The sequence below is a fragment of the Dendropsophus ebraccatus genome, chromosome 1 (assembly GCF_027789765.1).
Source record: "Dendropsophus ebraccatus isolate aDenEbr1 chromosome 1, aDenEbr1.pat, whole genome shotgun sequence".
Classification (NCBI taxonomy): Eukaryota; Metazoa; Chordata; class Amphibia; order Anura; family Hylidae; genus Dendropsophus; species Dendropsophus ebraccatus.
This window is the reverse complement of record NC_091454.1, coordinates 141,444,996-141,589,174: the sequence shown is the minus strand read 5'-3', so window position 1 is coordinate 141,589,174 and position 144,179 is coordinate 141,444,996. Positions and strand designations below refer to the sequence as shown.

The following is a 144,179-nucleotide window of genomic DNA, read 5'->3' as shown; positions in this document are numbered from 1 at the left end:
AAAAAAAAGCCCCACTCACTCTTCCCGTCGGTTGTATGGGGTGCTTCTAGGTCCAAACTTAGGGGCCTATTCCACAAGAGCGATAATCGGCTGAATCGGACCGATTATCGCTTGGTGGAATAGAGAAAATAATCAGCCGATGATCGTGTCATCGGCTGATCGTTTATTTAGGGCCAGACCTAAAATCATTGGTCCCCCACTGCACATCGCTACGGTGGAATAGTGTTGAGTGGCGGGCGACCGACGATTTGAGAAGCACCATACATTACCTGGCAGGGCTTCTCCTCGGCTCCGTCTTCCTCCCCGGGCCCCGCAGCACAGCATCAGCAGCTCCGGAGCAGCCTGACTGAGCTGTCAGACTGCTCAGCTAATCACAGATCAGGACCGCCGCGGCCAGTGATTGGCTGAGCAGTCTGACAGCTCAGTCAGGCAACACCGTAGTTGATGCTGCGCCGCGGGACCCGGGGAGGATGACGGAGCCGAGGAGAAGCCCTGCCAGGTAATGTATGGTGCAAGGGCTGCAAGGACATCAGTAACAATGTCCCTGCAGCCCTCACTCAACAATCATCGGGCCGTGGAATAGGCCCAGTAAACGAGCACGATCTAGCAGATCGGCGCTCGTTTACATCGTTGATCGGGCCCTGCTCGGCCCGTGGAATAGGACCCCAAGTCTACAGACATTATAGAGGCCTAAGAGCTATAGGGAAATGTGTTTACCTGATATGTATCTATACTATCTGTCTGTCTATCTTTCTAGGACTATAACACTAAAGGGAGGGTTTTTTCCAGTTTTAACTGCTGCCCCTGCACAAACTATCTTATTAAGTGTGGGAGGATGTTAGGAAGTTTCTAAACTACAATGACACAATGCTCGATACTCCTCTTTAGTATCACCCACACATTTTTCAGACCAACTGGATCCTCAGTTTTTTTTTTCAACACGGAGTCAGTAGGTTAGGGGGTGTATGTTGTGATCAGGCCTTTTATTGCTTCCAACAAATTCAGGAAAAATTTGCTATGCCTAGGGGATTCCTTTATAAATACTTACAATTGCAGCATGCTTTAAAAGCGCAGTTTCCAGGTCCCAACTTGCCCTTTTCCCATTATCTTTTTATTGGGGTGTTTAAGTTGGGGGGCCCAAGAGGGTTGATCTCAGCACTTTATTCCTTCCTCATTCAGGCTAAGCTAAAAGCTAATCCTTTACCAGTAGAGGGGAAATGGCGATAGTCTTTAGGAAGTTTGGAGGAGCAGGAGTGGTCTGACTTCCTATCATCTCATCTCTATGTCTCACCCGTTGTTCATAATAGGTTGACTGAACTGTTAGGCCCCGTTCCCACTGAGCAAAGGTAGCGGAATTCCGCGACGGAATTGTCCACCGCGGAATGCCGTTAGCTTCCCGCTCATAATGGGAGTCTATGGGAGGCGTGCGCTCCTTCCCTGTCCGCGCTGAAGAACATGTTCATTCTTCAGCGCGTACAGAGCAGGAGCGCGCGCCTCCCATAGACTCCCATTATGAGCGGGAGGCTAACGGCATTCCGTGGCGGACAATTCCGTCGTGGAATTCCGCTACCTTTGCTCAGTGGGAACGGGGCCTTATGCCTCATTGGCTTACTAGATGAAGAAGTAGGCCTGAGGGAGCCGGGAGCCTAAGAAGCAAGTGGGAATGCGGGCAGGTAATGTATTAGCCCAGCAGCGGTGGGTTAAGTGGGATTGGGCTTTATATACTCGCAGCAGCTTGAAAAATCTGCTGGGAGTATGTAAACCCATGGAAAATGAGAAGACACAGGATCGCAGTGGATTTCGCTATAGAACTCGCAGCATGAAATCCGCTGCGGATGTTAAAGAAGCGTTGATAAGAGCTTGTTTGAGGAGCCCTTACACAGCTCAACTACAGTTTAGACAAGGATAAATCATTTGTGCAGTACTTAACCTCTATTAAAAACTTGCTAAAAAGATGTGGTCAGCCAACATTTGTTCTTCAGCTAATTGCCAGGCTTAATACACAGGTCAGTATTGGCTGAATCACCCCATGTAATAGGGCCCTAGAATTAAAACTTTTAGACATCCTGTGGGAAATGTATTATTTCCTGCAACAGCGCAGAGTGCCAAAAATTACACAAAATGTGTGCGCAAAATGTGGGCTTGCACAAAGGAAACGCACAGTTCCGCTGTGCTTTACAATTGCTAAAATCCTATTCCAGCACCACTCGGATATAACTGAAAACTGAACAAACATCTATGACCTAGTTTTTATATTTCATGATGGAAATGCAAGTAGGTCAAAAATTAGGGTGGGCTCAGCTGCTCTGTCTGGATACATTTTAATAGCGTCCGGCAGACATGACAGCAAGAGAGTGGCCGCAGGGCATGCCCCTCCCAACTCAAAAGACTAACTGAGGTCATGTTGGACATCTGATAAGAGAGACAGAAAGAGATAGACAATTTGCAATTAACACATGTCACAGAAAGTTATAGTTTTTATCACACTGATGTAAAAGGTATAATAAACAAGAGGTGAACCAGACAGCATTATCTGCAATGGGTAACAAGTTACAAAGTTATACTACTAGACCTTCTTCAAAGAAATACACACTATTTTATTTTATTTTTTCCTTGTTAAAAAAACAGTGGATTTTTTAAATGTATTTCTGCATTACCGGGTAGGACTGCAACTTTTATATCCCTTATAGAGATGAGCGAACCGGGTTCGGGTTTGAGTCCATCCGAACCCGAACTTTCAGCATTTGATTAGCAGTGGCTGCTGAACTTGGATAAAGCTCTAAGGTTGTCTGGAAAACATGGATACAGCCAATGACTATATCCATGTTTTCCACATAGCCTAAGGGCTTTATCCAACTTCAGCAGCCACCGCTAATCAAATGCCGAAAGTTCGGGTTCGGATGGACTCGAGCATGCTCGAGGTTCGCTCATCTCTAATCCCTAAGTATTGTTTGCAGAGCCAGGTCAGTAATTAGCAAGAAATGCAAAAGTGCCAACCTGCATTAGAGTATGTTCACACTGCGTTAAGTGCCTTTGTCACAGGTATCTTTCTACATCCAGAAAGAAATGCTGAACAAAACAATATGTTACTTACATTATGTTGAGAAGTTCTCCTGATATGCAGGAGAATGGGCTTTGAGCTGCAGGACTCCCTCCTCTCTCCAACTGCTGATTGCACACTGTCTGCCTACAAATGGTTTAGATAAACAACTGCTGATCAGTGATTGGTGTGCAGAGGGAGCTGGTGCTCAGGAATATTGAGGACTACTGAGCAGGGGCACATATTGTAGAGGACTAATATGTGGTGCTCAGAGGATATCTCCAAATCAGCTGCATGAAATGATGTAGGTGATAGAGCTTTATTTTCAGCTTTCTGACATTACTTTATGGTACCCTTAGATGGGGCAGTATAATTAGATAAGGCAGTTAATTCCATCAAACAGAGACCCAGTTAATAAACTCTCCAAGTGTCCAAATGGTTCTTCAAGTGTTATACAGCGAAAATCTTTTTCTTTCAAATCAACTGGTGTCAGAAAGTTATATAGATTTGTAACTTACTTCCATTAAAAAAATCTCAAGTCTTCCCATACTTATTAGCTGCTATATGTCCTGCAGGAAATGTTGTTTTATTTTCAGTCTGACACAGCGCTCTCTGCTGACATCTTTGGCCGAGACAGGAACTGCCCAGAGCAGGAGAGGTTTTCTATGGGGATTCATAGAAAACCTAGACAGAGTTCCTGTCTCGGCCAGAGATGTTAGCAGAGAGCAGTGTCAGACAGAAAATAAAACAACATTTCCTATATGACATACAGCAGCTGATAAGTATGGGAAAACTTGAGATTTTTTTAATAGAAGTAAATTACAAATCTATATTACTTTCTGATGTCAGTTGATTTGAAAGAAAAAGATTTTCGCTGGACAACCCCTTTAAGTGACAAGAGGGGCCCAATGATTTCTGTAATTGGATTATTTTTAGAGTACCATAGTTTTATAAAAAATATTTAATGTGTTATTGCATCACTTATCCAATTAAAAAGAAACAGCTTTTGTTTGGTTTCCTCATGCACAGAACATTGTCTCCTGTCTGAAAACAAGATTAATGACCACCTCTGTACAAGTTTATCATAAACCTAAACTAGTACAAGAAAGAAAGATTTGCTACACCCTTGTCTTTATCCCTCTTAAAGTTTAACCTCTTGGAGAAGAATTATTATGTTGGAAACATTGCTGCTTTCAAGAAACTGAGACACCATTCCAGCAACTAGTGGTTCTAAATTCTCACTATAATCTACAATTGGTCAGGTAAACATTTGTCTTGTCACCTAAAACAATTCAACTTATAGGTAGAAAACCTATATAGCGTATTAACCTGATTTGTCAATGGATAGATTTAAGGCGAATTAACCCCTTAAAGGGGTAGTGCGGCGCTAAAAAATTATTCACAGAATAACACACATTACAAAGTTATACAACTTTGTAATGTATGTTATGTCTGTGAATAGCCCCCTTCCCCGTGTCCCACCACCCCGACCCGTGTACCCGGAAGTGTGGTGCATTATACATTACCTGATCCGTGTCGAGGGCCGCCATTTTGTGCCAAACGTCATCTTCGGACGGACGGCCGAATCCCTGCCGCCCGTCCCCCCTCCGCCACATCACAACTGTGCTCAGCCGCGATTGGCTGAGCACAGTTATGCTCAGCCAATCGTGGCTGAGCGGCTGATGACGCGGCGCGGTGAGTATATCGCACCACACTTCCGGGTACACGGGAGGGGGTGGTGGGACATGGGGAAGGGGGCCATTCACAGACATAACATACATTACAAAGTTGTATAACTTTGTAATGTGTGTTATTCTGGGAATAATTCTTTACCGCCGCACTACCCCTTTAACGACCAATGACGTATCTCGTATGTCAAGGTGCCGTTAGGGGAGTTCTGATCCGCCACGATCCCGGCTGCTTTCTGCAGCTCAGGACCACGGCTATTAGCTAATCAGACAAGACAGCTGCATTTAAATGCCTTGCGGTGCCCTTCCGTGGTGGTCTAGTAGGGGGATTCAACCCCCGCACACAATGCGATTGCGGAGGGGGGATCCCTTCGACTACCCAGCCGGACCTCAGCGTTGGAATGATGGTTTTCTAAAGCTGGTTAAACCATTTAATGCCCTGTAAGCTGAGCCTCTATTCCTTTACCCCAGCCTTTGCACGTGGGCCACATGATCTTAGTTAGCTATGTGTAATTTTATATAAGTTACATGTGTAATAAAAAGCCCCAAATTGTTTTATTTCGCCACGTGACCACAGTAGAGGGAGGCAACTAGTTATCTGGGTGGGGAGCTGCCTGTGACTAGTCACAGCTCTCTGCCTGTCAGCGTGCTTTGCGGGGATGATTGACCGGCAGAGAGACCTGTTATTGGTCTCTCTGCCTGTCAATCATCCCTGCAGAGCCCGCTGACAGGCAGAGAGCTATGACTAGTCATGACTTGTTGCAGCCCCCTCCTGTCCTTGTGCAGCAGAATAACACTACTTTTTCCCCGTTGTAAAGCTACCGCTTCAGATGCAGCTGGTAGATTAGCGGATCTGCACAGCAAAGCTATACTGTGCAGCAGGGACCCTTATCAGCACAATCGTGCTAATTGGTTTCTTTTAAGGGGGTACAGTGGCACATGGAAGTGATGTGAGGGGGCACAGTTTTTTTCAGTAAGCCATTTTATTTCCTATATGTCTAGTGCTTCAGCCCTGGTCCTCCATGCCACCTTAGTTTACTTTCCTGCAGATATTACCTGCCCAGTTACTGGCTTCATGGGTCTTGTGCCATATACTGCTCAGGCCAGCGATTAACTATAGGGTATACAGGCACATCATCTCTGCTGGGAGCAGAACAAAGGTGACAAGGAGAAGCAGACCAACAGCACTGGATACAGCGGAGATAAAACAGGTGAGTATAGCTTATTTTTATTTATTTTTGGACAATAACAGACTGTTTGGATCTTTTTTTAGATAATTCAGACAACTCGTTTAAGGGGTCATGGTGGCATAATGATTTACATCAGGGATCACACATGCGGCATTGTGTGACAATAGTAGCAGATAGTATAAAAAGTAAAGATTCAAAGACATCTAGGCAGAAAACCCTGCAAAGATAAGCTGTGACCGACGGAAATCTTCATGGCAGTAAGAGTCGGATGGAGAAAAAAGCGAAAATTAATGACTCTGATCAGAGAAGATGTCACCTGTAAGTCAAAGGATATAACTATTTATTCTGACTCTGACTCTGTCTAATGGAAAGGGGGGGTGTTCGCGAAGCTGAAATTTTGCCCCTGAGCCCACAAGCCTTTATCTTTGACTCTGGCTGTAAAACTTGGCATGCAGTCATATCTCTGGTAGATAAAGGCCACGTTTACACAACGTATGACACCGGCCGTTCTGTGACCCGGCTGTGTCCCAAAATGGCTTGTGTCAGCGAACCCTATCGCGGCCGGTACTGCAGTACCGGCCAGATAAACTTCATTTATATTGAATTGGGATGCGGGCACATCTATGTGCGCCTGCATCCCAATTCACCATTGCACACAATGGAAAGTGCGGCTGGCTCCATTGTGTGCACTGTCAGGGTTGTGCGGCCGCTATTCAATAAATAGCAACCGCACAAAACTGACATGTCAGTTTTCGTTGCGGCCGCTAGCAATCCCGGCCAGAGCGAATACTATACTCCAGCCCGGATTCCATTAATTGTCAATGCAAAGTATCTTTTGAATTAATCACTGCTGTTTTTGCAAATTGCAACAACGACCATGATTAATTTAAAATAAAAACACATTGTGTGAACATGGCCAAAAGCTGTAGGACGCTGCATAAACCAGCTTTTAAAATAGCAACATTGCTGCTATGTTGGCTGAGTCAGCCCCTCTCCCCTCTTCGGGCCACATGTTCCCCTAGGTACGCCTCTGCCTTCATAACATCTGGTATTATTAGGTGGCTATACACAGCAGAATTTGTAAACTGGTACAAAATTAACACTCTAAATGATTGTTTCCATAACAAATACGGCATGTAAAACTTTTCTGAATCAGAATACTGACATCCGATGAAAAATAGGACTACACTGACTGGAAAGACGCCAAGAGCCAAGCTCTGCAAATTACATGTTTGTTTCATAAAATGAGCTTCCTGGAGGCAAATGAATGCTGGTAGACAGTTCTGGAGGAAAACAAATATAGCTTTCTGAATCTTATCTCACACACTTCTAATATTCCTCAGGACTACCTGCATATCAACCTATGAAACAGGGAAAGAAAAAGTATAAAACACAACCCCTCCCTTTCTACTTTGTGCTACCCACCTTCATTCACCTCTCTTCGTTTTAAATAGCTCCCAGGGATTACTTCTTTGACTTCTTTATAAGGCACCCTAAAGTATCCTGAACCCATAAGTAAAACTTAAAGGTCACCATACACTTTAGACTATTATTGGCTTATGGGGGATTTGGACGTAAGTGTAGCATATATTGAGCCAGCCTGAAACACCAGGACAGATGAAGTTGGTGGCGATAGGGGTGGGCCGTGGAAAATCAGCAAAAGCGCTCTTGCTGTGGCTTACTCGGGGCCACAGAACACAGGAACACAGGAATGCTCGGCCATGCTGACCGTTCCAGTGTATGGGGTGGATGGGTGGCGGGTGGAAGATGTAACTGATGGCTGTCAGAAGGTGTATGAGGACCTTAAGAAGAAAAAATTGCAAAAGGGCTATTAGATGGACCAATAATTGCTGTAATTGAATGCCCTTCTTGTAGATTTCAAAGTTTGTGCAACAGATGGGAAGGGCCACACAAACAATCATTAGATCGTTCATCGGGCCCTTTGCTGCCATCACTTGTCAGATTCACATCCTTCATTACATTGACAAATGTGTGGCTGAATAGTGTTGATTTTTTTTTTAAAGGTCAAAACAGCCAGATCAGTTGACAAATAAGTGTTTGCTTATTTGTCAGCTGACCCAGTTACACAGAGTGATATCAAACTGTTTGGTCAATGAAAAAGGGCCCTAACATCATGTACTGTCCCAGCACAGGGTGCTGGTCTATTGCAGTAACTCCCTCAGGTTCACACAAGTGGGAGATGGTGTAAGTGTACTATGGTGTTTTTCCCACTAGGTGTCACTACTTGTATTTTCTATGCATATTGTGTATGTGGAGAGCCAGCTGAAGGTACAAAAGGTTACATTCACAGGTGCAGGTTCTTTTCCCTCTGATTCTATCCTATCCTCTCTTTCTCCACACACACAGCCCCACCACTCACAGGAGAGTTCAGTTAGCTCCCGCAGGAGGAGTTAGTTCTTGGTGGGAAGAAGTAGTCAGTTTCCAGATAGTTCTCAGAGTGAGAGGAAGCAAACAGAAAAGTGTCTGCTGAAGTTAAGCCAGGGTCTACGTATCCCACTGCACAGCATAGGACAATTGGGAAGTCTCGAGAGTCTGCTTCGCCCAGATAACAAATACGTGGGGCTTGTACTACCCACCTAAGACAGGTAGCTCGCAACTAGGGGGCATAAGGAGGTTATGTCAAGTCATCCGTGAGTATGAGTATTCTCCTTCACTTCTTCTTTTCACCTTTACTGTTCTGGCAGAGCACAATACTACCTTGGGCAGGGCCCCTCTGACAACTCCTCTCCTCTCTCTCTCTATTGCAAAGCACCTTTCTATTAAAAGCACTGGTATTCTACCTCAACTTCACGCACCTATGTATTCTGCAAGATTGTAACCGGTATACTGGACTGGACTGCACTGTTACTACGTGTACTGTTCTTGGTTTGCACTACTTTGGTCCAAAGTAAAAGTATTTTATTTCTGCTATTGCACTGGACTCTGGCGTACCTGTACACTTGGGTTAATTTCTTTGGTGTTGGTGAGGCGACAATTGTCCGGTGTGGGTCCAACACCACTCCAGGCTACCGTGACAAGTGCCCAAGTGACCCTAGCCTCCCTTCAGAGCACCATTTTGCCATTTTAGTAATAGCTGTGTCCTGTGCCGAAAACATATTTATCATAAGGCATACTAAGTTGGCATCTTGGGCACAACAAAATCATATATCCTCTCTCTCTCTCAAGATAGGGGGGGAAAAAACTGTCAAGAACAATTTTTTTCTGTATTTTCTTGAAAACAACTTTGACAAGGTTCTGACCCTCTGGAAAACCAGTGGCATTTCATGTGTGTTTATATGTGGGAGGGGGTGCACTCAATATTGTAAAGAAGAGAATCCAGTGGTAAACTAAAAACAATGCTCCAGATAATCTACCTACAGGGAGCTTCTCCCTAATGGAGGATTATCTATCTACTGGGGACTTTACCTAATGGGGGGATTATCTACCTCCAGGGGCATCCATCAAATAGGGATATCAACTATTTTCGCTGCAGAGCGTAAGATAGGCTCAGAGCCTAACGCAGTTACCTGTTAGAACTAAATTACAGTTAACATGAATTAACCTTTGGTGGTGGGAAGAGAGAAACACAGACACACAGATTGGTGTATTATTGAGTCTTTCTTTGAGTAGTTCCGAAAAAGCTTAGTTTAATTATAAGAAAATTTGCCCAGGGCAAGATGGCCAACCCAGGGGCCTGCCCATGGACCACCCCTAAAGACTAGTGTCCAATCACATTTCATTATTAAAATTGACTTATTTTAGGAAAAGCATAACATATTGCTAATTATTTCATACATCACATGGTTGGATGTCTAGACAGATGAAACAACTAAATGACACATGGTAATTACTTCACTAAGTTCCTGGAATATGTTTGTTTTGTTTGCATTTTGTACTGTTGTCCTAAAACCACATGATTTAACACTAAAAAGTGTCACTGTCATAATAATTTTTTAAATCTAAATAAACAGTAGATGTGATTTAAAGCAATTTACATCCACTACCTTTTTTTAGTTATCATTGAAAACATGTTGTTTTTTTTTTTGTAAAAACACGGGGGGGGGATTTATGAAAGGGAGTAAATATACACTTGGTGTAAACTGCCCACAGCAACCAATCACAGCTCCTCTTATTTTTTACCAGAGCTAAAAGCTGAGCTGTGATTGGTTGCTCTGGGCAGTTTACACAAGTTTACACCCTTTCATAAATCTCCCCCAGAAACTTCAGTATATCCCAGGCCATCTGAGAGCCGACAGAAAAGACAGTCTTGTGATTGGTGGACACATTGAGCCGTGACACTCAGTACTTTATTTGTTTAGTCTCTTCTTTTAAACCAGTACAAGTCTAAAAATATGCCTTCAGGAGACTGGACCTGGAAGTATGGTAAGTATAGCTTTATTTTAAAATATAACGAAAAAAATAATGAATGTAAGATGCAAACTTGCTTTATATCACACCTACTCTTGATTTAGATTTTAAAGTTATAACGACAGTGACACTTTAATGTAAATCTATTACAGTGACATGGTGCATATCTTAACAAAACCTATGTGACTTATCACCTGTGCACCCTAAAGTACTTACAGAAATATCCAATTCACCTTGACATAGGTAACAGACTTAGAGTGAACACCCTTACTGCTCTGTAGCTTATTATTTCACCTAAAACTAATTGAACAAATACAGTTTTCATGGGATGTCAATGCACAGACCTAATACAGCAAGGATCCTTCACCCAGTACAGCAGCTAGTAGACAGTTATTTCTAACTTGTACCTGTATACAATCAGTTTACATGACCAGTTGTAGTTATAACCATATCTCTATCTATCTATATATAGTTACTTGTTTAAATTGTATAGTTCCTTATTCTATACTCTAGGCACTTCGTCATTAAACTTAATTCCTCTTAAGACCATCTGTCTAATGTCTCCTTTCTTAAGGCTTAAAGATTATCACTCAGGAGTTAATGTTCCAGTGGAAAATCAGACATCGACTAGTGTAGGTAATCCACTGAGTTTCAATATTGAATAACAAGACACTTTTAGTATTCAATGCAAGTGCTTTTGTTGATGGTTTATTAGAAACAGATGAAATCACAGAGTATCCAATGCTTCGGTGGTGACACCTTTATCTAGGAGTCTGTGAATTGGTAGCAGATGTAGAATACCCAGAATACCCCTTTAATTTCTGCCTCTCTCTAACACACGCACACAGCCTGCTGCAGCCATAAGATACACACACAGCCTGCTTTAGCAATAGGTAACACACTCACCCACACACCCAGTCTGATGCAGCCACAGCACACACACAGCTTGCTTCAGCATAATACAAACACACAGCCTGCTGCATCCATAGCACACACACTCTTACAGCCTGCGGCAGCCATAACACGGACACACACACACACACAGCCTGCTGCAGCCATAGCACACACACAGCCTGCTGCAGCCATAGCAAACGCGCGCGCGCGCACACACACACACACACAGCCTGCTGCAGCCATAGCACACACACAGCCTGCTGCAGCCATAGCACACACACAGCCTGCTGAAGCCATAGCACACACACACACAGCCTGCAAGAGCCATAGCATACACACACAGCCTGCTGCAGCCATAGCACACACACACAGCCTGCTGAAGCCATAGCACACACACACACACACAGCCTGCAAGAGCCATAGCATACACACACACACAGTCTGCTGCAGCCATAACACACACACACCCAGCCTGCAAGAGCCATAACACACACACACAGCCTGCTGCAGCCATAGCACACACACTAACACAGCCTGCTGCAGCCATAGCACACACACAGCCTGCTGCAGCCATAACACACACACAGCCTGCTACAGACATAGCACACTCACACACAGCCTGCAAGAGCTATAGCATGCACACATACACAAAGCCTGCTACAGCCATAGCACGAACAGCCTGCAACAGCCATAGCATGCACACAGCCTGCTGCAGCCATAGCACACCCACAAACACACAGTCTGCTGCAGCCATAGCGCACACAGTCTGTTGCAGCCATAGCAGGCACAGCCTGCTGCAGCCATAGCACACACACAACCTGCTGCAGCCATAGCACACCCACAAACACACAGCCTGCTGCAGCCATAGATCACATACACATACAGCCTGCTGTAGCCATAGTGCACACACACACACACACAGTCTGCTGCAGCCATAGCACACACACACAGCCTGCTGCAGCCACAGCAAACACACACAAGCAAGCACACACACACTCTGCTGCAGCCATAGCACACACACACACACAGCCTGCTGCAGCCATAGCACACACACACACACACACAGCCTGCTGTAGCCACAGCGCACGCACACACACACACACACACAGCCTGCTGCAGCCATAACACAGTGAAGGAAAACACACAATCTTCACTCAGAGAGAAAAAAAACACATTGATGACAAAGATCACTACTACACTACTTATGGCTTCTCCTTCTTTATATTACCCAGGATATCTTCATATTACACTGCCCCTCATATTCAATTATCCAACATCCAGGAAGAGCACAGCACAGATCTCCCCCCACACAATGGACTCTTCCAGCTCAGAAACAAGCTGTCAAAAAGTGACCAACTTTTCCCCGACCACCCTTATCTAATAGGGCCAGTACTTTTTTACTGATGTATTACCCTGACCACCTTATCTAATAGGGCCAGTAGTTTATTACTGATGTATGGAGAAAACTAAATGCATGTGAGAAAGTGTTTTTCTGTTTTTAGTTTTATAAATAAGGGCTCAGATTGATAGAACATAAACTATATTGATGAGGAACATTTATAAGATGTTCATATAAAAACTTTTTTAAAGCTGGAGTCAGAGTTGGTACACTTTTTCCGACTCCAACTCCGACTTCAGCCAAAACTAGTTCCGACTCCATGACTTTGACTCCACAGCCCAGGTAGACCGCCAGCTCCTACTTAATATGCTCTTATCAGCCTTTGAGTATCCTGCGTTTTCCTGGTTTTCCTCCTAACTCTCTGAACCCTTCTTTAGCATATCATTTGTCGGCTCTACATCATCTTTTCCTTCCCTTACTGTTGGAGTTCCTCAGGGATCAGGGGTCCTCTCCTGTTCTCACTAAACTATCAGTAAGTTTGGTTTTCAGTGCCATCTCTATACTGATGATACTCAGTTCTATACCTCCTCCAGTGATATCATCCATGCACTCCTACAAAACTCCAGTGACTGCCATTTCTAACATTATGCCCTCGGTAATCTAAATGCAGTAAGGCCATGTAAGTAAGGGGCAGCACCGATACAGACAGTATAATGATGGGCGCAAAGCTAGAAAGTTTGAACCACTTCATAATGTATAATCCAGAAAGAGAAGGGCCAGCAGTGCTCCAAAAATGAAAAAGACTCAACTGATGGGTTGAAATTAATATTGCAATAAATATCGACATATTTTATTTTTGCTGCTGGACCATCTTTTTCTAAATGCAGTAAGAACCACAAGTAACATAACAGCGCAGTTATGTTGTACCACCTTTTATTGTGAATAGCTATAATAAACTCCATTAATGCACCCTTTTCACTTTACAAATAAGTAATTTATTATATACCAGCTTGTAAATGTGGCTCACTCACCATAAGTTAAATGTACAAAGAGTTAATAAGGTCACAATAGACAGGCTCCCTTTAAGCACATTTTTGTCTTACAGGAAAATGACCCCTTAACCCCTTGTTGATGTCCCTCTCAGCAGGCAACTCTTAATCTGGTGAAAAAGTCACATAGATATAATAATGGGAGTGTCATAATATGCAGATTTATAGGAGTGTATGTCATTATAGCCAGACGGGACTTGGATTTATGATACCTTAATGTCTACATCTAAGTCCCAAATGCCTCACACCCATATACCAGCTGGGACAGTCTATCAAACCCAATCTGCAGCTGTGACATACATTAACTGTTCCACTGCCTGAGGCAGGATGCTCAAACCAATGATTTGTAGTGTGATAATTAAAAGACTTTACCATTGTGTTTGTACACCTGACAACACTACCATTGCCAACTTAGAAAAGTTAGAAGAGCATCTTATGTAATTCCAGACTTCCTTCTATGAATGGTAGGATACTTGAAAAAAAATCTTTTTTTGACTGTGAATAAGAAAAGCACTCTAGCTGTGTTCATCCATTAAACCATAGCACAGAGGCAGCAGCACGGGGAGAATCCTATACGTTATTAGTATAGGGGAGAAATGTTCTTGTGAGGTGCTTATATTCCTAATGAAAAGCTGACATTTCAGAAAGGGGGGCAGTGGAGAGGGCAGAAGGAGGGGCACCCACTCTCTCCTCCATCACGATGACACACATGAGAGAATAAGACAGGACTCATTTAGACGTCTGGCTGGAATCAGAACGTCCGCTTAGAGTGAACCTGCCTGAGTTCCTTCATTTCTACCCTGCTCGTTGCCAATACCTGCAAGGAACTAGCACATACATCATGCCAAATTTTGCAGGAATTTGGAAAATGAAAAGCAGTGAGAATTTTGATGAACTTCTGAAAGCTCTTGGTAAGATTGTAAAAATGATTATATAGTTTATCAGCATTCATGCCAGTATATGACATTCTATAGGATTTTAAATATTTATATGGGGGGTCATTCCCCATTTCCTATATAAATCTTGGTTTGGCATATTGAATACAGAAAAAGTATTATACAAACCATATCATGAAGACATTTTTTCAATCCTTCTTTATAGAGGTTTATGGCAATTTTACATGATATACAACCATTTTAATACGATTTTCAATCAATACTGAAGTGGTTGCACTAATGTTTAATTATGTTTTATATCCTGTTTATGCTCTTTTTTAAATATTATTTTTAATTATTTAATTATATGAACATATATTGTATACACAGATGAAGCTTATCACAATATTGGTATCACAATATTTTGTATGCTTTTTATAAGACTGCAGACAAAGCTATTGATATATAACATTGTTACTTTGCAGAAGAAAGTCAACATACTGTATTTAGTTCTGCCACATTTTTATATGTAACATACCCCATCTAATATTTCACAAGTGCATTTGTGAAATGAGGAAACTTAATTATAAACCATTTGGTAATAAGGGAACATTCACATTGTAGAGTGCAAACTCAAAACACAAAACCAAGAAAAAGTGATTACAGAAAAAGGACAAGGACACTAGGATTGGATGGTACACTTGTCATAGGAGAACTATACTAAAAATGTAAAGATTAAATTCTACATTAACCATCTGATGTATACGGGTCAATTCATCAAATAATGAAAGTATTGGATCTACCAAAAAATAGTTTTTCCTACATATATATTATGGACAGAACTGATTATTAAAAGTAAATCCATACAGAATAAAACATACAACAATGGCAAGAAATGCAGCACAACTGATAATACAAATACATACACACAACATTATATCACTAACAACTAAATGACTAAATAAAGTATAATATTTGTATATTTAACATAGTGGATCTTTTTCCACTGTATATTTTTAAACAGTATATTCTATGTTCTCCCATAGGAGAGCACAATTCTGGTGACAGACTGAATCTTGTAAGACCTACTTAGGCTGATGTAGGTATTGCCCAAGAGAATCAAGAAGCCTGTGCCTATGACTAAGCTCTTGTCAGACTGAGTGTATTTCATGCCCTGTCAGTCTGACAATACATTCAGCTGATGATTTGCACGATTTCAAAGATTTTCAACAAAAAAGAGCCTTTTAAAGTTTTTAGCCTAATAGTGTATTCACAGCTCTTCTCTTTTGGGAGACAGTCACTATTTTAGACCCAAATATCCCTGATTTTTAGCAAATTTTTTGGAAATGTTCAATAGATCCACACTGATAACTGATGGCAGTGTGTAAATAAAAAAATATATAAATGAAAAATCAATGAAAATCTTTATTGACAAGGTAATAGAGTACTAACGTTTACCATAGCCCTGTAAATTGGCCACTCATCCATATGTTTCACCATGGTTGGGGCATAGATCATGACAGCATTATCACAGCATTTAATCAGTAAAGACTAGGAAAAACGTAAAGTACAACATTCTTAATCTGTTTTGACCAGGGACATGGTTTTTTTCTGAATCAATCACATTGGCAGCATATACATTATGATAATATTTACTAATAGTTTTTGGTGGTTGCATAATTAACAAACATTATTATGCATATGAGAGAAATAAAGATGTTTTCACCATGTCCAGGGGCCACTCCGAGGTTCAGAAATCCTGTATTATTAGTATATTAAGTAGGTTTGTCAAAGAACTTCATACCACATCAGAATACTATTGTGCTTTAAAGCTTCTATTACTGAGCAATGAGTGGGAAACTTTTATATAATGGATGGCAGTGGCACCCACCAAACCCACTAGTTTAGGAAAATACTGAATATGTCCTTGCAGGTTACAAAAAGGCATCGGCCTACGAGAACATATTTGGGGGTTCATATAGAAAAAGTTTATGTTTTTATATAATGTATAAATATAAGAGGTGCAAGTATACCCTAACCACTTACACAAGAAACAAGAAACATAGTATTAAATGGTATTATAATTTTTCTACACATGATTGCACCATTTTGACGCCTGCACTTACTAAAGGGACTAATTCCTAGTCATTAAAGAAATCAATGAGGTGGATTCAGCTATAATAAATGCTGTACAATATAATCCCTTACAGTCGGAGACCTATTAGTGCTGATCAATATTACTGCACTATAAGCTTTCTTAATATTGTTATGTTGCACCAAACATATATTAGACTTACGAATGGAAGACTTTCACTTTCGACAGTTAACACATTATTGAATAAATTATATGAAAAGGTCATGTTTAATACTAATATTACATGTGTAATTGTTGTTTGATAATACAGGTGTGAACGCAATGCTCAGGAAGGTAGCAGTGGCTGCAGCTTCAAAGCCTCATGTAGAGATCCGTCAGAATGGAGACCAGTTTTATATTAAGACCTCTACCACAGTCAGAACCACAGAGATCCAATTCACAGTTGGAGAGGAATTTGACGAGGAGACTGTGGATGGTAGAAAATGCAAGGTAGATTTTTCTTGGTTTAAATAGTTAATAAATATTGCAACAACTACAAATACAGTAGAGGCTATTGAGGGGCAAAAAACCTATATAAAATACATCAGGGGAAAAAATGTTGCATAAAAGGAAAACACAGTGGTGATCTCCATGCATGAAGGGACTTGAATAATAATATAATAGAAAATGGCAGAAAAATGTATTCTAAGTATTTTATCTACTAGGTATTTACATTGATGACAACATTCATTGAGTACTTCACAACTTTCCTCTATACGGAAAATTGGAAGAATCATGTTCATCCATATTTCCCAACCTCCTTATCTTTGCTATAAATGCTACTGCTATTGGGAATGTAGCTGTAGATGTGAATGGACTACAAGGCCTAGTCTCTAAGGGGATAGTCCAAGACTCAGGGCATAAGGCTGCTCACAGCCAAAGTTCACCATAATGATTAAATATTTAATCTATTGATGAAAAAGATTTGCAACTCAGCATTTTCAGACTGTCTCTACTACACTATACTGCATTTATTAGCCACACAAACTAAATGAACGACACTAAATATAACATTCAGTGGCAATGCTTACTATGCATATTCGCTTCTACCTTGTTGCACACAGCTCCTTAATAATTTACCTCTCTTACATTAAGACTTATTTTAATTATCCAGATAGGTCCTATAAAAATAATAAAATAATGTATTACCCACTTAACGTGAGACAGTAAAAGGTAGAAACGTTAGTGCATTAAATATAACACACAAAGAGTGGTAGAGTGTGAGTGAATTAGCTAGACACGGTGCAGCTGTCAATGGAAGTACATTAGTATAACAGATGACACACATAATGGGCTACCATGAGGTGTATATATCTTTGGCTGTCACATTGAACGTGAATTGGCTACATGATTACATCCCAGACATTACACAGCCCACACAGTGTATATTAAACCTGACACAGCAAGGCATGACTCCATGATTTATCCAGCTGCCTCCCATCTGCCTCTATGTGCCATCCAGGCAAGAAGATGGTCTGGATTTATTGGATCCTCAAGCCTGCAAAAAAGGGCTTGGCACTAATTATGCAATAGAGGAAGGTATTGATCGAGGCTCTTTGGTAATGAAATACTATGGGCTAAACTTTAGCTTACATTATAGTTAATGCATATAATTATTTGTTACAATTTGGCTGCACTGTACTAAACACAATGTGATTTTATATACTACAGTATTGGAAGTAGAAATACAAAGAAAACCCACCTAGAACGTCAGATAAACCTGTTAAACAAAATATTTAATTAAATAAGCTAATATAAACCACCAAGGTAGGCAAGAAGGATTTGACAAGTCATAGACTTGTGGAATAAGACCAGATAAATGGAATATGCAACTAGAATTTCAGGTCTACAATGGGCTGTTAGGAAACTTGCACGTGTAATAGACTTACTAGGCTACTCCAACCTTGATGATCTGTTTTTCCATCCACCGTTATTTACAAAGAAATCCCAGCACACAAAGCAAGTTATAAACTCCTATTAGTCTGCATATGTTTTAGACCCTATGCACACCAATATTATGATGGTTCCCAAATACCATCCCCATAACCTGCTATGGGACCATACTATGCACCCTCTGTGCCCAACTTTATGTCATTTTTGAGAAAAAGAAATAATACTGGCATCTCAAGCTTTATTATGAAGCCATGCAGAGAATTTGAATACTGGTTCTGTCTGTGACCACTTACTGCTAAAGTTGTCTAGAAGCAATAAGGCCACCACTACAAACCTTGTATTTAGTGCCACCCAGCATTGTAAACCTACTTTGGATGTTGGACACGCTGGTTGTATGATGAGAAATCCTAGTTTTAATGCCCCTTTACTCCTAACTCAAGTGCCCATGATACATCTTGTTCATACCCAGTACCCAGAGCTCCCTTCACTGAATGCTTCCCAGACCCTTCTCTTAGCTTCAAGTGACAGCTCTTAAAGGGGAACTCCGGATAAGAAAAACTTGTTTTCTATTAAAAGTACATTAAAAGTTATATAGATGTGTCTCTGTACGGTTCTGCCACACTGGTAGCTGATAGAAATCCAGGAAGTGAAAAAATATGGCCTCTGTGTGGATCCACATTGTCTCCTGCTCCTTCTGCTCTCCCACCTTAGGAGACAAATCTTCCATGCCTCTGTCTCACATTGTGTGTGTTTGCTAGGCACAGGCTGATGATGCAGAGAGGGGGGAGGGCGTGATTCACCATCTCTGACCGGCCAGAAGCAGGTGTTTCAGCTTCGCTGATTATGCGAAAGTCTACAGAGAAATTAGGGCTGTGTTCACACATGTTGGAGTGTCATTGCAGTACTGCAGCATCTGCACACAAATGATGCAGTAACACAAAGAGATAATGCTAAACAGCAGAGAGGATATGAGCCGGCACTGCCAATCCCACCTGCACAAAAAACAAGGCATAAACAGTATATCCCATGTAAGATAATAACGGATAAAGTCCTTTTTGTGGGAATCAACTTCAAAGATAAAAGATGCTTGATCATAATATGTGCGTTGAGATGAAAAGAAAAAAAAAATTATTTAAAAAGTTCTTTGCTTTATTCCAATATCAGCATTACAGGTAGAGAATACAGCGTGCTGTGCAGGTGGGACCACAATGAAATGCTAAAAAACTGCAAATAATTCAGTAACATAATGAAACTGCAATGTGTGAACACAGCCTAAATGTTCTGCAACAGCTTTGGGCGGGGAATAGGCAGGCTGGGGGACTGTGATGGAACAGCTGAGGGAAAGCATTGCATTCTGGAACCTGTAGTACTGAGTACATCTGCTCAACCAGGAAATACAGAAACACAAAACAGAACAAACCCCCCAAAACAAATGGATTTTTGGTAGTTTCAAAACTGGGATAGATAGGCAAGTATTGTTATATGCTTCTGCAGAAGTTTCATTTTTTTTTTACCTTTACCCGGAGTTCCCCTTTAAGCCTCCAATTGGTACACCACTAGAATAGAGGGGTGAAGGGGGAAACATTCTGTGCATACAGGCCAGCTCTGGGTACTGCACTGCTAGGAAACATCTCTTGATACACAATATGAAAAGGGCTAACTTACATTTATATTAAAGGAGAACTCTGGCCAAGTGTAAAAATCCAGGGAGGGCAGGGGGTGGTGCATACTAGGGATGGTCCGAACCTGCTTCGGTTCGGGTTCGTACGAACCCGAACTCTCTGCAATGATTCCCGCTGTATGCCCGCTCCGTGGAGAGGGTGGATACAGCGGGAGGACCGTCTTGAAAACTGGGATACAGCCATAACCATAGGCTGTATCCCAGTTTTCCAGGCGGTCCTCCCGCTGTATCCACCCGCTGCACGGGGCGGGCAGACAGCGGGAATCTGATGCAGAGCGTTCGGGTTCATACAAACCTGAACCTCGGCAGGTTTAGACCATCCCTAGTGAAAACATAATATTCAACTGAGAAGCCCGGGGGGAATTTAAACTTTTCCAGGAGACAGGGAGGAACATAATAAACAAGCGCTACTTACCCGCCCCAGTTACTGTGCAGCTATGTCACCACCTGGCTGATGAACTGCCTGCTCAGCCAGTCAGTGACTGGGGCGGAACACCACTGCAGTTACTGATTGGCTGAGCGGGCAACCCATCAGCTGGACAGGTATTTTCCCCTGACCCGTGATGACATCAGAACTTGGGGGAAAAGGAGTTCCGTGGTTGGCCTGTGACACACCACTTCTGAGGCACGGCCAGAGGCACGTAGAGCTGGTTTATTATGTCTCCCTGGCCTGCTCAAAATGTTTTATTTTCCCTGGATTTCTCCTTTAAGTTGTACTGACCTTTCTCCGTGCTTTCGCAGTTGCAGCGCCAACAACTCACTGTCAGTCTCTGTGTCATCACAGCCTGGCAGGAACTACCATCCCAGTCAGTCAGTGACTGCATAGGTGTCCTGCCTCATTTACTGATTGGCGAGGTCACAGGAGACTGGCAGGTGATCTTGAAAGCTGGCACTGTGCTGAGGGACTATGGGGATGGGTAAGTATCACTTCTTTATTATGTTCCCACCTGCCCTTACCTTACCTTACTGTTTTTTTTTTTGTTTTTTTTTTACATAGGGTCATAGTTTTCTTTTAACCATGTTGCTAATTATCTTGTTATTCCTTCCTTTTTGTAACATATGCTGATTTTTCTTTCCTCATTTTCCAGAGTTTTCCTGTTTGGGAAAAAGAAAATAAAATTTACTGTAAGCAGACTCTGGTAGATGGGTCAGGGCCCAAGACATACTGGACCCGAGAGCTTGTAGGAGATGAACTAATACTGGTGAGGCAATATAACAATTTATATTTCTTTATATTCTGAGTTAATAGGACATCAATTTCAAGACCAGTTAGGACCTAATATCATTTTTTTATTACCCACTGCCTACATTTACAGTGCCACTACATCTTTCAGAGACTGGCCTGCATTATTACATGACAGCAAACCCTTAGCTGGGTGTCAGTTCTATGAGTTCAAGATGCAGCTGTCTTCTCTAGCTCTCATATAAAAGCACTTTATTTTTTCTAAATATGCAAATGAGGCCAACATACCCACATGGGATTTCCCATCACCCCAATTGCCAAACAAACAGGAAAATGAAAGATTGTTGGCTGATTGGATCTTTTGTGTGAGCATGAAAATATTTACAATGAATCAATAATGAAACTTAAGGGCTGCACAAATGATCCAGCGATTGTTCGTGTGGTCCTACCTGTATGATCACCTAGCCATGTAAAGGCTCTTTCCAAGAGCCCCAATCAACAACAATAGCACCCATTCTCATACATTTGCTCATTAGCATACATACACGCAGTGTCGTAGCTACCATGGAGGCAGTCCATACAGCTGCTATAGGGCCTGGGCGGCACGGGGCCCAGACCTGCACACACATGCCCCCCCGGCAAAGTTATTGAGAGCCGCTCACAGGGGGAAGTAGAGCTGCCTCTTACAGTCAGAGCATACGGCCTGTGCCCCTCCTTGCATTGGCCACCTGCACCTACCGCCCGCAAAACCCTAACCCCCTTAAGTCAGTGACGGGTACACTGGCAGCATTGGCCACTTGCAGCTATCGCCCACAACTGTAACCCCGTCCCATTTAGTAACAGGGCACCATGGAATGCCTGCACCTGCATGTGAGTATAGGGGTGGGGGTGGGCCCGTTCAAGCTATGCCCCTGCGTACATTGGCCCATTTAGGTTTTTGTTGACAGGTTATAAAAAGAAAAGGGAATTGTTTTTGAATAACCACTTTAAGAGTTTTAATGTTTGACACCAAGCTCACAGTGTACTCAGAAATACTATGCATGCTGCAACTAGTTACTTGTAAGTAGGGGTCAGGAGGAGGATTCATAGTCTAACATACAGCTTTCTACCAAAATGGGATCAATCAGAACAGATGTACAGGGGTAAATACACCATGCATAGATGTACCAAAGTTACAACCTTTTTACACAAAATCATTTTATAATTAAGTTTAGCAGGTTTGTCAAATGCACATCATTAGCCAGACATTAAGGTCAGTAAGGGTCCATTTACACAGAAAGATTATCTGACAGATTATCTGCCAAACATTTGAAGCCAAAGCCAGGAACAGACCATGAACAGAGATCAGGTCATAAAGGAAAGCCTGAGATTTCTCCTCTTTTCACATCCATTCCTGGCTTTGGCTTCAAATCTTTGGTAGATAATCTGTCAGATAATCTTTCCGTGTAAATGGACCCTTAGAATATCATATCAACACCAGAAGGACTTTGTTTCCTGACTAATCTCTCATTAATACTATCCGTATACAAAGATGTGCTTTTGCTCATTAAAGCTTGGTCATAAATATTGGTTCCCTTGTCTGCTGTTTGTGGTTTCTGATGCCTGTGGTTCCAGCCCCTAACTGCTGTCCTGGTTCCAGCCGTTGGTCCTGTTGTGTTCCTGCCTACGTGTCTCCAGCTGCACGTGTCTCTCACACCTAGGTCGGGTAGAAGAGGCCTTCCTAGGTGTGTATGCAACCTCTCCACGCTTGTACTTGCTGGACGCAGTCTCAGCTCCATCTTGACAGTGTTCCTAGTTTGCTGCCTTCCTGGACTCTGGTTCTGCAGGCAGTTTCATTGTGGCATCCCTGGTGCAAAAGTGACAGATCCCAGTGGTCCGGCTTGCCAAACCACTGACCACTGATTGCATTACCTCCTGATTCCTCCAACCCTTTGCCTGGCCTTTCTACTTAATACCAAGATTTGGCGGATGTCTTTTCTGAAAAGGAGTCTGACACACTACCACCTCATCGGCCCTATGACTGCCCAATAGATCTTCTTCCAGGCGCTACTCCTGTATAGGCTGTACCTCCTTTCAGTGCCGGAAACTGAAGCCATGTCTGCCTACATTAGGGAAAACCTGCAGAAAGGCTTTATCTGCAAGTCCACCTCACCAGCAAGGGCCGGTTTCTTCTTTGTCTTGAAGAAGGAAGGGTCCCTTTGGCCTTGCATCGACTACGAAGGCCTCAAGAAAATAATGGTGAAGAGCCTAGCTCCTGCTACTGATCTCGCATCTCAGGGGCGCGTATAATTTAATCCGAATTTGTGAGGGTGACGAATGGAGGACCGCCTTCAACACCAGGGATGGGCACTTGGAATATCTGGTCATGCCCTTCTGCTTGTACAATGCCCCAACGGTCTTCCAGGAGCTTGACAATGACATCTTTCAGGATCTCCTCTACACATGTGTCATTGTGTACCTGAATGACATTCTGGTCTACTCCCCTGCAAACTCACTTGGGGCATGTACATCAGGTACTGTGACAATTAAGAGCCAATCGCCTATACGCCAAGTTGGAGAAGTGTGTCTTCCATCTGTCTACCCTTCTCTTCCTTGGTTACAGATCATGTTCTTGTGTATGGGGAGGACAGGCAGCGGAGAGGTGCCATAATTGATGTCCGAAAGGTGTACGGGGGACTTTACAATCCTTCTCTATGCATCTGCGTAGTCTAAGATTTTCAGCAGTTGAGCAGCAAAACCGACACCACGCCTTACTTCTTCGCAAGGTGGACAAATGTGAGTGGAATGTAATCCCTCTGACATGATTTAGCTAGGAGATGCAATACCAGCAAGAAAGTACAGTCCTTCAAATCTTCACAAGTAGAGAAACAGTAGCGGCACTAAGTGGATTGCTATATAGAGCCATTATTTGTTACAATGTGTCAGTGCACTGAGGCAGGATACATGGCAGAAGTGCTACTGGCAACAGGCGTTTCATGTGAATGAGCACTTCACAATGATGAATAAAGGTTTGATACAGCAAATTGGTGAGTGGCGCTACTGTTTTTCTACTTGTTAAGACTCTTTTAGAGTTTACCATAGAGCTACGCAGGGGAACAATAGTCTAAAGTATTATGTAAATCTTTAACCTTAACACCTACAAAGGGAAGTCTTCATTTCTAACAGGCTATAGGTCAGGACAGGCAGTTTTTGATTGTAATGGGTAAAAAGAAAAAGATCAGGACAGCCAAGCATAGGGAAACAAATTTAGGAAAAGCCTGGTCAGAATCTTACAGAAGATTATATGCTTTTGTTATTGTAAAAAAGATTAACCTTGACCTGGTCTAATGTTTTAGTTACTGCCTTCTTAGGTACAATCTTGAAGGGATCCCATATATGATAAGTATGCAATAGGCCCTTTTCTTTAAGATACTTCTGAATAGCTGATGTGTAATAAATCAGTCAAATTAATTGCATGGAGGTATGTCGCTTCCGGACATTTACCTGTACTATCTCGCTGGACAGCTCAGATACTTGATGAAATGGGTGGAGGCTGGGATACATCCAAACAGGGAGCACCATTTAGCTCACTTTTTGGAACTAAAACACCTATGGCCGATTCTGGAAGGGGGATATGTTTCTAATTCTAAACTACTACCGCTTCATAAACTGGCCCATCAGGTGTGGGCAGCTGTGAAAAAACTAACAAAATACACAGATGTTATGTTGAAAACACCTTTATGGCACATCCACACCTACCACACTTTTCCTACCAATTAGAACCACAATTTTGGACACAACATGGTGTATGTACGATAGGGGATGTATGTAAAGACCAGGTGTTCTGTACATCTCAACATATGCAAGATACATTTAAACTACCCAGATGTTCCATGTATAGGTATCTTCAACTCTGTCATGCATTCCAGGCATAATTTCCAGGACCGAACCTACCATTTTCTAACTACCCCCTTATAGGGCTATTTAAGTCTCAGGGCCCCAGGGGGCTTAGATCCACTTTGTATGCATTTTTAATCCAAAATAAAATCACTACCACCCCACTCAGGGTGGAGGATAGATGGAGACAAGATTTGGGAGATTTGGAGAAAAAACAGTGGTCTGACGCCCTTTCATCCCACCTATATGTGTCACCTGCTGCAAATAAACGGATGACTCAATTATTCATTACACACCAAAGCTATCTCCCACCGGTGCGTATGCACAGAATGGGTCAGTTTCAATTGGAGGAGTGCCCTTAGATGTAGACACCCCAGATCTCTTTGGCACATGATATGGGCTTGTCCGGTGATTGTGAATTATTGGTCCGAGGTTACCAGCCAATTATCCCAGATGATAGGAATCACAGTCCTCTGTACTCCTAAAATATGTTTGTTAAATCTTCTTGATGAAGAAAGCTGGCTCCATTACCATAGGATTTTGCTGAAGGAATCTTTATTCATGGCACGTAAGGCGGTGGCGATGCGGTGGATGGGCGTCAGACCCCCCCACTCTGGGCACATGGAAAAAAATTGATCAACTCCCTACTACCCTTTTAATACATTGAGGCTGCCCTGGAAAATTTAATAAGTGGTGGGACTGGTAGTGTAATTCTCCCTTGACCAACTACCAACCCAAAAGATATGCCAGAATGAAGTTAGGATGGAAGTGTAAGAACAGCCAATCTTTGTGTAATGAGAGTTACGACGCACAATTGAGACATCACTCTTTACACCTGTATGTTGCAAAATTGTCTTTATTTTTTATTGTATTTGAATGATTTATATTACACCCTCATGGTGTGTACTATGTTGAAAGGCAGACAATGTTAGATAAATATATTCTGTTATTTATGAACATGTTATACAATGGCAATGTTTATTCACATGTACTTTTTATATGTATCCTACCCATTGTCTGGTTTAATGCATATCCTTAAATAAAATGAATTTAAAAATTTCAAAGTCATATATGTTTCTTTATGTTTATTGGTATTGCTTTAACCAAGACTTGTGTTGTACAAATTCTGATCTAATTTTATATAATCTACAATACTTTTCCCTTGTTATTCTTTTTGAATCCCCCCCCTTCCTTTTTCATTTCTGATTTCTATACCTTAATTTCTATTAATAAAAGTTTCAAGATAGATAGAAACATGAACCATATTGCCCAGACAACAGACCTAGGCTTTAGTCCAGATCTATAGTAATAAGCTTGTTCCTCAAGGTGTATAGGTACAGATGTACAACATATACAACCAACTTGCGATACTATTTAATAGCATTTTTCAGGGCACTTCTTAACTGAAACTAACTAAAATGTTTATTGTTACAGGTCTTCGGAGCTGATGAAGTAGTCTGCACAAGGATATATGTGAGAGCATAAGAAACACATTTGTCTGGGCTTATAGAATCCTCCTGTGTCCTTCAGTAATATAGGGATCATCTTCTTGTCACACATAACCAGTTGTATATTTTAAGGTTTGAAATAGTGTTATCATCCACTAGTAAAATCAGACTGCGTTCTTACAAAATGCAGTTGTCAATAGAAAGTGTAAATCTACTAGAATGTTAAGGTTATCATAGCATTCTGGACAGGTGCTCTCTAATTCTATAGACCCTGCCAAGCACTTCTGCTTTTACATGTTCTACTAGGAGTCATGATGTAATAGTGATTCCGATTTTACGCATTTCTAGCTTTAGACAGAACCGACCCTTATGGAGAGCCTAACTGTTTGATATATTTCAGTTTTACACACTATATTTTATACCCAGTAGGCACTTGAATTTCTATAGCTAAAAAATGTAATTATACATTCCAAGTGCACAAGGCAAATTTACTATGTATACCATTAACAGTATAAAGCACCTTTAAGACATAAAACCAGAATAAAATGACAGTGCCAATTATAAAATGCAACCATTTAAAATGGTAAGTAATGCCTTAATGACACATCTGTGTGACCAAACCTAAAGTTGTTAGACAGCATTCAGGAAATGTGGCCAAGCCGCTCAAACTGTTGTCTTTAGGGATACCCTGTGTGAAGCCACAGCATTGCCTCTGACCTTGTGCAGTTATGGGATTAGAGGTTCATTCATTATTATATTATGTTTACAAGTTGTTTTTTTTAAATGTCTCTGTACCTGTATCCAAAAGTTAGGAACAAATTTAATGATCATTTTTATTAGAAACACATATTTTTATATGATTAGACACATTTTATACCTATTAGTTAATATTGATACTGCAGTGTTTTAGGTTATCTTTGTTGTATAAAATACTTGCCTTTGTTCACAAGAAGTAATTCTGAGCCACAAAGTAGGCAGCAGAATGAAGATACAGGAATCGCATATACCACTTACTTTACATTTAGGACCTGCTATGTGTATTTGGCTTTAGCTTTTAATGCTGAATTATAGATGTTCACCCTTTTCAAATGTTTAAAATGGTCTATAAAGCTTTCAACTAATGTAAAATCACCAAAAGTGTTTTATAACAGTTCTTGTTTATCCTTATCTGTGTTTTTGTCCCAGTAAGCAAAGTTGGAAAAATCAGATGTGTACCATACACATATATGTAAAAGGGAAGAAATGTGCAAGTTAAATGGCCTACATTCCTGTATAGTTCTTCTTTCCCATGGATCTTATAACTTCCTGTTTTTCTCTCTGAACTGTGACCCTGCTATGCAAAAGTGCACATACTTTCCTACAACCCCCTTTATTTGCATACACAGGGGAGACCAACTGCCAGTATCTCCTGGAGATTGCAGTAGAACTCAATCTCAACCAGTACATTTTAAGAAATGCTTGTACATTGACAACCTTTGCTCAATTTTGTAATGGCGTAGTTTAGTCTTGTCTCAGGGACAAAGTGTGAATGTAATGGCCATTTTACACGGCTCAATGTGAGGCAGGAAACAAGTGCCGATCAGTGAGATCGGAACTCATTTGCGGAGCCTGCAGAAGGTGCAATCGATTGATAGCTGAATCGTTCCTGCAGCCATTTAAATGCATTGTATTAATAACAATAATATATATGACCACGCAAAAGATTCAATAATAATAAGTGATAAACCTGATTGATGTCTCTTTTGCATGGACCGATAATCGCGTAAACAAGAGTTCCTAGGAATGCATATTACCGATAATCGGCCTGTGTGAAAAGACCCTAAGTTACTGTCCACACCAATATGCACATCTCATCTTATTTGAATAGGCTTGTTTTATGCATATACTGCTAACAATTGATGAGGATGGTGATTTAGATTCAGGCAATGTCTGTATGATAATACTGAACTTGCCAAAACAGAGCCAGGGAGTGCTGTCATAGGGACACAAAGCAGAGATAATGCAGGTGTCAAGTCAATAACTTCATGCACTTCTTATTTTTACTCAAGACTAAATAGCTTTGACTAATCTGTTTTGAAATATACGAAACTGAATCTTGACAGATCCCACTGACTTTACACTTTGGATGACATTACTTTTTATGGAAAGAATAGCATGCTGACATAAGGAGACTTTTTAATATTTTCATTGGGCACTGAAGGGCCTTTATATAACATTTTGGTAATATAATTAAAACAATTAGTGATGAGTGAATTTACAGAAGGAACGGCAGCTTGTCAGGCTGCTGGCTTTGAAGTCTGTGCCACTCTGGGTGCTGGGAAAAGCTGGATCCAGTCCTGGGAAGCTGGTTTCCCAGGACTGGATACAGCTTTTCCCAGCATCCGGGGAGGAGTGTCATGGACTTCAAAGCCAGCAGCCTCACAAGCTGCCGGCCAATCCTAACAAAGTGCTTCACTTTGTTCCTTCTGTAAATTCGCTCATCCCAAATAAAAATACATAAACGCATACATTTCAAGTGGCAAACACTCAGGTATGTTACTCTACCAGTAACAATATTAACCTCCTGATGATTCTTTAAATCAAAGCCTTTCTCCTCTGGCTGTATGAAAGTTAACAAATGTATTTTAGGTGGAACTTCTTATACTTAAATTGTGGGATAAATTGATTTTTACATTGCCCTAAATGAAATTAAATACGGTATACAGATTTTGAAAATTCTTAGAAATTTGTGGAAGATGCCATTTTAAACTTTGGATGTGGTAGTAAATAGGAACAAAGCATTAGTTTCTGTACAGATTATTAACAATACGTTATGCATGTTTTTTAGCTACTGTCAAAAAGCTGAGAACAGCTACTATAAAGGATGCTTCTTCAGATATGAGGCTTAAAATGGTCTGAACATGTGAACCAAGGCTGCATTTCATAAGGACACAGTCTGTATTTAATAATGTACTGCTGAAGGGGGCTGCAAAGCCATAGCACTACTCCTTCAATGCCATTACTTTCTGCAATGTTTTTGTATTGTGTACTGTGCCTTTGATTGGTGTCTCATTCTATGTCATTTCTTGTTACTTTGTGATTTAATAAAGTTATTTCAATACAAAAAAACTTTTGTGTTCAATGATATCTGTCAGATCAAAGGAAGTTGTCTCATAATTTTCCATCTACAGGGCTAAATAAGGGCATGGTAAAATTGATATGTTATCTTCATTCTTTAGGTCAGTCCGAATAGAATGATAATCAAGTTTACACAGATTTTTTTTTTTTAACTATTATTAAACAGTAAATTTTTTTTATATAAATACATATATGCTTAAAGGGGTTATCCAGTTAGGTAAAATACTGTATATGCTGAATCATCCCACACATGTCATTACCTTATTTTTCTCCTTCTTTCACTCTGGAGTTGCTATTTACTAAAAAAGACAGAAATAACTATGTGAGGGTATGTGCACACTACGGAATCCCTACAGAACACCCACTGTGAATCCCGCAGCTTGCACCTGCTCGCATCTCCGCTGGTCCCATAGGCTTCATTCTATGGTTTGCCATAGAATCTGGCAAACCATAGAATAAAGCCTATGGCACCAGCGGAGATGCGCACGTCCGCGAGCGGGTGCAAGCTGCGGAATCCGCGGCGGGTGTTCTGTAGGGATTCCGTAGTGTGCACATACCCTCAGAGCTGTTCAGTCTGACTCTGCTCTCAACCTCCTCCCCCCTCTACCATCCAGACAGCTGATACAAACAACTCCTTATTTACAACTTTGTAGCAACTTCATAATGCCGGGAGGATTAAGACCCTTACACAAAGCAATTATCGGCCATATTTGGCCGATTATCAGCAAATATAGCTATTAAAAGATCAGCTGACATGCACAATGTCGGCAGATTGGCAAACTAGGATAGCAAAGTCCTGCTGCTGTCGCTCTCTGTGACAGAAGTGGCGGCATTAGACCTCTGCTATCTTCTATGGGCTCCCCGGATGATCTAAAGATCATCTTGGGAGCCCATAGGAGAGATCAGTGGTCTGCTGCATCTGCTCTTATTGTGCAGAGCGACGGCCAGCAGACCGTCGTTATCATTTACAATTTTTTCAACATGTTGAAAGACAAGGATCAGCTGATCCTACTGCCCATAACTGCTTGGTGTAATAGGGTCTTCACTTTTGTCTTTAGCAGTAAATAGCAGCTCCAAAGTGAGAGAAGGAAAAAGATAAGGTATGGAATGGAATTCCATGTATGGAATCAATTGTTAGTCTCCAGCGGGGTGGGGGTGGGGGTGGGAGATGATTCAGCATATATTTTACCTAGCCCAATATTTTTTTGTCACTAAGGGTTTAAAGGACAAGTGCCATGAAAAACTTTTTCCCAGTAATTGAAGCACATTACAAAGTTATATAACTGTGTAATATGCTTCAATCACCTATCTGCCTCCCTTCCTTGTCTTTTCCCCCCTCCACCCCCCACCAGGAAGTGTCCTAACTCACACAGACCTGATTACTGTCGTCACCAGGCTCTTCTCTCAGCTCCTTCTTGTGAGGATGAGTCATCAGCAGAAGGGCTGCTCTAGGTCCTGTTACACCAGCCTTCCTCTCCTTGTCAGGTGACTCAGCTCCGATTGTCACTGACTCATTCAATCACTGAGTCCACGGCAGCAGGAGAGAGGGTATGAGGTTGGGGGCGGGGGCTGCCTATGTGCCGGAGTCAGTAGGAGGGAAGATAAGCAAGTGACATGTGACAAGTGATGGTTTGCAGTTGTTCGGCCAATGGGAGCTGAGCAAGCTGAGTCAACTGACAAGGCAGGGGAGGGGGGAGGCTAGTGTAACAGGAGAAGGAGCTAAGAGAAGAGCTTGGTGACGGTGACGACAGTAATCAGGTCTGTGTGAGTCAGGACACTTCCTGGTGAGGGGTGGAGGGGGGGAAAGACAGGGAAGGGAGGCAAAAAGGTGGTTGAAGCACATTACAGAGTTATATAACTTTGCAATGTGCTTCAATTACTGGGAACAAGTTTTTCACGGCACTTGTCCTTTAAGGACCCTGGAATTTTTTTGTATTTCATTTTATCTACTCTTCTTCTAAGAGCAATAACTATTACATTTTTTTTATCTACACAGCAATATAAGGGCTTGTTTTTTGTAGAATCAACTGTAGATCCTATTGCTCTCACATGAGATGTGAAATCAACTGTATTCACCTAAGCAATAAGACATTTTCTTCTCTATAGAAGAAGTAAAAAAGGAAAAGGTTATAGAGATCAGAATATGGAGATTTAAAACCTTCTAAGGATCTGTTCTCCTTGCTGCATCTAACTATACCTTATGAGACTGCATCTTCATAACCCCTGTCTCCAGCATAAGCGTACGTGCACACTACGAAATTGCGACAGAAAACCCATTGCGGATTCTGCAGCTTGACCCCGCTCGCGGACTCTGACGGCCGCGCGCATTTCCACCCGTGCCACATAGACTCCATTCTATGCACGGGCAGATTTCGTCGTCCGTACAAAGAATAAACAGGTTCATTCTTTAGACGGACAGCAGAATCCGCCCATGCATAGAATAAAGCTTTTGGCATGGGCGGAGACGCACACGGCCGCCAGAGTCCGCAAGCGGGTGCGAATCTGAGCCTCGGGAGTCTATGCCTGCTCTGAGCTAGCATAGATATTCAGTCATAAGTCGTGGTAAATTGCGTACATAAGGCAACGCACTCCTTTGCACCTTGTCCGGTTGCGACTTTTTGCTAACTATGATGGGCACAGGGTTGATAAGTCACCCTCATTAGAAAGTTTTAATGATTTTCATCTCACTCGCTTACACTCCATTTTAGCCACAACTTCCTTTTCTTTTTGCAATTAATGTGGTTCAATATTATTGAACTCTATAGATTTCAGCAAGTGAGAGAAAGCTTCTAGAGAACCACCTTCTAATGCTGATTATAATTATAATTCAACTACATACAATAGAGGTTATTGTTAAAAAAATATAATTAAAAAAGCAACGCTGCAACACCAGGGGCAGTATTAAATGGACCACGAGTATATGAAATATCAAAGGTACATTACTGCACTACCATTTAGATGAGTAGAATCAAGCCTTTAACCCTATCCAATCTCAGTAATCTATGGCATCTCCAATACATCTCTTCCTATTTGGTAAGTGTCCTCTGCATGAATAGGGTCCAGGATAGGACAAAAAAGAAACCTTCTGGTTGCTCAACTCCACCTGGTGGTGACTTTTCATACTCCCCATGTATTCAATGCATGCTTACACATTCTTATTGCAGGCTTTCTTTTTCTTACCTAAACCCAATGGCAAACATATTGCATATGTCAAATCTCTGTGTTCTGCTTGCTCTTCTACTATGCCTCCCTGCAGGAAAAATAACAATAATCATAATACTACAATAATATCAGCAAATCTTTATCAAAGTTTTTCATTCCTGATGGACACAATAAGGGAAATGTATCATACCCTGTATCAGTGGCTAAATATATATATGTCAGCAAGCCTCAAAAAATAAAGTATGGTTGACCATGCTATTCCACGGGGAGAGTGGGGAAGCTTTGAATCGGTCTCCAGTGCTCAAATGGACCTCATTAGCATATCGGACTAGGACAAAAATAATGGCAACCGTGAGGCTGATCAAAAACACCTCCACACCAGCTGATTCTCCACAGCGGCACTGATGTATGTAAATCTCAGCGCTGGCCGTTAGATGGTACATTCACTTTAACCTGTCTAGTATATGGCTATGTTCACACAAAGTATATGTTTGTAAAAAACCACGGCCGTTGTACAACGGCCATGATTATTACCAAAATGTACGTTACATAGCTGTCTATAGGATCCAAGCCGGAGAGTATACACATAGTATACGCTCCGGCCGGGATTCCTTGCGGCTCCGGCAAAGAACTGACAGGTCAGTTTTCTGTGGACGCTATTCAGTGAATAGCGGCTGTAGAAAACCATGTCAGTGCACCCTATTGAGCGAGCGGCTGCAGTCGCACACTCAATGGTGTGCAGTGAAAAGTTCTGATGCGGGCGCGCATGGAAAGATCATCTGGCTGGTACTGCAGTCTCTTATTACATGTGAACATGGCCCATATATTAGTGTCACTTTTCATTATAATCTTCTCTGCAATAATAAGGAGGAGCCTGCTATAAGTGATCTCTTATTATCTAAATGTAATTACAAAAAAATTAAGTACACCTGTCATTAAAAAGGTTTTGGGGGCATGGTCTGCAGTGCATGGAGGCAGATGGTTGCTAGCTTAGCTTCAGACAAAGATCTTGAGTCTCTCAGTACTTTTCAGCTGCTGTATGTCCTGCATCAAGCGGTGTATTCTTTAAAATCTGACACAGTGCTCTCTGCTGCCACCTCTGTCCATGTCAGGAACTGTTCAGAGCAGTAGCAAATCCCCATTTAAAAAAACTCTCCTGCTTCCAAACAGTCAAGAATACGCCACTTCGTTCAGGACATACAGCAGCTAATAAGTACTGGAAGACTCAAGATTTTTTTAAGAGAAGTAAATTACAAATCTCTGGCACTTTTTGTCAACAGTTAATTTTTTTTTGCAAACTACCCCTTTAAAGTCTCCATTTAAAGGGTCCCAGTTCTGGACAGACAAAGTAAGATCTAAGTCAGATACCATATTTGCACAGGAAAAGCACTTGAATGATGTTGACTGACCATAGTTTAAAATATAAATGATTTCCTAATGTATTTGTGGCCCTGACGATCTCCATGAGAAAAGGAGTGGCTATAATTATTAAGGACCCAGTAGCCTTCGCATTGGTGTCATCCCACATTGGGGTCAATGGTAGATACATAATACTTTGTCTTCTCAACAATGTGCCATATACTCTGGTTACGGTATATGCTCCTAACTCACAGCAAACCAAATTTACATGCCCTGTGATGGCAGAAAGTTCTAAAGTTACAAAAGGATCTCGTATAATAGGAAGGGATTTTAATAAAACAATTGGCCTTTTGCAGATTCCTCCTCTCTTTTTGGTCTGCCGGGTCCATCTGACCTATATCAACTGACCTACAAGAAGACCTACTAGACACCTGTTGTCTTCTTCATCCCTCAGATAGGGACTTTTCTTTTTATTTATGCCCAAATGCTACATATTCCCAGATTGACTTCTTTCTAATTGACAGGGTCCTGTTTGGCAGACTTCTGTCCTCAACAATTGGGGTCCCTACTTGGTCAGGCTATGCCCCTATAGACTTGACGCCGTCTGAATCATTTAATAACCTGCCCTCCTCTCCCTGGAGACTAAACAACTATTATATTCTATGAAATACTCCACAAATATAAGGTACAGAATCCCAGCACTGTATGTTGTGTCCATAAAGGGGTTATAAGAGGTCATTTTCTGAGTATCGCAGCTAAAGACAAAACGGAACAAGATGAAACTAGACTGCATTTGCTATCCGCTATTGCTCTATTGAATAGTCAGAACAAAATATCTCATTGGCCCCATAGGGAAGCGTTTATTAGGGAATTGCAGACTAAGCTTCATAATATGGATACTTACAAATATGAATGTTTGCCTTGCGTACACTTAAAATAAAGCACTATTCTCAGAGCAACAGGGCAGGGGCTCTACTAGCCTCTCAACTCAAAAAAACACACTAGTAAAATGAGAGTCCACTTTCTGGCTACTGTTTAACCCACAACATATTGCCAATGAGATAGCCCAATTTTGTAATAAACTTTATAATATTAAGGATGGTACACCTACCACTCAGTCTACCTTAAAGGGAACCTGTCACCCCCCGTGCCCGTTCTCAGTCCCTGTTCACTATGAAAAATGTAGTAGAAAATACCCTTCATTATTCGGAAAGCATTGTCGCCTACTGAGGTTCCCCATGGGTAACATAATCGGTTGGGGGCCCACTGAGACTCACTCGCCCCCCCACCCCTAGGCTGAACCTCTAGCTACACCCCTGATATAGGGGGGTGGGGAGTGGCTACATCCATTGCTTCTATAAGCCAGTTTTGTATACAGCTTTAGGTTACACTACTGTTCAAAAGTTTGAGGTCACCCAAACAATTTTTTGTTTTCCATGAAAAGTCACACTTCTTCACCACCATACGTTGTGAAATGAATAGAAAATAGAGTCAAGACATTGACAAGGTTAGAAATAATGATTTGTATTTGAAATAACATCGTTTTTACATCAAACTTTGCTTTCGTCAAAGAATCCTCCTTTTGCAGCAATTACAGCATTGCACACCTTCGGCATTCTAGCTATTAATCTGCTGAGGTAAGCTGGAGAAATTGCACCCCACGCTTCTAGAAGCAGCTCCCACAAGTTGGATTGGTTGGATGGGCACTTCTGGCGTACCATACGGTCAAGCTGCTCCCACAACAGCTCAATGGGGTTCAGATCTGGTGACTGCGCTGGCCACTCCATTACCGATAGAATACCAGCTGCCTGCTTCTGCTGTAAATAGTTCTTGCACAATTTGGAGGTGTGTTTAGGGTCATTGTCCTGTTGTAGGACAATCGGCTCCAATCAAGCACTGTCCACTGGGTATGGCATGGCGTTGCAAAATTGAGTGATAGCCTTCCTTATTCAGAATCCCTTTTACCCTGTACAAATCTCCCACCTTACCAGCACCAAAACAACCCCAGACCATCACATTACCTCTACCATGCTTAACAGATGGCGTCAGGCATTCTTCCAGCATTTTTTCATTTGTTCTGCGTCTCACAAACGTTCTTCTTTGTGATCCAAACACCTCAAACTTGGATTCATCCGTCCACAACACTTTTTTCCAGTCTTCCTCTGTCCCATCTTAATCTTTTATTGGCCAGTCTCAGATATGCCTTTTTCTTTGCCAAAATCCCGCAGCCGCCTCTTCACTGTAGATGTTGACACTGGTGTTTTGCGGGTACTATTTAATGAAGATGCCAGTTGGGGACCTGTATAGGCGTCTGTTTCTCAAACTAGAGACTCTAATGTGCTTATCTTCTTGCTTAGTTGTGCCACACAGCCTCCTACTTCTTTTTCTACTCTGGTTAGAGCCTGTTTGTGCTGTCCTCTGAAGGGAGTAGTACACACCGTTGTAGGAAATCTTCAATTTCTTAGCAATTTCTCGCTTGGAATAGCCTTCATTTCTAAGAACAAGAATAGACTGTCGAGTTTCAGATGAAAGTTCTCTTTTTCTGGCCATTTTGAGCGTTTCATTGACCCCACAAATGTGATGCTCCAGAAACACAATCTGCTCAAAGTAAGGTCAGTTTTGTAGCTTCTGTAACAAGCTAGACTGTTTTCAGATGTGTGAACATGATTGCACAAGGGTTTTCTAATCATCAATTAGCCTTCTGAGGAAACACATTGTACCATTAGAACACTGGAGTGATAGTTGCTGGAAATGGGCCTCTATACACCTATGTAGATATTGCACCAAAAACCAGACATTTGCAGCTAGAATAGTCATTTACCACATTAGCAATGTAGAGAGTGTATTTCGTTAAAGTTAGGACTAGTTTAAAGTTATCTTCATTGAAAAGTCAAAATTATCGCTGTTTTAATTGGACAAATGTCATTTAATGGCAAATAGCATCCATTATTTGACGGCTGTTGTTTGCGTAATGACGTTATAATCGTTATTATAAAATGCTGTTTTTTAAATGATGGCCATCCAATAAAACCGGACATTATTTTGACCGTGTGTGGATATAGCCTCCTGGAGATTAAATAAAAGGCAAGTCAACTGTAATCTGGTGCCTTGGACTTTGATTTATTGGAAGTATGAAGCATCCCATACAAAGATGTGCTGGCTGTGAACTAGGCCATCAATAGAAAAATCCCCAGAAAACCCCTTTAACCCTTTCTTGCTTTAGGATGTTCTATTATATCCTGACAGCAACTTGCGTGGGAACCAACTGTCAAAGACAGACTGGCCATGCCATGTACAGAAGCCTGTGAGGCCCAGCTACAGGCAGGGTCTCACAAGCTATAACTCAGTATTAAACTGACAGTTATACTATACTGCAGTACATAATTACCTAGGTTACACTGTTAACATATACTTTTTTCTTTGTATACCAACTTCCCTTGAGTGGCAGCAGTTATGGGCGGCACGGGCCCCCACGCTGCCCCCAACATCTGTGTCAGAAACTGCAAAGCTGTCTAAGCCCTGCAGTTTGTGGATTACTGCTCTGATTCAGTTGTCAGGTAGAGGTCTGGGAAGACAACAAATGAGTGCAGCCCTGTAACTGGCAGCCACCCCAGCTGGCCCTACCTACTTGCCACAACAGAACTAATGCTACTGCGGACAACTGGGCGACATTCCCTATACTGTAACAAGTGTAACACAAAACAAGGACAAGACAGACTCACACAATAAGAGAATGGTCAGAAGTCTGGGTTGGCAACAATCGGGCAGAGAAGGTACAGAATCGAAATCCAAGAAGGTCGGGGTCAAAAAATCCAAAGTTCAGAATAACTATAACACACGGTCAGGGAAATTCTAGGTCAAGGCACAAGGCGCTATCACAGGCAGAGAGCTAAAGAGAGAGTAAAAGACCTATAGGACTAGAAGTCCCAGCCCAGCCCAGCTACTGACAGCTAACTGGGAAAGTCAGTTGTCAGTCAAATCACTGTGATCCCAAACACCTAATGCTGATCAGCAGGTGGAGTGCAACACTGGACACTGCTACAACCAGGAGCAGCAGAGCCGAGTATAGCAAAAAACAGAAGCTTTCAGGTTGCTATTGACCCTGAGCCGAACACACAGCCTGAGTCCCAACATTAGTGCTTCCCCCTTGTGTACTGTAAATGCATATATTACACTACAGCCACTAACTCAAGCAAGTTCTTGATTACTTTAGCGGGTGAGCAGGGGGGCCGCACAGTGCTGGGGGGGGGGCACAGGTGAGTGCCGGGGTCCGGGGGTGAGCATGGGGGATGGGGGGGGGCGCACAATGTGCGGGGGGGAGTCGGTGAGCACGGGGGGCCATAGTGAGTGCTGGGGGTACTGTGTGGGGGGCAGCAGGTGAGCTCAGGGGCGAGCCCACAGTGTTGGAGTGTCCTCCCTCACTTCAGTGGGCTGGGTTAGAAGCGTTAACCCAGCCCATTGAAGAAACAGAGGACACTTGATCCCAACACGGAGGGTGAGGGCCAGGAGCAGGGAGCAGGGAGCGGTGTCTGGTTGGACTGAGTTTTGATGATTCTTTGCCGAATCCATAATAAGATGGAAAGCTATGGGTGGGCAACGTATTAATGCAAAAATAAATTTGGGGGGAATACCCCTTTAAATTCCTCAAAGTGTGTAGATTACAAAATGGGGTCACTTCTGGGGGTGTCCACTGTACTGGTACAGCAAGAAATCTACAAATATGACATGAAACACTGGAAAATCATTCCAGCAAAATCTGAACTTATGGGCTGTTGGTGTACTCAGGGGAAAAAAATGCCTCTTAATTTTTGGGAAAATTAAAATTTTGGAGCTAAAACTACATATTACTGGAAAAAAATAAATAAAGATATGAGACAACAAACTGATCACTGGATGTGTGACTGCTGCGACCAAGAAGGGAGATGTCCCGACAATGGATGAATCGCTAACCGCACCTGCATTGCTACTGTGACCTGTACCAATCGCCAAAACTAGTGACCCAACTCATCACGTGACAGAGACGGGGGAGGACAGCGATTAGCGTGGTCTTCTACCCATCAATTGGTAGGGGTCTGAACACTCAGGCCCAGACCGATGAAAACATCTGACATGTATCTACAATAGTTTTCTATGATGAAAGTGACACTTTAAGAAATAAGGCATCACTATAGACCTAGTTTTCTTCCTGAAACAACAATGGCTGAGTTGGTGACACTGTCCCCCCCACTGTTGTGCTTCAGTGGATAAGCAGAAACACGGAAACCACAAGTCACATGTGTGCCCAGTCTTAGCAGTACTATGAACCATGGTCTGTAAAGTGAAGCCACAGACTGCACCAGCACATGGCGCGTACAATCTTGGCCCCTCTCCATCCCGGAGGTATTCTGCTTCTCTGTTGTTCACGTCTAGTCTAGATGTCCCAACAGCATAGCTCAGCTCGTATTGTTTGTCCACATCGCTTTTAAATAAAGTTGATTGTGTTGAAGACGACCAAACAACCTTTATTTATACTATGTGTGTCTCTTTCAAATAAAGTTGCTTGAAAGAAAAAAAAAAAAACCCTGCACAGCCGACGTCATCGGGCAGCTGGCTCCGGTGGAGTCAACATGGCGACTGCAGGTTCCGGAGGTGACGGGGAGGCAGAGACATCCTCGTTTCTCTCGTCCAGACGTGACCCTGTGAGCTTCTATTTGTCTTGTTGCTTGTAGTCGCCCGCTCTGTCCGCTGGTCGCCACGTCTCTCCCCTCCTGTTATCGGCTGTCTTATCGCGATGGCTTGTGCATTCTTTGCTGTTGTTTTGCTCTTGTACCTCTGCCCCTATGCATATCGTTAGTGGGCCTCCCCCGGCTGTTCTGCCACAGCCCGGGCCCCTTCTCTAGTGTATTATGATAGGTATATGCAGTGTATTATTAGGGAGTAGTGTATTATGATAGGTATATGCAGTGTATTATTAGGGAGTAGTGTATTATGATATAATAGGTATATGCAGTGTATTATTAGGAAGTAGTGTATTATGATAGGTATATGCAGTGTATTATTAGGGAGTAGTGTATTATGATAGGTATATGCAGTGTATTATTAGGGAGTAGTGTATTATGATAGGTATATGCAGTGTATTATTAGGCAGTAGTGTATTATGATAGGTATATGCTGTGTATTATTAGGGAGTAGTGTATTATAATAGGTATATGCAGTGTATTATTAGGAAGTAGTGTATTATGATATAATAGGTATATGCAGTGTATTATTAGGGAGTAGTGTATTATGATAGGTATATGCAGTGTATTATTAGGGAGTAGTGTATTATGATATAATAGGTATATGCAGTGTATTATTAGGCAGTAGTGTATTATGATATAATAGGTATATACAGTGTATTATTAGGAAGTAGTGTATTATGATAGGTATATGCTGTGTATTATTAGGGAGTAGTGTATTATGATATAATAGGTATATGCAGTGTATTATTAGGGAGTAGTGTATTATGATATAATAGGTATATGCAGTGTATTATTAGGAAGTAGTGTATTATGATATAATAGGTATATGCAGTGTATTATTAGGGAGTAGTGTATTATGATAGGTATATGCAGTGTATTATTAGGGAGTAGTGTATTATGATATAATAGGTATATGCAGTGTATTATTAGGCAGTAGTGTATTATGATATAATAGGTATATACAGTGTATTATTAGGAAGTAGTGTATTATGATAGGTATATGCTGTGTATTATTAGGGAGTAGTGTATTATGATAGGTATATGCAGTGTATTATTAGGGAGTAGTGTATTATGATAGGTATATGCAGTGTATTATTAGGGAGTAGTGTATTATGATATAATAGGTATATGCAGTGTATTATTAGGAAGTAGTGTATTATGATATAATAGGTATATGCAGTGTATTATTAGGGAGTAGTGTATTATGATAGGTATATGCAGTGTATTATTAGGCAGTAGTGTATTATGATATAATAGGTATATGCAGTGTATTATTAGGGAGTAGTGTATTATGATAGGTATATGCAGTGTATTATTAGGAAGTAGTGTATTATGATATAATAGGTATATGCAGTGTATTATTAGGGAGTAGTGTATTATGATAGGTATATGCAGTGTATTATTAGGGAGTAGTGTATTATGATAGGTATATGCAGTGTATTATGATAGGTATATGCAGTGTATTATTAGGCAGTAGTGTATTATGATATAATAGGTATATGCAGTGTATTATTAGGCAGTAGTGTATTATGATAGGTATATGCTGTGTATTATGATAGGTATATGCAGTGTATTATTAGGCAGTAGTGTATTATGATAGGTATATGCAGTGTATTATTAGGGAGTAGTGTATTATGATAGGTATATGCAGTGTATTATTAGGGAGTAGTGTATTATGATAGGTATATGCAGTGTATTATTAGGGAGTAGTGTATTATGATAGGTATATGCAGTGTATTATTAGGGAGTAGTGTATTATGATAGGTATATGCAGTGTATTATTAGGGAGTAGTGTATTATGATAGGTATATGCAGTGTATTATTAGGAAGTAGTGTATTATGATAGGTATATGCTGTGTATTATTAGGGAGTAGTGTATTATGATAGGTATATGCAGTGTATTATGATAGGTATATGCAGTGTATTATTAGGAAGTAGTGTATTATGATATAATAGGTATATGCAGTGTATTATTAGGGAGTAGTGTATTATGATAGGTATATGCAGTGTATTATCATAGGTATATGCAGTGTATTATTAGGGAGTAGTGTATTATGATAGGTATATGCAGTGTATTATTAGGAAGTAGTGTATTATGATAGGTATATGCTGTGTATTATTAGGAAGTAGTGTATTATGATAGGTATATGCTGTGTATTATTAGGGAGTAGTGTATTATGATAGGTATATGCTGTGTATTATTAGGAAGTAGTGTATTATGATATAATAGGTATATACAGTGTATTATTAGGAAGTAGTGTATTATGATAGGTATATGCTGTGTATTATGAGGGAGTAGTGTATTATGATAGGTATATGCAGTGTATTATTAGGGAGTAGTGTATTATGATAGGTATATGCTGTGTATTATTAGGCAGTAGTGTATTATGATAGGTATATGCAGTGTATTATTAGGGAGTAGTGTATTATGATAGGTATATGCAGTGTATTATTAGGGAGTAGTGTATTATGATAGGTATATGCTGTGTATTATTAGGCAGTAGTGTATTATGATATAATAGGTATATGCAGTGTATTATTAGGCAGTAGTGTATTATGATAGGTATATGCTGTGTATTATGATAGGTATATGCAGTGTATTATTAGGGAGTAGTGTATTATGATAGGTATATGCAGTGTATTATTAGGGAGTAGTGTATTATGATAGGTATATGCAGTGTATTATTAGGGAGTAGTGTATTATGATAGGTATATGCAGTGTATTATTAGGGAGTAGTGTATTATGATAGGTAAATGCAGTGTATTATTAGGGAGTAGTGTATTATGATAGGTATATGCAGTGTATTATGATAGGTATATGCAGTGTATTATTAGGGAGTAGTGTATTATGATAGGTATATGCAGTGTGTTATGATAGGTATATGCAGTGTATTATTAGGGAGTAGTGTATTATGATATAATAGGTATATACAGTGTATTATTAGGAAGTAGTGTATTATGATATAATAGGTATATGCAGTGTATTATTAGGAAGTAGTGTATTATGATATAATAGGTATATGCAGTGTATTATTAGGGAGTAGTGTATTATGATATAATAGGTATATGCAGTGTATTATTAGGGAGTAGTGTATTATGATAGGTATATGCAGTGTATTATTAGGGAGTAGTGTATTATGATATAATAGGTATATGCAGTGTATTATTAGGGAGTAGTGTATTATGATATGATAGGTATATGCAGTGTATTATTAGGGAGTAGTGTATTATGATATAATAGGTATATGCAGTGTATTATTAGGGAGTAGTGTATTATGATATGATAGGTATATGCAGTGTATTATTAGGGAGTAGTGTATTATGATATAATAGGTATATGCAGTGTATTATTAGGGAGTAGTGTATTATGATAGGTATATGCAGTGTATTATTAGGGAGTAGTGTATTATGATAGGTATATGCAGTGTATTATTAGGGAGTAGTGTATTATGATAGGTATATGCAGTGTATTATTAGGCAGTAGTGTATTATGATAGGTATATGCAGTGTATTATTAGGGAGTAGTGTATTATGATAGGTATATGCAGTGTATTATTAGGGAGTAGTGTATTATGATATAATAGGTATATGCAGTGTATTATTAGGGAGTAGTGTATTATGATATAATAGGTATATGCTGTGTATTATTTCGGTTATTATTAGGGATTAGTGTACTATAATATAATAGGTATATGCTGTGTATTATTACGGTTATTATTAGGGATTAGTGTACTATAATATATTAGGTATATGCTATGTATTATCAGGGTGTATTACCAGGGCACAGTGGGTGACATATATCATCTGTGCTGTGCTGTTGGTGAATCCTGTGCTTCTCTTCATACTGACCTAGTCTGTGAATTTATATGCTATGCTGTCCCAGTTATGCTTATGCAGTGTCAAGGGGAGTATATAGCGCTGTATACACCAATTTTAAATTTGTGAAATTTTTCAATAATGTGCAGGCGTCCAGCTAGCCCCTTGTTAAAACACAAATCCAAAATTGCACTTTTTCGGGTAGTTCTGCATTCACAGAGCCCATATACTAGACATCACAGCGCATAGGATTAACTCCTGCATACACTTTCTTTATGGGTTTACAGCTGTCATTTCCAACCATAGCAGGTCTGCCCTGTGATGTGTTTACCCTGCTTCATTGCAGAAACTCTCAGAATGTTGGGGTGGGGGTATCACTGTCAGTGCCAGCTTCATCCATTGTTGCCTGTTGCCCAGTCTGAGATGTTAGATGCTATGTCACCAAGGCTGTAACATGACAGCCTCCAGGGCAGACATAATAGTTATAGAAAAGAAGCCAACCTGCACTCTACAGTGTAATCATAGAGGACAGGACCCCGGCCTCTACCATATTCACTACTTGGTGATGTCTTTCAGCCAACTGTGTCCTTGTTGCAAAATGATTGCACCAGCCTGGGTGCTTTATAAGGGGTTTTTGATTCCCAATGGCTGCCAGGAAGACATGGATACAGCCTGTGGTTTTGCTCATGTTTTCCAGGACTCCCTAGGGCGGCATCCAACATCCAGCCACAGGGAATGAAATGCTGATCATTCTGGTTCGGATAACATTGCCAAACCTGAACATTTTGACAGGTTCTCTCAATACTACTCCTCTATCTTAGGGTCCATTTACACAGAAAGATTATCTGACAGATTATCTGCCAAAGATTTGAAGCCAAAGCCAGAAACAGACTATAAACAGGGAAAAGGTCATAAAGGAAAGCCTGAGAGTTCTCCTCTTTTCAAATCTATTCCTGGCTTTGGCTTCAAATCTTTGGCAGAGAACCTGTCAGATAAACTTTCTGTGTAAACGCACCCTTAGGGCCCTATTCCACCGGACGATTATCGTTCGCATAATCGTTAACGATTAACAATCTCAAACGACCGCTATTGCGAAAGACCTGAAAACGTTCACTCGTTTCCATGGAACGATAATCGTTACTTATGATCGTATTTACGATCGTTTTTTCTTCGCTATTTCTTCGCTGTTGCGTTCGTATCTACTGCAAACGATGGAACAACGTCTTATTCAATGCAAACGTTTTGCAAACGAGCAACGATAAAAATAGGTCCAGGTCTTAAAAAGCGATCAACGATTTCTCGTTCGGTCGTTAATCGTTAACTGCTATTCAAACGAACGATTACTGTTTAGATTCAAACGATTTAACGATAATCTGAACGATAATCGTCCGGTGGAATAGGGCCCTTGGTCATGTCCAGGAATTTTAATGAAATGGCAGTGGGGGATTGCTTAGAGTCTCAGTAGTTGAAACCCACTGATCAGACAAGGTTGAACGGTAGCCAAAAATGACTATATAACTATATTTTAATGACTATATAACATTATTATTAAAGCAATGTAATAGCAAAAAAAAGAATTATTTTGCCAATATATCCTTTATATTTTTAATTGTGCTCAGGGTGGGACAAAAAAAAAAGAGAATTAAAATGTGCACCCCCCCACTTTGTGCCAGTCCTTGCTACTCGGTACTTCCTGCTCTCTTGACACACAGGAAATGCCTTCTCAGCTGTGGTGATTTCTGGCCTCAGTCAGTCATGGGAAAAGCCTGTTCAACCAGGCATTGCCATGCAATCATAGGTGTGATTGTTAATTTTATTCTTTTCTTCCAAAAACCACTTTAACATCCTATAGTACTTTCATTTTAAAATCAACCGCTAATATGTACCTAAGAAACAAAAATATGAAATTTAGAGTTTTTTTCCCCCCCTCCTTGATAAAGAATCTAAGAATTATAGATAAAGCGTTTGTAATAAAAATAAATTTCATGTTTCTTTTGTTTTCTCAGGGTGGTGACCACCACGATCAGGGAGATAAGAAGGGGATGATGCATTCAGTTAATGTTAAAGGTAGATTATTCAAGACTTCACCAGCATGAGAAATGTCATGTATGTGTGTTCAGTATATAAACTGAACTAGTTTTTTCTTTCATGTCGTTTTACAGAGAACCCCTTCAGATACTTGATAGAACCTCTTGAGTGCAGTCCAGATAAGACTTTTTTCAATATTTCCAAACTGCAGGGCTCAGAGTATGGTGAGTAGTTTACTGCCAGAATAATATGCAGACTTTAGTGTGCTTCAAGATTCCGTGGTGACATGTTGTTGTCTGTAAGTTCACATAAGTTACACCATAAGGGGTTTCGCACACAGTTTTTTGTGACAGTTTTTTATCCAGTCTTTTGAAACAGTCAGAAGTTTTAAAAAGGAATAGGAAATATACAGGAGAGACTTATATTTCTTCACTTCTGACTGTGTGTGAATTCTTCCTAGCTACAGCTTAGGTGCTAATATCAGTGTTTCATTATGGGCAGGGGGTGGGGGGGTCTAGCTTCAGTGCTAAATTTAATCCTAGTCACAACGGTGGACAATTGTCCACAATATATGCTCTGTGCACAGACAGTATACTGTTTATTAAAGAAGTCCGGTGAAATTTTTTATTAAAGTATTGTATTGCCCCCCCAAAAGTTATACAAATCACCAATATACACGTATTACGGGAAATGCTTATAAAGTGCTTTTTTCCCTGCACTTACTACTGCATCAAGGCTTCACTTCCTGGATAAAATGGTGATGTCACGACCCGACTCCCAGAGCTGTGCGGGCTGTTGATGCTGGAGAGGATGATGGCAAATGGATGCTCAGTGTCCCTCCAGTGCCCTGTGTCCCTCAGTGTCCCCTTGCCATCATCCTCTCCAGCAGCCACAGCCCGCACAGCTATGGGAGTCTGGTCGTGACATCACCATTTTATCCAGGAAGTGAAGCCTTGATGCAGTAGTAAGTGCAGGGAAAAGAGCACTTTATAAGCATTCCCCGTAATAAGTGTATACTTATGATTTGTATAACAGACCGTATTTTGCAAACGTTTGTCTAAGCCCTTAGTTTACATCACTGAAGCAGGGGAAGGTTCTAAGCTCTCCATTGTCACGCTTGAAGAATGGTCCAAAACAGGGATCCCTTAAATCTCCATGATGTGCCTTATGGACAGGGGTTGACATTCCCCTTTTATTGTTTACTAGATTATATTTTAACATGATCTATTCTATTTCAGATGCCTTGCCTTTTTGCATCCGAGTGGTGCTGGAAGCTGTGGTGCGTAATTGTGATGGCGTGTTGGTAAAAGAGGGTGATGCTTTGAATGTTTTGAAGTGGAACGCTAACTGTGAATGCCAAGAAATTCCCTTTCTTCCAGCCCGTGTTGTCTTGCAGGATTTTACGTACGTATTGTATGGTGAACACTTGCAGCTGAAAAGTTTAGAGCAGTGCTTCTCAATTCCAGTCCTCATGGCCCACCAACTGGTCATGTTTTTAGGAACTCCTTAGTATTTCATGGGTGACATTATATTCATTGCATCAGGTATTATCACAGGTGTTCTTTGTATGGGATACTCTCAAAACATGACCCGTTGGTGGGCCATTAAGACTGGAATTGAGAAGCACTGGTATAAAGGACCTGTCACTGTGAAGGGCAGGTGCCAGCCAGCCGATCGGTGGGGTTGTCGACACCCTACCAAACATTGATTGACTGCCCATCCTAAAGATAGGATAGGCTAGGCTAAAGATCTAACCAGGTCAGATCTGACATTTACATTCTCAAATTATTATTCCCGTCAACATGAGTTATATATAATACAAAAATTCGTACCAGTGATGTTGATCTACTGCCCGCGGTGCATCGGTCCGTCCCTCTTGAATATTGGTGTGGCATTCTGCACCATTTTGCTAATATTAGTAAAGAGGGGTGAACAGATGCATTGAGGGCCATAGCCCCTCCCCCTGTGTGCCGAAACACGTATTTAATATATTAAATAAACTTGCTAATAACCCTGTGCCCTATAGGGCCATTTCAGCAGGTTAAAAAAGCAAAGGGAGAGAGTTAGCTCACCTCATCCCAAAAGCAGAGTCACAGTTCATCAGAGGAGGGTGCACGGATCCAACGGCGGCCACCCGCAATCCGAAAGGTAAGAAAAATATACAGAAGGGCTTCCACTCAACGGACAAATATTTAAAATTCAAATTCTTTATTGCATATCCAGGTTACATGCACGCAAAACGCATTGGTTGTGTTAAGCAGCGGATTTTTACCTTGATATGCAATAAAGAATTTGAATTTTAAATATTTTTCCCTGAAGTGCTGGAACCCTTTCGGTATATTTTTCTTAGATTTCAGCAAGTTAGGTGCTTCTAACCTGCTGATTCTTTCTCTTTTAAGTGACCCTGTCCTTTAACAAATCAGCGAGCTTTTATTCCTCTTTGGCACAATGCAACCTCTTAACTTTTGCCAATCTTTGACATAATTGACAAAGGTCTACATTAGGGTTGCCAAGTTGCATTGTGCCATGGAGGGAAGAGAGCTTACTGATTCAGGAATACCGCCTGATGGAGGATGATATATACATTGTTATGTCACAGAAGTTACCTAAAAAGTTTTGATGGATTGAGGTCTGAGTGTTCAGACCTCCACTGGTTTTTAGAATGGGCAGGGAGAAGTGCACGGCTGTTTGGTTTCCTCCTCACCTTTTTGTGGGTTGCAGTAGACGGGCTCCATTACAAATGGGTACCTGTAATTATAACTTTAAAAATTTAAATCAACAGGGGATGTGAAATAAAGCTTGTTTGCAATTTAAAATAATTGCAAAAAGAGACCTAACACAGGAAATCCCAGTGCCCTCTCAGAGAAGGCAGTCATTTCATTGACAGACTCATTCAGCCATGACACTCTGTATTGGCCGGGACTTCCTGCGTTTGAACCTTTGGCCTTCCAGCTGTTGCAAAACTACAATTCCCATCATGCTTGGACAGCTAAAGCTTTGTTTTAAAGTATGATAGCTAAAAACAAACAAAAAATAATGCAACTTAAAAACATGCTTTATATCACCTCCCCTGTTCTTTTAGATTTCAAAATTAAGACTGACAGGTAACCTTTAAGTCTATGTAGTTTTGTTAAAACAGCTATTTGTATATGTATTTTTTATTTTATTATAGTGGCATTCCTGCGATGGTTGACTTTGCTGCAATGAGAGATGCTGTGAAGAAACTTGACCGAGATCCAAAACTAGTGAATCCAGTCTGTCCAACAGACCTCATTGCTGATCATTCTTTGCAACTGGATTTTACTAAATGGTATTTCATTTTTAATATCAATAAATCAATACACTCTATGAAGGCCAAAACCTTGCTCTCTAGCTTTCAGAAATTTGAAGTGCAATGTTATGAATACATTGGACTGTTTATTTTACATTTCACTGTTACAATCTGAAACTGGTCATCAATTTCCTGCTGCCCAAGAATGTTCCAGATTTATAACAGACATGTCAGAAGAGGTCACCGGTCCTCTTTGAGACAATGTCCTGTATGTATTATAGAATTTTGGGTCTCTGTAAACCAAAGTAGCAGCCACTTTTTAGAGAGGGCAGATCCATCTCCATAAATTACAGTGTAATAATCCTATTGTTACTATGATAACTTGCCCTAATAGTTGCAACATTTTATTAGTTTGTGACATTTTTGGTTTCAGTTTGCAGGCTTCCACATTTAAAGCCAGATTGTCATACATATCTGCAGTGATTTGGTGAAGCTGCATGTATTTTGTTAAATTATTGAAATAAAATATTGTTTCTCATAGCAGTGCAGCACAGACAATTTCTACCGCAACCTCAATTGATTCACACAGACCAGCTTCCAAGTTCTCACAAGCTAAATCTGCAGGCACAAAGTCCCACTGTGGAGGGCAGAGTAGCTGCAGGGGAGCCTGTGATTCAGGATCATCAAGCAGGATCTCTCGTGAACAGATTGAGAACACCCCAATGTTATGTCCTTTCCATTTGCAGCCTATTCCAGAGTAAGATGTATTGTTATACTAAATAGTAGTTTTCTTTTGTATGCATATTTATCATAATAAATATGCACATTTAAAATTATTATTTACATATAAAATTATTTGTGCTGCCTCTTCTTATAGACCAGAGGCTGCACTGAAAAGTCTTGAGATTGAATTTAACCGGAATAAGGAAAGACTTCAATTTTTTAAGGTAAGAATTTTTTAAAGGCTTATGTTTTTTCCATTTTATAATATATTTTTTCCCTTTTTTGTTTTATCAACCACCACATGTCAAAAGTTTTTTCCAAGTGACAATGATGCTTTGAAAAAGAAAAATCCCAACGGTAGAATCACATCCCACAAAAATAAAATAATAATACCAAGATCAGAAGTGGACCTTACAGACAAAAACCTATTGAAAAATGTTGTGCCTTTTCTGTGTTTTGAACCCACTCCTGGCTTTGGCATAGAAATACTGATTCAAAATATTGGGCCATATAATGCCATGTTAAACCACCTTACCTATCTGCAATGAAATGGCACGTCAGTCACCTTGAGTGCTACAATTTTTTTTATATTTTACAGAGGATTCTGTTTGCTAAATTAAGTGATATATTTTTGTTGAATGTTGAAAATATATAGACCATTTAGCTAACACTGCTGTTGTTCACTGTGTTTTTATTAGTGGTGTTCAAAGGCTTTCAAGAATGTCACAGTGATACCTCCGGAGACTGGCACTGTGCATCAAGTGAATTTGGAGTACTTGTCCAGATTAGTTATGGAGGAAAAAGGCTTCTTATATCCAGACAGTGTTCTTGGTACTGATTCTCACACTACTATGGTGAATGGCCTTGGAATCTTGGGTTTAGGTAAGTACGTTTGATATCCACTATGCCAAATAAGTTTTTGGCCCTTTAAACCATGTTAATTACAAATCTGACTTTCACTGCACCCTATTTCTGTGTACTTGTAGATCAGGGGAAATAACTTTGTAAGTTTATTTTTCTTGAGAAATAAATTGTGGAATATGTGGCCATTTATATAGGACTGCGACAAGCTTTCTTTTAACTGCCTGTATAACCAGTGTTTACTTTTGAAGGTGTTGGAGGAATAGAATCAGAAGCAGCAATGCTCGGCATACCCACCACGTTATCGCTACCAGAAGTTATTGGTTGTGAGGTGACTGGCTCTGTGTCTCAACTTTCCACTTCCATAGATGTCGTTTTAAGCATCACTAAGGTGAGAATTCAAATAGGTTAGGGCTTTTAATCCTGAAATACATACATGCCTCTTCCCCTCCACATCCTCCCTGTCTCGACTGATTGTACAGGGCTGAACCTACAGCTCAATTTCAATTTGTCAAGCCAGAGAGGTGAACGAGGGGGGGGCATGCATGCTGTAGCTTAGCATCACTTCTGTGGCACTTCAGCTTCCAAGGAAAAAACTTAAATTACTTACGGTAATTGTTTTTCTTTGAGCCCATGACAGCACCCCTGGAGAGCGTCCATCCCCCTTCTCATCAGACAGGAAACAGCCGCCAGGCAATCAATTAATCAATCAAGCTTTAAAAGGAGCCATCTCAACCCCTTACACCAGTTCGTTCCACAAGTATCCTGGATTCTAGAAGAGATAAACACAACTCTGCTCTCCAGCAGAGAAAAATAGCTCCCCTCAACGGAGAGTTCACCTTCCGCCTAAGGAGGCAGAAGCAACTAGAATTTTTTTTTATTTTTTATTTTTTTTCATAGAGAACTAAATAATCTTATCTCGTATGTTTAATAATATCAAAAATCCCACTTTAAACACCCGGTGAAGAATAATATATATACATATATATATACACTTTTAACTATATATAGGGTGGGTATTTAGAGGGGTGATGTCATGGGCTCAAAGAAAAACAATTACCGTAAGTAATTTAAGTTTTCCCTTCTCGCCCTATGACAGCACCCCTGGAGACTAGACTAGGCTAAATTAGGGGGGGACTACTGCCTGCAGGACTTTTCTCCCGAAGGAGAGATCTGCGGTACCTGGCAACTGCAACCTATAATGCCTGAAAAATGTGTGAGGTGAGCTCCAAGTAGCTGCTCTGCAGATCTGAGGGATAGATGCTGCAGCCCTTTCGGCCCAGAAAGTAGAGACTGCTCTAGTTGTATGGGCACCAAAACCTGTAGGAGGAACTAAATTAGAAGATGAATAGGCTAGGGAAATAGCATCCTTAATCCATCTAGCTACCGTCTTTGCGGAAGCTGACTGGCCCCTATTTTTGCCGAAAAAAAGGACTAGCAACTGTTGAGATTTCCTCTATTCCCTTGTTTTTTCTAAATACATGATAAGGCACCTTCTAACATCCAATGCATGGAATCTTTTTTCCCCCTCGTTCTTAGGCTCGGGACAAAAAGATGGTAAAATTACTTCCTGAGAGCGATGAAAATCAGTTACCACCTTAGGTAAAAAAGCTGGGTCTGGTGACAGGATAACTCTATCTGAAAGAATGTTCATATAGGGTTTATTAATGGATAAGGCCGATATTTCCCCTACTCGTCTAGCCGTTCTAATTGCCAAAAAAAAGGCCAATTTTAAGGTTAAGATCTTATCTGAGAGTTCTTCTAACGGCTCAAAAGGTGATACTGACAAGGCTGTCAAAACGATGTTTAAGTCCCACGGAGGAATTCTAGGTGTAATAGTGGGTCTAAGTCTGCCTGCGGCCTTAATAAACCGCCTAATCCAGGGGTGGTCTGCAATTTTATAATCAAATAAGGCGCTGAGGGCAGAGATCTGTACTTTTAATGTACTAGGTTTTAACCCTAGCTCGAGACCTTTCTGCAAAAATTCCAAGACTTTAGGAATGTTTGGGGGTATTATCACGTTTACCGGGACTGACATGAATCTACAAAACGCCTTCCAAGTCCTCAGATATATCTGGGAAGTAACTTTCTTCCTGCTAGCTAGCAAGGTATCAATGACTGAATTTGATAGGCCTCTGTCTAGCATCAGTCGCCTCTCAACAGCCAGGCCGTCAGATGAAGATTTAGCGATGAAGGATGAAGAACCGGTCCCTGAGATAGAAGATCCGGAACCTCCGGAAGGACCCACGGCCTGGCTACTGAGAGTTTCCTGAGCCAAGAAAACCATACCCTCCTTGGCCAGAAGGGTGCAACTACTATGACTAGAGCTTTGTCCTGACGGATCTTTCTCAGCATCCTCTGAATCATCCGAATGGGAGGAAAAGCATAGAGTAGGCCCTTGCTCCAATCCTGAACAAAGGCATCCACTCCCGATGGAAGATCACTGGGATTGAGGGAAGAAAATCTCTCCACTCTCCTGTTGTCCCTGGTAGCAAAAAGATCTATTAGAGGGACCCCCCACATGGTTATGATCTGCTGAAAAACTGCTGGACTGAGAACCCATTCCCCCTGATTCAGAGATACTCTGCTCAAGAAGTCGGCCCTGATGTTGTCCGTCCCTTTGAGATGGAGGGCTGAGATGGAGGCTACCTGCTTCTCTATTAACCGAAAGATGAAATGGGATACTCTCATTAACTGAGCTGACCTAGTTCCCCCTTGATGGTTCAGGTATGCCACAACTGTAGAATTGTCTGTTAGAATCCGGACATGTCTGTTTCTGATAATGTGTAGGCATCGAGATAGGAGTGTAAAGGACTGCTCTTAATTCCCTGAGATTCTGAGGGTCCTGACACTCCGAGCTGTTCCATTTCCCCTGTAGTAATAAGGATTCTGCATGACGGGCTGGCGTCCGTCGTGATCTGAAATATATCCCTTTTTTCCCAAGGAATGCCTTCTGTCAGGTTTTTTCGTGTCACCCACCATTGTAGGGATCTCAGGACTGGGGGAGATAGTGTAAAAGTCTTGTCTAGTGACTCTCTCTGTCTGTCCCAGGTGTCTAGAATCTGTGCCTGTAGGGTCCTGGAATGATAGTGTGCCCATGCTACTGCTGGAATGGCAGACGTCATAAGTCCCAGGACTGACATGGCTTGTCTTAGGGAACAGAAACCCCGGCTTAAAAGATCCTTTACCCTTGTAATGATCAGATCCACTTTTTGGGGAGGAAGAAAAGAACGTTGAACCAAAGAATCTAGTCTTATCCCCAAAAAGGAGTTTGGGCATAGGCTGGACTTTTCTAGATTTACTTCCAGACCTAGTTTCGAGAAGATGTTCTGGACTGACAGGCAATGCTGGGAGACTATCCTTTCTGACGGACCTACTATCAGAAAATCGTCTAAGTATGGAATTATGACAATGTTCTGCTCCCTGACATGAGCCATCACCTCCGAAATCAGCTTTGTGAATACTGTGGGTGCCTGGCACAACCCGAAGGGGAGAGCCGTGTACTGATAATGATGGTTTCCCCCCCCCCCCATACGAATTGCCACTCTCAGCAGATTCTGGTGGTCTGGGAAAATGGGGAGATGGTAGTATGCATCTCGAAGATCCAGAGTGCACATGTAGCAATCTTTTGACAGGTTTAGGATGGCCGATTGAATGGTCTCCATCCTGCATTTCTCGTAGCAGAGGTGTCGATTCAAGTCCTTTAGATTTATAATTGTGCGAAACGTACCGTTGGGCTTCCTCACTAGGAACAGGGTCGAGTAAAACCCCAACCCCTGCTCCGCACTGGGGACCTGAACCAACACCTCCTCCTGGAGAAGAGACAGGACTTCGGCCTCCAAAGTTGCCTGTTTCTCTGGATATCGGCTCAAATCTGTTATGACAAATCGATGACCTGGGGGAGACAGAATTTTTAATTTTAATCCATACTTTATTGAATCCTTCACCCAACTGCTTGAGGTTATCATCTCCCATTCCTGAGAGAATCGCATCAGGCGTCCCCCCACAGGCCCCCTGGCGTCATTTTTTATCATCTTTTTTGGAGGCATTAATTTTGGAGAACAAATAACCCCTCCCTTTACCAGGGGTTTTCCAATTTCTTTGTTTTGAATAAGAAGTTTGAGCCCCCCCACCCCTTCCCTTGCTATGAAAGGGCCTCTTGGGAGGAGGAGGAATGGAGGGGAACTTCCTCTTACGGTCCGATGCTTTTTCTAATATCGTATCTAACGCGGGACCGAATAATAATTCTCCCTGACATGGAAGGGCACATAATTTAGACTTAGATGTAGCTTCCCCCTTCCAATCTTTTACCCAGATAGCTCTACGGGCTCTACGGAGTTAGAGACTGCTGTAGCTCTAGCGGCTAACCTAAGGGAGTCTGCTGAGGCATCAGTCATAAAATCCACCGCCCCAAAAATAGTCGGGAAGGCTTTTAGAAGATCTTCCCTGGGTGTACCATCCCTGATATTGGATTCCAATTCTTCTAGCCAGAGTTTTAGTGATCTAGCTACGGAAGTGTTAGCTATCATGGGTTTAAAGATAGCTGCAGTAGCCTCCCAGTCTTTCCTAAGAAAGCTATCTGCTCTTCTATCCATGGGATCCTTCAATGTCCCTGTATCCTCAAAGGGCAAAGCCCCTTGATTTCTTGTTATTTTAGACACTGGAGGATCAATCATAGGGGCTCTATCCCATCTTTCAGTCTCTGTTTCATCAAAGGGATATTTGCGTTTCATAGCCCTAGGTACAAAAAACTTTTTATCCGGTTTTTTCCACTCTCTATCAATTAGATCCTTCATCGTATGATGGATTGGAAACACTTTCCTTTTCCTAGGGGCCAGACTTTCAAACATCTTGTCTTGAATAGATAAAGTCTCTTTAGTGTCCTCCATATTCATTGTGGCTCTAACTGCCTTAACTAGGGACTCTACTTTGTCCACCGAAAATAATGGCCTGCCTGATAATTCATCTGATGAATTGTCAGAAGATGCTTGACATTCCCCCTCTTCCTCTGGATCAGACTCCAGTGTGATAACAGGACTGGAAGAGCAGGATATTGCCACCTCGGTTCTAGATGTAGAGGCTGAAGAAGCCGAGGTAGAGGCTGGGGTAGAAGTGGCTGAACCAGACCTCTCCTTAGGCATAGCCTTCGTGACTTCTTCTCTAATTAAACCCTTAATGCTCTTCATGAAGGAAGGAGATTCTTCTTCCATAACTCTACTAAGGCATATATTGCACAGGGATTTGGAATAGGAGGAATGTAGTTTCTTATGACACATCAAACACTCCTTTCTACTCTTTCCTTTTTTAGAAGAATCCTACAATAGTAGAAAAAAAACATCAGGAAAGTGACCACAGGAAAAAATATCTGGGTTACAACACCTCTCACCACCATGCGAACCTCTGCCTGGGATTCCTGTGTCTCAGTGTGTTCAGCTTCTTCCTCCATGACTGAAGTTGAAGAAGTTGTAGTAGCAGTAGTGGGAAGCTCCTCCACCTGCTGTAGTATGCTGGTTCAGAAGCTGGCTGGGTTCCTGTTCCGTTGGCACACACATCAAAACCTCCCGCTTAAATTCATAGAGAGGGACCGCCCCCCTCTCCCTCTCACCAATAGGTGGCGAGCTGCCGAACACCGCCGACCGCCCCTCTCAGCCCCTGATAGCTGCTTAATGCCATCAGGTGGGAAGCGTTTCCCCGTAGCCCCGTAGCCCCCATGCCCGTACGTCATCCGTCCCCGCCGCGCTCACACATGCGCAGCGCAGACCGGAAGCCGCACGTCACCAAGGGCGCCCCGCCGGAAGTAGGCCGCAGCGTCCCGCCGCACAGTGACGTCACCATGCAGACATCGGCGCGCACGCCAGCGTCTGCAGGAACAGCCACCATGCCGCACGAGCGACCCGGCCCCCTCCCCGCAGGACCGGAGCCCAGTAGAACACTCACCCTGGCCCGGAGGTAGAGGGGAATTCAGCTAAGGAAGGGGAACCAGGAGGACCTCAGACTGCCATGGCGGCTCTTCTCCGGTAAGAGACTTACGCCGGCTGGGTGACCCGGGTTGGTAAATATAAAAGTACCGGGCGCCCACAGCTTCATATCGATCCTGGCGACTTCCGGGAAGGTGCATCCTCCCTCTATCCTTCTTCTCAGAAGACAGGAAACAGAACTGGTGTAAGGGGTTGAGATGGATCCTTTTAAAACTTGATTGATTGATTAATTGATTGCCTGGCGGCTGTTTCCTGTCTCATGAGAAGGGGGATGGACGCTCTCCAGGGGTGCTGTCATAGGGCGAGAAGGGAAATACAGTTTTATAACTCTGCAAATGACCATCAGCAAAGACAAATGCATGTGCTAGTTGGGTTAACATGGCAGCTGGAAGAATCGAATGATTAATTATACAAATCTCCTAGGAGAACCTAAAAAGTGTATTAAAAAGAAAAGTTAAAAATCCCCCTTCTTAATTTAGCAAAAAAAGTCTAAAACAAACCCCCGTCCCCCCCCCCCCCCAAAAAAAAGTAACTTTTTTTTTTTTATTGCCATCTGCGGAAGTGTCCAAACTTTAAAAAAAAAAAAGCTGTTGATCCTGTATAATGAACCATGAAAAAAAAACAAGCCTCCAAACTGCTGATATTTGGTTGCATCAAATCCCTGAAGAAAATTTTATAAAAAGCAAGCAAAATTGGCACTGATTAAAAATAAAATCTCTTGTATATTAATTGGGTATTGGCAGTTTTACTGTGCACTGGATGAAAAAAAGTTTCAAAACCATACTTAATTTTTTTTTTGTGTGTTTGCTGTACATTTTATTGTAAAATAAAAGAATTTAACTGCAAAGTACAATTGCTCTGGCAAAAAAAAAAAAACAAGTCCTGTAATAGCCCTGATTATGGAAAAATAGTAGTATGTTGGGATTTTAGAATTTTACTTACCTTGGTCAGGGATGAGCACTACTTTATTAACTTTTTCCTAGCTCTTACCATTGCATCTTTGCCACAAAACTGCACTGGGGTCTCTATTCTTCTACTACAAAGAGGTTAAATCTTAAGGAAAAAGTCTGATTTGATTAAGCTAAGTAAGAGGTAGTGGGCACTAGTGAGTGTAGTGTATGCCCTTATTCGAAGTTGGTGTCTTGCCTAGTTTTAGAAAGTTGCTTTAGAATTTTGAAGGTAAAGCCTTTAATGAATGCAAATCTTAACTTTATCAAATATTTCCTTTGAAGTCCTTCAGAGCAAACACTTTTCCTTTTTTTCCTACAGCATCTAAGACAAGCTGACTTGTCTGGAAGATTTGTGGAATTCTTCGGAGAAGGGGTATCCCAGCTGTCAGTCGCAGACCGTACCACAATAGCCAACATGTGTCCAGAGTATGGAGCTACAGTTGCCTTTTTTCCAGTGGACCAAATAACCCTTAGCCACCTAAAACAAACTGGTAAGTCATATTTACATTGACTAGATCTGGGTGGTACAACTTCAGGTACCATTTAAAAAAACAGGAAATGTCTTACCATTTTTTTTTTTTACTAATTAAAACAAAATACTGATATACTGTTTTTAATCTTTTCTATTCGGTGATTTTTAGTGTTGTGTGTGTGTGTGTTTTTTTTCACTTTCTGACTTGATTATAGAGGCAGCCATCTTGCCTGAGCTGCTACTGAAGTCAATGGAGCATAATTGCAAACTGCACCTGACCTGGAGACAAGAGTGGTGTTGTGTCAGGAAGAAATTGGCCATGTTTTTGTAGAGCTGGATAACCCCTTTAACAACTGAGATATGCTTTATATCACATGGGCCATAGGAACCTTTACTGTAGACTTGCTTCCAGCTTTACAGTTTTTTAACTTTTATTGTACCGTATTTTCTGGTATATAAGACTACTTTTTAACCCCGAAAAATCTTGGTTAAAGTCAGGGGTTGTCTTATACGCCGGGCATGGCCGCCCCATACGGTTGGGGGGGCTCAAAAATAGCCCCATCCCCACCATATGGGGCGACCACTATAAAAAAAACTAAACCTTTAACTCACCTAGGGCCCATTCCCGGCCTCCCGTACCGTTCCCGGCGCAGACCGTGTGATGTACACTACCTGCGCCAGAGATCGCCGAACCTCCCCCTGGCCGCCGAGAGGCTCGGAGATGCTCAGCTGCCCGGAGAGGTTCGCGAGAATGAGAGAGGGGCCGGAAGTTCCCGAAGCCTCTCTTTCTCCCAAAGCTCTCCCGGCAGCCAAGCGTCTCATAGTCTCTCCGATGAGACTCTCGGCTGCCCGGGAGAGGTTCAGCAATCTCCGTCCCCGGTGCCAGGCCGGAAACTGGCCCTGGGTTAGTTAAAGGTTTGTTTTTGTTTTGTTTTTTTAATTTAGCTGCAGTGAATTCCTGCCTGACCGCAGCAGGGCTGCAGTCAGGCAGGGGTTAACATTTTCTGGCGTATAAGGCTAACCCCTGACAATCTGTTTAAAAGTCAGGGGTCATCTTATACGCACAGTCACCTTATACGCCGGAAAATGTGGTAATTTTGTTTGTGAAGATGGTTTGACACCTGCTGAGAAGTGATCTGTACAGAATGGAAATTTTCAGTGGTAATGGGTGTTGTGGTCAGTGGTAAAATATAGATAATACCATAAAAAATGATAAGAGGAAAGACTATATAACCCACACGGTGATTGACATATAAAAAACTTCCTCCTAGCTTATAAAGCTGGAGAAAGATTTGGTTAAGGCAAAAAAAATGCATGTGGTCTACTTTCTTTCTCTCTTTCACAATGCAAAAACATGAGCAGGCATTTAGATAACCTAATAGTGACCTGCAAAATGAGGAACCATTATTTTCTGTGCCTACATCTCTGTTGACTGGAGACCAGATTATTCAAATTATTCGGATGTCTTTTCCTTCTTTTGTATGCTAGGTGTTGATCCACACAGGCTAAGGATATTTGAAGCCTATTTGAAAGCTGTAAAGCTGCTTAGAGAAGAAAATAGTCCAAAAATCCCAAAGTATTCCAAGGTAATAAAACACACAGGATACAATTGCTAATGTGACTTAAGATTACATTGCTTTAGAATACATCTTTCAGGGCAGTATACTTCAGGTCTAGGAATGCGATAAAAGCAATAAAAATGTTTACAAACATTCTGCATTAGGGTGCGTTCACACCTACAGGATCTGCAGCTGATTTTCTGCAGCAGATTTCAGTTAAATAACTGAACACAGCATCAAATCTGATGCTGTGTTCAGTTATTTAACTGAAATCTGCTGCAGAAAATCAGCTGCAGATCCTGTAGGTGTGAACGCACCATTAAAGTAATATTGTCACCTCCTTTACTCTGTGGTGTTCTTCACCATCCACTAGCTTAGATGTTGCACATTCATGACACTGTTTACTGAATAACGCAATTTTAAAGCAGAAAGGGTGACATTATCACTTTAAAGCTATGCTCCCACTACAGGATCATTGTGGAGGAAGGTGTCCATCTTATAACATTTCATGGTCACCGCAAATATTGATCATGATTGTTATTTGTGGCTGTCAGTATTACAAGACTGCTGCCTCTGATTGTCCGCTCTGATCACGTAGTGGGAACATAGCCTAAAACACTCTAAAAAAAAAATCTGTACAGAGGAACGTTCTCCACTCGACCATATGGGCAAAGGGATCATTCTTTTCCTGAAATTCTACCAGACTTCTAGGCATGAATAGGGCGTACTATTCTAAAAGAATATTAGACAAACTGCACAGCATTTTGACCACTGTTGCTTCATATTGTGCGTCTAAAGATTTGTGGACAAAATAATTTAGTAGTTTTAATGAAGTAAAAATAAATAATGGCTAGGGATGAGCGAATTTTCAGTACTAGCCAATGCGATCTTTTGCATGCTTCAGGAAAGCTGCATCCAGTTCTGGGAAACCTGGGAGAGGAGCGGCACAGTTTAAATTTAGCCAGCTGACAAGCTAAAGGCCAAGCCTAGAGAAGTGCTTCACTAGTACTGTAAATTTGCTTATCCCTACTAATGGCATCTAAAGTCAAATAAGGAAACATTGTGGCAATCACATTGCTGTTCTTCTACTCATGTTAACTTCTTTCTTTTAAGGTTTTGGAAATCAATTTAAACACCATTGTCCCCTATGTAAGTGGCCCTAAGAGGCCCCAGGACCGAGTATCTGTAATTGATATGAAGAAGGACTTTGAAGCATGTTTAAATGAGAAGGTGGGTTTTAAAAGCCAAGGCTGAAACTTTATGATGTAGGTTAATAAAGAAGAATGCTTCTTTCCTTTATCAGACTCCTTTTTTCCCTATCCTTTCATCCTCAGCTCATCATAAACAGAAAATGCTGAGAAAGAAATAGAAGTTAAAAATTTTTTTAAACTAGTATACATATTTTTTGGGGAAGTGAAAATTAATCTTTTTTTTTTTTTTGTATCTTTGATACAATATCTTACCCCTCTCCTGAATTTATATAAAAAAGATCTATCTATCTATATAAAAATAATTGGGCAGATTGCATGCTCAATAAAGTGTGCCAGGCTTCATTAGCTCTAACTTCATGGTAACACAAACTTTATTTCAGACACGTGTAATGCTCTGTATTGACACCAGTACTTTTATGTACTAAGCGTTACATTGTCTCATTTCTAGTGAATTCAAACAGAAAAAAAACTATTATATTTGCAATTTCTATCTTGTCAGGTGGGCATGAGAGGATTTCAAATTCCAGCTGAAAGGCAGAAAGTGGAGGTTCCTGTTATATACAGAAAAACACAATACATGTTGTCACATGGTTGTGTGCTTATTGCTGCTGTAATCAGCTGTACCAACAACTGTAACCCTTCTGTCATGCTAACTGCAGGTAATATAAGCAGGTTTTTTTTTCTGGTGGCCACTGTGTAAGGCATGCTGATAATGCCCGCAAAAAATGTTTCTTTCACATGGGAGCTTATTGGTGACATGAGCCATTGTATGGTATTATGTTATATACCTTTTAGTTGTTTATATATGCATCAATGTGACGTGGAAAGTGTTGTACTTTCAAGCTTCTCTCACATTCCATAATGCAATGTACATCACTTGGATTATCGCGGGGTCTCTTACTTCTGCTCCTTTACACTCTTAGGCTGCATTCACACGTTTAGTGATTTTCCCGGTCCGTGATTGTGGTCCGGCAGCAACCTCCGTGATCCGTGCAAAACAGTCCGTTTTGCATCCGTTTTGTATCCGTGTCCGTTTTTTTCACGGATCTATCTTACAGCATTTTAAATTACATTGATTACATCATATCCGTGTTTTTCACGGATGAACACGGATGTCACATCCGTGTACATCCGTGAAAAACACGGATCTCATTGATTTCTATGGGGATTCCTTTCCGTGCATCCGTTCCGAGTAATGACATGTCCTATTTTTTAACGGAACGGATCACGGATCCGTGAAATCGCGGAACATCTGAATAGCCCCATAGAAAGCAATGGGCTGTAAAATTGTCCGTGAGCACGGACAACTTCCCGGAAAGTGTGAATGCAGCCTTACACTAATTTTGTGCAGCCGCTATTCAATGAACAGCAATGGCAAATTGGAGCGCGGGCGCACTGGATGTGCCTACATTCCAATTAAAATAAAGTGGTGTTCATCCGGCCAATTCTGCAGTATGGGCCAGGTGACAAGTGTAAGACAATGGCCGTTGTTTGACACGGCTGTGTCAAATAATGGCCATTGTCTTAACCCTGTGTGAACATTGCCTTCTGCTGCAAAGACACCCCCCTGATTTTACATGCAAATGAATCATTTACAAGAATTCTGATCATAGTGACACTCTCTCACAGGCCTGTTGGCTAAAAAGGCTGTAGAAGCTGGACTGAAGGTAAAGCCATACATAAGGACAAGCTTATCACCGGGAAGCGGAACAGTCACACATTACCTCACTGCCAGTGGAGTTCTGCCATTCTTGAACCAGCTGGGGTGAGTATAATATGTAATATGCAATCTCAAATAACATATGAAGCTAACAGTGGATTTGCAATAATTAAGATGACTTGCACGCACTAGTGACAAACAATATTACATACTGTATTTCCTGTAGACAAAAGATTCCTTATTCAAAGTCCATTAAAGAGTAAGGGCCTGTTCACACTGAGGAAATTCGGCGGGAATCCCACCTGCCTCAGTGTCAAACAGGGTGTCTATGGGAGCACTCACGCGCCTCCGCTCTTCTCTGCTCAAAAAATTGACATGTCAATCCTTTGAGTGGAGAGAAGAAGCCCACAAGACACACTGTTTGACACTGAGGCAGGGGAAATTGGAATTCTGCCACAGAGTGTGAACAGGCTGTGAGAGTAAGATGTTTTTGTTTTTTAATCAATTAATGTAACTATTTCTTTTACGCTGTATATTACCCATGTATAAAAAAAGCTTTACCTAGACAAACACCATGTATAAAAAAGCTTTACCTAGACAAACACTCGCCCCCACTCCTGATTGAAGGGAAGGGAACAGCCCAGCACACAGTGCAGATGCAGCTCAGCTATTCCATGCTGATGCCAATATCTGAGTATGGGCACCTTAAAGAAGCAGTACACTTTTTTTTTTTTTTTTTTGGGCCCCCCCGGTAGATCTGTGGCATGTATACTTACAGAAGATGATCGGTGTCCCGCGGCGTAGCTCCAGTCCCATCCCGCGGTGCCGTTCAAATCCGGCGCGCGCTCACTTCCGCCGGCTGCTGTCAGTCCTCTTCTCTGTCCTGTCATTATACGCCGGAAGTCACTCACTTCCATGCATTCTCTATGGAAGCGCGTGACTTCCGGTGTTCAAATTACATGGCCGAGAAGAGGAGTCACAGCGCCGGCGGAAGTGAGCGCGCGCCGGATTTGTACGGCACCGCGGGACGGGACCGGAGCTACGCCGCGGGACATCGATCATCTTCTGTAAGTATACATGCCACAGGCTACCGGGGGGGGGGGGGGCCAAAAAAAAAAAAGTGAACTGCTTCTTTAATCTTCCTCCCATTCCTAACCCTGCTTAGGGTTTAGCTTCCATCTGACTGTCCATTGTTTTAAAAATACAAGTAATAAAAAGACATACATTTAAAGCAAATGTACGTTATTTTGAAGAGCATTTTAAAGCTTTGATGTTTCCTTTAAATTCAGCTTTGATGTGACTGTTTTTGCTAATATTCGGATGTCTATTAATTCAGGTTTGACATTATTGGGTATGGATGCTCAAGATGTGTTGGTAACACAAATCCCTTACCTGAGGAAATTGTCACTGCTATTAAAGAGGTATGCCAATATAGGCTGTTCTTTACCCTTTGAGGACCAAGCCTAACATTACCCAGTGGACCGCGCCAATTTTAATTTTTGCGTTTGTTTTTTTCCTCCTCCCCTTCTAAGAGCTCTAGCACTTTCATTTTTCTATCTACAGGGCCATGTAAGGGCCTTTGTTTTTTAGGAGTAGGTGTACTTTGGCGCCTTTCATTCTACCATAACAAGTACGACTAAACCCCAAAAATATCATTTATGAAAATATAAATTGGTGAAATTGGAAAAAAAGAATGCAATATTGTTACTTTTGGGGGGTTCCTATGTCTACATAATGCACTATATGGTAAAAGCGAAATGATACCATTATTCTATAGGTCAGTCCGAACACAACCACATGCAGGTTTACACAGATTCCCTTATGTTATATATATATTTTTTAATTAAATCCTTTTTTTTTCCAATTAATTATTAATAAAATGGTCCTATTGTGACTCTTAACGGTTTAAGTTTTTCACCTATGGGGCTGTATGGGGTGTCATTTTTTGCGCCATGATCTCTTGTTTTTCTTTATTAATACTAAATTTGTTCAGATCAGATGTTCTGATCGCTTGATATATGTGTGTAATGTAACAGAAATTGGCAACCCTGGCACTTCTTTTCCCTCTTTTCGTTTACTCCGTTTGCCGTGCAGGATGACGATTGTCTAGGAGTTGATTGTCTGTGTTGAATACAGTGAAGTCAGATTATATAATATGATTTTCTTCTTCAGGGGGAACTGGTGGCTTGTGGTGTTTTCTCTGGAAACAAGCATTTTGAAGGAAGTAGGTGTAGTTGTATTCGTGCCAATTATCTGGCTTCCCCACCTCTTGTTGTTGCCTATGCATTGGCAGGGACCGTAAACATAGACCTGCAAACAGAAGCTCTAGGTAAGTCTTAAATGCATGTCTTAAAAAGGTCTCAATTCAGCAATAGTTTTATCCTTTGTGTGTGGATATGCCCTAAAGGAACTGCAGTGAGGTAGATTTTTTTTTTTTTTTTTTTTTTTTTTTTTAAGTTTTATCGTCATAGAAATTAGAATATTCTGAGTTAACAAAACAGGATACCCTGTTTGGGATCCTTATCTTTTTGCCAGAGTAGCGTTTACAAAGAAAATATCTTTTTTAGAGGTCCTCATTTGTCCCACATTATCCAGACAACTTACTAAATAAGCAGTTTTTAATGCTTCATTTCCTCCAGTGGTGCGGCTACATGAAAATAGACTACCGATCCTAGCAGGGAAATGATTAGTAATTAACTTTCAGTCAGAAGAACTTTCTAGAATGTCCAAAGTGTAAGTGTTGAACTTCATTACTGTGTGAATAATTCACCTTGTATACTTCAGGGGTGAATGCTCAGGGTGAGAAGGTCTTCTTACAAGACATCTGGCCCAGTCGTGAAGAGGTTTTACAGGTGGAAGAGAATCATATTATACCGTCCATGTTCAAAGAGCTCAAAATTAAAATAGAGGTATGCAAAATACATCTTTTACCTGGCTCATAAAGGGATTGTCCTTGAACAAATATTCATTTACTCTGTTGTTCCAGCAGGAAACATGTTATGCATTAAAATAAAATTATATGATTAAAAAAAATACTTTTATATTGCCCTTTAACGTTTTTTTCTCCTCCTCCTCACAGAACGTTCTCCAATAGTGTTTATTGTTCAGTGCTACTTATTGACTGGCCTTCACATTAGTAGTCAGTCTGCTCATCCAGGTTGTGTTGTGATTACACAGGAAATCAAAAATCTATTCCAATGTAAAACTTATTTTTATACATTTTGCATAATCTAAGTCCACCTTAACATATGTCCAGCTATCCAACACTGCCCCATTATCGGAATACCGAATGCCACAAGCTGAATCTTTTGCATCTGGTTTCCCATCTGTTGCCCTATAGGCTGAAATGGGACACAACACTGAGTATGTGAACTATAGGGCATATTTACCCTCAAGCTGGCGTCTACACACTAGATAGCAAATATGCTGTATGAATGTGATGTGAACCTGGCCTAACAGTAATTAACTTATTTATTCATGGGACAACCCCTTTAGCACTATTGAAGGCTTAATGTATCTTAATGTACCATTAATGTTTCCTGTTGAAATATGTAATTTTACTACATGCCAATTTTTTTTCATACAAACAGTATTTGGTAACCTTTTCCCTCCTCCTCTTCACAGAAACAAAATACAAGGTGGAACCTTTTGGACTCACCAGAAAGCACTTTATTCCCTTGGGATCCTAGATCCACCTACATCAGAAGTCCTCCCTTTTTTAACAAGCTGGTGTGTAAAACTCAATATTCCATTCAACAGCCAAATATTTGCTGTTTTGTGTAAAAACAGAAAAGAAGAATGTTTTGTCATATGGGAGTCTTTTAGAGCTTTAGCAGTACCTGCCTGAAATACACATCAGGAAATTTCCCAGCGGATATAGTAAACTTATCTGTAGTCTCCCAGATCTGATAGAGACCAAAAAGTAGCCTCCAGGGGTTACTTCTACTTGTTGTATGAAATAGTACCAGCTGCTGCGCTATTCCAAATAACAATATAATATAAAAAGGATACCAAATGGATCTGTAGGTCCAGTACTGGTGGATCCTTATGAATATTGAGGACTACTAAGTGCATGCACATAATAGGAAGGACTACTTTCTCCACACTCTGTGTCGTCTTTATCATTAATGATATTTTAGAAACTGACGATGTAAATAATAATGGTTCTTATCAGCTTCCCTGTTACCAGTTTATACTGCCCTTCGTTATAGCAGCATAAACTTAGTGCTTTGGACACAAGTGGGATAATGCTGTTAATTTTAGCAGTGAATAAAAATCTTATTTTTGTCATTCTGTTTATTTTAGGAGAAGGCTCCTTCAGCACTGCCAGCAATTGAACGAGCCCATGTATTGCTTTATTTAGGTGATTCCATCACTACTGACCACATTTCACCTGCGGGAAGCATCTCTCGCACGAGTTCTGCAGCCAAGTACTTGATTCAGAAAAAGTATGTTTAACCATCCACATTGGCAACTTGCACTTTTATTAGCTTGCAGACTAACCGTTTTGATGGTATGTCTTTTGTTTCTCTTTTTCTCATGTAGCTTAGCACCAAGGGAGTTTAATTCGTATGGGGCCCGCAGGGGCAACGATGCTGTGATGACCAGAGGAACTTTTGCTAACATGAAACTTTTTAACAAGCTTATTGGAAAAACTGGCCCAAAAACCATCCATTTTCCATCAGGACAGATGGTGAGTAATAACATACACTTCAGAATGATCCGTTTTTCAAAGTGACATCTGGTTTCCATCATCTGCATTGGTTTTTCATTCTGGGCACTGCAGGTGGGCCCAGTGTCCCCAGTTTACCAATATCCCCTCCCCTCTGTGATGTGGAAAGACATGATTCTGGCAGGAACTGGGCATTGGTTTGAGAAATGGACCGTGCCACACAGGATCTATGTGTCGGCGCTGACCAGTTGATATTTTAAAACATTTTATTAGTCATTGCGGTACATTCATTTTAAGTTGACAATCCAGATGACAAGTAAGAATTGCATAAGCATGCCCTAAGCAATGTCAGTGCAATTTACATGGACATCCTAACAATGTATTGGGAAGACTATCAGATGACAGCAGACTCACCATATGTACCTGCTATCATCTGCCCAGCCCTCCTGCTTATCCAACCATGCTGTCATTGCTGCTCCGGGTCGCTCCTACATCTATACATAGCAGCAGTGTCGGGGACCCTGTACTGAAGACATCAGTGAAAGCACAGTCTATAGCTACAGGTACTGGGCAGACAACATCAGGTACATATAGTGAACCTGCTGTCATCTGCCTCACCGTCCCGCTCCTGCAGCTATAGACACCACTGGCCAGGGCCATTTGTAAGTCTACCTGGATGGACTTTAGCTGCGACCAGCACTGTTCTGTTTTTACAGATGCCCTGTATAGAACACTTACATTCCATATACTGGGCTTTTTTGCTCAGTGTGGAGATGATAGGAGGGAGGGCCCTGCCATTGATGTGATTTTCCATGTACATAAACATAGACAACATAAACTAGTTATAGAAATGCTGCATTAAATCATTTTGTTCAGCTGTTCTCCTAATATGTATGAGAATAGGATTCTTGCTGCACCCCTGCCCCCTCCACCCCCCCCTAGCTGCTGATTGACAGATGACTGCCTATACACAGCATGGATAGATAACTGCCAATTAGCAGCTGGTGGGGAGAGTTTTCAGTTTTTTTATGAATGAGGACTACTGGGCTCATGCTCATAATGGAGAGGACTTCATGTTGTCCATATTATTCAGAAAGATATCTCTGAATTAGTTGCACAGAATAATGAAGGTAATACATCATTCTGTTCAGCTTCTCTGTCACTAGTTTATGCTACCCTTAGAACAGAGTCTCTTTAAAAACGACATTTATAAAAACTAAATTTCTCCGATACTTTGTGTAAACCTGTCTTTCTAAATCAAAACAACAAATCCTCAGCATATAAATATCCTGCAGCCACCACTAGTGGGAATATAGCGTATGTCATACTTGTTGTTATACAGTATCCAGGGAGGGAATGTGGCAGCGTCCAGTCATGCTTGATGCACCTGATTGACAGTGCTGGGAAAGACATGACTTAAATTGTTGTGTTAGAACACTTGAAGGCCACAGGTTTGGCACCTATGCTTCAATGGGTTGCTGAATAAAAGATATGTTGATATAATAAGTGAATTGTATTTGTTCTCCAAAGATACAGTACCTCTTTTCTCTTTTTTTTTCCCCCTAGATGGATGTATTTGAAGCAGCAGAATTATATCAGAAAGCTGATATCCCACTTATTATTATAGCCGGCAAAAAATATGGATCAGGTAACTCAAGAGACTGGGCAGCCAAGGGACCATTCCTGCTGGTATGTTTTCCTCATTGGACATTGACATTTGTACTGAAATGTTTGATGATATTTATTGCAGTCCACATGGACTAGACAACTACTTTGGTTCTGCAATATAATACATTACTAAGATGATTATTTTTCAAATAGAGAAATAAAGACATTTCTATATATGTATATTTTTTTCATCACAGGGCAGAAGAAAATTTTAGATAAAATATATTTACAGTGAGTTGACTTCTAACTTGCATATTCATCATATCCTTTCATGGGTTTCTCCCTACAGGGTGTCAGAGCTGTGATAGCTGAAAGTTATGAGAAGATTCATAAGGATCAGTTAGTAGGCATTGGCATTGCACCTCTTCACTTTCTTCCTGGAGAAAACGCTGAATCACTTGGCCTTTCAGGAAAAGAGCAATATTCTATATCTATCCCTACCAAGCTAGTTCCTGGAGAAAGTCTGGAAGTTAAGGTGGGCCTGCAGATCGAATCTGGTGCAGTTTGACTTGCATCACATACACTTTTGTGCATAATGTAACAAGAAGGCAAGGCTTACAAGAATGTGGTTGTGACCTAATATACCATATACACAGAAACACTGCTTACAATGCCAGATACCTGTAATATAGAGGCCAGCCATAGTGATATACAGGGGGTCACACATAGTGATATAGAGAGGGGTCACACATAGTGATATAGAGGTCACACAGTGATATAGAAGGTCACTGTGGGGGGCACACACACACACACACAGCCTGCTGCACCCATAGGGCGCGCACACACACACACACACACACACAGCTTGCTGCAGCCATAGCGCGTACACACACAGCTTGCTGCAGCCATAGCACACCACACACACACACACACTAAGCTTGCTGCAGCCATAGCGCGCACAAACACAGCTTGCTGCAGCAATAGCGCACCACACACACAGCTTGCTGTGGCCATAGCACACATACACACAGCCTGCTGCAGCCATAGTGCGCACACACACGCAGCCTGCTGCAGCCTTAACACACACACAACCTACTGCAGCCATAGCACGCACACACACACACACACACACACACACACATACATACATACATACATACATACATACATACATACATACATACAGCTGCAGCCATAGAACACTGAAGAAAAACACACAATCTTCTCCCAGAGAGAAAACACCACACAAAGGTTACTGCTACACTACTTGTCTTCTCCTTCTACTCTATATTACACAGGGTATCTTCATATTACACTGCTGCTCATATACAGTCATCCAGGAAGAGAACATCACAGATCGACCCCCACACAATGGACTCTTCCAGCTCAGAAACAAACTGCCAAATAGTGGCCGACAACTTTTCCATGACCCCCCTTATGTAATAGGGCCAGTGTCCTATTAGAATGTTGCTCAAAATATATATTCATGAGCAAAACTAAAATTCATATCAAAATTCAATTCTACATTTTTTAAAGCTGGAGTCTGAGTCGGTACATTTTTTTTCCGACTCCAGCCAAAACTAGCTCCGACTCCAACTCCACAGCCCTGGTGCAAACTTAAACTATAAAGTAATTGATGTCATAAAATGGTAGCAAAATGGAAACAAAAACCTTACCCTGTGCTTTCAGCCAAAATACTTAGGAAAGCTAGATGTAGGATGTGTAGAAGGGTACAAAATATCAAATGTATTAGAATGTAAATGTAGAATGTAAAATATTCAATAATTAGGCAAACTATCAAAAAATAATTGTATAAAAAATCACACATTACACATTGTTAATGTACTATTCACAGCAATGTTATTAAAAAAAACCATCACATCGTGATACATGATGCTGAAAGGTCGGTGATTCCGCCGCACAGCTTCTGTGATTCACAGAACATTTGTGCATGCGACCTTACAGGGCATCGCAAACCACCCTCCAGCCTGTTCCTGCTTGTGGCCCCGAGAGGTAGTCCAGAAACCAAGACCTGCTGCTGTTGCTGTCTGCCGAACTACCATTGAAATGAGAGCAGGGCTGTGGAGTCGGTAAGCCGAAGCTCCGCTCAGCCACAGCTCCTGAATTTTATCAGGACTGACTTCTACTCCGACTCCTGCTCCTTCATAAATAGCCAGTCATATACCAGGGGAGTTATTTATCTCACTGGCTCAGCAGCTTCTCCCTAATGTCCTACATGATCCTGGGGCGACTTCTGTGGGAATAAAGGAATACTGTATATAAAGCAGCTTCTCCTGTGTGTGCAGTGGATGCAGCCAGTCTCCAGCTTCCATGTCCTAAACTACTCACAACTAGACTAGATGGAGCAGGATGTCTTTTCCTGCTGACAGTCTTCTATGTTTCTAACTAAATATTCACCATACTTAAAGAAACACTGCTAACAATGCCAGATCCCTGTAACATAGAGGTCATCCATAGTAATATAGAGAGGGGTCACACATAGTGATATAGAGAGGGGTCACACATAGTGATATAGAAGGTCACTTTGGGGGCATGCAATAGCACGCGCACACACACACACAGCTTGCTGCAGCCATAGCATACACACACAGCCTGCTGCAGTCATAGCATACACACAGCCTACTTCAGCCATAGCACTTGTGCACACACACACACACACACACACAGCTGCAGCCATAGAACTCTGAAGAAAAACACACAATCTTCCCCCAGAGAGAAAATACCACTTTGAGGACAGAGGTTACTGCTACACTACTTATGTCTTCTCCTCCTCTATATTACACAGGATATCTTCATATTACACTGCTGCTTATATACAGTCATCCAGGAAGAGACCAAAACTTGTAAAATTCATATCAAAATTCAATTCTACATCTTTTAAAGATTTTTTTTTTTTAAATTGGAGTCTGAGTCGGTACATTTTTTTTCCGACTTTTTTCCGACTTTTCCGACTTTTTTCCGACTCCAGCCAAAACAAGCTCCGACTCCAACTCCGAATCCAGCAAAAACTAGCTCCGACTCCACAGCCCTGAATGAGAGTTGCCTAAATAGTTTTCCACTGGGTGCTACGCTATTTATGTAATTTCTATTATTGTAAATGGAAGTTATGCGAATGTAAATTAAAACAAAATTGGTTCAGCATTTTTCCGCCTACTGACTGCTTCTCATAACCACAACCAGGACCACCACGGTAAAAAAAAAAGTCCTCTCTAGATATAGATGCAGGTCCCAAAGGTTAAGACCTGTAACTCTGGGCTATTCATGGCATGTGCTTTGTCATAAATGTACCAGATGAAACTGTTCTATGGTGCCTTTTTTCTTTTTTTTTTTTTTCTTGTCTTGTCTTGATTGTGGTTAATGGTGTTATCCCACCTCCTAATACTAATCATACACTGTTTCACTTCCAGACGAGCACCGGAAAGATATTCCATGTGACTGCAGCCTTTAACAATGAAGCAGAAGTCACTTTTTACAAGCATGGAGGAATATTTAGCTATGTGGCCCGGAAATACTTATAGTGATGTCAGCAAAGAGAAACAATGAACTCTCTCAGATTGTACAGATGCTCTGTGTGCTTGTACTTTTCTTGCCTCCTTAAAGACTGGTTGGTGGAAAATAATGAGTCACTGAAGCTTCTTCCAGCACTTTCAATAGAAGACTGGTGCTATGGGCATGCCTTCCTCCGTCCTTCCAAGGGACGACCAACAATCGTCACAATTACTTCTAACTGCACATTAATTTGCAGGGGAAGTTTTTGACTTATCCTGAAGCCTTGTGCACAGTTTTGCTCTATAAGTCCCACAACTGCTATTTTTGGACTTCCGGTAGCAGTATTACTGAACGAGTGATACCATTTTATTTAAAAAATAAACAAATAAAAAGCAAAAAACAAATATTCTTCCATTTGATGAGCTCCATGTCATCATCCTAATATGAAAAGGAAGACACTTGCTTTTGGTTGTGATGACACCAGACTCATTAAATATGTCCTGAAATAAAGATGCCTAGATCCTTTGTGTTTTTTAAATATGTTATTTCTTCCACAAAAAAACAAAGTACCTAATCAGAACAAATTTACAGTATTCAATTATCTTCATTCCCACCAAGGAGGGAGAAAAAAATATAAACAAGATTGTTTAGAGTCTTTAAGGGTTAATGCCTTATTATTGTATAAGTATGTATATCACTTTATTATTTCTGTAGAGCCTGACATAATAATTGCTGAGTGCACTTACTGTATGGGTCGTTATTGATAGACAAATGAAATCTCAGATGTGATTGGAGAGATCTCTATGAAAAGAATCTTAATGGTGAATATATTTTGCTTTTAGTACATTAAGAACCTTGCTGATTTAAATAGTTACTACACAATAACTTTGCATATCTGTGCTAGACAATTAAGAGGACCTGTTAATAGTTGAACTGAAGGAAACCAGGAGGCTAGCCAAGGACTTAGGGCCCTATTACACGGAGCGATAATTGCCAGAATCAGGCTAATTTGACCAAGTATGACTCTGTGTAATAGAGACAAAGATCTGCTGATGAATTGGTCAACGGCTGATCGTTTTAGATCCAGACCTGAAATCATTAGGCATCAGGCGCCCATCGCTAAATGCAATAGCAATGCGCGGCTGGTGGCTGATGATTGTAGCATAAAATATTAACTCGCCACGTTCCCCTGTGTCATTGGAGGCCTTCTCCGCTGTGTCTGCAATTACAGGCCGCCGTCTGCTCAGCCAATCACTGGCCGCTGCCTGTCTTGGCCAGTGATTGGCTGAATAACCATGGTTGGTCAGTGCAGAGACCGGAACAGAAGGCAGAGCTGCAGACAACTGGGCAGGCCTCCGAGGACAGCCGGAAATGTGGTAAGGTGAGTTAATATTTTAATATTTATAATGTCCATGCAGCTCTTGCTGCCCAATAGTCGGCCTTTGTAATAGCTCAGTAAATGAGCGCTGATCTAGCAGAATTTTATTGGGGCCGTCTAATAGGACCCTTTTGCAGGGTGCTGATTGGTTGATGAGCTATGGTTGCCATGTTAGATCTAGTATTACAGTCTGCCTTAGAGAGACAGTAAGGTTACAAACCCACTTGCCGGATCTGCAGCGAGTCTCCTTGCTGTGTTTTTGCAGCGAGACTCGCTGCAGATCCTGGCCCTATACTTTCAATAGCAGAGAAACTCGCAGCAGGGATGTACATCCCTGCTGTGATTTTGTCTGCAGCCCGCCCCATTAACCCCCCGGCCGCCGGACATTATACATTACCGGGTCCCCGTTCCTGCTTGCTTCGGGGCTCCCGGTGTCTTCACGGCCCGCCCGGCCAATCAGTGCGCTGCGGCGGGGCAGCGCACTGATTGGCCGGGCGGAACAAGCCGGGAGCCGCTGAAGCAAGCAGGAGCCGGGATCAGGTAATGTATATCGCCCCCAGCCCCCGGCCGCACGATCGCCCCCGACAGCACCATCGCCAGCAGCCTCCGGCCGCACGATCGCCCCCAGCCCTGCAGCCCCCGACCTCACGATCGCCCCCAGCATCGCAGCCCCCGGCCGCACGATCGCCCCCAGCGGGCGATCGTGCAGCCGGGGGCTGCGGGCGATCATGCGGCCGGGGGCTGCGGAGCTGCAGGCGATCGTGCGGCTGGGGGCGATCGTGCGGCCGGGGGCTGCGGGGCGATCGGGGCTGCAGGGGGGCGGGCAGGATATACATTACCAGGTCCCCGCTCCTGCTTGCTTCGGCGGCTCCCGGCACATCAGTGCGCTGCCCCGCCGCAGCGCACTGATTGGCCGGGCGGGCCGTGAAGACACCGGGAGCCCCGAAGCAAGCAGGAACGGGGACCCGGTAATGTATAATGTACGGCGGCCGGGGGGGTTAATGGGGCGGGCTGCAGACAAAATCGCAGCAGGGATGTACATCCCTGCTGCGAGTTTCTCTGCTATTGAAAGTATAGGGCCAGGATCTGCAGCGAGTCTCGCTGCAAAAACGCAGCAAGGAGACTCGCTGCAGATCCGGCAAGTGGGTTTGTAACCTAAAAGTAGATCACAGAAATGAAATGACTAGAAATGAGCGAATTTACAGTAGGAACAAAGCAAATTGCTTTGTTCCTATGGGGATTGTGCTCACCAGGCTGGGGGCTTCTAAGTCTGCTCCACTCCATGCTGCTTCTCCCCGTGTGCTGGGAAAAGATGGATCCAGTCCTGGGAAACTGGGAGACATTTCCCAGGACTGAATCCATCTTTTCCCAGCACCTGGGGAGGAGCAGCACAGAGCAGAGCAGACTTCCAAGGCTGGGCCTGATAAGCAGAATGCAGATAGGAACAAAGCAATCTGCATTCTGCTTATCAGGCCCAGCTTTGAAGTCTGCTCTGCTCTGTGCTGCTCCTCCCCAGGTGCTGGGAAAAGATGGATTCAGTCCTGGGAAATGTCTCCCAGTTTCCCAGGACTGGATCCATCTTTTCCCAGCACACGGGGAGAAGCAGCATGGAGTGGAGCAGACTTAGAAGCCCCCAGCCTGGTGAGCACAATCCCCATAGGAACAAAGCAATTTGCTTTGTTCCTACTGTAAATTCGCTAATCTCTAGTCATGACTTCAATACAACAGTATTTTTTCCTTACACTAGATCAGTAGATTCATTATGATGCCTGGAGCTCCGAATTAGTTTAAATGTCCGTGCTACAGTACTGACACAGCCGCACGGCAATGTCAGTACAGTAGCGCAAAGACTTAAAATTTGGAGCTCCCAGCATAATAAATCATAATGCCGGGCGCTCTACAGCATATATTCTGTATATATAGAGCATGCATGGAACCTTTTAATGCCCATTCACACGCTCTGTAAATCATGGATGCTACAGAATGTGAAGCTGCGGGCCAACATCAGGAATTCTCTGCATCATGTAGCATTATGATATCGGGAGCTCCAAACCTGTTCAGATCTTTCCAATACTGTTATATAAAGATATACAACATAAAAAATGGGGAGCGATCTCTTTTATTTGCTGACTAGTAAAACAGTATCAGTAGGGACACTGAAACTGTTTTACTAGTCAGCAAAGAGCTCGCTCCCCATTTTTGTCTAGGTTACCTTTGTCTATCATCGGAGATTTTTAGGATTGTCCGGAGGGTAAAGCAAACCCGACTGAGACGTTTATATTGATCTTGAGTGTTTTTCTGCAGTAATTGGTGGGGCCTCACCACTCACCAATTGTAAGTTACTTAGTTTTTGTACCTGTTCTGATTTCAACAGTGCTAACGCTCCTAAGGTGTGTTTTTTTTCTGTTTGTTGTCTAGTCAACTACTATACTGACAGAGCCACATGGGTGGGACCTTGATGGGAAGACACACAGTGAGAGCCCTAGCGCTAGGCCCCCCACAACTGTCCCTGTCGGTTTGCCATCCTGACCCTAGGCGGTCAACAATAACTAGGTGACATACCCTTTACTAGGCAAGTGCAACACAGAACAAACAATCAGGCAGATACAGATCAAACTGGAGAAATGAAGGAGGAAAATACTTTATAATACATTATGTGGTGAAATGAAGGGTGCTATTACAGGTTAGTTGTTCCATACACACACACACAAAAAAAAAACCCTCATAAGGCTTTGTCGGCGGTGGAAAATAAAAATGTTATGGATTTTAGAGGTTAAATACAAGGTAGAAATAAAATGCTTCCAGTATATGTTATAGAATGTGTGTAGTGCCTTAATAGTCGCATGTGTATGAGGTGAGTGGCTGCCTCTACTTGTTCGTGCAATTACTTTTGCCGGTATAAGACGGATCTTGCATGCCCAGAGCATAGGCGTATTACACGCCATGGAGACGCCATAGTACAGTGTAGGGTCTGCCCCGATATGAGGTCACCTTATCATGGTGGGGTGGATACACTGTTTGCAAATGGTAACTTGGTAAATGGCTGCTTTTATTTATTTTCATGTCTGTAGTGGGTCTGTAGCTTGCCATTGCGGTGAGCTGTTGCATTTTTCTGTGTTTTTGTGTAGTCACATGTGTAGCACGTTCCACTAGGTAAACAAGAATTCCATATTTGTCTTTGGTGGACGTGCCATTTACAGCTATTAACATTTAGCTGTTGTACTTTTTTCTGGATTTATCAATTATGTTTTGACTTTGTAAAAAAGGGTGTTAGGTCATTAGATTAGAAAACAGAAGCCGATGCTGTCCTTTCTTCCCACGTTAGAAGGATAAACAGAAATGTGCACAGCGCTGATCACTAAAGTTATGCATATCCGATCTTTCTGCAAATAACTGATAACATTGAACTGACTGCACAGCAAACAGAAACTGCCTGAAAGTCTGGAGGAACCTCTACTTGGGAAACTCCAGCTGAAAAGTTCTTCTGAATTTATAGTTCTTTGGGGTTTTTTTTGTCTGAGTATATGTTCTCACACAGTTTTTTCTAGACATTTTTTTTGCCTTTTGGTCGTATCTTATTACCCATTTAGGATATTAAAAGCAGCCGAAAATATGAGCTGTATGAGGAGACTCCACGGAGTGCAAACTCAGCATTGTATTATATTCTAAAGACAATCACTTTTGTTATTGACTTCCCACAATTTCATCTACCACTTGACATTGATATTTTAAATGGCAGAATTGTTATGACCTTTATTTAGGGTAAGGGGCACTATGAAGGTTGCCATGTTAGGGCTTCATTAAATCTGTTAGGTGCAATTTAATTTCCAAAATTAGATGAGATTTCTGCACTAAAAATACACAGCAGTAATTTCACACAAAAATCTCAACTAGCTGATGTAAAAGCACCCTTGCAGCCCTTGCAGCAAAAATACAACTCTGGGCAACTCTGGAACTGTGACAATGTAAGGGGGGGGGGGGGGGGTGAACACATGCTTATTCATAATATGCTGCAAATATTTTATAGGGTCAAGCAAATAGTCAAATCATATTCCTTTGTATATCTGGCTTTCAAATTGTCATGCAAAATACCAGAATACACAAGTGTATTATTAGTGAACAGAAAGAGCAATACAGATGCAGCTGCTTAGAAGAAAGTGGGGTGCCAGATTTGCCCAAAGACATTAAAGGGGTGGTATCACAAAGCAAAGAAGGTAAAATCAGATGTGTACCACATACATATACGTGAAGGAGAACAAATGTGCTGTTTTAGTAAAGTAACTTTCCCACAATCCCCCTTGCTGCATGTAAAGTGAAAACCAACTTTCAGTACTAATGGGACAGATCATATGCCTGGGATTGAACTGAGCATGAGCTTTCCAAGAAAGAGGATGGTGGTCGGTTACCAAGGGCAACATGTTATGAAAGTATGCAGCTTATGGGGGGGATTAGTGAGTCTATATTTCTCAAATGATACATTTTAAGGAATGCTTGTAAATTTGGAATATGTTTCATTTAACATAAAGCAACACTATACACCTATTTTTTGTGACACCACCCTTTTAAATATATTTTACTTGTGATTACTGACATTTGAAAAGACAAATTTTTTTCCCTTTCTGGTAAAGTTATTTTGCACCACCATAAGGACCAAATCACATGAAATCCTTATCCGCCCTGTCTATAAAGTTTACTTGTTAGTTTAATAATGTAGCTTTTATGTATGTATCTTTGCTAATATGTAAATGTTATAAGTTGAGTCTTGAGTATATATAGCATGCATTTTATGTGAGGCATATGTAATGAATGTCATCTAGTGAGGGCCATACTTTAACAAATGATATAGGAAATGTTTTCATTGGTTTGCGGCTGATAACACATTCCCAGTCTTTTACTTTTCACCTGGCTGGAAGCATGTTGTAGGCACACCTTATGACCCATTACTGCTGCAGCAGCAACCGAGGGGACCCATGGAGTCTGAAATGTGAGTAGAGCTTAGTCTTTGATTTATACAATGCTAAGGTGATGGAACCTTTAGATGTTACATATATTAAATGTAGTCCATTTTATTGTAGTACTTGTGCTAAGTGAGCAGTTGAGAACATGGAGATCTTTGAGCTTGAGCTTCTTGTTAAAGATAACTAGCCTTTACTGCATACAGTATGATGTGTCCTGCATTTACCAAAGTTTTTACCTGTTTTTACCTGTTTTTACATTTGCATTTTGCATTTTGGTTTTAATAACAGCATAAAAAACTTAACATGGGAAGACACCCTAAGGCTGGGTTCACACACAGTATATTTCAGTCAGTATTTGGACAGTATTTTGCAACCTCAATCCCGAGTAGATTGAAAACACAGAAATGATCTGTTCACACAATGGTGAAATTGAGTGGATGGCCGCCATATAACAGTAAATAACTGCCATTATTTCAATATAACAGCTGTTGTTCTAAAATGACAGCAAATATTTGCCATTAAATGGCGGCCATCCACTCAATTTCAACATTGTGTGAACAGATCCTTGTTTTTAATCCACTCCTGGTTTTGGTTGCAATATGAGGACCACAATACTGACTGAAATATACAGTGTGAACCCAATAGTTTAAAAAAAATCAATAATCTCCCAATGTAACAGCACAAAATGATCAGTGCTAAACTGTAACTATAACTGTATTGTTTATTATGATAAAAAGTGATTATTTAGAGGGAATCAATCACTAGTATAAGGAATGTAACACTGTTAGCAACTCCTAACAGAGCTGCAAAAGCAATCCCTTTCTTTACTTGGTGTGCCATCCTCCATTAGGGTATATAGGAGACAATGTTTTTCTATTCCAGCACACACTGCAGGGAGACACGCGGTGACTAGTCATCTGGGCCATAACTAGTCATGGCTCTCTGCAGGGGTGATTTACAGACAAAGAAGCCTGTTATGGTGCGTTTACACGTAACGATTAGTGTACGAATTTGCGCGATAACGATCGAATTCGAACGATAATCGTACGTGTAAACAAAGCGAACGATCAAACGACGAACGATACATCGCTCATTTTGATCTTTCAACAGGTTATCAAATCGTCGTTCGTAAAAAATTCGCAAATCGTTCCGTGTGAACAGTCGTTCGCCGATTTAACCAATGTGTGAGATAGGCTTAAGTGTTCGCAAAACGATCGCAAAACGAATTTTCTGTACGATATATCGTACCGTTTAAACGCTGCTCGTTATGAAAAAAAAATCGTTACTCCGACATCGTTAATCGTACGATCGGGCCAATTATCGTTACGTGTAAACACACCATTAGCCTCTGTGTCTGACAATCATCCCTGCACAGCGTGCTGACAGGCAGACAGCTGTGACTAGTTATGACCCAGACGACTGGTTCCCTACTCTCTCCCTGCAGCGCGCAATATTAAAAGGTTTTCTCCTATATTCCCTAACGGCAAATGGCACACAAAGTATAGTAATGGATTGCTAAATATAGTATAGGATTGCTTTTGTAGCTCTATTAGGAGCTGCGAACAGTGCTATATGCCTTATACTAGTGATTGGTTTCCTTTACGGGGTATAACTTGTTTGGCAAATTCATGTTTAATACAATTTCTGCATTTTTAATTTTTTGCTCTCGTTTAATAGCATTCATGGTTTATTTGACCTTTAAAGATTATTACTTAGGGTACGTGCACACTACAGAATGGTGACGGAAAACCCGTTGTGCATTCTGCAGCTCGTACCCACTTGTGGACTGTGGTGAGCGCGCGCGTCTCCGTCCGTGTCATAGACTCCATTCTATGCATGGGTGGATTTAGTCTAAAGAATGAACCTGTCTATGACAAGGGCGGAGACATGCACGCTTGCCAAAGTCAGCGAGCAGGTGCAATGGGTTTTCCGTCGCCATTCCGTGGTGTGCACGTACCCTTTAAGTGTAACTATCATCTTGCCCGCACGGCAGCATACAGTTACAAAATGCTGACAGGTCCGTACTCTGCAGTGGCGGATTAAATGTACCCTGGGCCCCAGGCTGTCCACCCAACCTGGGCCCCCCCCCATCAATCCTCCCAAACCGCCCACATTATAATCCGCTACTGCCCCCCACCACTCTGTCCCCAATAAACACTGCCTGCCTCCCCTCCCTGCTGGCCCCAATAAACATAATGTTTGGCCCCTTGCTGCGACCCCCAGTAAGCACTGTCCACCCCACCTCCGCTGCCCCCAATAAACATATTGCCACTTGTTCACCTGCTGTTGCCCCCAATAAACATATTGCCACCTGGTTTCCTGCTGTTGCCCCCCACCCAGGTCACAGCTGCACAGAGGTTGTCAGGAGAGGACGGGGCTGATCTTATAGGGGAGGTCACAGGGTCACAGCAGCACAGAGGATGTCAGGAGAGGAGGGTGCTAATCCTATAGGAGAGGTCCCAGCAGCACAGAGGATGTCAGGAGAGGAGGGTGCTGATCTATAGGGGAGGTCACAGCAGCACAGAGGATGTCAGGAGAGGAGGGTTCTGATCTATAGGAGAGGTCCGAGCAGCACAGAGGTTGTCAGGAGAGGACGGGGCTGATCTTATAGGGGAGGTCACAGGGTCACAGCAGCACAGAGGATGTCAGGAGAGGAGGGTGCTAATCCTATAGGAGAGGTCCCAGCAGCACAGAAGATGTCAGGAGAGGAGGGTGCTGATCTATAGGGGAGGTCACAGCAGCACAGAGGATGTCAGGAGAGGAGGGTGCTGATCTATAGGAGAGGTCCGAGCAGCACAGAGGATGTCAGGAGAGGAGGGCGCTGATCTTATAGCTGAGGTCACAGAGTCACAGCAGCACAGAGGATGTCAGGAGAGGAGATGGTCCCCCTCTGCCCCCCCTTATAGATGGTCCCCCTATTCCCTCTGCCCCTCCTTATAGATGGTCCCCCTCTTCCCTATTCCCCACTTATAGATGGTCTCCCTCTTCCCTCTGCCCCCCCCTTATAGATGGTCTCCCTCTTCCCTCTGCCCCCCCTTATAGATGGTCCCCCTCTTCCCTCTGCCCCCCCTTATAGATGGTCCCCCTCATAGATGGTCCCCCTCTTGCCTCTGCCCCCCCTTATAGATGCCCTCCCCCTATCCCCAGCAGCGCGCGTCAAAGAGCTTCCCGTGCGCCGGAAGTCACAGCCACAGGCACAGGGGAGCTCTCTGATGCGCGCGCTGCCGGGGATAGGACAGGACACCCCCGGCAGCCGCGCATCAGCCATGCAGTGGCGGATTATAATGTGGGTGGCGTGGCATAGGCCCCCCCCCGGAGCCTCGGGCCCCGGGCGGCCGCCCAAACCGCCCATATTATAATCCGCCACTGGTACTCTGCTCCTAATGTGACCTGTCAACGAAATTGACGGAAACTCCATACACTGCATTGTAATACACTTACAATGCAGTCTATAGAGATTCCGTCAGTTCCGTAGCCCGGTCACGTTAGGAGCAGAGTATGGACCTGTCAGCATTTTGTAACCGTATGCTGCCGTGCGGGCAAGATGATAGTTGCACTTTTAGGCTATGTTCCAACATAGTTATATACTTACAATTTTAGTCAGTATTTTTTCACCCAAAACCAGGAGTGGATTAAAAACACAGAAAGGCTATGTTCACACACTGTTGAAATTGAGTGGTTGACGCCATTTAATGTCAAATAATTGTCATTATTTGTCATTGTCATTGTTTTGAAATAACAGCAATTATTTGCCGTTAAATGGTGCCAACCACTCAATTTCAATAGTATGTGAACATAGCCTTAATGTGTTTTCAGTTCACTCCTGGTTTTGGGTGAAAAAATAATGACCAAAAGGCTGGCAGAAATACTATGGGGGACATGTATCAAAAGGCGAAAATGCCTTTTTTGGTGCAGATGGGGCAGATTGACGTAAAATTATTTGCAATGGGTATTCTTGCGAATATTTTTTTCGCATCTGCCCCATCTGCACCACCTTCGCCAGTGGGGCGGAGAGGGGGCAGAGAGGGGGGCGCGGCCTCTGCGTTTGCCGCATTTATAATTTTTCCGGCAGAAAAATGGCACTGAAACCTACGCCAGCTCAGAGCTGGCGTAGGTTTCAAAATTTTCGCACGGACGGGCTCCGTGCGATCGGGATTTATGTAGAGGCAATGCGCTTTCTACATAAATCCCCTGAGCTGCGGGTACATTTGTAAGCCCGGCGTAAAAAACGCTGAACTTCATAAATGTCCCCCTATGTGTGAACATAGCCTTAAAATGGTTGATGCTTCATCATTCTCTACAGCATTAAAACAGTTAAAGCAAATTGCCATGTAGATAAACAACATTTTGCCCAAGAAAAAAGCCATAAAAGCAGTCACTGCGTCATGTGGGTGTTGTCACTAGAAACCCACTCCTTTTCCTCCAGCATAAAATTTTATGTAAAGTTAATTACCCTCTAAAGCAGCAATATCCTGCATTAAAGCCCATCAGAAGATGTTCCCTGCCTAAATTGCAGGACAATGGTGTTTTGCTGTTGCACGCTACTCTGGTCAATAATTAATGTAAGAGGAGAACATGAAAAATTTTACTGCATTGATGTAAGGTAGTGTAAAACAGCAAAACATAATAAAATAAGATTGTTACACAGTGACATGGTAACATTCTTAAGGCTACGTTTACATCTTAAGTACTGCAAGTTTACTATACTGGAATAGCAGTGTGCCAATAAATACCATAGTGTACCAATGCCATTATATTATTGATACTATAATATTGCTATTCACCTTCCTAGCTGAGCATCTCCTCAGTCCACCCAGGCACTCGCACTCTGCACGTTGGAGTTAGTATTTGTCACATAGTCTCTTGTCTTCACATCACGTCAGGTGTCATACCTGTATCTATGTTGGTGTTGCTTCTGTCACTGCAGATGCTATTTGATTTGTTGTTCAGGTACTAGTCAGGTGTCACACAGAGAAAAGGTGTTGGAGTACTCCCCTGGACATAACTCTTACAGGATCTTTTTTGTCACACAATAAACAATATGCCTCTAGTATACCTCTAGTCATCAACTGAAATAAAAAGCGATCAAAAAGTCACATATGCGCAATCAAGGTACCAATAGAAAGTACATGTCATGGCGCAAAAAATGACAGCTGACACAGCCCCATAGACCAAAGGATAAAAGCGCTATAAGCCTGGGAATAGAGCGATTTTAAGGAACATATATTTGTTAACAATGGTTTGAATTTTTTACAGGCCATCAGATACAATAAAAGTTATACATGTTACATATCGTTGTAATCGTAACGACTTAAGGAACATATATAACAAGTCAGTTTTACCCCAGGGTGAACGGCGTAAACACGAAACTCCCTGAAATGAAAAGAAATTCCTTTTTTTTTTCAATTTGACAGCGCAAATTATTTTTTTCCGGTTTCGCAGCATATTTTATGGGAAAATAAAGTCTGTCATTGCAAAGTACAATTGGTGTCGCAAAAAATAAGGGCTCTTATGGGTCTCTAGGTAAAAAAATGCAAGTGCTATGGCCTTTTAAACATAAAGTGGAGAAAGCAAAAGCGCAAAAAGGAAAATGTGATTTGATCTTAAAGCGTAACTGTCATGTTTTTTTTTATTGCAGAAATCAGTAGTATAAGTGATTTTAAGAAACTCTGTAATAGGTTTCATCAGCCAAAAAAGCCTCCTTCTGTACTCAAGCTTCAATCTCCCAGCCTCCCCCCCCCTGACTTCTTATCTGTGCATTATCAGGCAAACACGTCTTCATTACAGAGAAGCCAGTGAAGACGGGTTCTGCTCTCCCATTCTATCCTTATGGAGGGGGGAGGGGCCGAGGGAGATGAGGGAGCAGGAAGAGGTGACATGAAGGTCAGCTGTTTGTAGACTGTCTGGGCACCTAAAACGCTAAATTCAGGTGTCAGAAAGGTCAGTGCTTATCTATGAACTTACTGAGAGAAGTCTGTAGGGTGTTGTGCTTTGCAGGACTGCTCCGTGCTCAGTCACTCCTAACAGCCCCTCCCCTCTCCATAGCCACATAATGGAGACAGAAATCCTGCGTCATCTGATGTGAGGGGGAGGCTGGGAGATTGCTTTTTCAGTACAGAAGGAAACTCTTTTAGTACACAAAACCTATTACAGAATTTCTTAAAATCGCTTGTACTGTTGATATTTAATGTTTTCAGAAAAATGGCCCTGAAATGACAGTTACGCTTTAAGGCTGGGTTCACACTACGTATATTTCAGTCAGTATTGTGGTCCTCATATTGCAACCAAAACCAGGAGTGGATTAAAAACACAAGTTTTTTTTTCTGATATATAATTTTAAAAGATCAGCAATCCTGGTGTTTTTTTTTTTTTTGTCGTTTATGACGTTCACCGTGTGGGAACAATGATGTTGTATTTTAATAGATCAGACAATGCTGCACGCTACCATATATAATGGGGGACATATATCATCTGGCGTATTTTTGATTTTCGGCAGAAAGTGCCGTTTTGCGAATAAAATATTCGCAAAACGGCACTTTCCACCGGGTACGCCTACGCCGGGGGGCGGGGAGGGGGCGGAACAGGGGCGCGGACTCATAGTCCGTGCGATTCATAATTTTTTTTTTTTTAAAGTTACGCCGAGAACCTACTCCAGCCCTCAGCTGGCGTAGGTTTTCGTCCGTGCGCACTGGAGCGCACAGGATTTATGTAGAGGCAGTCCGCCTCTACATAAATCTTGGTAGCGCCAGAGATGCGGGGACATTTTTAAGTCCGGCGTAAAAAATCTTCGGACTTAATAAATGTCCCCTAATATGTTTATTTATTTATTGTTAAATATTTTTATTTTTATAATGGGCAAGGAGGTATTTTAAATATTTATTGGGAGAGGCGTTTATAAGGGTTTTTTTATACTTTTAAAAACTTGTTTTATTACACTTTTTTTTTTTTTTATTTTACACACTCTTATTTTACAGTTTAACATGCAATCATTAGATTGTATATACTGATCTATGCCATGCCATAGCATGGCATAGATCAGTGTTATCGGCGATCTATGCATACAGCCTGCCTGACAGCAGGCTCTACGCAAAGATCGCCCATCCGACCGGACCGAGGTAAGTGGATTAACCCCGCCCGTCGGTACAAAAGATCGGGACCCATGCTGCGGGGTTCCCGATCACTCAGGAGCTTGTCCTGTCACTGAGTACCTTAAACGCAGCGATCGCTGTGCGTCGTGGCGTTTAAGGGGTTAATGAGAGGCAGCTCCCAGGACACTAATGTGTGCAGGGCCGCTCTCACTGCAGCAATCCTGCGCACATCAAACCCCCTCACAGTCAGGAACGTATATGTACATTCCTACTGCACAGGGTATGTGCAGTAGGAACATATACAGATTACTGACGGGAAGGGGTTAAGGATCTAGATGGAAAGGATTAAACCTCTCTGCACATTCCAGATCTATCTTCAGGATAATCTTATAAGGTTATCAATATATTTTATTTATATATTATAAAGCTATATAACAACAATTTTCACAGATACAGAATATTATCGGAAATTATTAGTGACTACTTTTAACGTGTGCTTTGCTTCTTTCCTTAAGTCTGTCAGCCCCCAATGACACCAACAGTCAAACCTCGGGCACTTGCTCCAAATCTATTCGAATGGACCTTTTTGTCCACTATTCTCTGATCCCTGCGGTAAGTCAATGTGAGGAATCGTTGTGCCCTCATTCCAGTTCATTACTGCTCACAAAGTTATCAAACACATAGATGCTGGCATGTTTCTTGGTTCAAATTGAACACACTGGGGCAGGTGTATTAAAGAGGTTTCTGACATAAGAATCTGTGAAAATCTCACTAGAATTATAAGAACTAGTAGTTCTGACTAATAAATTATTTTCAAGATACAAATATTAAAAAAATAAGCAGTAAATACCAAGCAATCACTGCAAAGTTATAAGTCTCAAACCACCCAAACTTGCTGCTGAACTGACCCAGAAGGTTATAAAGTGTTTATAAATGCAGCAACCTGGACAATACAAAATTGTTTATAAAATGCAGCCAAATACCCAGGGCCACATAGCATCCAGGCCAATAATATTTAACAGCATCCAGCTCTAGAGTAGTGATGGTTAATGTTTGTATCCTTGGTGGTCTATGGCATTGAAGGTGTTAGTGTCTGTATCTTTTATTACCTTGGATAGTGAAAATATAGGGGTAGATATATCAAACATGGTGTAAAGTGAAACTGGCTCAGTTGCCCCTAGCAACCAATCAGATTCCACCTTTCATTCCTCAAAGACTCTTTGAAAAATGAAAAGTGGAATCTGATTGGTTGCTAGGGGCAACTGAACCAATTCTACTTTATACCATGTTTAATAAATCTCCCCCTGGTGGTTTAGGGTATTAAGGAGATTAACTCCAGTATTCCTTGTGGTCTAGGGCGGTAAAGCAGTTTATTTAAGGATTCCTGGTGATCTAGTATTCTAAAAAAGGTTAAAGGGGTTGGCCACTTTATAGTAAAATAGGTCAGTACAAAGTATTAGTAAGTGTATTCACTGTATATACTGACAGCAGCTCCCTGTGTACCTCATAGAGCTAAAATCAGATTCCCCTCCTCCAGCTGGGCTGTCCTACTCTGTTTTGTCTCTGTCCATAAAATGGCCGACATGGAGGAGCATGTGACCATGCCCCGCCCCCTGTGTCCTCCATAGACATATACAGGTTCAGTGGTGGACACTGGGGACAGGGCACATGCTCCTTTATGCCGGCCATTTTATGGTCTGGAAAACCACAGACCAGAGCAGCACAGCCTGGAGGAGGGGAGTCTGATTTTAGCTCTATGAGGTAACAGGGAGATGCTGTCAGTAAGGGCAGTGAGTACAGTTACTAATACTGTACACTGAACTATTTTACTATAAAGTGGCCAACCCCTTTAATATTAAGATTCCTAAGCTTCCTTGTAGAGGTCAGTGGAAGGTTTAATGCTTCATACTTGGGGTCCATTGGGCTATTTTCTTCTCCTGACTTCAGCATTGTCTTTGCTATTAAAGGAGGGTAATGAGGCTGAACACTGATGGCTCAGCTTCTTTTTCAGCCAGCATGAAGAGGTGAAGGAATGTGCCCTTCATTACCACAGAAGACTAATGACTATAATATTTTTGCACTGTTTGCACGGATAGGAAAATTTAATTGTTTCCATAATATGAATCTCTTAAACTGGCCAGGATGGGTCAATCTTAGCCACATTCGCTGTACAGTTAGTAACTCTCACAATAAGGCTATGTTCCCACTCTGTAAGACAGCGGCCGTTCCGTGACCCGGCCGGTACTGCAGTACCTGCCGGATGATCTTTACTGCCGTTGAATTCGGATATATGCACATCTATGCGCATTCGCATCCGAATTTCCTTGAATTACTACATAAATTCTGTAGTAATCACTGCCGTTGTTACAGTGGCCATGATTATTACGGAACTTAAACAGTGGGAACATGGCCTAAATGAGTATTTCAGCGCCTAAAACTTGCGCACAGGACTAGGGAATAAGGGTCTGCTTGTGAGGGGTGGACACACCACCATCAGGCACTTATCCTCTATCCTGTGGATGGGGGGGTGAGTGTTTAGGGATACCCCTTTAACTATTTATCCTCCTAGAGTGCAAAACAGTTGTATCATATATTAAATATGAATGAGCTGAACCATTGATTGTATACAATATACAACCTTTAACTACAAATTGTTGTTATATTCTATACTGTTTAAGTTTGTGATAAGTATATTAATCTAGAATAGTTAAAAAAATATGGAAATGACAAATTCAGGCATGAAAAACAATCTCTTAACACGTTTATGTTTTTATTTTTTAGGTTCTTATTACAATTACATTGTCCTATCTACAACGACGGGCAAAACATGAAAACACTGTAGAAAAAATACCACTGGGCAAAAGATTTGGCATTGTTGTGTAATTATTTTATAGTAACTATTGTATTGTAATTATTTCTTATTTTCCCCTCTGTTGGTCCTCCTGCATTGTCTACAGTGTCTACTATTGGAATTATCAGTTGTGGAATATATCTTAAGGGTGCTCTATGTTTTAGGCCTGTGAATTTCATAAGCAGCTACTCAAACAGATGGTCTTATGGAGCTGCATGTGGAGCCACAGCTACAACAGTTTTTCTATTGTTCTTCAATGAATATTCGAATTACTTTAACTTTGCTGCACCAACATGGGCTAAAGGTAAGTGTACAAGTTCTTGTCTATTATAGTACTTGAAAGACATTCTACCTTCTCTTAGTCAACTCACCACAAAATAAATTACAAAATCAATTAATAACTGAAAGAAAATATCTTGATGAGCTTCCCTTAAAATAAAACCATAATTTTAAAACGTTTATTTTTTCGATTGAAAATGTCTGCCATTTCAGTATATTTTATTAACCTGTTCGGTATGCGTCTGTTAGAAAACTGCAGCTGAACAGCCCCTTCCACCACCACCAATCCTAAATAATCACCATTCTAAAAATCATTTTGCATGGACATATGTATTCAGACTCTTTGCTATGACACTTGAAATTTATTTCTCCCACCTCCCATTTCTCTTAATCATCTCTGATGTTATTGCACTGATTTGGAAAGACACAGTCCTGTCTATATAAGGTCTCACAGCTGACAATACATATCAGAGCAAAAGGTAGGCCATGAGGAGGAAAGAACTGCCTATAGAGCTCAGAGACAGAATTATTTAGAGACACAGATCTGAAAAAGGGTACAAAACAGTTTCTGTGGCACTGAAAGGCCCCATGACAACAGTGGACGTAGTTCCTTGGTTAAAGAGGTGATTAAAAACCCAGTGGTCACTCCAGATGAGCTCCAAAGATCTTGTGTGTACATAACTGAAACCTTTACTGCAACACTCTACCAATCTGGCCATCCTCAGTAAAAGACACATAAAAGTCTGCCTGGAGTTGTTTTTTTAAGGCATCTAAAGGACTCTTAGACTGTGGGGAAAAGACCAAAGATTCTTTGAACTTTTTGGCCTCAATTCTAAGCATCATGTCTAGGGGAAACCATCATCCTTCGCCCAATACCACCCCTGCAACGATGCATGGTGGTTGTAGTGTCATGCTGTGGAGGTGTTTTTCAGCAGCTGGGACAGGGAGACTGGTAAGGGGAAAACTAAATTGTGCAGAGTACAGAGATATTCTTATTGATCACCTGCTCCAGAGTGCTCTGGTACTCTTGGTTGAGTTGAGTTGGATATTCACCTTCCAACAAGATAATGCACGCAGCCAAGAAAGCAAAGAAGTGGCTTAGAGAGAACTCTTTTAATGTTCTTGAGTGACCTAGCCAGAGCCCTGACCTGAACCCAATTGAATATCTCTAACCTAAAAAATGCCTGTCCACCAACAGTTACCATCCAACCTGACAGAGCTTGAAAGGATGTGAAGTAATGTGGAAAGGGTCTGAACAGTTATATTAAAGCAAGATTTTCATTGCATTTTTTCTAGCTCTAGTCTATCTTCTATCTGCATTGGAGGTTGGGATGGATTACTATCCTTTTTTCGCCTGCTTATCAACAGACCACAGACTTGTAGGTTCAACCCTTGGATTCTGTTACTCCCTCAGCTGGTAGGTATTAACACATTCTATTATAGCTGATAATACAAGTATTTGGCTCAATACCGTCAAACAATGTTGTCAACAGAAATCCCTCAGGCTGCGACAAGAAACAAACCAACTAACTAGAATTTCCATATTAAATTCATAGGATGCTTAAAGTGGTATTCTCATCACCTAAACATTTGTTAGGTGATGAGAAATGCAAAAGAAAGCAATTTAGCAAATGCGTTGCATTATCAAAATTGCTTTCTATTCAAGTTTGGCCCCTTTTTCTTGCTGTCATGTTGACAGCGGTTGCCTATGATCCAGACCATCACTATCAGCTATGGGAGTGGTGGCTGGGCAGTGACAGCACTGGTGGTCAGAAGTTGGTAAGTATGTTTTTACTACTTTTATGTCTCCATCTAACATCCCAGATGTCTCCAGAACTTGGATTGTCCTTTGAGGCATAGGTAATGCCAGAGGGAGACACAGCAGAGCCAAGCTCATCCAGCTCAGCACCGCTGCATTCTGTCCTTGCTCTGGAGCTGAGCAGAATATAGGGAGATGGAACAACCCCTTTAAAAGAAGACTTAAAACTTTATGCAAATCATTGCAGACTTCACATGTTCTGTGAATCACAGAAGCTGTGGATCGTGAAGCTGCACACTGGAATCACAGACCTCCCGGCATCATGTATCATAAATAAAACGTTGCACGGTTCGCCTGATGGGCAGGCAGAGGATGGGGCAAGGCAGGGAGGCAGCCTAGATTTCTATGCCGGCCATGCGGCCCCTTCAGATTCACCAGATTTACTAAGAGGTGTTCAGCATGGGGGCATTTATATTAGACCGGTGTACTTCTATGCCAATGTTGATAAATTCCCCCCTATGTGCGAGAACACCCCTACATTCAGTTTTCTGATGTAGATCCAGCAGGAAGGAGAAGTATAAGTCCTTTTGTATTCACTTCTCTCTTTGGATCAAAAAAAAGGACTGAAAAACTAAAGCAAAATCTGTGTGTGACACCTCCCTAAGGGAAAACAGAGAGTTTATTTATTTTGCCAATAATTTGACATAATCTCTTTTACTAACTGTTTCTGGTTTTTGTGCACATCCTGCCTAAAGGCTGATAATCTGGGGAATGCGAGCGCCGACCTGTCAGTTCAGCGCTTAGATGCTCGGATGATCCCTTGAGGTCAGCCGCTTCTGTTACATGGAGCGCCAAGCAGCAGACCGTTACTGCACAAATTGTGCTGAAAGACCACGATCAGCCGACATATTATAATAAAAGATTATCGGCCTAAACAGCCAGTATTTGTCCGAGTAAGGCTGATAATCGTTTAGTGTAATAGGGCCTTTAGTTTAAGGGTATTATGTGTAAACTGATATGTTATATTACTATCATTGCAGGTTTTGTGTGCAGCTGGCAGACATTATTCAATGTCAGAGATTAGCTCATGTAAGTTTTCTCCATTCTCAAACAAATATAAACTATATATATATATATATATATATATATATATATATACATATATATATAGTTGGAGCTAGCAAAATAACATTTCTGTAGCAACACACCATCATTCAGAAGGAATATGTAATTATCAGTAGATTAGACATTGAGCTGTGAAATACCATTTAACTTTTATTGCATGCACTTCATAATGATTCATTAAACACTGAACGTTATCTCTTTTGCAGACCTCAATCATACTCATCTTTACACCAATTCCATCTCTGGCCTGCTGCCTGTTTCTGGTTGGAAGATTTCTACAACTGTTAATAGTGACAGCCCTCTCATTCTACAGACAGATAGAAAGAAAGGTATTTTGAAAACTGATTTTTGTCTGTGGTATTGTTACCCCCTCCCTGAATTCTCCTATGCCATATGTGATGCGTATATTTATACATACATACTTTATTTTAATATTACATTGTTTTGATAATGATGTCATCATAGAAAGAAGAGGAGCCTCTATTACCTCCACACTTGACCAACTATGTCAGGCATCTCCTAAAGTCTATTCCTGAAATGTGAGTGTGCATACAGTAAAGCTGGATATTCGGATATTCTCAGTTAGTGCCCAAATTATCCTTTGATAGCCATTCTTTCATAGTTCATGATGATAAAAAATAACAAACTGAACATGCAATTGTTGATCCAGAAGAAGGAAAATGAGAAGATGCCAGAAGCTTAATATTTTGAGAAGAAATTCCTTCTGATTATATCAATCAGAATAAATCCCTGGATAAATGTCCCATCTTTAGAAATTTAGTACTCATAACTAATATTGTATTTTTAAGAAATGCATCCAGACCCCTCTATGTAACAACATATGCAGACAGTAAATAGAATCATTGCTCCCTATCTATTCCCATTCCCATCTATTATAATGGTAAAAACTTCCATCTGCTAGAAGAAGAGGATAATTAAACTGTCCCAAGCATTGAGGGTTTTAGACCAGGTTATCCTTGTGATGTGTAAGGGCATCAAATCTTTAAGAGGGCATCTTATCTAAACTTCTTGCTCTTTACCGCTACTTATTACTTATTGTTGACATGTTTTTTCGGCAAGAGGCAAAACGTTAATAGGCTGGGTGCCACAACGTGGATTGTCCAGGAGCTCCATGTGTTGAGGTTCCCCTAGCTTCTCCTCTTAGCTGTGATTGACAGCTCTAGTGTTGACTGCAGACCACTAAAGCTGTCAATCATAACTGAAAGGAGGGGTGAGAGAAGCTTTTACCATTGAAAGATTGCACGTCAACATTCGGCATTTTGGGGCACAGTATACACTACTTAATAAGGGTCTTTGTCTCTATAGTAAGTTGTATTTATGTAGTTGTGCAGCTATTTAGTAGCATCTGAATAATATCTATGAATATCTATCTAGTGGTTCAGCTTCAAATTAGAATATAATGAAATATAATGTCATACTTTGGCCTACATACTTGTTCCTTAATCTTGCTTCTCTGACATATCTTTTTTTTTTTTTTTCCTCTAGGAATGAACAAAATCCTTCAAAGAGGTGGAAGATATATGTGTGGGATATGTATTTTAAGTTTCCTACCAGGATGATAGTCACAGCGTTGCTCTGTTTGATCTGCCTGTATAATGTATGTTAAGCATAAACTGAATCTATACTTTATGTCCACAATGTCTACATGTAGGGTGAATTCACAAGTACCGAGTTCGCCTCGGATTTCATGCTGCAAGTTTCACAGTGAAATCCGCTGTGATACTCAGTACTCAGCATACTTGCAGTATATTTACATACTGCTGTGAGAATGTAGTGACAGCCTTGTTTAACTACTTAGCTGTCGTAGTGTTAAAAAATAATAAACAGCCCATGCTTACCTGCCTGCACTCCCCCAGCATGCTCCTGCTTGAGTATCCGCGTCCTGGCTCGCTGCGGCAGGATAGCACAGGCAGGTAAGCATGGGCTGTTTGTTATTTTTTAACACTACGACAGCTAAGTAGTTAAACAAGGCTGTCACTACATTCTCGCAGTGGAATGAAAATCCACTGCAAAACTTGCATTGTGAAATTTGCTGGGAACTAGGTACATGTGAATCCCCCCGTAATAGTTGGGGGCAGCTAAAGTTTTTGTAGAATGAACATGGCAAAGCAGCGGTAAAATAATGCACATAGGAGGACACTTTGTAGTCAACTTGAGACCAATGAGCCTGAGCCTATCTTCTATTCTGTACACTTAATCATGTGATTTCTCTCAGTTTGTCCTTGTAGATTTATTTGTGTCGCCAAAAGCTGTGAAAGGTCTGGATAGTTGGATACTGGGAACAGTTAACATCTCCTATTCCAACCAAACTAAAGGGGTCTTACTAATCTTAAAAGGTTAGATATGTGTCACTTGGTGTGTTTCTGGTTAGACTTCTAGTTGAAGCGACTCAGTTCTTCTGCATTTGTATTTCTACAGATTGCTGGTTTTACTCAACTTTCCCTTCTGCCTTTACAAGTGTTATCTACGTTCTGCATGTGCTCTCAAGCTACAGGTATGATCGTTTTCTTATAGTGTTCAACAAACAATAAACTGTATAAACATACATATTAACAATTGTGGTAGCCATATTTATAGATATATCCACATTTACAGTACAGTTGTGGTAGCTATATTTATAGATATAGCCATATTTACTGTACAGTTGTGGTAGCCATATTTACAGTACAGTTGTGGTGGCCATATTTATAGATATAGCCATATTTACAGTACAGTTGTGGTAGCCATATTTATAGATATAGCCATATTTACAGTACAGTTATGGTAGCCATATTTAGAGTTGGAGCCAAGGCTGTATCCATGTTTGCCACGTAGTCCTCAGGCTGCATCCACCTTCACCAGCCTCCAGAAATCAAATGGCAATCACTGGGGTTTGTACGAACCCAAACTTTTGTCAGGTTCATTCATCTCCACTTTGGAGACATATATAATAGTGATAATTTGGCTAAATTAGGTGAAAAAAAATAAATAAAATGGATACACTTAAAATGTTTTATATCTCTGAAGCCCAAAAAAAGTACTGTGAAGTAGGATAATAAGTAATACATAAAGACACATTTTGTGGTGTCTTGTTAAGGGATTTACCAATGTAGACCTCCGCAGCACAGCTATGACAGTTGCTTCGTGACATCTGTCATACACAGGCTCCCATGATTTAAAAAATGTATACAGCATAGTATGTTTTTTTTTCTGGATCCTGCAGCAACTAAAAACTGCAAACCCTGCTTGAAATCACATGAAAAGGGGCCAAAATGACACTTTCCTGGCATCTGTTGGGTGATTGGGCTGTATTAGTACAATCGCTGTGTGTGCTGGATCATTTCTTGGTTCATACATCAAATGGACACCATTGACATAGTGTAAACACAGTCTAAGATATAACAGAAGAAGCAGTATAAGGTTACACTAGTACATTGTTTTGTAAATGCCCAAGAAAATCCATGCCAACATTTTCATGTTTGTTTCAGAAAAGAAATGAAGAAACTTTATAAAGGTGGTTCAGAGATTCCAGAGAAGGCTGGTCGCCCTGCTGTTATCCTGGTAATGCCATGATCCACTATTATATTAGTATTGTTAGTAATGTCATATTACAGTCATGGGCTAAAGCTAAAGTAAAGCTTGTTTACTCTTCCCACTCTTCATGAAGCAATTCTTCTGATATTCATATAATAGATTATTATATAACAATTTTTTGCTCTCAAAACTATAAAACCACCTTTCTCTCCTGTTTGTTATACACCTTGCCCACTGTAGGTATAGTCAAGAAGATTCATACTGCGGCACTTCACCTTAAAAGCTTTATCTTTAGTGTATCCAAAAACACATAAACAGTATGTAGAGGAACGCACACTCCCTGACGACAGTTTTGCTCTATCAAGCACTTTCTCAAGGCCTTAAGAAATCGCTTGATAGCGTGAAATAGTCGACAAGGAGCGTGCGTTCCTCCTGACAGAAGTTTCATCTGACGGGATGGGTAAGGTTAACACAATTGTGCATAATGTTAACTTGATTATAAGTGTTATATATATGTTTCTCTTGCTACACTACAATACCCTTGAGAAAGTCTTGTGTTAGAGACTGAACGCGTGGGGTTTAGTGGACCCGATATGGATCCCTTTACTCTGGTGATATTTACTTTGATTATTATTGTTCTTTGATGTGCTTTCTATTACTTTTCGTAATGTGTTTGCCTTAGCTTTTCAAGGGTGTATTTTCCAGCTCTCATTTATCATTTATTACTTCTTAGTGGAATTACTTTGGCCATTACAACTAGTGCTTAAAGGGGTCGTCATATTTCATGCATGTCGGGGTGCCTTGGGTACCGGGCTTATTATACTCAGTCCCTTGTATGTGTGTAAATATAAAATAAAGTACTTGTATATATTTTCCACTACATGAATGAGTTAGTTTATTTGGTTGTAAAGTGCAATCCTTTTCTTTTCTTAGAGTAGGTTCACATTGAGGAATTCTCGCGGATAAACTCAGCGAAATTCTGTCGGCTGTACGCGCTCACGGACGCGCACCTTTTCACTGGCTCCACAGACACCATTCTATGGGCCGGCTGATTCCGCATTCCGCCGAAAGAACTGACATGTCAATTCTTTCGGCGGAATGCGGAATCAGCCGGCCCATAGAATGGTGTCTATGGAGCCAGCGGAAAGGCGCGCGACCCCGAGCACGTACAGCCGGTGGAATTCCGCTGAATTTATCCGCGAGAATTCCTCAGTGTGAACCCACCCTTACATGGTATGCTTTGCAATAGGGAGTTTATATGCTGGCTGGATCAAGGCTCTTTTGCTTTGTTCAAGCTAGAGAGGCGGCATAAAACAACTGTCCACAACTCTCCTTTCTATCTTGATGTACTGTGTTTGAAAATAAACAGTCAAATTTAAGCATTTTTGGTGACAGCTTGTGACATAATAGCATTATGACTTTCCTCTCTTCAGTAGGCGTACTAATGAAAATGAGGCAAAGGAGTGTTAAAATGGAATTTAGTTTTTTTTCCTCCAAAACATCACTGTCATTAAAATGAAGACTCTAGCCTGCTGATCTGTCTCTTTTGTGAATGGGACGCTGAGGATGAAGGTAAGTTTCTTACCTTTATCCTCTGTGCCGTTTTCATGCTATTAGGGGTTAAATCGATATGCTATGTTAATTAGTAGGTTTGGTGAACTGGGGAGTTGGGCTATGGCCCCCACGCAAACTGATCTGCCCCTGAACGGCCTGGGCAGGCGGATTGGTGCACTGGGGTCTTAGTCCAGCCCCCAGTTCACCAAAACTCCTATTTAGCATAGCGATGAAAACAGCATGAAAATGGTGGAAACTTACCTTCATCCTCAGTTGCCCCCCTGATCTAACTTGCTGATAGTTTCCCTTTAAGATGGACTAAATAAACCCATGTGTAGTATATAGATGTTAGGGGTTGGAGTTGCCAAACTTTTATATACAGTTTATTTCATGCCCATAAATAAGGGTCTTGCTTCCCAAAATGTCAGCATAGTTGGGTTTGGTGGGTGCATGTACATTTGGATTTTATAAGGAAGCTTTATCCTATTCACTAGCGATGAATCCTCATTTTTCTATACAGTTCATTTGATTAGAAATGTTTCTTCCCAAGTTAGATATGGAAAATATGTAAGTACATACACAGAAAACATGCTTCTTTCATTTATTATGTATGCTTGCATTTCAGGCTGCCAGTATCCGATATACCGGGAATCAGATTGCATATTTGCTGTGGGGTAGGTTGTGTCTGTTAAATTTAATAAATAAATTAAGATTTGTGATTTAGGAATACATAAAAGTACATATTGTTACAGAAACATATAGATACGTCAGTCTACTCTACACAAACATTGTCATTAGAGTCATTGACACAAACATAAAGCTCTTGGCAAAGATGGTCACTCTTTATTATTTGTTTTTCTAGTAGTTTTGTATATTGTAGTATGGGTTATTTGCTTGTGCTAGTTACACATGCTGGCACATTATACAAATTTACACTCAATCTATTCTTGGGGAATTCCATACAGTAACTATAGAGCCCACTGCAACCCATGGACAGAAATGCACATTTTCATGTCTCTTCTATGTGTTTCTCTAGGATACTTTCTACTGCACATCATGTTCTTCTTGATAAGCCTGATTATAACTTTCTGGTTTGTCATCCCAATCAAAGAGGGGAAAGGAGCTCTGATTCTTCAGATCTTTGGTTTTACAATGTAAGAATCCAACTTTTGTAATGTTTTCCTGTTGACCTTTTTTTAGCAGAGAAAATAAAATTCTATCTGAATATATTACATTAAGGGTGTGTTAACATATATAGTATCTGCAGCAGATCTGCAGCAAATTTGATGGCCCAGATTTGAAACTGTAGATTTGCTTTGAATCTGCAGCTTCAAATCTGTTGCAGATCTGCTGCAGATCATGTCCGTGTGATCGCACCCTAAATGCTCATTCTTTAATAAATGTGACAAGCTGGCTATATTATATCAGAAATATTTCCCTCAGTAAGAAATATCATACCAGGCAGCATTAAGGTCAATATGTGGCTGTGTACAGATAGGCCCCCACCAACCCGAACCCGGAAGCAGAGTTCCGGGTTCAGATTGGTGCATCTATGGCTGCCTCCCAGCATCTAATTACAGATGCTGTCCGGCCGCGGGGGGGCTCCGGTACATGCATTCCACGTCCGTGATCCGACAGGATCACGGAACGTGGAAATGCAGCCCTCACCAGCTCCAGCGCTCTCCTGCGTCCGGTTGCCGCTAGACACAGGAGAGCGCTGTGCCTGTCAGCTCCGGGGAGGCAGCGCACGCCTCTTCTCTCTGGCGGGCTGCGCGCGATGACGTCATTTCATCGCGCGCCGCCTGCCGGAGAAGACGTGCGCTGCAGAAGATCGCAGAGGGCCCGGCCAGCTCAGGAGCGAGGAAAGGTGAGTGGAGTGTTTTGTTTTTGTTTTTTTTTACTACATCAGCACACCAGAGGGGATTGGGGGGGGGGGGGGGGTTTATACAGCTACCAGCACACCAGAGGGGATTGGGGGGGGATACAGCTACCAGGACACCAGAGGGGATTGGGGGGGGGGATACAGCTACCAGCACACCAGAGGGGATTGGGGGGGGGGGATACAGCTACCAGCACACCACAGGGGATTGGGGGGGGGGAATACAGCTACCAGCACACCACAGGGGATTGGGGGGGGGGATACAGCTACCAGCACACCACAGGGGATTGGGGGGAGGGATACAGCTACCAGCACACCACAGGGGATTGGGGGGGGGGGATACAGCTACCAGCACACCACAGGGGATTTGGGGGGGGGGATACAGCTACCAGCACACCACAGCGGATTGGGGGGGGGGGGGGGATACAGCTACCAGCACACCACAGGGGATTGGGGGGGGGGGGAATACAGCTACCAGCACACCAGAGGGGATTGGGGGGGGGGTTACAGCCACCAGCACCCCACAGGGGATTAGGGGGGGGATACAGCTACCAGCACCCCACAGGGGATTAAGGGGGGGGGGGATACAGCTACCAAAAAAAATTGTCGCCCAGGGCCTCCACCAACCTTAATCCGGCCCTGCTCACAAGGCATGATGAATCGAGCTGCTGGGCCGCACAAATGATCACTGTAATGTATGTGCAGCTATTTAAATACATTGTTATTGCCCACACATCTCCTGTTTAAACAGTGGGATATGTGGTCTATAACAATGATTTTTACAACTGCACAAAAGCTCAAATCAGCTGAAGAGCAGATGTATGGCCTGTTTACAATGGCCTATTATTGACCCAATGAGTGTTCTAATGGTGCATTTAAACAGAGAGATTTATCTGACAGATCTTTGAAGCCAAAGCCAGGAACAGACTATAAACAGGGAACAGGTCATAAAGGAAAGACCGGGCTCTATCCTCTTTTCAAATCCATTCCAAATCCAAAAATCTGTCAAATAAATCTCTGTCTAAACGCACCATTTATCCAACTTTTTTTTTATATAGTTTTATATAGTTTCTTAATTATGGTGACCCTTCATTCCTGCAGGCCGCGCATGCACACCGCCATCTCATTCATTTTCTATGGAGCTACCAAAGAAAAGGCAGAACAGAATGGGGAATAACTACATGTCTGTAGTGCGGCCTGTAATTGTGGACAGCATTATGGATGTGCCTCCGTAGTGCTCTGCTATTCACAGAGCACTGCAAACAAGATAGTGATCAGGGTGTGAACAAAGCCATTGAAATCTAATGGCCCTATGTTCTTTCTAAGTTGCGAACAGAACTACAGACTGGTAAATAGGGTCTAAAAGACCTCAGAAGGCTGGTGGCCTCTTCATTGTAATGCCCCTATTCCACGAGTCGTATGGAGGAGCAAAACGAGCGCTATTAGCGCTCATTTGCTCCTCGTTCCCCGCTCGCTGCCGCCGCTATTCATCACGGCGGCAGCGAGCGGGTGAGTGCGGGAGGGGCTGCTCGGAGGATCGCTGATCGTCCGGGCAGCCCATAGAATATAGCAGCATCTGCTGCCGATGCTCCTATTCAACGGAGCGACGGCAGCAGATCGCTGCTATATCAGTCACTTGTTTTTCAACATGTTGAAAAACAAGCGACTGCAACGATCAGCCGACATGAACGATGTCGGCTGATCGTTGCACTCTATTCCACGGGACGAATATCGTTCGTAGCGGCCGATATCGGCCGAATACGAACGATATTGCTCCTCTAAACGACCCGTGGAATAGGGGCTTTAGGACTCCTTGGTACACCTTGAGGACCGCTGTCTCCTCAAATAGCTGAATGGTAGAATTGCCACCACCTATATGATGATAATCAACTGTGCTAAGAATAGGCCATCAATCTTTCAATCCAAGTTATTCCCTTTAAAGGGTAACCTTTGCTTGTGAGTTTTGATAGGTGAGGGTCCAATAGATCTTTGGCCAACCAGTGGTGAGTAAATGTCACCATAACATGTTAAAATGTTTTGTTTGTTTTTTTGTTTGTTGTTTTTTTTTTTTTTTTTTTTTTTAAATAATAGTTACCCTTTAAGTGTTTATTTTCTAAAGGATCATGATGCATTTTCCCTAAACAACTTTGGAAACTTGGTTCAGGCATCTTTCACTGAGCATGTAACTGGGCAGCTTTATTTTCTTGTTATGGTGCTGTTTTTGATCCACTGCTTAACAACATGGTAATGATGCTGTGTGCACCCCACAGCTACTGCTGCATGAATCCGAAGTCACTTTCCCTATGAATGTCTCTTAGGGTGCCTTTACACAGAGAGATTTATCTGACAGATTTTTAAAGCCAAAGCCAGGAATAGATTTGAAAAGAGGAGAAATCTCAGTCTTTTTTTATGACCTGTTCTCTGCTTATAGTCAGTTCCTGGCTTTGGCTTCACAAATGTGTCAGATAAATCTCTCTGTGTAAAGGCACCCTTAGACACTCAGTGTGAGTCTCATAGAGATGCATAGGGTTTTCCAGTCCGCACAGCGTATTAGCTATGAGATGCTGGTGGTCACGTGGGAAAGCAGCAGGATTGGAATGGCACTGTAGATGGGAAATAAAGCCACCCAGTGAGAGCAGTAGTATCAAAGCTTTTGCATCAGCATGTTACTGCCAATCAGGATAAAACATTGTCCAGACTGCTTTCATAAAGGGTATATTGTGATGCTGATGTTCTTGAATTGTGTTTATAGCTATGGTTATGTCATATGTTTTGCAGATTGGGAATAGTCATCATGATTGCTGTGATTATTGCTCAGATTTTGGCAGCACAATTCCTTTTCTTACAAGATAAGATCTCACCAAACGATAAGAACAAACCATTGGCTATCAATAACAGGTGATTCCTTTTTATTTAATGCGCTCAGTTTATGCTAATATTTTATTTCATGAAAGTTTGCCTCTACTACTTAAGACAGAATAGAGAGCAGCTTATATTCTGGCAGACTTCAACTGCCTTTGTAATACAAGAACAGTCTTACATTGAAATGGATGGCATATAATTCTACATTTCAGATGGGGGAATACCTGCCTGGATGCTGCTTCCCCTGGCAGAACTAGCTATTTGCACAGGGTGCAGAAGTCAGTTCTGACATGCTCTATTGGTTGTCACTGGGGCTGCAGTCTAAAAGGTTTTTTTTGCCTCTAAAAAGACAATAAGATTCAATGGGGAGGGGGGGGGGGGATTCTTATTGCAAACTATAATGGATGACTTGGGTTAACATTAATGTTTAGAATCAGGTTCCAAATCCAATGTATTGAGAAATGTCAGTAATATTGTTGCAGAAACTTTGCAAATGTTAAATGATTTTTAATGGTAACTTTCTACTTGGTTTTCTTCATAGGCGAGGATTTCAGAATTTCAGCTATTTCTTCATGTTCTACTCTGCTATCCTTGGTTTTGGTGCATGTTTAGTCAGAGTCTTATTTAATGTACTCTTAGGGAGCTGGCTGCTAGCAAGGATTGACCGTCCACTGTTCCCAAAAGGTTATGAGAGTGCTGATATGGGTATGTACCAGTAATAGTATATTATACATTGCAAAATCCACTCAGATTTTAAGAAAATTCTGATGCAAAATCTGCAGAGTTTATAAATTTTTATTCTTTATTTTTTACAAATACTGCTATCCTTAATTTAACCCTTTAACGACACAGGGCGTACATGTACGCCCTGGTGTCTCTAGGGGCATTCAGAAGGGGGCCGCCTGGCAACCACGCTCAGAAACACTGCAATCCCTGCTGCTATCTGCAATCAGGGACCACAGCAATTAGGGATCACGGTCCGATCGCCGTGCCCACTAATTAGGCATTTAGATGCAGCTGTCAAAGTTGAAAGCTGCATTTAAAAGGCTCTTATCCCCATACCTGGTGGTCTAGAAGGGGTATCGCCCCCCCCCCCACAAACACACGCGGTCTCAGAGGAGCGGTCCCCGCATCTAAGCTGGTCAGGGGTCTGTCACATAATGGTGCTGATCCTTGGCTCAGCAATCTATTATTCTCGGCTGCAGCAGCTGAGAGCAATAGATCACAGATCTCATTGATCTATGTCATGGGTCTCCAAACTGCGGCCCTCCAGCTGTTGCGAAACCACAACTCCCATCATGCCTGGCCAGCTAAAGCTTTGGATTTGGCTGTCCAGGCATGATGGAAAATGTAGTTTTACAACAGCTGGAGGGCCGCAGTTTGGAGACCCATGATCTATGTAGTATGGTGGCTTCATTTTTTCTTTACTTCCTGGTTTGGGCTTTCCCATGATGCACTTTGTCTCCTGTGATGTCTGACTCTGCAAAACTGTTAGATGGCTTACATCTTGTTCAGCCAATCAGAGCTGAGCAACATGAGTCATCTGACAAAGGGAGGCAGGCTTAACAGGGCTTAGACCCGCCTCCTTCTTTATGATGTAATTGTCACAAAATGGCTGCCACAGAAAAGCCTGGGGTCAACAGTCATTAGGTAATAATGAGTTTACTTCACTTCCTAGTGGGAGGTTGAGAGGGGAAAGATAGGGAAGGGGGGTATAACTTTGTATAACTTTATATAACTGTAATGTGTTTCAATAACTGAGAAAAAGCTTTTTGCTGGAGTACCCCTTTAGGGGGTTAAAGGAGAACTCCAGCAGAAAGTTAAAAATCTTGGGCGGGCACAGGGCGGAGGAAACATAATAAAGAATTATAATAGGGATGGGTGTCCCTGTGTGCCGCAGCACCACCACTCCCAGACCCCCTGCAGGCCTACTGCCACTCCAAGTCACGACTTGGCTGAGAAATGCCCGCTCAGCCAGTCAGACTAAGGTGGGACTACAGTCGCTGACTGGCTGAGCTGGCATTTCTTGTCTGCGAGTGGCAGGTCGTGATGGTGCAAGAACTGGGGGGAAACAGGAGACCGGAGGTTGTCTGGACACTGGTGGCGATGCAGCACGGGGACAGGTAAGTATAATTCTTTATTATGTTGCCCCCACCCCCTGCCTGCAATTTAACTTTCAACTGAGTTCCCTTTTAATTCAACTGGTATGAAATATATAAATTATGATTAACTTTACATATAAAATGTTTAGAATTTAAGAATTTAACTATGTGCTGATTGGGAGAATTAAAATGAGTAAATTTTATATCAATTTATAAAGCACTTTTGGCAAAGGTTAGTTTTGGTTATATATCATCTTTTACTTTTTAGGATACAATACATGGACTGGCATGCTTCAAGTGGACCTGTATCATACTCACCCAGTTGTTCTCTCCTTCTGTCAAATCCTCACACAAGATGCTAAGAAGTCAAGAAAACACCACACAGGTCCAGGTAGTATGCTTCCTAAGGGTCTGTTCACGAGTTTTGCAGCGAGATCAGGTCCCAGTACCACATACTTGCAGCAGTCTGAAAGACCGCTGCGAGTTTGTAATGCAGCGGCCCCCCTTAACCCCTTCTGCTGCCGCTCGGCTCCCGCTCTGCTGTCTGTATATACATTACCTCTCTCCTGCATAGGTCCCGGCGTCCTGCTCTCCCGCCCAGCCAATCATTGGTACGGCTGGGCAACACACTGATTGGCTGGGCGGGAGAGCAGGACGCCGGGATCCTGTGCAGAAAGGAGAGGTAATGTGTATACAGACAGCGAAGTGGAAGCCAGGCGGGAGCAGAAGGGGTTAAGGGGGCGGCTGCAGCGAGATCCGCTACGAGTCAAGGTCCTTGCAGGTCCCAGTACTCCATACTCGCAGCGGTCTTTCAGACTGCTGCAAGTATGTAATGCAGCCGCCCCCTTAACCCCTTCTGCTCCCGCCCGGCTCCCGCTCCGCTGTCTGTTTATACATTACCTCTCCTTGCTGCACAGGATCCCGGCGTCCTGCTCTCCTGCCCAGCTAATCAGTGTGTTGCACAGCCGCAGCCACTGATTGGCTGCATTACATACTTGCAGCGGTCTTTCAGACCGCTGCGAGTATGTAGTACTGGGACCTGCCAGGACCTTGACTCGTAGCGGATCTCGCTGCAAAACTCGCAGCGAGATTTCGACTGCGAGTCTGTACGTGTGAACAGACCCTTAATGGTATTACTAATTTATATGTAAAAGTCATAGGAACTATTTTGTTCAGTAAATAAAGTTGGCCTGAAATAACTCCTTCAATGGGGTTTTAAACCCTTGTGACCAAAGAAAATTTTAATTTTTTTGTGGGTCACCTTAGGCTTTCTAATTATTTTAGAACATGAGCAGACAACAATAAATTTTTTAGGTTTCAAGGGAAAAATGGTCAAAAATTGGGGGAAAAATCTTTTCTAGATTTTTTCATGCTATGCTTTAAAGAGTCACTGTCGTATTTTTTTTTTTTTTTGCAGAAATCAATAGTCCAGGCGATTTTAAGAAACTTTGTAATTGGGTTTATTAGCCAAATCTGCCATTATCTGCATGTAAAAAGCCTTTTCCCAGGTCCCCCCCCTCCTTCCTCTTTTTCATCCACTCTGAAAAATCTGAAAATTGTGACTTGTTGCAGGAGTCGTACCCAGTCTGCTCTAGGGAGAGGGGAGGGGGGAGGAGGAAGGAGGGAGTTAGCCGGCAGCAGAAAGCAGATAACAGAGGATTACAGGCAGGAGCTGGGTGACAGCTGTAATCTGAGCTCAGACAGGTCACTGGTGATGGTCACAAAAGATATCCCGTGAGGGATTTGTAGATTAACTCTTTGTTGTCCTGTTTTGGTCTTTTCTTTAGCTCTCTCCATAGGAGAACAATGAAGACAGGGGGGAGAGCTTCAAACTGCTTTTTCATGATAAAAATGCATTTTTCGGATAATAAACCCAATTACAAAGTTTCTTAAAATCGCCTGGACTATTGATTTCTGCAAAAAAAAAATTCACGACAGTGACACTTTAAGACTCCTTATTCAATGAATAATATTTCCACTAAAAGTTAATCCTCTAGGTTTCCAATGTGTAGTGATGACAAATATGTGTACGTTGTATATGGTGTAATGTTGTTGTAACAGTACAAATTGAAGGCCATATTTAAGCTTTAAAGTGTCACTGTCATCATAGAAAACATAGAGATATACAAAAACACAAAAAATGCAACAGATCACCACTAATAGCAAGATACAGAACCAATATATATATGAAACTAGCTAAAAGAACCAATATAGATATGAAACTAGCTACTAAAGAAAATCTCTATAAAAATAATGAGGCTCTTGGTTACCATTTTAAAATAGTGTGAACCATCCCACCATGATAAGGTGGCCTCATGCCCGGAATGGACCCTACACTGTAATTAGGCCATGGCATATAATAAGCCTATGATCTGGGCATGCAGGATCCATCTAATACTGGCAAAAAAAAAACACCTGGGTGAGATGGGTGGAGTGCACGATCAAGTAGAGGCAGCCATTCCCCCATCTGGAACACAAGCAAAAAGACAAATTTGGTCAACTCTCCCACAACACTACTCACACTAGCAGTGTCGGACTGGGGTACCTTGGCCCACCAGGGAAACTGATTCTTGGGGCCCACCCAATATATAAAGACATAATCAGCGCCAAACCTTTCACGTTAGTACTGCGACTTTGCATAGAGCTGTGTATGTGACCAGCAACGCTAGTGCACTGCCAGTCACTTAAGGCCCTATTCCACGGAACGATTATCGTTCGTATTCGGCCGATATCGGCCGCTACGGACGATAATCGTCCGGTGGAATAGAGTGCAACGATCAGCCGACATCGTTCATGTCGGCTGATCGTTGCAGTCACTTGTTTTTCAACATGTTGAAAAACAAGCGACTGATATAGCAGCGATCTGCTGCCGTCGCTCCGTTGAATAGGAGCATCGGCAGCAGACGCTGCTGTATCCTATGGGCTGCCCGGACGATCAGCGATCACCCGGGCAGCCCCCCTGCAGCTCCCCGCCGCCCCTCCCGCACTCACCCGCTCCCTGTGTGTGAACATGGCTTTAAAATGTAATCTGCCATTTTATACATCTACTAGTAGAAGAGAGAGTACACCATGCGGCGCACATAGCTTATTACTGCAGAACAAATGTGTGTAAGTGGCTAAACTTGCTGCTCACCTTGGGCGGTCATGCTACAAGCCCAAGACCGCCAGTCACTTTAGCGGTGGTTTGTACACCTTGATGCCGCTTGCAGCCCTTTCAACAGAACCAGGAAACTTGGTACAATAATTCAGCAGCGAAGACAGCAGCAAAGTAGTCAAAAATCTTGTGACTTTATTCACTCCCTCTTGTGCAATGTTTTGCCTTTCTCGGAGCTAAAACGAAACATCGCGCTAGAGGGTGTGAATAAAATCACAAGAATTTTTACTACTTTAGTGCTGCCTCTGCTGCTGCTCCGGAGGGGGTGCAGTCTGGTGAGGGGGTATTATCCTACCTATCACTGATACTGCTGCTGCTCCAGAGGGGGTGCAGTCTGGTGAGGGGGGGCATAATCCTACCTATCACTGATACTGCTGCTCCAGAGGGGGTGCAGTCTGGTGAGGGGGGGGGGGCATAATCCTACCTGTCACTGATACTGCTGCTCCAGAGGGGGTGCAGTCTGGTGAGGGGGTATTATCCTACCTATCACTGATACTACTACTGCTGCTCCGGAGGGGGTGCAGTCTGGTGAGGGGGCATTATCCTACCTATCACTGATACTGCTGCTGCTCCAGATGGAGTGCAGTCAGATGAGGGGGGCATAATCCTCCCTATCACTGATACTGCTGCTCCGGAGGGGGTGAAGGCCGATGAGGAGGGGGCATAATCCTACCTATCACTGATACTACTGCTCCGGAGGGGGTGCAGTCAGATGAGGGGGGCATTATCCTACCTATCACTGATACTACTGCTGCTCCGGAGGGGGTGCAGTCTGGTGAGGAGGGCATAATCCTCCCTATCACTGATACTGATGCTCCGGAGGGGGTGCAGTCTGGTGAGGGGGGCATTATCCCACTTGTGTCTGTGTCTGCTGCTTATATCTTTATTTTTGATACAATCGGTACAATAGTTGAGAAGAAGTTTGCACTCTGGAGGTCCCAGTTGTGCAGGAGATTTGTGAGGCTTGGGCGCTGATCAGCTGATTCAGGATTCTCACATCACAGATGATAGGAGTTGTAGTAGACGTAGGAGTAAGACAAATCAATGGATGAGGCTTTTTTAAGGGAATCCTCAATAGATCTGATGATCTCATCTGATGAAACCCGTCATCCATTGATTAAAGTCTTACTGTTATATCAACTACAACACCTATCATCTGTGATGTGAGAATCCTCAGCTGATCAGCGCCCAAGCCTCACGGATCTCCTGCACAACTGGACCTCCAAAGTGTGAACTTCTCATCACATACATACAGTATACATATATACACAAATAGACATACTGTAGACATACATACTGTATACATATATACACAAATAGACATACTGCAGACATACACACAGTATACATATATACACAAATAGACATACTGCAGACATACATACAGTATACATATATACACAAATAGACATACTGCAGCCATACACACTGTATACATATATACACAAATAGACATACTGCAGCCATACACACTGTATACATATATACACAAATAGACATACTGCAGCCATACACACTGTATACATATATACACAAATAGACATACTGCCGACATACACAAACATGCAGACACAACACACCTTACATATATACATCTAATCATACTAACACACACAGACTCACCAACATGGATACACAGATACAAAAGCATGCAGATTACACATATAAACCATCTATAGAACTACATTACATAATATACACTATATACATGATAGAAAACACACACACACATATATCACTCACATGGATAAACACATGACACATGTACAGACACACACTGATGACAAAGATAGACAAGAATATACACACACACTCACATGTTCAGCAGGGCAGGAAGCTTCAGTCTTCTTGTCTCCATCTTCTCTTCTCCTGGGCAGCCTGCAGCCTCTCCCCATCTCCTGTGCACCGACTGCACACATAGCAACAGGAGAGTCACGTGATTGCAGAGGGGAGGGGGGACGGAGGGGCCTGCTGCTGCTGCTGCTGCTCTCGGCATCTTGTGACAGGCAGGAAGAGGGCAGCGCTGAGGATGGGAGCAGATGTAAGGGAGTCAGGTGAGCAGGGGGGAGGGGAGGGCCCATGATTGCAGAAAGAACGGGCCCTGATGCCGTGCTTAACTCACCCAGCAGTGTGGGAGCCAGCAGGGGGCCCCTTGAGCTCCCGATATAAGGCAGCTTCCAAACGGGAGGCCCCTCTCTGGCTTAGGGGAAGGGCCCTGCAAGAGGGAGGAGGGGGTGGGGCCCACCTGGGGATCCCCCGGCTCCCCGGTGGCCCAGTCCGACCCTGCACACTAGGCAGGAGCATGTTGCAATGGCTGAAATTGCAGACACACAAAAAATGCAACAGCTCAGCACTAATGACAAGACACATGCCCAATACAGATATGAAAATTGACAAAAGCAGACCCCCCCCTCCCAACTGCTAAAAAAAAATTGCCCTAAAAATAATGAGGCTCTTTGCATACTATTTGCAAAAAGTGTAAACCATCCCAACACATACATGTCAAAAGTTTTAAATCAGTCCCCTCTCTGTGTCAGCATAATCAGTCGGGCTCCATAGACTTACATTATGAGCCTGACTGATCACGTTAGCTAGAGTAAAAGAGAACAAAGACAGCGCTCCATGTACAGGACGAGATGCAATGGGATGTATAGAATTTCAGTACCGGAGTGAAACCGGCTCCCCTCTCACCTGGCTAAGTTGTGCAAGATCGAGGCACAACTCCATGCGTGTACTCAAGAAGGGAACCAGTGTGCAGCCTTCCTGCAAACCCACGCCAGGGCCGTAACAAGATGCAGACCTTCTCTCCAAATTCTAGCAGGTATAACAGGCGCAGCTACTCCCAACAAATGAAGTATAAAACTACTTATTTAAACAATAAAAACATGTATAAAAGGCTCAGCATTACGCATTTCTAGACCGGACTGGTCTCTTCATCAGATGCTTGGTTAATACAATGAGAAGTAGCCATATTTAAATCCAACAAGAGGAAGTGACATCACAAGTAGGAGAATACAGAGTATATATATATTTATATAAAACATAATAAATCACCAGACAACAAGATATTAACCCATAAGTATGCACATATATACAGACGTACACACAAATATATATATATATACCGTATATATATATATATATATATATATATATATATATATACCATATATATAGGATGCTTTTTTGCTATTTATATGAATTCTGGCTTTGGGTTTATGTATGTCTGTATGTATATGTGTGTGTATGTGTATATATATATATATATATATATATATATATATATATGTGTGTGTGTGTGTGTACGTCTGTATATATGTGCATACTTATGGGTTAATATCTTGTTGTCTGGTGATTTATTATGTTTTATATAAATATATATACTCTGTATCCTTCTACTTGTGATGTCACTTCCTCTTGTTGGATTTAAATATGGCTACTTCTCATTGTATTAACCAAGCGTCTGATGAAGAGACCAGTCCGGTCTAGAAACACGTAATGCTGAGCCTTTTATACATGTTTTTATTATTTAAATAAGTAGTTTTATACTTCATTTGTTGGGAGTAGCTGCGCCTGAGAGGTCTGCGTCTTAACTGATCACGTGACACAGAGTCGGGATAGGACTGCGCTTATTCCTGTCTTCTCCCAGCTCGTTCTTACGATCGGTACAGGTCTGAGTACTCGGACCAATTAAGACTTTTGACATGTCTCTATGATGACAGTGACACTTTACAACTAACGCTCTTCCTTAGATTTGGACACAGTTTATTAATATAAATTATAATCATGCAGGTAAAAGCACAAGAGGAGGAGGTGGAGTAGAACAGACTAATGGTGCGTTTACACAGGCAGATTTATCTGACCAATTTTGGAAGCCAAAGTCAGGAATGGACTTGAAAAGACAGGGAATCTCAGTCTTTCTTTTATGACCTGCACCCTGTTTATAGTCTGTTCCTGGCTTTGGCTTCAAAAAACTAGTCAGATAAATCTCTGTGTAAACGCAGCATTGGGCTGGGTTCACACACAGTATATTTCAGTCAGTATATTTGGTCAGTATTTTGCAACCTCAACCAGGAGTGGATTGAAAACACAGAAAGGCTCTGTTCACAAAATGTTGAAATTGAGTGGATGGCCGTCATATAACAGTAAATAACGTCCATTATTTCATTACAACCGCCATTGTTTTTAAATAACAGCTCCATCCCAGGTGCCTGCAAAAGCTGGATCCAGTCCTGGGAAACTTGTCTCAGCTTTTCCAGGCACCTGGGGTGGAGTGTCAGGGAGCAGCAAAGACAGCCAGCGTATAAGCTCAGTGCCGAGCAAATGAAGCGATTTGCTTTATTTGTCATGTTAATTCGCTCATCTCTAGTATCAGCCCATTAGATTACTGTTACAAGTAATCTGAATAGTCAGGCATGGGGATTAGATGCAGTTATTAGGCAATTATAGAAAAAAAAGTTCTTACGCCCTTTACTGAATGGCCAGGCATTTATCCTTTATTCTCTACGAATGGAATTTTAATGGCCCTAACTTTTATTGGTTGAGGTACCAAAATAATTTTTGCTCTAGTTTCATCTCATAACACACAGGGCTGTTGCTTAATACATTTTTAACATGAATATTAGTTTTTAGTTTTATTTGAGGTAAAATGTCCAAAATGTATCTCATTAAAGGGGTTGTCCGCCAAGACCCTCTTTTTTGGAAATGCCTGGGGAGAGGGTGGGTAAAAACAACTACATCCTTTTACTTTCCTGGTTCCAGCACTGCTGCCCACATTCTGCTGCTTTGGTCTCCAGTGTGAAGCTGCTTCGAGGGTTCTGAGAGGTTACATGGCAGGCCCGCTCATCCAGTCAGCAGCTGCGTCAGTGTCCTGTGTCTGCCACTGACTGGCTGAGCGGGTCTGCCACGTCACATCTCAGAACCCCAGAAACGGACAAACACTGGGGACCAAACAGACAACCTCTTTAACTTCTTTCTGCATCAAATTTGAAAATCCATGCTAAGATGCATAGTGTTACAATGGATTCGTTACTGTCTTAATATTATGTATAAGCTTGGGTCAACAGTGGTTTGGGTAGGGTAGGAAGGTGTGTTTTGTCTTTATTTATACCAACACCACCACACACACAGACACATACATACATATATATATATATATATATATATATATATATATATATATATATATATTAGAAGATAAAGATTTGCAAGATGGCACTGTGTAGGCTCAAAGGCGGGTGCACGAACTCAGGTAGCCAGACCCAGGCTTCCAAATCCACAGCAAGTCAAGCGAGGCGGCACTCCAGTATAAAGTGAAGAAAATGATTTTATTCACCCATCAATGTGCAATGTTTCGATCTCTCATTGAGATTTTTTTCAAGCATCAGTATCAGTGTAACAATGGCTGGTTTTTAACATGGAAACCCCTCCCATCGTACATCCCTTCATTAGTGACATCATCATCATCAGTGGCGTAGCTACCATAGAGGCAGGGAAGGCGGTTGCTATGGGGCCCGTGGAGGGAGGGGGCCCAGGGAAGATAAGTGCCTCCTGTGTCCTTTTGCTTAACATCCTTATTTTCTGCAGTGTGTAAGTGACCCAGTGTTCTCTAACATGCTGCAAAACAAAAAATGGTTAATACAGAAGACAATTAGCTCTCTGCCTGACTACTCTAATAACCTCTGACCTCTTTTCTCTGAGTTCCTTCAGGGGTCAAGGGTTATTAGCAAAGGAGAGAGCTAATATTCTTCTGTATTAACCATTTTTTTGTGTTGCAGCATATAAGAGAACACTGGGTCACTTACACACTGCAGTAAATAAAGGGTTAAGCAAAAGGTAGTCTGCTCCTGCACCTATGTATATAACCATAGGATTCGGCCTCTGGCCATAAGAGAATTTTTTTTTTTGGCCACATCACAGAGTATGTATGTGTGTGTGTGTGTATATATATATATATATATATATATATATATATATATATATATATATATATATATGGGTGTGTAGGGGAGGGGGGCCCATACAGTATTTTGCTATGGGGCCCCATGAATCCTAGCTACGCCCCTGATCATCATTACCATATGTAAACAGTGCATAGCACAGCGTATTATAGTACATTCATTATGTGTGCAGCATCAATTCATATATATACAACGTGACATAAGTGATTCATAAATGTCCAGTCCTCTTGATCTGCATAATAAAGTTCATAAACCTCAAAATTAATAAATGATCATCCTATGATATAGTCCAATCACATTGCGGTTATGGGAGGAGGCCGTCACTCACCACGTCTTGTTAACAATCAGCTGTTTGCCCCGTGGTCGTTCCATGGCGTCGGTGTTTGTACACAATACGACCACGCATGCGTCGGGTGAACGCAATAGCTATGGGAAGGTCCGAACTACGTCACCAGATTCTTTTGAGCAGAGGAAAACCGCGCATGCGCACAACGTTGTCAAAGCCCACGGACTCCATCTTGGAATAGGTACAGTATGCCCTTAGTGCAAAAGTGAATTAGAGGCTGCACCGGTAACGTGACGGTACCGCAGACGTCACCATCATGTTCCGGCTGTCACTTAAATGCGGCAGACATGGATAAAGGAGTCCGACAGTTTGTCCTGCTGTATAACCCAGCACCTGCACGGTGTCTCTCAGGGAACAGCTGGACTGGTTGACTCCTGGTCCTGTTGTAGACGCAGACACCTGCATCTAGCCCCCAGGGTCTTCCAACATCTGTATTCAACTCCAACATGGTGTGCATACCTCTGACATCACGATCGCTAATACCGATTCCGTGGAATAGTCCATATGGGTAGTGCGGTTCCAATGCGTTATTCCATCTAGACGTTCGTGGGACCATCCATAAAAAAACAAATCAAAATGCTAAAGGTGAGTGTAGTAAGCCTCCTTCCACAACCGGTATCTACAAGAAAACCAACAAATAATAAGTATTACAGATACATAGAAGACAGTCTAAATATGCTCAAAAGAATCTGGTGACGTAGTTCGGACCTTCCCATAGCTATTGCGTTCACCCGACGCATGCGTGGTCGTATTGTGTACAAACACCGATGCCATGGAACGACCACGGGGCGAACAGCTGATTGTTAACAAGACGTGGTGAGTGACGGCCTCCTCCCATAACCGCAATGTGATTGGACTATATCATAGGATGATCATTTATTAATTTTGTATATAGGATGTATATATATGAATTGATGCTTCACACATAATGAATGTACTATAATACGCTGTGCTATGCACTGTTTACATATGGTAATGATGATGATGTCACTAATGAAGGGATGTACGATTGTAGGGGTTTCCATGTTAAAAAACAGCCATTGTTACACTGATACTGATGCTTGAAAAAGATCTCAATGAGAGATCGAAACGTTGCACATTGATGGGTGAATAAAATCATTTTCTTCACTTTATACTGGAGTGCCGCCTCGCTTGACTTGCTGTACATATACACACACACACACACACACATATACATGCACACACAGACACATACATACCCACACACCAAGCACTTCAGCACCAATACCTGTAGCATGCAAGCATTGGTTGGTGACTGGTTCACCCACCCTTACCTGCACTGCCTTATTTATAAAGATGGCCAGACCATAAGAACAATGAAGCACTTTGCCTTTGCCTCACAGCCTGTAAGCTCATGCATGCGAGCAGGGACCTCACTCCTAATGTACGGATAATTATATGTATATCTCTGTAATGTCTATTTTTGTCTATGTATGTACCCCCAGAATTGAAAAGTGCTGCAGAATCTGTTGGCGCTATATAAATAATAATAATAATTATTATTATTATTATATATGCATTTATAACGGCTTGGTTTTAACGTTAAGGAGTACTCACCAAACTCTTCTACTCTTTCTTGAATTCACTCCTAAAGTGAAGTGTGAATGAGGCCTCAGCAGATTAATGCATACATCTAGCTAATATGTGACAGGGCTACTAAATCCTTATGTATTAAAAAATCTGCAATTGTATTGTAATTTCCAAAAACATTTATGTCAAATCTGTTACCCTTGAACGTTCCACCCCCAAATCAACTGGTGTCAAAAAGTTATGCATTCTACAGTTATATATCTCAAGCCTTCCAGTACTTATCAGCTGCTGAATGTCTTGCAGGAAGTAATGTTTTCTTTCCAGTCTGACACAATGCTCTCTGCTGCCACATTTGTCCATGACAGGAACTGTCAAGAAGCAGTAGCAAATCCCAATGGAAACCTCAGCAACTCAATTAGGAATGTAGACCCGGCACCACTAACTCCTGGCTCTGTAGTAGTTGAAAAGCGCTAGACACGCTAGGGATACATTCGGGTGGTGCTCTATAACAAACGAGTATACAGTCCACATGAATTTGTATAGAGAAAAAGGATAAGGCACTCACCCGGCGACGCACGTTTCGTGTTCAGCAGAACACTTCCTCTAGCTGATGATTGACCAAGTTCCTAGCATAGGTGGCAGCAGAGAGCACTGTGTCGGACTGGAGAAAAAAACTCTACCTCCTGCAGAGCAAACAGCAGCTGAAAAGTACTGGAAAGCTTGAAGTTCTTAAAACAGAAATAATTTACAAATCTGTATAACTTTCTGAAACTTGTTGATTTCTTTTCTCCGGACAGTCAAGGGGTGACAGATTTGCATTAACAACTTATGCTTTATGTAATATTCTAATTAATTACTATGTTAAGAAAAAAGTTTTAACATATAATTTATCTTTCAGATGTGCTCCAAGACTGCAGGAACAAACATAGAAGAACCAGATGGCACTTAGCATATACTCTGATTAAGAACCCCACACTGATACTATACAGGAAGCCAAGTGCCTGCCATTCTAGAACCTACCCTCTAAATAAAGATGTTTTGCATAAATTACTGATGAACACTTTACTGTCTCCAGATAGAAAATATATTCTCATGGAAAAAGAGATGGAGACCTTAACAGACATTGCTCAACTTTAAAGGGGAGCTCCAGCAATCTCATCAAAAATAAAATGCAGAAAAAGAATGTTAGTGCACTCCAACTTATCTATGCTGCTCTTTGCTCCAGATCCAAACTTTTATATATGATCTCACTTTACATCATGGTATCCGCCCGGGAAACTACATCTTCCATAATGCATTGCACCTCGAACGATAACCGTACGTGTAAACGCAGCGAACGATCAAACGACGGGTGAGAAATCGTTTATTTTGATCTTTCAACAAGTTCTCAAATCGTCGTTGATCGTTCGCAATAAATTCGCAGATCGTTCCGTGTGAACAGTCGTTTGCCGATTTAACCAATGTGTGAGATAGGCTTTAAAGTGACACTGTCACCCCCTTTGTGCATTCTGACATCTCTACACAGGTGTAAAGGGTAAATTTAGCGTTTTTCATACCTTATTTCATATCATACGTCATGGTGCTTGTTTAAGTAAAAAGTGTCCTTTTATCAACTGCAGATTGTGTTAAGTGGTTGGTCGACGTAAAGGGGGTGGGGTCTAGACCTTTCATCCAGCCTGTTTCAATGGCCGGCGAGGGGGCGGGACCACCCGTGCCATTGTGGGCGCTAATGCTGTGAGGCCACGCCCACTTAATACAATCTGCAGTTGATAAAAGGACACTTTTTACTTGAACAAACACCATGACATATGATATGAAATAAGGTATGAAAACCGCTAAATTTACCCTTTACACCTGTGTAGAGATGTCAGAATGCACAAAGGTGGTGACAGTGTCACTTTAAGCGATCGCAAAACGAATTTCCATACGATATATCGTACCGTCTAAACGCTGATCGTTATGAAAAAAAAACGTTACTCCGACATCGTTAATCGTACGATCGGGCGAATTATCGTTCCGTGTAAACGCAGCATAAGTCATATGTGTTAACAATGGTATAAAGAATCACCAAGGTGTCAGTGATGAAAATATTTTTTGAATGTACTCTTTAAATGTAAAATGTAAATAAATGAACACATTGGTGAATGATGGTTCAGCCTAATGGTGCGTTTACACAGGCAGATTTATCTGACAGATTTTGGAAGCCAAAACCAGAAATGGATTTGGAAAGAGGAGAAATTTCATTCTTTCCTTTATGACCCGTTCCCTGTTTATGATCTGTTCCTGGCTTTGGCTTAAAAAATCTGTCAGATAAATCTGCCTGTGTAAACGCACCATTAGGAAATGTCATATCAGGAAGTATCAAAACTGAATGGATGAAACCTATTATGACTGAAAGATTCATGTCAAACATTATTGAGAAAAGAAACTGCATGTTCTTGACATATTATGTTTTTTTGCCTTTTTTTTTTTTTTTTTATTGCCCTCCCTTGTATTGGTGTCCAAGATGTTGTGTTTGTTACTTGTGTTTGAGATTTTTGTTTAAAATAAAAATATATAATAAAAAGTTACTCACAAAAGTAGCATTGTTTTACATAGTCATACATTTGCTATGATTGGCTAACCCACTGGTCAGTGGTTGATTTCCTTATTCCACATCATAAAACTCTTCATGACAGGCTGGAGTTACTGAACTACAGTACCTTCTTCATTGCACTGCATTGATATTTTGCATATGATGCTAATATTTACTGTCAGACCAAGCATGTACAATGAGTTATTAACATCCCGCTGTATGTGAGTTAACCGCCTGCAGCCCGCCGCTGAGAGCATACATTACCTGCTCGGCGCCGCAGCTGCATGTGAGGCTCCTGGCTCCGGTCCCACTCAGCCAATCAGTGCTGCCGTGCACTGATTGGCTGAGCGGGACCAATGGGAGCAGGGAGCCTGAGCCTGAGCGGCTGTGTTCTCATAGGCATTAATGGCATTGGATCCGCAGCAGATTTCGCTGCAAATTCGTATCGTGAAATCCGCTGCGGATCCGGTACACGTGAAGGCACCTTTAAACTGGACCACATAAATCAGTCAAAATGGCATCCAGTAGGCTTCCACATAATGCCTTGCAGGCAACCTCTCTAGTGTAGCATGAGGGATTATATTTTTGGGGGATACAGAACGAAGAAGGGATGTCTGACAGGAACTGAGAAATAGTACAGATAGTTAGTGGGTTAGTGTCAGTGAGTGTGTGTTTTATAACTTGATGAAATAGGAAATGAAATTGATTGTTATGGTGCGTTTACACAGAGAGATTTATCTGATAGATTTTTGAAGCCAAAACCAGGAACAGACTTTAAACAAGGAACAGGTCATAAAGGAAAGACTGAGATTTCTTCTCTTCTCAAATCCATTCCAGGTACATCCTCTTTAATCTGACCTATGGATAGAACGGCGCCGTCACGGGGAAGCAGGTGCCATGGCCTGGTTCCCGTGTACGGCGCCGTACATGGGAACCGGGCCACGGTTCAAAAAACGGTCCGCGGCACTAGCTTTCCCGTGACGGTGCCGATCTATCCATCGGTCAGATTAAAGAGGACATATCTGATGGTACATCCTCTTTAATTTTATAAAGACAAAGCCCCAGCTAAGTAATGAATGCCATCTTTTAGGCACTTTGCCACTACACCAAAGAAACATTTTATTGAAATAAAAACACCCCCATACTTATCAAATACTGAAATCTGCAGCAGAAGATCTACACTAAGGGCGGGTTCACACTACGGAATTCTCGCGGACAATGTCCGCGGAATTCCGTCAGCTGTCCGCCCGCACATCTGGGCACCTTTCCGCCGGCTCCATAGACACCATTCTATGGGCCGGCGTATTCCGCTATACGCTGGAAGAAGTGTCATGTCACTTCTTTCAGCGGATTGCGGAATACGCTGGCCCATAGAAGGGTGCCTATGGAGCCGGCGGAAAAGCGCGGGCGGACAGCTGACGGAATTCCGCGGACATTGTCCGCGAGAATTCCGTAGTGTGAACCCGCCCTAAGGGTACAAACACACACAGCAGATACGCAGCAGATACGCAGCAGATTTGATGCTGTGTTCAGTTATTTAGATCTAATCTGCTGCGTATCTGCTGCGTATTGCAGCAGTAAATACGCAGCGTATATGCCGTGTGTGTTTGTACCCTAAATCATGGCTTTTGGTGCACATTTTACGCTGTAGTTTTTGGTGTGGATTATGTAAACTAAAGATCCACAGAATATTCACACTAAATCATGGCTTTTGGTGCACATTTTACGCTGTAGTTTTTGGTGTGGATTATGTAAACTAAAGATCCACAGAATATCCACACTAAATCATGGTTTTTGGTGCACATTTTACGCTGTAGTTTTTGGAGTGGATTATGTAAACTAAATTTAAAAAATATCCAATGGCCCATATTTATTAATCAAAAACTGTCTGATTTACCAATAGCAACCTTGTGCAGCAAGTCGTATTGAGGATAGGTAATGTATATGCCAGCAGCCGGTTAAGGGGGCGGGTGATTTACATACTCGCAGTGGTCTTAGAGATCCGCTGCGAGTATGTATTCACAAGGACCTTGGATCGTAATGGCAAAAGTACCCCTGACCACATTTCTCCGGCCTCCAGTACCCTTGCCTCTCCAGCGAGGAGCAAGCCAGTGCTCTGATGTCCAAACCCTGGCTTGGCACCAAGAGGCCTGCCTTTTAATACTTTTTTAATCTTCAACTTGCTTCCAGCACCTTTAGTGAAACAGATCTGGAGGGCTTTGGGATCTGGAGGGTGATAAAGAGACATATGGGACCTTCTTGTCTAAAATGTATGTCAAATGGCAAGAAGGGTTAAAGGCATTTGCTAGGGAATATATACATATATATATATACACACACAGTATATATATATATATATATATATATATATATATATATATATATTAATTATGGTAGCTAGTTTGTTGATAAAAACAAGCAAACAAAATAAAATATGTCCCGAACTGTGGCCAAAAAAAACAAAAGATGTTGGGTATTGTGGTTAGTACTATGTAGCCGTATAGATATATGGATCTTTTGGATGCAAGCACTGGTACCTATTCCAACATTTATGTAAATCAATGGTGGGGAACCTCCGGCCAGCGGGCCGCATCCGGCCCCTGACACCTCCGGATGCGGCCCGCGGCTCCCCTGTGACATGTGCTGCTCTGGAGGAGAAGGAGCCGGCATTCACAGCTTCCTCCTGTGTCTGTGACAGTTACCAGACACAGGAGGACGCTGTGTATGCCGTCTCCTTCTCCTCCAGAGCGGCACACGTCTTCTGCGGTTTGCGGCTCTCCTGTCATGTGCGCCGCGGTGGTGAGGCAGGAGCCGGCATACACAGCATCTTCCTGTGTCTGCGCCGGCTCCTTCCCCAACAGAGCGGCGCACGTCTTGTGACTCCTGCAGGCCGCGCGCGATGACGTCATTTCACCGCGCGCCGCCTGCAGGAGAAGACCGGCACAGAAGAGAGGAGGGAGAAGAGGACCTGGATAGCGTGGGAGCGGAGGAAAGGTGAGTGGGATGTTTATTTTTTTTTTTATTTGGGGCAGGCACTGGGCATTAACTAGGCCACCAGGGACATGACTGGGGGGGATGGGGGGTTAAGAAGGCCACCAGGGACCTGACTGGGGGGTTAAGAAGGCCACCAGGGACCTGACTGGGGGGTTAAGAAGGCCACCGGGGACCTGACTGGGGGGTTAAGAAGGCCACCAGGGACCTGACTGGGGGGTTAAGAAGGCCACCGGGGACCTGACTGGGGGGTTAAGAACGCCACCAGGGACCTGACTGGGAGGTTAAGAAGGCCACCAGGGATCTGACTGGGAGGTTAAGAAGGCCACCAGGGACATGACTGAGGGGGTTAAGAAGGCCACCAGGGACATGACTGAGGGGGTTAAGAAGCCCACCAGGGACATGACTGGGGGGTTAACTAGGCCACCAGGGACATGACTGAGGGGGTTAAGAAGGCCACCAGGGACATGACTGGGGGGTTAACTAGGCCACCAGGGACATGACTGGGGGGTTAACTAGGCCACCAGGGACATGACTGAGGGGTTAACTAGGCCACCAGGGACATGACTGAGGGGGTTAAGAAGGCCACCAGGGACATGACTGAGGGGGTTAAGAAGGCCACCAGGGACATGACTGAGGGGCTTAACTAGGCTACCAGGGACATGACGGGGGGGTTAAGAAGGCCACCAGGGACATGACTGAGGGGCTTAACTAGGCTACCAGGGACATGACTGAGGGGTTAACTAGGCTACCAGGGACATGACTGGGGGGTTAACTAGGCTACCAGGGACATGACTGGGGGGTTAACTAGGCTACCAGGGAAATGACTGGGGGGTTAACTAGGCTACCAGGGACATGACGGGGGGCTGACTAGGCTACCAGGGACATGACTGGGGGGTTATCTAGGCTACCTAGGGGGGTTATCTAGGCTACCAGGGACATGACTGAGGGGCTAAACTAGGCTACCACGGACATCACAGAGGGGCTTAACTAGGCTACCAGGGACATGACTGGGGGTATTAACTAGGCTAGCAGGGACATGACTGGGGGGATTAACTAGGCCTACCAGAGGCATCATTGGGTGTGTGTGTGTGTGGGGGGGGTAATTAGGCTACCAGGGACATGACTGGGCGGTTAACTCAGGCTACAGGGTATCACTAAGGATTCACATCAGGTACAAGGGGCATCACAGAGGGTTAACTACAATAGCAGGGGCATTAGGGGAACAATACTTTGCCTTGCCCCGGGTGCTGCAAACCCACGCTACCCTGCTGCGCACGGTATGCGGCCCTCGAGTGATTTTATAAATGCCCGACCGGCCCTCGACATGGAAAAAGTTCCCCACCCCTGGTGTAAATGGAGACTGCTGGTGTGAGCCCAGCTTTAGCTAAACAGACACTCCCAGCGGGGAAAAAAATGGCAATCATCTCAGGTTAAAAATTTTAAATAAACAATAATGATATCAATAAAATATTATTTTTTAAAAAATAGCGACCGTTTAAAAATTTTGAGCCCACTTGCCGTGCCATTGTTATTACACAATGCCGTGACTCGGATTCGAACCGAGGTTGCTGCGGCCACAACGCAGAGTACTAACCACTATACGATCACGGCGAGCTACTCAGGCTCTGCATTCCTCCCCCAGACACACAGCTTTTCAGTTACACACCACTGTGACGTCACACACCCCTCCCCTTCTTCTCAGTTGGAAGATTCCACTACTATTACAATGGCTTCATACAATATTGTGACCACTGCTGCAAGAAAAAACGAGCCAACAAGGATAGCACAATACATAGGTGCGCTGTACTAGCTCCCTTCATATAATAATACATGTAATATCACATACTGTGCTCAATACATAGGTGCGCTGTACTAGCTCCCTTCATATAATAATACATGTAATATCACATACTGTGCTCAATACATAGGTGCGCTGTACTAGCTCCCTTCATATAATAATACATGTAATATCACATACTGTGCACAATACATAGGTGTGCTGTAACAGCTTCATATAATAATACATGTAATATCACATACTGTGCACAATACATAGGTGTGCTGTACCAGCTTCCTTCATATAATAATACATGTAATATCACATACTGTGCACAATACATAGGTGTGCTGTACCAGCTTCCTTCATATAATAATACATGTAATATCACATACTGTGCACAATACATAGGTGTGCTGTACCAGCTTCACATAATAATACATGTGATATCACTGTGCACAATACATAGCTGTGCTGTACCAGCTTCATATAATAATACATGTAATATCACATACTGTGCACAATACATAGGTGTGCTGTACCAGCTTCATATAATAATACATGTGATATCACATACTGTGCACAATACATAGCTGTGCTGCACCAGCTGTATATGAAAAACATACCCGCATGATATCACACCTAAATATCTAAAAATAGCTATGCTGTAACAGCTCGTATGATAATACATGTGACGTCACAATACATAGCTGTGCTGTAATAGCTTCATCTGATAACACTACATGTGACGTCACATATAAAATAATAAAAATCCTAGAGCCCACTTGCCGTGCCATTGCTATTACACAATGCCGTGACTCGGATTCGAACCGAGGTTGCTGCGGCCACAACGCAGAGTACTAACCACTATACGATCACGGCGAGCTACTCAGGCTCTGGAGCCCTCCCCCTGAAAAAATGGCTTATGACCTGGAGTGCTGGGCTACGTCATCATAGAGCATGTCACGTGTCTAGCATGTCACAGTTCCCAGTGAGAATGTCACCAGCCGTTATGATGCGCTGCAGACTTATGTTATCTAGTGGTAGCAGTAAGGTTTCCTACAGGTCACACATGTCACACACAGCTCACTAACCATTCACCTGATGTAGTTATAAGCCTTATGCTTACAGTGATATAGTAAAATAAAGAGCTGCTTCAATACAAATATTCTGGCTAAAACTTGCAGAATAATTAAAAAAAATCTATTCAAAATAAGTTAAAAATAGAGCCCACTTGCCGTGCCATTGCTATTACACAATGCCGTGACTCGGATTCGAACCGAGGTTGCTGCGGCCACAACGCAGAGTACTAACCACTATACGATCACGGCGAGCTACTCGGGCTGCTGCTGTCAGCTGTTGCCTCTAGGCTTCTTCAGTAGGCTGTTCTATTACGTCATGTCTTGTGATCAATGTGCGCATGCCCGGCTCTCTCCCACAGCACGGCCACTGCAGCTATTGGGTAAACCTCCTGAAGGGAAGGAGCTGTGAGCAGCCTCCTGTGTGGGCGGAGCTATGCTCAGTTGTGTTCCCGGGCTCTCCTAGCAGCACAGAGCAGCCGGGGATACTTGCTGGAGGATTATGCTGTGTATTTCTCCCACCAGGATTCGTGCATTGGAATATGATGCACAGGAGGTAACCACTGGCTGGGTGTGATGTTCTGCAAGGACAGGGGCTGTGGCTGTAGTTTTATGTAATGTTCTGCAGGGAGTCTGTGGCTGTACTTTTATGCAATATGCTGCAGGGACAGGGGGCTATGACTGTAATGCTTTGCTCTGCAAGGATAGTGGCTGTAATGTGATGTTCTGCAGGGACAGGGGGCTATAACTGATATGCAATGTTCTGCAGGGATAGGGACTGGAACTGATATATGCAATGTTCTGCAGGGATAGGGACTGTGACTGATATATGCAATGTTCTGCAGGGATAGGGACTACGACTAATATATGCAATATTCTGCAGGGACAGGGGGCTGTGAGTGCTGTAATGTGATGTTCTGAAGGGATAGTGGCTGTAATGTGATATTCTGCAGGGACATGGGGCTGTGACTGTAATGCTTTGCTCTGCAAGGATAGTGGCTGTAATGTGATGTTCTGCAGGGACAGGGGGCTATAACTGATATGCAATGTTCTGCAGGGATAGGGACTGTGACTGATATATGCAATGTTCTGCAGGGATAGGGACTGTGATTGATATATGCAATGTTCTGCAGGGATAGGGACTGTGACTGATATATGCAATGTTCTGCAGGGATAGGGACTATGACTAATATATGCAATATTCTGCAGGGACAGGGGGCTGTGAGTGCTGTAATGGGATGTTCTGAAGGGATAGTGGCTGTAATGTGATATTCTGCAGGGCCATGGGGCTGTGACTGACATATGCAATGTTCTGCAGGGATAGGGGCTGTGAGTGCTGTAATGGGATGTTTTGCAGGGATAGGGGCTGTGACTTATGCAATGTTCTGCAGAGACGCGGCTGTGACTGCTGTGTGATGTTCTGCAGGGGCAGGAAGCTTGGGGATTTTATCCCAACCACTGGGGATGTTTGGCCTGTGCAGCTGCCCTTTAGGGCGCTTTATAAGGGTGTCTTCACACACAGCATATCCACAGCAGATTTCTCGCTCCGAATTCGCAGGGAAATCCGCTGCCGGTACTTGCCCATGTATTTCAGTGGGCTGACATACAGCGGGAATGTCATCTGGCTGCGAGTATGTTAAATTTAGCGCCATTAACCCCAGCGGCCCTGGAGCATACAGTTTCTGCTTGCTTCAGGGTCTCCCGGCGGTCAGCCAATCAGTGTGCTGCCCCGCAGGTAATGTATGCTCCAGGGCCGCGGGGGTTAACAACGCTAAATTTAACATACTCGCAGCAGGTTGACAATCCTGCTGAGAGTATGTCCGCCCATTGAAATGCATTGGCAAGTATCCGCTGCGAATACGCTGTGTGTGAAGGCCCCCTTAGGGTACGTTCACATGTACAGGATCTGCAGCAGATTTGATGTTCCAGATTCAATGCAAAGTAACTCTGGGCCATCAAATCTGCTGCAGATCCTGTGTGTACACACCCTAAGGGTAAATTCACACGGGCGAATCTGCCACGAGTCTCACTCTCAAAATCCGCAACTAATCCGCAATAAACGTAAGTGCGTGTCTGATTGCGGGTAAATCGTATGTAGGTAGATTTAGATTTACATGTAGATTTACCCGCAATCAAACACGCACTTACATGTATTGCAGATTAGCTGCGGATTTTGAGCGTGAGACTCGCGGCAGATCGGCCCGTGTGAATTTACCCTAAGGGTATAAACACACACACCGTATACGCAGCGTATTTACTGCTGCGATACGCAGCAAATACGCAACAAATACGCAGATTAGATCTAAATAACTGAACACCGCATCAAATCTGCTGCGTATTTGCTGCGTATACGGTGTGTGTGTTTGTACCCTGAGGGTGCGTTCACACCTACAGGATCTGCAGCAGATTTGATGCTGTGTTCAGTTATTTAAATGAAATCTGCTGCAGAAAATCAGCTGCAGATCCTGTAGGTGTGAACGCACCATGAGGGTACAAACACACACACCAGATACGCAGCAGATATGCAGCAGATCCTGTGAATAGGAAAAATCCTGTGAATAGGAAGCTGGCTCTAGTCTGATCTGTTATGCAATTTTCTGCAGTGATAGGGGCTGTGAATACTATTATGCAATGTTCTGCAGTGATAGAGGCTGTGATTACTGTTATGCAATGTTCTGCAGAGATAGGGACTGTGACTACTGTTATAAAGTGTTCTGCAAGAATAGCAGCTGCGATTCCTGTTATGCAATGTTCTGCAGGTTTTTTTCAGATCTTACCGTTGTATTTCTTTCATATTGTGAAACATACAGTTACCACCATGCTGGAAAGTTGCAGAACAAAAAATGTGTGGACAAATGTCATCATGTGAACAGCCTAAAGATTTCACATCTTCATAAAACATCTTGATTGTGATTATAGGACATATCCCTTCATCCTTATGGCAATATATATCCGGGGGAAAAATGCATCAAAACTGCACGTAGTGTGAACTGACAGCAAGCCACTTCTCACCTGGCTAGACTCCAGCAGCGGCAGCCTAATTACCCCACCTGGTGATCTCATTAGGAACTGCAAGGATGAGACTCTGCCACCCTGTCTGCAAAGCCAGAGGCATCATGGGAAAATAAGGCAGCATTAGAGATTCATTCTAAAGGCAAAGGTGAATCAAATATGGTGGAATTCCTTTGCTTGCCGCAAAAGCTAAAACAGGTAAGTATAATGCTACGTTTACACGCAGCGATAATTCGCCCAATTGTACGATTAACGATTTCGAAGTAACGATTTTTTATTTTTATAATGATCAGCGTTTACATGGAACGATATATCGTACAGAAAATTCGTTTTGCCATCGCTTAAGCCTATCTCGCACATAGGTAAAATCGGTGAACGACTGTTTACACGGAACGATCTGCGAATCATTCGCTGCGTTTACACGTACGATTATCGTTCAAATTCGATTGTTATCGTGCAAATTCGCACGATAATCGTTCCAATTCTTTGAGCAGAGAGTGGCAGTGCAGAACAAATTACATTGAGACACTGAGGCAGGCAGGATTCCGAGCGGAGTCCGCAATGGGGGTTCCGCTCAAAATTTCCGCCTGTTTTCCTGAGTGTGAACGTACCCTAATAATAGCCTATCCGTACACATGCACCTCTACATTCTTGTATAATTATGGCTTATGGGCCTTGTTTGATGACCTGATCACTAATGTGAACATGTGACGATCCGCTAGATCGGTGCAATCTTACTGAGCCTCTTACTTGTCTCGATAATCGTGCAGCAAGGACTGTGAGTGTGTGTGTATGTATATATATAATTAGTGATGTCCAAGCTAGTGTAAAATAATAACGTTTATACATACCTGTCCACTCTCGCTCCTGCCCTCAGCCTCCGCTGGAACTTCTGAACCGGTCTCTGAAGTGACAGGCCCCTCAGCCAATCACTGGCCGAAACATTGGGGCTAGATGTTAGCTGACAGTTAATAGGGAAATATTATATGCCTTATCCACATGGCGCTTTTGGGTTTGGCGTTTTTACCAAGGTAGCTCTCATTTGGGATTATCGTTAAGCATTAAAAATTGGTTCGTCTAAAAGGAACCTTAGTGAATCAGCCAATCCAGCTTGGGCGGGGTTTTGCTGCTCAGTTCCATTGAAGTGAATGGAGCGTAATTGCAAACCGCACCTGAACTGGAGACAAGAGTCGTGTTGTCTCTGAAAGAAAGTGGCCATGTTTTTGTAGCACTGGATAACCCTGTTATCATGGTTTTCCCTCATGTTCACTTGCTGTTGTTTCTGACCCTGCAAGGTGTCAGATGTGTCTCTTATTATGCTGGTGAAGGCGTTTCCAGAGGAGACAGACCGCCACCGGACGATTATCGTTCGCATAATCGTTAACGATTAACGATCTCAAACAACTGCTAGTGCGAAAGACCTGAAACGTTCACTCATTTCCATGGAACAATAATCGTTACTTATGATTGTATTCGCGATAGTTTTTTTTTCACTATTGCGTTTGTATCTTCTGCGAACGACCGAGCGACATCTTATTCAATGTGAACGTTTTGCGAACGAGCAATGATAAAAATAGGTCCAGGTCTTATAAAGCGATCAACGATTTCTCGTTCGGTTGTTATCGTTTAGATTCTAACGATTTAACGATAATCTGAACGATAATCGTCTGGTGGAATAGGGCCCTTAGTAAAGACCATTGCCAAGTCGAGGGGGGTCTGGCTTTAAGGTATTGGGTATTGAGCATGTTTTTTTTTTTTTTTTTTGCCATCCTGCTGTACCAGGGCGGGGGGGAGGGGCAGTGTCTGCATGGAATAAGTGTAGAGTAGGCTGCTGTGTTGCTCCATTACATATCATTAGCTTAAAGTGACTGTACCACCAGGCCCAGGCTGAAGCACTGGAAGCGAGCCGACCCACCCTTAGTGGGAGGAAACTCTCGCCTCTCTATAATAGGGTTCCATTGATTCTAATGGAGTCACATCATGGAGGGGCTGGGGTTTCTTCCCACTAAGGGTGGGTCGGCTCACCTCCACTGCTTCAGCCTGGGCCTGGTGGTACAGTCACTTTAAGGTCCCATTGTATAGAGTACTTATCATGGGCTGCTGATGTCTAATGGAACTACCCCGTGTCATATTCAGCACTCAGATATGCTTCTCTGTGTACTTGCAGTGGGTGCAAGCTGGTGATGCACCCAAATATCGATACTACTATCAATATTCAGGGCAAAAAAATTGTTAAAGCGTAACTGTAATTTCAGGGTAATTTTTCTGAAAACATTAAATATCAATAGTACAAGCGATTTTAAGAAACTCTGTAATAGGTTTTATAAACCAAAAGAGTTTCCTTCTGTACTGAAAAAGCAATCTCCCAGCCTCCCCCCTCACTTCAGAAGAAGCAGGATTTCTGTGTCCATTATGTGGCTATGGAGAGGGGAGGGGCTGTTAGGAGTGACTGAGCACGGAGCAGTCCTGCACAGCACAACACCCTGCAATCTTCTCTCAGTAAGTTCATAGATAAGCACTGGCCTTTCTGACACCTGAATTTAGGGTTTTAGGAGCCCAGAGAGTCTACAAACAGCTGACCTTCATGTCACCTCTTCCTGCTCCCTCATCTCCCTCAGCCCCTCCCCCCCTCATAGGCTTACAATGGAGAGAGCAGAGCCCGTCTTCACTGGCTTCTCTGTAATGAAGACGTGTTTGCCTGGTAATGCACAGATAAGAAGTCAGGGGGGGAGGCTGGGAGGCTTTTTTGGCTGATAAAACCTATTACAGAGTTTCTTAAAATCGCTTCTACTACTGATTTCTGCAATAAAAAAAAACATGACAGTTACGCTTTAAGTACCAGAATTTCCTGGCATTCAATATTTGGTAAGCTGCCTAAGGCCCCCTTCACACGTCCGGAAAAACCATCCGGATTTCCGGACCCATAGACTTTAATTGGTCACGGACACCCTTCCGGATTTTTCCGGAAGGGTGTCCGTTCCTGAAAATAGAGCCGGAAAAAATAGGACATGTCCTATTTTTGTCCGGAATTCCGGCCCGGACGCCCTCATAGAAGTCTATGGGGGCGCCGGAATCACGGGCACTTTCCTGATGTACGGATTGGTTAAGAGCCCGCCGGGACCCCCGCAGCCTCAGCAAACCTTTCTGACGGGCACCCGGACCCCTGGCTGCCGCCCGCACGCTCAGCCTTCTGCCCCCCAACTGGACCAGGACCGCACTCAGAGCTGGCTGCTGCGGGCCCCCGACACACAGCTGTATCTCCCCCCCCAGGGTGCGTTGCTGATGGGCATTGCCGCCTACCCAACACCCCCCCCCCCCCCCCCCCCCCGCCCGGACTGACATTGGCCCCGCTCACCTTCTGTGTCTGCCTCCCCCGGACAGCGGCCCCCCTGACAGCGCCCCCCGGACAGCGCCCCCCTGACCCCCGGCTCGCAATCCTCCTCCTCCAGCGCACCCCCCTGCTGCCGTCGCAGCTGCACCATCTGCCAGGCAACCCCCGGACGAAAGTGATCAGCAGACCGGGAACCAGGACAGGTGAGACCACCCCACTAGAATTTAAACTCCCATTATGCCCTGCTGACAGATCATGATTGGAGTTGTACTTTTGCAGCCGGTGGCCATCCAGGTTGCAGAAGTACAACTCCCATCATGCCCTTCTGACATGGCATGATGGGAGTTGTACTTCTGCAGTCTGTGGCCACCCAGGTTGCAGAAGTACAACTCCCATCATGCCCTGCTGACATGGCATGATGGGAGTTGTACTTCTGCAACCTGGGTGGCCACAGACTGCATAATTACAACTCCCATCATGTCCTGTCAGTCGGGCATGATGGGAGTTGTACTTCTCCAGCCTGTGACCATCCAGTTTGCAGAAATACATCTCTCATCATGTCCTATTTTTTTTTTCTCATCAGGAGATCCTGAAGGTTTTTCCTGATGGTTTCCTGAGGGTAAAAACGGATTACTGTCAGGAAATTCTGATACTTTCCTGATGACATTTGAGGTCTCCTGATCAGGATTTCTCTCTTCGCCCTATGACTGCACCCCTGGAGAGGACCACCTCCTACTCCCATAAGACAGGAAACAGGATACAGGAAATCCCTGGATCATATAAAGAAGTAAACTCCCCTCCTCTCGCCAGTTTCTGTTTCCTGTCCCCATGGGAGCAGGAGCTGGAAGGGCTTCTTTCCCTTCCCTTCCCTGGATAAAGAAGGTGACTGGGGGTTACCGGGTAACACCTTACCGGCTTCCCGGCGGCTTCAGGCTCCGAGTGGGGAGCAGCCTCCAAGTCTGGTCTCCTCCCCCGACACCTCCAGAAGTGGGTCCCCGGAGCTCCCCTGGCCCTCCTCGGCGTGGTCCGGTGCTCCGGTCCGCAGCGCTGCGTTCGCGCGCAATGCGGTATGAGTGCAGGCTGTGCTGGAGAGGGGGTTGCTCTGCTGGCCGTGTTCGGCAACTTCCGGGGCCTACGGCCTGCTCAGGTGGAGAGCCGGGAGGGTGACGTCGTTTCAGCGCGCGGCGGAGGGGGCGGAGCCAGCCGGCCACGTGATCTTTCGGCGCCAGATTCAAAAAGGTGCCGAGGAAGACGCCAGGTGAGTGCTCAGTATCTGGGTACTCTAGCAGTATCGTTCTTGGTGCTGCTGCCTGGCGTTTTTCTACAGCTTCTGAAGCTGCAGTGAGATCTCTACACCTCCAGGACCTCTGTGTGATCAATATAGAGGCTGAAAGCGCTGAATTATCAGAATCTACTCCTCCTATGGCTCAAGCCCCAGCGGTATGGAGTGGGTAAGAGGGGATTTTTCCCCAACAAAAATTATCTTTCTTTTGTTTCTAATGTTTCTATTTTTTCATTTTTTTTTAGGAGGGTTCAACTAAAAAGAGTCATTCTAAGAGCAGAGATTGCCCCGTTTGTAGGAAGAGAGTGAGTAGTTCTTACAATAAAGTCCTTTGCGGTAGCTGTATGAATAGAGTCCTTGAAGAGCAGGGACCCTCGTTTATGCGTAATATGAGAAACGTGATAAAAAAGGAGATTAGGGTATGTAGCTTTTCCTTTTTTTTTTTTTTTTCTCTCTCAAAAAAAAAAACAAAAAACAAAAAAACGTTGTTTGTACATTTATTTTAACTCTGTTTCAGGCCTCCATGCCCTCTCAAGCTACAGTCACTGGCCCTCCAGAACCTACACCGGTGCCTGTCTCACAGTTACCTGTTGCTACCCCGGTTATCCCCCCTATTATTGAGGTGGAAGAGTCTATTCACAGCAGATCAATCTTTCAGCCTCCATCTTCCTTGGGGGATGATGAAGAACTTGCTTTGGGGATAGATGAACCAGAAGCAGGCCCATCCAATGTAGAGGGTCTGGAGGAAGAAGTGGCTACACCATCACCTACTGCTGACTATATAGAATCATTGATCAGGGCAGTAAGGGAGACTATGGGCATAGAAGAGGTTCCGGAAGCCAATACCATACAGGATCGAATGTTTGGAGAACTGGCTCCTAAGAAGTGCCTAGTTTTTCCTATCCATCAAAATATAAAGGCCTTGATTAAGCATGAATGGTCCAACCCGGATGGAAAATTTTTTGTTCCGGCTGCAGTGAGTGTCTTTTTTCTGTTCCTAGGGAACACGATTAGAGGTAGACTGGTATATATGACTAAAAGACCTGTTTTCTTTATTTTTTACAGTTTAAGGCTAGGTTCACACTATGTAACTGTGCGGCTGTATTTTTTATGCGGCTGTAAATGTGCGGATGAAACTACGGCCGTGGGAAAAAATAGACATGCGGCTGAAAACATACGGTCATTTACTTGGAAATCTGGTTCAACTAAAAATAACAAATAAAATTTTAAGAAAGTGATGCAAACACCTCTGGATGCATCTGGGAAAGCAGGGAAACAGTTTACATGAATTGCTATTACCGGGGTTTGCGATCCTCTGCAGTAATGCCGATGTCTCTCATGGTTAATATATTAAAATAATAAAACACATTTTCGTTGTAATAAAGTGCCTTTCGTTGTTCAATAATTAAATTTAAACTAATCCATCATTGTGCAATTAAATATACTGTTAAAATAAATATATATATATAAATAAATGTATATTTATATATATAATTATTTTTTGACAGTATACCGTATTTAATTGCACAATGATGGATTCGTTAGAATTAAATTATTGAACAACGAAACTGAATTTATTTCAACGAAAATGTGTTTTATTAATTAAATATTAATTAGTACAGGAAGCTCCATAAGCCGTTAATTCATATTGCCGGCAAAAGAGCATTCTGTACTAATCATCACTTTACTTTAATGAAAACATCAAATGTTTCTTCCAATTATGTTATCACAATAGCATTATTAGAAGAAACATTTAGAATTATATGTGCGCTCAGCTGATTGGCTGATCGGCTCAGCGCACATATAATTAGCGGGTCCGCAGCACAGTGACTTCATTGTGCTGCGGACCAGCGAAGAAACAACATCGGGGTGAGTATAGAGCTCTCCCCACCCCCTCCCCAGCACTGCACCCCTCCCAGCAAGGAAGGGGGGGTCAGTTAACCCCTTCCTTGCTGGGATGGGTGCCGTCTGACGTCAGTCTGGCCCCCAAGGGGTTAAGGAGGATGCAATACATCCTCCCTTAACCCCTTGGGGGCCAGACTGTAAGCAGCGATCTGTAAAGATGCTGCATACTGTAAGGTGCACAACACTGCTCACAATGATGGGTGTTGTGCTCCTGTTTGTGTGTTTTTTGTGTGTTTCTCCCTTTTTGTTTTTCAGATATCGGTATCCTGGGGATTACGTCGGATTCCATGGACTACGTCAATGACCAGCGGTTGTTTTTTTTTTTTTTTTTTTAATAAAATGGTCAATGAGGGGTGTGGGGGTGTTTTTATTTGAATAAAAATTTTTTTTAACTTGTGTCTTCTCTTTATTTCTTTACTTTATAGACTTAGTAGTGGAAGCCGTCTAATAGACGGAATCCATTACTAAGTCGGGGCCTAGTGTTAGCCGGTATAAAATGGCTAACACTAACCCCCCATTATTACCCCAGTACCCAATGCCACCAGGGGTACTGGGAAGAGCCGGGTGCCAGTGGTCCCGGAGCGTCAAAATTGGCGCTTCTGGACCGGGCGGCAGCAGGCTGGTAAGATTTAGGCTGGGGAGGGCCTAAACCAATGGCTCTTCCCACCCTGGTGTTACCAGGCTGCTGTCGTTTGGTTTTGAACCCGGCTGGTTATAAAAATAGGGGGGACCCTGTGCGTTTTTTTTTAATTATTTATTTAAAAAAAAAAACCCGCATAGGGTCCCCCCTATTTTTTAGAACCAGCCGGGTTAAAAACCAAACGACAGCAGACTGGTAACACCAGGGTGGAAAGAGCCATTGGTTTAGGCCCTCCCCAGCCTAAATCTTACCAGCCTGCTGCCGTCCGGTCCAGGAGCGCCAATTTTGACGCTCCGGGACCACTGGCACCCGGCTCTTCCCAGTACCCCTGGTGGCATTGGGTACTGGGGTAATAATGGGGGGTTAGTGTTAGCCATTTTATACCGGCTAACACTAGGCCCCGACTTAGTAATGGATTCCGTCTATTAGACGGCTTCCACTACTAAGTCTATAAAGTAAAGAAATAAAGAGAAGACACAAGTTAAAAAAATTTTTTATTCAAATAAAAACACCCCCACACCCCTCATTGACCATTTTATTAAAAAAAAACAACAAAAAACCGCTGGTCATCGACGTAGTCCACGGAATCCAACGAAATCCCCAGGATACCGATATCTGAAAAACAAAAAGGGAGAAACACACAAAAAACACAAACAGGAGCACAACAACCATCATTGTGAGCGGTGTTGTGCTCCTTACAGTATGCAGCATCTTTACAGATCGCTGCTTACAGTCTGGCCCCCAAGGGGTTAAGGGAGGATGTATTGCATCCCCCTTAACCCCTTGGGGGCCAGACTGATGTCAGACTGCACCCATCCCAGCAAAGAAGGGGTTAAGTGACCCCCCTTCCTTGCTGGGAGGGGTGCAGTGCTGGGGAGGGGGTGGGGAGAGCTCTATACTCACCCCGATGTTGTCTCTTTGCTGGTCCGCAGCACAATGAAGTCACTGTGCTGCGGACCCGCTAATTATACGTGCGCTCAGCCGATCAGCCAATCAGCTGAGCGCACATATAATTCTAAATGTTTCTTCTAATAATGCTATTGTGATAACATAATTAGAAGAAACATTTGATGTTTTCATTAAAGTAAAGTGATGATTAGTACAGAATGCTCTTTTGCCGGCAATATGAATTAACGGCTTATGGAGCTTCCTGTACTAATTAATATTTAATTAGTAAAACACATTTTCGTTGAAATAAATTCAGTTTCGTTGTTCAATAATTTAATTCTAACGAATCCATCATTGTGCAATTAAATATACTGTCAAAAAATAAATATATATATATAAATATACATTTATTTATATATATATTTATTTTAACAGTATATTTAATTGCAAAATGATGGATTCGTTAGAATTAAATTATTGAACAACGAAAGGGACTTTATTACAAAGAAAATGTGTTTTATTAATTTAATATATTAACTATTAGAGGCATCGGCATTCGGCATCATTGCCGGCTGTTTTTGAAGTACTCCGTACGGACCGCCTGTCAATCCATGGCCGCGTTTCCAGCCGCAAACAATGGTCTTGTTCACTTTTTACGAGTCCGTTTACGATAGGGCCGTAGATTCATACATAGTGTGCACTGTGCAGCCGTATATCGTATAGTTTCCAGCGTACGCATGAACCACCAAAAATACAGCTGCACAATTACATAGTCTGAACCTGGCCTAAAAGGAAGTACCCCTTTGACCATGAGGAATCAAACTCCTGGGGGTTTGCTCCTAAGATAGATCCTCCAGTAGCCAAGATTACTAAGCTTAATGCGCTACCATTCGACAACTGTGCCACTCTTAAGGACCCTATGGACAAGCGTGCAGAGATTTACCTAAAGAAAGACTGGGAAGCGTCTACTGCTATGTTTAAACCTTTAGTGGCCGCTACGTCAGTCTCCAGATCTTTAGGGGTCTGGATGTCTGACCTGAAGGATATGATTAGCAAAGGGACTCCCGCTGAGGAGCTCCTCAAACCCTTTGAGACCCTAGAAAATGCGGTCTCATTTATATCCGATGCTTCAACAGATGCTCTAAAACTCTCCGCTCGTTCAGCGGCTCTTTCTAACTCTGCCCGCAGATCCATGTGGCTTAAAGAATGGAAAGGGGACGTCACCTCTAAATCTAAATTATGTGGAGTCCCTTGTGAAGGCAACCTGCTTTTTGGTCCAGCCTTAGATAATATTCTCGAGAGGGCTTTGGACAGAAAGAAAGGGTTCCCTCTGATCCCGCAGCAATCTAGCCGTCCATTTAAAGGGGTTATCCAGCTCTACAAAAACATGTCAAAGATAGCTCCACTCTTGTCTCCAGCTTGGGTGGGGTTTTCTTGCTCAGTTCCATTGAAGTGAATGGAGGTTAATTGCAAACCGCACCTGAACTGGAGACAAGAGTCGTGTTATCTTTGAAAGAAAGTGGCCATGTTTTTGTGCTACTGGATAACCCCTTTAAGGGAAAAGGTAGGAACACCCAGAGGACCTCTAACACTAATTCTAGTTCTAATACTAATAGAAAGGAATGGAAGCCCACCAAAAAGTCCAAGGGGTTTCTCTTTAAGGGTTCAGACAGTACGAAAAAACCTGCACAATGACGCCAGGTCCCTGTGGGAGGCCGTCTTTCTCAGTTTTCGTCACAATGGTGTAGTATTTCCAATAGCTCTTTTGTATTGGATACAATAAACCACGGTTTGAAGATTTCTTTTGTGTCCTCCCCAGGGGAAAGATTTGTTATTACGGACTTATCATCCGAACCAGAAAAGCATGCAGCACTTTCCGCGGAAGTACAATCTCTGCTAGTGAAGAAGGTTTTGGTTCCCGTTCCAGAGACGGAATGTGGTAAGGGTTTTTACTCCACTTTGTTTTTGGTGAGGAAACCCAATGGTTCTTTCAGAACCATTATCAATCTTAAACCTCTTAACAGGGTTTTGTCTTACGAAAGATTCAAGATGGAATCAGTTTCTTCAGCTATTTTGAATCTTTCACAGGATTGTTTTATGGCCACCCTAGATTTAAGGGATGCTTACTATCACGTCCCCATCCATCCAGACCACCAGAGATTCCTGAGGGTGGCAGTCAGGTTCAATGGTTCGATTTGTCATTTCCAGTACCAGGCCTTACCTTTTGGCATTTCACAGGCACCTAGAGTTTTTACTAAGGTGATGTCAGAGGTTATGGCACATGTTAGAGAGAAGGATATAATTATCGTTCCTTATCTGGATGACTTTTTACTAGTTGGTGACTCAGTAGCCTCACTACAGATCCAGATCAAAGTAGTAGAGGACATCCTGTCTAAATTAGGTTGGGAAGTTAACAATGAGAAATCCAATAAAATTCCCTCTCAATGTTGTCAGTTCCTGGGAATATCTACCTTGGAATCTGGACGACATTCTGACCATCACCATAGATGCCAGTCCGAGGGGGTGGGGAGCCCATTTAGACACCCAAGTATTCCAGGGCCTATGGACCCCAGAAGAAGCCAGAGACCCACAGAATGTGAGAGAGCTGAGAGCAATATTCTTCTCCTTGTCCCAGGCTCTTACGTTAATAAAAGACAGAAATGTAAGAGTGCTAACAGACAACAGATCAGCAGTGGCGTATATCAACCACCAGGGAGGCACCAGATCACCACAACTTATGAGAGTAGCCCACCACCTGTTCAGACTAGTACAGCCACATTGTCTGTCCCTCTCGGCACTGCACTTGAAAGGAGTGGACAATGTAAAGGCAGATTTCCTCAGCAGACACTCTCTAAACCAGGGAGAGTGGGAGCTTTCCCAAGAGGTGTTTCTACAGATATGCAGACTGTGGGGATCACCAGAGATAGACCTCTTCGCATCTCGGGCAAACAGGAAGATCCACAATTTCTTTTCCATATGTCCGGCAGACAAGCCCAGAGCCCTGGATGCACTAGCCCAACCTTGGGGCAGAGGCCTATTGTACGCATTTCCACCCATCAGATTAATACCGAGAGTGGTCAGGAAGATCACACAGGACAAAGCCCACGTAATTCTAATAGCACCCTTTTGGCCAAGAAGGGTGTGGTTTACTTGGCTCAGGAAGTTGTCCCTGACAGACCCTTGGATTCTTCCAGACAGGGCAGATCTCCTCACCCAGGGCCCAGTCTTACACCCACAGGCTCAGAATCTTCACCTGACTGCATGGCTGTTAAAAGGCAATTGTTGATAGACAGGGGTCTTTCATCAGAAGTAATCACCACGTTGCTGGCCAGTAGGAAGAGAGTTGCCTCTGCTATATACTTACATACATGGAAAGCATTCTGTAAATTTGTAAATAAACCTGTTAATGTCCTAGCTCCTCCTGACATTCCTTTGATTTTACAATTCTTACAAGAAGGTCTAAACAAGCACCTCAGGCCTAGCACCATCAAGGTACAGGTCTCTGCCCTCAGTGCGCTCTACGACTACAGACTAGCTGAACACCAATGGATTAAAAGATTTGTGAAGGCAGCCTCCAGATTGTGTCCCACGATCAAGTCTAAGATGCCGCCTTGGGATCTTAATCTGGTCTTGAACGGCCTCACCACTAGCCCTTTTGAACCTTTAGCAGATTGCAGTATTAAGTTCCTGTCTTACAAACTGGCCTTCCTCTTAGCAATAACATCAGCCCGTAGAGTCAGTGAGATTAGAGCCTTCTTAATACAAGCCCCTTACATGACTGTTAGAGATGACAGAGTTGTGTTGTCTCCCGACCCAGCTTTCCTTCCAAAGGTGGTTACGGACTTCCACAGGTCTCAAGAAGTAACACTACCATCTTTTTGCAACACACCAGCTAACGATCGTGAGTTATGTTTTCATACTCTAGATGTTAGGAGAGCTATTCTGCATTATTTAAAGGTCACAGAAGATTGGCGTTTATGTAACAACTTGCTGATATCCTTTCAGGGAAAAACCAAGGGCAAGTCAGCTTCTACACAAACGATAGCTAGATGGGTCAAACAGGCAATTGGAGAATGCTATAAGGCTAAAGACATGACAACGCCAGGCGGGTTCGGGGCTCATTCAACTTGAGCAGTAGCAACTTCATGGGCAGAAAGGGCAGCTGTTTCTATTGATCAGATCTGCAGAGCAGCTACATGGAGCACTCCACATACATTCTTTAAACACTACAGGTTACAGCTATCGTCCACAGAGGACTTAACATTTGGCCGCAGGGTACTGCAGGCTGTGGTCCCTCCCTAGGCGGTTATATTCCTATTCTACTCTCCAGGGGTGCCGTCATAGGGCGAAGAGAGAAAATTCAAAATTACTAACCTGGTAATTTCTTTTCTTTGAGCCCCCCAAAAAAAGGGTAGTTTTTTTGTAGATAGGTAAACTTTTTTTAACACACACACAAAAAAAAGTCTCTTCTACATATGTGTATTTTGTTTTTTTGTGTGTGTCTTGTGAGCTTCGCTCCTAGGTCCTTGGTAAATACTGACGAGAGGAGGGGAGTTTACTTCTTTATATGATCCAGGGATTTCCTGTATCCTGTTTCCTGTCCTATGGGAGTAGGAGGTGGGTGCCGTCATGGGCTCAAAGAAAAGAAATTACCAGGTTAGTAATTTTGAATTTTCCTGACAGTAAAAACTGACACGGACGTGTGAATGGGGCCTAATAGCACTGCTTAAAGGGAATGTACCATCAGGCCTGGGCTGAAGCACTGGAGGTGGGCTGAACAACCCACAGTGGGAGGAAACCTCCGCCCCTCTATGACACTGCTCCATTAGAATCAATGAAGCTCTATCATAGAGGAATGGGGGTTTCCTCCCACTGGGGGTGGGTCAGCCCGCCTCCAGTGCTTCAGTCCAGGCCTGATGGTACAGTCACTTTAACATAAAGTATAGTGCAGAGACACTGCACAGTACCACTTCTCCTGTCCTGTATGCTGGGTGTAATCCTCCGTATCTGCTCTTATTCTGTATATATGGACACTGCACAGTACCACTTCTCCTGTCCTGTATGCTGGGTGTAATCCTCCGTATCTGCTCTTATTCTGTATATATGGACACTGCACAGTACCACTTCTCCTGTCCTGTATGCTGGGTGTAATCCTCAGCATCTGCTCTTATTCTGTATATATGGACACTGCACAGTACCACTTCTCCTGTCCTGTATGCTGGGTGTAATCCTCAGCATCTGCTCTTATTCTGTATATATAAACACTGCACAGTACCACTTCTCCTGTCCTGTATGCTGGGTGTAATCCTCAGCATCTGCTCTTATTCTGTATATATGGACACTGCACAGTACCACTTCTCCTGTCCTGTATACTGGATGTAATCCTCAGCATCTGCTCTTATTCTGTATATATATGGACACTGCACAGTACCACTTCTCCTGTCCTGTATACTGGATGTAATCCTCCGTATCTGCTCTTATTCTGTATATATATGGACACTGCACAGTACCACTTCTCCTGTCCTGTATACTGGATGTAATCCTCCGTATCTGCTCTTATTCTGTATATATATGGACACTGCACAGTACCACTTCTCCTGTCCTGTATGCTGGGTGTAATCCTCAGCATCTGCTCTTATTCTGTAAATATAAACACTGCACAGTACCACTTCTTCCATCCTGTATGCTGGATGTAATCCTCAGCATCTGCTCTTATTCTGTATATATGGACACTACACAGTACCACTTCTCCTGCCCTCTATGCTGGATGTAATCCTCCGTATCTGCTCTTATTCTGTATATATGGACACTGCACAGTACCACTTCTTCTGTCCTGTATGCTGGGTGTAATCCTCCGTATCTGCTCTTATTCTGTATATATGGACACTGCACAATACCACTTCTCATGTCCTGTATGCTGGGTGTAATCCTCTGTATCTGCTCTTATTCTGTATATATAAACACTGCACAGTACCACTTCTCCTGCCCTCTATGCTGGATGTAATCCTCAGTATCTGCTCTTATTCTGTATTTATGGACACTGCACAGTACCACTTCTCATGTCCTGTATGCTGGGTGTAATCATCTGTATCTGCTCTTATTCTGTATATATGGACACTGCACAGTACCACTTCTGCTCTCTATGCTGGGTGTAATCCTCAGCATCTGCTCTTATTCTGTATATATAAACACTGCACAGTACCACTTCTTCCGTCCTGTATGCTGGATGTAATCCTCAGCATCTGCTCTTATTCTGTATATATGGACACTGCACAGTACCACTTCTCCTGTCCTGTATGCTGGGTGTAATCCTCAGCATCTGCTCTTATTCTGTATATATATATGGACACTGCACAGTACCACTTCTCCTGTCCTGTATGCTGGGTGTAATCCTCTGTATCTGCTCTTATTCTGTATATATGGACACTGCACAGTACCACTTCTCCTGTCCTGTATGCTGGGTGTAATCCTCAGCATCTGCTCTTATTCTGTAAATATAAACACTGCACAGTACCACTTCTGCTCTCTCTGCTGGGTGTAATCCTCTGTATCTGCTCTTATTCTGTAAATATAAACACTGCACAGTACCACTTCTTCCGTCCTGTATGCTGGATGTAATTCTCAGCATCTGCTCTTATTCTGTATATATGGACACTACACAGTACCACTTCTCCTGTCCTGTATGCTGGGTGTAATCCTCAGCATCTGCTCTTATTCTGTATATATGGACACTACACAGTACCACTTCTCCTGTCCTGTATGCTGGGTGTAATCCTCAGCATCTGCTCTTATTCTGTATATATGGACACTGCACAGTACCACTTCTCCTGTCCTGTATGCTGGGTGTAGTCCTCCGTATCTGCTCTTATTCTGTATATATGGACACTACACAGTACCACTTCTTCTGCCCTCTATGCTAATTAGTTTTTTAAAACCCAGCTGTGACAGGAAGGGACAGTTGAGTTGGAGGAGAGGTCAGTTAGGAGTGACCTCAGCTGTTCTGTCACTGAGGAGACAGAACAGCTGGAGGGAACAGTCTGGAGTATATGTGGCGGTAACGGGTAACTTGGCCTCTGTACCCCAACGCAGGTGAAACTCTGCATAAGCAAGCATAGAGGGGGTGACAAACAGAGACTCCTAAAACAAAACAAAAGGAGTCCAGATGGCTATACATGCTGGACACACTGTACCCTAAGGACTGAGTATGGACCTAAGGTGGTTCACATAGTCATTTTTGTCTTCCAAAGGTCTTTGACGCCACCTAGAGCTAGGGATGTCACCATGTTATGAACATTTATGTCGTGACTGACTGTTGATAGACTCTATGGTACCTGCATAGTATGGGATGTACAACTGCATATGTTTTCTATATTTCTTACATGAACAGTTTTCCATGTATTTTCTTTTAAAGGGGTAGTGCGGCGGTAAAAAATTATTCACAGAATAACACACATTACAAAGTTATACAACTTTGTAATGTATGTTATGTCTGTGAATGGCCCCCTTCCCCGTGTCCCACCACCCCCACCCGTGTACCCGGAAGTGTAGTGCATTATACATACCTGATCCGTGCCGACACGCGTCCGCCATCTTGTGCCAAACGTCATCTTCAGCTGGCCGGCACTCGGGAAGATCGAAGGTGTTCGGGCTGTTCAGCCGCGATTTGCTCAGCCAATCGCGGCTGAGCAGCTGATGACGCGGCCGGCACTCGGGAAGATCGAAGGTGTTCGGGCCGGCCGGCCAAAGATGACGTTTGGCACAAGATGGCGGACGCGTGTTGGCACGGATCAGGTATGTATAATGCACTACACTTCCGGGTACACGGGTGGGGGTGGTGGGACACGGGGAAGGGGGCCATTCACAGACATAACATACATTACAAAGTTGTATACTGTAACTTTGTAATGTGTGTTATTCTGTGAATAATTTTTTACCGCCGCACTACCCCTTTAAGATTCATCCATATAGTAAGTTTTCACCTTAGTCTATGTTACCCCTTTATGTGTTTTTATGCCCCCTCCCGTATACGATTTATTGGTCATACCTGATTTCTCTGTTGTCCTTAGGGTGATATATATGAGCTACATATACCACAGCTTCTATACCTATATCACTGTGTCCTGGAAGCTTCCATGTCCATGGAATAATTACAGCACCACCTCCTCTTGCTTCTATGGTCTGACTACATATACTAATTGTTATTTACTAAATATGATTCTTTGAGTCTTTATGTTCTGTGCATTGTCAGAATAAATCTAAATTACAGCCAAATCTGCTTCTGTGTGTTCCCTTTACTATGTCTACCCCTAACTTTGAGCCTCTGTAGTCTTAAGTATGTCCCCGATCAGTGAATATGCTGGCTCATGACCCCTTCATGACCGAGCCCTTTGACGCATGGATGTCCGGGTCAAATTGAAGCAATGTTCCTCCCCGCCTTCTAAGAGCCATAGCGCTCTTAGGTGTTTTTTCACCTACAGGGCTTGTAGGGGTGTCATTTTTTGTGCCATGATCTGATCTCTCTTTATTGGTATCCTATTGGTGTAAGAGAGAAATTTTTATTTTTTTTCTAATATATGGTCTTTATCAGTACTGCTCGTGTCGGGCTGCTCAGAAGTAATGGGCCTTCTTGAGTCCAAATAGTTCTGAAAAAGTTTCTCTCTAAAGGTCTCCACAATCCATTCCCTGCAGAATTTTGATACATCATTGTTTCTCATGCCCCATCACATCCCATGAATTCTCCTTCTGCAGACTAAGTGCCACCAGCAGTTTATGAGGCCTCATCACTTATCAAACACTTTCCTAAGGAAGATTTTCAACATGCTGAACACAGGTGTGGTTTCTCTCCTTTTGCAGACTGAATGCCAACAGCAGTATATGAGGAATCTTATCACTTATCAAGCACTTTAATAAGAAATGTTTTCAATATTCTGAACACATGTGTGGCTTCTCCCCTTTATGAATTCTCCTTTTGCAGACTAAGTGCCACCAACAGTATATGAGGCATCTTATCACTTATCTAGGGGTTTCATAAGAAATGTTTTCATCATTCTGAACAAAGGTGTGGCTTCTCTCTTTTAACTGAAATCTGTCAGCAGTATATGAGGCATCTTATCACTTATCCAGTGCTTTCAGACAAACATTTTTAACATTCTGAACACAAGTGTGGCTTCTCTCCTGTATGAATTCTCCTTTTGCAGACTGAGTGCCAGCGGCAGTATATGAGGAGCCTTATCACTTTATCAAACAGATCAACAAATAGAGAAGCAAGCAGTCAGAGGAAAGGCCACCTGGGGGGGAGGGGGAGGAGAGCAGGCAGGAGGGCAGACAAACTGCCCCCCCCCCCCCCCCCCCCCCAAGCAAGCTTAGGACCCCCCTCAGTAAGTCCAGTGGAGACTGTACATTACCGCTAAAATCACATAGGTGAGCAGATAAAGCGGTTAGCTGAGTCAGCTGGCACTCACAGTTTCCCTGGGCACTCTCCATGACTCACATGCACTTGCTCCTCTCAGGAGCAGACCGGAGTAACTAGCCAAGCATCAGCCCGAAGGGCAATGTATACAGGCATTTTAAACTTATCTGCCCCAGTATCCTGGATGATCCTTCCAGCTAGACAGGCAGAGGCATAGGGTAGCTCAAACAAGGGGCCTGCAGCAAAACAGGTTGAGCTTCAGGATCCAGGCTCCGGGGAGGAGGACAAGGAAGCAAGGCGGCATACTATCTCATGATGCCCAGCCCACCCACTCACCGCATTTTTTTTCTAAAATATAATTTTCAAAAATTAGCAGTCCTGGTGTGTTTTTTTCACTTTTCATTTATACTGTTATAGTTTAATAGACTGGGCAATTCCGCACACTATGGGGGGCCCCGTGATCAAGCTAACGCGAAACATGCGTTGGGGAGGAGGAGGACCGTGTACTTTTGCATATTACCTATTTGGAAGCTGGTTAGGCATTGTCGCCATTACTTTGTACATTTACAACT

The 144,179-nt window shown here is 42.6% G+C and overlaps 3 protein-coding genes, 1 long non-coding RNA gene and 3 other non-coding genes across 8 annotated transcripts; 4 read left to right on the top strand and 3 right to left on the bottom strand.

The window, feature by feature from the left end:
• Positions 1–14,409: 14,409 nt before the first annotated feature.
• On the top strand, positions 14,410–26,695 carry CRABP1 (cellular retinoic acid binding protein 1). The gene is made up of 4 exons (XM_069956334.1): positions 14,410–14,479; positions 16,849–17,027; positions 21,240–21,353; positions 26,645–26,695. Exons 1-4 carry the CDS (start codon positions 14,410–14,412, stop codon positions 26,693–26,695), a joined length of 414 nt encoding a protein of 137 aa, XP_069812435.1.
• A 13,175-nt stretch (positions 26,696–39,870) lies between these two features.
• On the top strand, positions 39,871–72,860 carry IREB2 (iron responsive element binding protein 2). Of its 2 annotated transcripts, none has more exons than XM_069980467.1 (23): positions 39,871–39,974; positions 45,839–45,899; positions 45,995–46,084; positions 47,099–47,264; positions 49,033–49,170; positions 49,676–49,888; positions 50,009–50,078; positions 50,553–50,736; positions 50,967–51,106; positions 57,963–58,134; positions 59,604–59,701; positions 60,788–60,904; positions 61,385–61,544; positions 62,515–62,650; positions 63,882–63,966; positions 64,718–64,874; positions 65,330–65,454; positions 66,170–66,274; positions 66,851–66,993; positions 67,091–67,238; positions 68,784–68,906; positions 69,175–69,360; positions 72,254–72,860. In XM_069980467.1, exons 1-23 carry the CDS (start codon positions 39,903–39,905, stop codon positions 72,362–72,364), a joined length of 3,000 nt encoding a protein of 999 aa, XP_069836568.1. In that variant the 5' UTR covers positions 39,871–39,902; the 3' UTR covers positions 72,365–72,860. The 2 variants fall into 2 exon arrangements, with proteins under 2 accessions (XP_069836568.1, XP_069836557.1); XM_069980456.1 differs by having other exon boundaries at positions 49,673–49,888.
• Positions 72,861–78,496: 5,636 nt separating this feature from the next.
• LOC138799376 (stimulated by retinoic acid gene 6 protein-like) lies at positions 78,497–116,211 on the top strand. Its single transcript, XM_069980440.1, has 18 exons — positions 78,497–78,697; positions 86,275–86,371; positions 88,541–88,638; positions 88,775–88,914; positions 90,186–90,306; positions 91,689–91,737; positions 91,980–92,102; positions 92,239–92,312; positions 93,280–93,391; positions 94,010–94,130; positions 94,213–94,288; positions 95,262–95,334; positions 97,487–97,535; positions 97,898–98,015; positions 101,519–101,638; positions 102,144–102,307; positions 103,973–104,095; positions 115,614–116,211. The coding sequence occupies exons 1-18, from the start codon at positions 78,684–78,686 to the stop codon at positions 115,850–115,852; spliced, it is 1,911 nt and encodes a 636-aa protein (XP_069836541.1). The 5' UTR covers positions 78,497–78,683; the 3' UTR covers positions 115,853–116,211.
• Positions 116,212–121,823: 5,612 nt separating this feature from the next.
• On the bottom strand, positions 121,824–121,895 carry TRNAH-GUG (transfer RNA histidin (anticodon GUG)). The gene has a single exon. It is a non-coding gene; the product is annotated as a tRNA-His (tRNA).
• A 976-nt stretch (positions 121,896–122,871) lies between these two features.
• TRNAH-GUG (transfer RNA histidin (anticodon GUG)) lies at positions 122,872–122,943 on the bottom strand. The gene has a single exon. It is a non-coding gene; the product is annotated as a tRNA-His (tRNA).
• A 377-nt stretch (positions 122,944–123,320) lies between these two features.
• On the bottom strand, positions 123,321–123,392 carry TRNAH-GUG (transfer RNA histidin (anticodon GUG)). Its single transcript has one exon. It is a non-coding gene; the product is annotated as a tRNA-His (tRNA).
• Positions 123,393–123,542: 150 nt separating this feature from the next.
• Positions 123,543–142,459, top strand: LOC138777759 (uncharacterized). Its single transcript, XR_011360835.1, has 4 exons — positions 123,543–123,696; positions 126,060–126,350; positions 127,030–127,101; positions 142,265–142,459. It is a non-coding gene; the product is annotated as an uncharacterized lncRNA (long non-coding RNA).
• The last annotated feature ends 1,720 nt before the right edge of the window (positions 142,460–144,179 follow it).

Coding starts and splice junctions, on each gene's coding strand:
- CRABP1 (XM_069956334.1), top strand. CDS start 14,410: ATGCCAAATTTTGCAGGAATTTGGAAAATGAAAAGCAGTGAGAATTTT. Junction 14,480..16,848: donor TGAACTTCTGAAAGCTCTTG/GTAAGATTGTAA, acceptor TTGATAATACAG/GTGTGAACGCAATGCTCAGG. Junction 21,354..26,644: donor TAGGAGATGAACTAATACTG/GTGAGGCAATAT, acceptor TTATTGTTACAG/GTCTTCGGAGCTGATGAAGT.
- IREB2 (XM_069980456.1), top strand. CDS start 39,903: ATGGCGACTGCAGGTTCCGGAGGTGACGGGGAGGCAGAGACATCCTCG. Junction 49,171..49,672: donor CAACTGGATTTTACTAAATG/GTATTTCATTTT, acceptor TGTTTCTCATAG/CAGTGCAGCACAGACAATTT. Junction 67,239..68,783: donor ATTTTCCATCAGGACAGATG/GTGAGTAATAAC, acceptor TTTTCCCCCTAG/ATGGATGTATTTGAAGCAGC.
- LOC138799376 (XM_069980440.1), top strand. Junction 86,372..88,540: donor ACTATTCTCTGATCCCTGCG/GTAAGTCAATGT, acceptor TTTATTTTTTAG/GTTCTTATTACAATTACATT. Junction 95,335..97,486: donor GTCGCCCTGCTGTTATCCTG/GTAATGCCATGA, acceptor CTTGCATTTCAG/GCTGCCAGTATCCGATATAC.